Here is a 138783-nt window from a genome sequence, read left to right as displayed (position 1 = left end):
TGAATCTCTGTCAATTATCTGACACAAAATTGCCATTAAAATTTAATAATGGCAAACTGCAATTTCAGGTCCTTTTAATTCCACTTTAATTCCACTCAATTTTTATATATATATATATACACACACATCAGACCTTTTCTCTTGCTCTCTGAAGTTGCCTGGGAAACAGGAAAGACAGTACAAAACAATGCAGAATTTTCAAATGGTGGTGGGTTGGGTTGGGTTTTTGTTGTTTTGGGGGGTTTCTTTAGGGTTTTTATCTATTTATTTATTTGGGGGGAATGTCTTGTGTAGATTTCCCCCCCGTGTGACACCTGGTGTTTCTAAACCAGGCTGAACATGAGATGGAGTACCAAGGCTGACCCACTTCTAGTTTCAGTTTTGGTGGCGTAAGTTTGGACAGATACATGCTTACCTTACAAAAGCGTCTCTTGTTCAGTCTTAATTGTACACTCATAGGAAATACTCTGTTTGAAAAACATGAAAGTACAGGGGGAAGCAAAATGAAACATTTTTATATTGCCTTGCTCTCAAACTAGCTTTCATGTTTAATATTTACTAATAGCTATAATAGGAGAAGACTAAATCTGTTTAAGAGCAGATCTTTATGAGCAAGTGCAGATGGATGTAGTCATAGGAAAACACATGAAACAAAATCTCCTTTAGTATAAAGTTTTTTGTGTTGTGACCTCTGCAGTATTTTCATGGGCTAAGCTAGGGATAAAATTGCATGTTTATTTTTAAAGAAATAAAAGCTAGTGGAAGCATGTGTTGTACGTGCATTGGTATCCTGTAGACAAAGCTAACAGTGCTAAAATAACTTACCCTTAGATCCTGTGCACTTTTTATTCTCTGTATGTTCAGAGATCACACACCTTTACATCTGTATCTTTGGATGCAGTATACTATCAAATGAAAATATTTTCTCGACTATTTTTCAGTTCTGTTTAGAAATATTCAAAGAAATACATACCTTGAAATTTTAGCAACCATTATGTCAGTGAATTCCATGGAAAACAGAGAGGGTTCCTGAATGACCAGCGAGTGTGTGTGTGGAGGTCCTAATGCAAAAAAATTACTTATCATTCCTCCCCCACTACCCTTTACAGATAGGAGGAGAGCAGGAAGTCTGAGGAAATTCTGAGTCCATCAGGCTCAGCTCAACATCCAGAGAGCCATTAGAAAAATAACAAAATGACAAAACAATATTAATCCAGGAAGTCTTTAGAAATAAACACCCAGCATCACCCATGAACAGCCAACACAGATTTGTCAAGAGTATATCTCAAATAATCTAATTTTATTCTTTGGTAGGACAGCTGGTTTAATGGATGAAGAGGAAATAAATAGAAGGTATGTTATTTTGTAGTAAATGTGTCTTTGTATGCTCTCCCACGTAAGAATATATCATCTAGGGAAAAAGTAACCAATCATTCCTACTAAAGAGTTATAAAAGTAGGAGGAATAAACGCAAGAAGGTGGGTGTGGTTTTGCCCCAAGAGCTAATCAGTATTAGTCACAATAACTGGAATCATGGAATAAAAATGGTGCTTATAAAAGCGCTTTAATGACAGCATGTTGAAAGAAGTTACAAGCACATTGAATGACAGGATGAAAATTAAAAATATTGAATAGGTTGGAGAAATCAACAAGAAGAAATTTCATTTAAAAAAATACAAAGTACTATCTGTAAAACCAGGACATGAAATACACAAATACAAAATGGGGACTAATTGTCTAGGCACTAGTACTGCAGAAAAAAATGTGGAATTACAGTAAATAGGAACCCAAGTATGATGATACAAATAACTAAATACATCAAAGAATACCATGAAGGGCACAGAACGCATTTATGTTGTTCTGCTTGGTGTTGATCAGGCTTGGAATGTAACTCTCAGCCCAGTGTAATGGCAGGACAGAGACAGAAAAGTAATTATTCCTGAAGGCAGCAAGACCAAAAGCAAGCATAGAAAATGTGATTTGTGGAGGACTGGTTTTATATCTCTTGCCCAGTCTTCCTTGTAGATTTCTCTGACTGTGTAGCGATTTACTGAAAAAGGTGATTAACGGGCCAATGTATGCTGAAAGGTAGGACGAGAAATATTGACTTTCATTTGAACTCAGGGAGATTTGTGTTAAATATTAGAAAAAAAAAAATCCAAGTATAAGAGTAATAAAGCACTGAAGCAGACCTGGTTTGGAATCACCTTCACTGGATCAATAATACATTAGGTAACACCTGCCAGGCATCCAGCTAGCTTTTAGAGAGGAGGAGGTATTAAATTATCTTTTGAGATAGTTTTAGGCTTACATTTATTCAACTTTCACAACTATCGAGTGGTTATTTTCCTTTTTTTCCTAACAGATTCACTTTTTATCTAATTTCAATAACCAGAATCACCAATATTTATCTTTTTTTTTTTTTTCCTGAGAATGACTAATGCTATTTCTGATTTCACAAGAGCAATGCTAAATTGTAACAAGGAACCAGTACACTTCTTTTCAAGGGGAGTTTCTGGTAACATTGCTTAATGCTTTATTACGCTACTGTGAATGGTAAACTGGAAAATGCAGATGGATTGGCAGTATAATTAGTTCTGTGAATTGTAATGGGAAGTGCAAAAAGTGCTGAAAGAGGTGGCTCAGAAATACAACCCTAAATTTGAAAGAGCTGTAGGCTTTCATCATTCAAATGCAGAACAGGAGCTCTTAAAAAGACAGAGAATAAACAGAGCAGCTCAAATCATTTGTTGATTAAAAAGCAAATATTTGAAGAGGATTTGGCATACTGAAGAGGTGGCAGTCTGTGCAGGCTGTGCAGATCCTCTGCTGCTTGAGCAGAGGCAGTAAAATATGTGAATAGATGCAGCTAAAATAGTATGCCTGCTCTCTCACTTTTTCCTTTAAACTGTTGCAAACATTTTAAACCTTCCTATCTACCTTAAACTGTTGAATACAAAATCAGTAGAGTTCTGGTATTTAATTTTTCTGACTTAGTTCCTAAGCTATGCGTGGCCAGATGCTGGAGGAGGGATTGGTGTGTGCTGCTCTTGTTCTCGCTCTCTTCCTACACACTCACTGCTCAGTACCACAGGGAACGGAGCGGTGGGTTAGATGGACTCTTGGGCTAATCAATATGGCAGCTTTTGTGCTGGCCAGATCAGGGATGCTTGGCCCTAGCAGAGGTTTTAAAGATTTGCTTTTCTGAATTTCTTTTTTTTTTTTTTTTCCCCCGAGAGTTGTTTTAGCATTAACTGCAGTGACTTGCTAGAACTTCTCTGAAGAGCTGAATGACCACTCATCAATTGTTTAAAAAATTCCTAGCGAATTGTCAGACGCATCGCTATTTCCATAGCTAAAAATGGTCTGTCAAAGCAGATTCTGTATTTTTGCAATCATCACGGTACTGGAAAAACCCCTTGCGATCATGAGGGAGAACAGGAGTACAGCACCAAGCCCGTGCAAGCGGCTTAGCCCAGCCCCGTGGAACAAAGCGTGGAGCTGGAATTGCAGCGACCGCATCCGCGTGGTGCTGCCTTCGATCCATGCGGCTGCTGAGAGCAGGGCGTTTGCTCAGTCCCGAACTGGCGTGGCTGTATTGCAAGTCCATGCTGGCTTCCTTAGAGGCTGATTTGATTTGTCGGATGAGCTTTGTGATATGACAGTGTACACAATTGATTTTAGGGTTAACTTTAACCAGCTGTCGCTGTTAAATGCCTTAAATATTTATTGTCTGTAGTCAGTGTTTAAGACATACATCAAGGTAGAATAATTTTCCAGCGCCAGTGAGTTTGCATAGCACCCACTGTAGCGGCTTACCCACTTAAATGACCCAAAACAGTAACATTAGTGTTATGACGTCTGAGAAATGAATAAATAGGAAGTTTAAATTCTGTTTCATGATTAATATTACTTGGACTTTTATAATGTTATTTTCCGTAAGCATAGCTTATGCGATGTGTTTGAAATGAGAACGAAGCAACAATATTTTACTCAAGTTACATATTTCCTCTAACTATATAGAACTTTCTGACGATACACATTTTTAAAACGTGTGATAAACCCATAATTGGTAAAAGCAAATGATCTAATGAAATCTCTTCAAAGGAACAAACTAAAAGCGCATGCTTACTTGCACTATGCAATAAGTGGTGCTTTGATTTATGTGGTGTTTGTCTTTGAAAGTATGGTACTATGAGCTTTAGAAGGAATAAAAATTAATTCCTTTCTTAATCTGTTGATATGCAAAATGTTCTATTTTTTATATATTGTTTGGTAGTAGTGCTGCTAGTTGTTTAGGAGTTTCAATTGCAATACTCCATTTAATTATTGAGAATGCTTCCAAACTTCAGCTATTTGGTCAAAAACTATGTAATTTGCTACTTCATGTTGAAAATTTTTGGAAGATTAGTGCAAAACTGGCTGGGATACTTCCTAAAATGAAGCTAAGGAAAAATATTTTATTTTCATCACAGTAAAAAGACAATTTTTACAGTATTTTATTTTTAGAAAGTCTAGCACCTTTATACTCTAGAAGAAAACAAAACAAAACAAAACTTATTTGGCAAGGAGATCATCCAAAGAGCAAACGTTGGAAGAGTTTTATGAAAGCTCACCCAAACAGGTCACCATCATTTTTTAATTAAAAATTCTATTTGTACTGAATATGCTGCCCGTCTATGCTCTACCCGTTAACAACATGAACACAACAGAGCTTCGCATTCAGCTGCTGCTTCTGAAGGCCGTTAGGGCTATGCCTGTTACGGGAATGCTTTCTGCTTCCCAGGTATTGGTGTGTAGTTGTGTGGCATCCTTATTCCATCTGGGAAGTAAGTGTCTTAAATGCTTTCCCTTTGCCATGCTTAGATCGCCTGCCTCCCAGCACCCTGGGCACGCTGCCCAGGCAAAAGTGTGGCATTGATAAACAGGGCAGTGGTCTGCATGGTTGGTGGACCAGGGCACCTGTAATGCGCTGCGACACATCAGCAGGTACCTGCAGATGAGTCTGTGGCACTTAGGACTAGAAGAGAGCACTTGGAGCTCTCTTCTCAAGCACTTCTGAAGACTCTTCTACGTTCAGGTGACCAGAGAGCAACCAGCGGGGAGTAACCTCACTGGCTTGAAAAGAAAAGCCACCATCAGAGAAACAGAACTGAGGGACAGTGTTATATCTGAAAATGGTATGGATGGGGTAGGCCTGAGACAGACAGACTAAATGGGAGGAGAAGCGTGGTAGGGAGGGGACAAGAATTTGACAGCTAGCATGGAGCATTTTCGAACACAAAGCCCAGTGTACCTGAATTTCAAAGTGCCTCTGCTGGTCAACAAATAGCTGTGAATCCCACTGGCAAAATGAAAGATACTCCAGCATAGAAAAAAAAAAAATCACATGGCTTCTTGCAACCCTAAGATTGAGGGGTTTATAAAGGCTTATCACAAAATATTGCTGCAGCCGTTCTAATATGGAAAGCCAGAAGCACTATTCCTGCACAACATAGAAACTACCAAGCTGGAAAGGGAGCAGGGTGCTTGTCTCCTTGGCTTCCTAAGCTTTGAAAATTATTCTAGCATGAAGCAGACAGAACAGTGTCATGTCCTTGTGCTGAGGGACATATTTCACTTGGGATAAAAGCTGATCGACATTTTGAATTTCTGTTCCATGGGAAATGCTGGCATTTCAGACCTCGCAGTTTTGGCAGAAATTCAAATTTCAAAATGAAATGTAATTTGTGGGAACAGGGGACCTGCTCACTGAAGGCAATATATTTGTTGTTGCTTTCATGACAGGACAAACGAATCCATGATCAAACCAAGTTGCACTGGCCCATATCTACCATCTGTATGTCAAAGCTCAGTACTGCATGCACACGCTGGAGCTGACAACCAACTACTACCAGCAAGCATATCTGGCACTAAAGAAGAAAAAAGTGTTCAATGAACATGGGATGAGGCAGTAACAAAATGTAGAATGAGATTGTCTGAAGAAATGAATGATGCTGGGCATGGCAGTAATTCATTAGTTCATTGAACTGCTTCAAGAGAAGCTGTTACCTTCCCTTAAGGATGCTTGCAGTATTTTTGTGTTTATAAAACCTTCTACCCTTTCCAAAAATAAAGCTGAGGAGAAAAAAACAGGGGAGAGGGGGATATGAAGAAGAGCTCTCCTGGAACAAGCTCTCTAATATTTTCCTTGGCACCAAACTTAAGGAAAGTTTGTAACACATCTAATTAATCTCTCTAGGTTTAAAATACAAATATTAGCCTCAAAGGAAGAGATAAAGAGTTTCAGGCTTGTTGATGAAATCAGTAGGTGGTCCTTGAGAACAGTTCCCTCTTTGATGCTTTTAGGAAATATGCAAACTCTTACCTAGGGAGAGAACAACACACTTGCAGCTTAACACAGCTGACGTCCCATTTTTCCTCCTGTGCTGGCATAGAGGTCCCAAATAATGGCACAAACCTTCTGAACTGGGGCTACATAGCAAGGTGCTGGCAGTGGTTGGGGGGCTGCAGGGGTGGCTTCTGTGAGAAGACACCAGGAGCTGCCCCCATGCGAGATACAGCTGGTTCCATCTTGCTCCAAAACAGACCCGCCGCTGCCCAAAGCTGGCCCCATTAGCCAAGCTGGTGGTGCCTCTGTGATAACGTGTTTAATAAAGGATAAAGACCACCGTGCAGCAGCTGTGAGAGAGAGAGGAGTGAGAAAATGTAAGAGAAACAGCCCTGCAGACACTAAGGTTGGTGAAGAAGGAGGGGGAGGAGGTGCTCCAGCTGCCGGAGCGGAGATTCCCCTGCAGCCCATGGAAAAGACCATGGTGAGGCAGGCTGCTCCTGCAAGCCCATGGAGGACCATGCCAGAGCAGATATCCACACTGCAGCCCATGGAGGACCCCACACAGGAGCAGGTGGGCATGCTCTGACAGAAGCTGCAGCCCATGGAGAACCTGTGCAGGAGCAGGCTCCTGGCAGGAGCTGTGGCCTGGGGAGATGTCGTGGTTTAGCCCCAGCCAGCAACTCAGCACCACGCAGCCGCTTGCTCACTCCCCTACCCCCATGGGATGGGGGAGAGAATCGGAGGAGTAAGAGTGAGAAACACTCCTGGGTTGAGATAAGAACAGCTTAATAATTGAAATAAAGTAAAATAGTAATGATAATAACAACAATGTAATAATGATGATAATAATAATAATATACAAAGCAAGCGATGCACAATGCAATTGCTCACCACCCGCTGGCCGATACCCAGCCAGTTCCCAAGCAGTGATTGCAGCCCCCCAGCCAACCCCCCCCAGTTTCTATACTGAGCATGACATCATATGGTATGGAATAGCCCTTTGGTCAGTTTGGATCAACTATTCTGGCTGTGCCCCCTCCCAGTTTCTTGTGCACCTGGCAGGGCATGGGAAGCTGAAAAGTCCTTGCCTAGCATAAGCAGTACTCAGCAACAACTAAAACACCAGTGTGTTCTCAACATTCTTCTCCTACTAAATCCAAAACACAGCACTGTGCCAGCTACTAGGAAGAAAATTGACTCTATCCCAGCCAAAACCAGGACAGGAGAGGAGCCCGCACAGGAGCAGCCTGTTCCTGAAGGACTGCAGCCCCTGGAAAAGGACCCATGCTGGAACAGTTCCTGAAGAACTGCAGCCCATGGGAAGGACCCATGTTGGAGAAGTTCATGAAGGACTGTATCCCATGGGACCCCACGCTGGAGCAGGGGAACAGAGTGAGGAGGAAGGAGCGGCAGAGAGGAGCTGTTATGGACTGACCGCAGCCCCTGTTCCTCATCCCCCTGTGCCACTCAGCAGGCAGGAGGTAGAAGAGTTGGGAATGAAGGGCTGAAGTTGAGCCTGGGAAGAAGAGAGGGTTGGAGGGAAGGTGGTTTTAGTTTTGTCCTTGTTTCTCAGCACCCTACTCCATTTTTAACTGGCAATAGATTAAATTCATTTTGAGTTGAGTCTGTTTTGCCCGTGACAGTAGCTGGTGAGTGATCGCTCTGTCTTTATTCTGACCCACAAGCTTTTCCGTATTATTTTCCCTCCCTGCCCTGAGGAGGGGGAGCGATGGAGCGGCTGGGTGGGGGTCTGGCAGCTGGCCGGGGTCAGCCCAGCACACCTACCACCCACAGATTACGGCAGTCAGGGCTCCCCATGCACATCTGAAAGCCACATGTTTCTCCAAACTGCTAGCTGTACTCTGTGTAAGTGTTACAGAATAACTGTCAGCACAGTTTTATTCAGTAACACTCAGCAATTAGAGACACAAAAAAAAGCAGGAGGGTGGAAGGTATTACTTGAAGGCCTTTGAATATCAACTTTCTTAGAGCATGAGAGGAAGATACATGTGCTGTTTATCATTTGTTCCACTTCAGTCATTTTTCTCATTATTTGATAAATACAAAGCAGGAACAGCTAAAGAACAGAATGATGAAGCAAAGACCTAGCACAGATGATATGACTAGGCATTCTCCATCCTATGTCTTTTTTTCCTTGTTTTGAAAGTGATGCCTTTGTTTCAGTAAGTTAAGGAAATTAGAATATATCTAACCTGTCAAAGGCAAGGATCTAAACTATATTTAGAACATATTACTGATTTTTTACATCTATTACAAAGCATTATTCTGTATTAACATCTTCTGGACCAATTATAGCTGTAACTCTGAATTTAGAAATTCAGTATATAATTGTGTGTGTGAGTGGAAAAGACTTAGTTTCCCAAGTAAATCAAATGAGCATTATAGAATATATTTTACTTTTCCAAAACCATTAGCAAAACAATGTGCAAGGCAATTTAGTGGGAATTGCTGGTGATCAAAATCTAAAAATACATACCTTAAAGCAAATAAATTGCATGAGTTTATTCACTTTTTTTTTTTTTTTTTTTTTTTTTAAACAGGAACTGGCTGGGTTCTGTTTAGAATGGTTCCAGATCTATTTGTTCAAAATTTATTGAATTACTTCATCCTACAAATCAAAATTCACCACAGATGGTTCACGAACAGTGTGTGATCCCTATATTGAAATTCTCAATTGTTATTTCATTTACTTAGGTCCATGGGTAACCTTCAGAGAACTGAAAATAAATAAAGTTTTAGTGAGGCTCTTCATATGACTCTGAAGGCTCATAAATTTGAATGAATTCTGAGACAACTGTTTTATTTGTCAAAATTTCTGAAAATGGTAATGTGTGGTAAAGAAAATGACCTTCAGTGAGCTTATTGGGTAAACATCAGAGTGTACCAAGGCTGCCTGGTCACATGTTTCTAACTCTTCATTTGCTCCTGTTAAATGATATTAAATAATATCTTAAAATGCATGGAATATGGTGTTGTTTTAAATGTTATTCAAGCAGTCATCATAATGCTGCTGTAAGATTATAAATTATGAGAGCTTGTGTCCAAAAACTCCTACAACATGCATGTTTGAAGACGACAGGTTTTATGATGTATAAACATTTAAGTAAAAAAGACTGTTTTAAAAAGCATTTGTTTAAAAACATCTAGTCTATGAATTTTGTGATTGTGTACTATGCATAAAACCCTCTTAATCTCAGTCTTTTATAATTTAGAAATGCTGCAGTATCAGCTGCTAAAAGCAGGCACACTGCTATCCTTTTCTTCAATGCAAGACCTTAATTGCATGAAAGTTAAATAAAACATGTGGTTCTTTACCCTGACCAGAACACTTTTCTTTTAAGCTATTATTTGCTTTACGGAGGTGAAAATAACCATTATAGGACTGGGATGCATTCCTGACATTGTTCTTAATACAGCTGATATAAAATGCCATACCACTAGATGCTGAATTAAAAACTGGCAAGAATGTTACATGGATGCATTTACATTTTAGTGATCTTATTTTTTTCTTGTTTTTTGGAAAAAAAAAAAAACCCAAACACACGTAACTTTTAAGGTGAAGCAAACACCACAAGACAGCTGTGCTGATGTGAAGGCTCAGTGCCAGATATGGAGTGGTCCAGCCCCTCTCCCCTCAACTTCCTTCCTCAGCAGCACAACCCTGCCTTCCCTGGCAGACACTCTGGTCCTCCACTGACTCCTCACCCTGGGGATGTGGCTCACTAAATCAGCAGCAATAAAAACCAAGTAACTTTCTGCTACTTTTCTGCGCTGGCTTGCTAAGAGGTCAGACAGGCAGCAGAGCAAGGGAGAGGGCAGGACAACATTGAGGAATAGAGAAAAAAGTAGTTAACAGCAGGTTTCATCTTTCAGTGCCTGCAGGTTATTAGACAAATGCAGCCTTTTAACCAGGCATGAGCTCATTTTCCCCAGGTATCAAAAGATTTTTTTTTTAATAATCCTTTTTTATATAGTAATTGTCTATCTATACCTGTACTAGGAGCTACTGTTAGGCAGCAAGAAGTCTTAATGATTCTTGCCTGTCACAGTCCTGCTTTGAGGCAATGAACATTTATTCTAGCTAAAAGGGAAGAGACATTGAACATCCCTTTTCATCATTCTGGCTGAAACAATAAAAAACATTGTTCAAAGTACTGTCCAACACACCACAGAAAAGCATGAAAATAAACTAATTTTTTTGGACTAAAGGGCTTCTATGAACTGGAAATATGGGGACTAGCAGTTGTCTTCGTGTGCTAAGGGAGGGACAGCCAGGAAAGAGATGTGGTTGTGCCCTACGGACTCTAAGAAGCAGAGCTTACTTTGGAAAACGTGCTTTCTACAAAGAGAAAACTGGACGTCTGCCTAGAAAAGTGCCTACAGAAGGTACTACCTTTTGATAGTGTTCAAGGCAACACAGTTGAGCTGTGTTTGTAAGTCACTGTCCTGGTTTCAGCTGGAATAGAGTTAATTTTCTTCCTAGTAGCAGGCATAGTGCTGTGTTTTGGATTTAGGATGAGAAGAATGTTGATAACACACTGATGGTTTAGTTGTTGCTAAGTACTGCCTATGCTAGTCAAGGACTTTTCAGCTTCCCATGCTCTGCCAGGCGCACAAGAAACTGGGAGGGGGCACAGCCAGGATAGCTGACCCAAACTGACCAAAGGGCTATTCCATACCATATGATGTCATGCTCAGTATATAAACTGCGGGGGGGGGTTGGCTGGGGAGCAGCGATCGCTGCTCGGGAGCTGTCTGGGTATCGGTCGGCGGGTGGTGAGCAATTGCATTGTGCATCACTTGCTTTGTATATTGTTATTGTTGTTGTTATTATTATTATTATAATATTGTTATTATTATCATTACTATTTTACTTTATTTCAATTATTAAACTGTTCTTATCTCAACCCAGGAGTGTTTCTCACTCTTACTCCTCCGATTCGCTCCCCCATCCCATGGGGGTAGGGGAGTGAGCGAGCGGCTGCGTGGTGCTGAGTTGCTGGCTGGGGCTAAACCACAACAGTCACTTAAACCATGATGAAGAAACCTTCATTCAAGATGACAGCTTTTCTCTTAGCAAAAAATCACCTAAGGCTAGAACTGTGAACAAGTGCATGGAGCAAAACATAATGCAAATGAAAGAAAACAAATTAGTGACTCTTGCCATGTCATTGAGTTTTCCAAAGGGTGGAGAATTCTTTTATAATATAAATGCAAGTATTTTTTTGCTGTGAAGATGTAAGTTTGCCACCTTAGTTATTTTTCCAAACCCTGTTTCAAATGCAGAATGCAGCTTCTCGCTTCCTAAGTAGTGTTTCTTGTCAAGTTGAACCAATTGGTTTGAGCTAAAATGTCCTTTCAGCTGCTGACCAGAATGGAAAGCATTGGCGTATAAAGCCTGCTTTAAATGTTTAGTGTTAACAAATATCTTTGCTTGCAGCAGAACATTTCCATAGATGAAAGACCAATTTGAGGATCAGTTGGTACATTGTGTTAATCCCATGCATGAACCTTGTAGTTTTATAGACTCATTTTCTGGTTGGCATGTATTTGTACAGTAAATCAAGACGATGCAAAGACATCAGTGAAACCTCTTGACCCTAAAGTAGTTCAGTGACAGCAAACAGAGAAGAAAGAAGAGTTTTGCCTGAAACCCTAGAAATTTTGCAAGCCCCATATTATTGACAGGCTCTAAGGGTCCTGTGTATGCATTTTCAGCCAGAGTAACTATAGTCATCTTGTAGAGTCTTAGGGAGGTTTTGTTAGAAGAAATGGCGTAACTCTTCACAGTTCCAGCAAAAATGTTGAGGTTAAGTATGAGAAAAAATAATCAATGAGCTAGGAGATGACTGTTTCTACCCATTCTCTATTGTGGGGAATTTTAGGGGTGTGTTTTGTTTTTTCCTCTGCATCTTCTAAAAAGTTCTAAATCTTGTCAATTGACAATTAGTTAGATGATCACTAACGTTTAGGTGACTTGAGCTATGTTCTTGAGGAACCTCACAAATTTTATATATAGGAAATCAACTGGTTTCATGAAATGTTTCTGTATTCTGTAGAGACCATTAAAATTCTTTGCGATAAAACATTTGTGAAAAATACAGATATTCTTCTGATGGATTTGCTAATTGATAGAACTGTAGCTAGCTACTCTGAAGTAAAATGGTAATCCTAAAAAGTACCTTGGTACATTTAGGATGAAATTATGTTGTGCTCGCAGTTCGTGCTTTGCAGGTGCATCATACATGTTCCAAGTTCTTTTAATGGTTCCTTCAGTGTTGCCTCAAGGGACACTTCTCAATGTCCTATTGGGGAACACAGGGCACCTGGCTGTCAACTGAACATTTCTTTATGCAGCATTTCATTCTACAGCTCTTACTCACTTTGCATAGTTCTTGCTTGTGTAAATAATGCCATAGCTGACACCAAAATAATTGTCTAAGTAAATAGTACACACAGTAATGGGGGTTGTAAGAGCATTCTCTTAGTTTGCATGAGTTCATTCTAGGCAGTAATTCAAATATTGGCTTAACATAGCACAGTGAGATGCCAATAAGTACATTGTCTTATTCTTTTTCTTTTAAATGTACTAAAGAAAAGCAGGAGCAAGTAAATAGATTCCTCATTTTATGATGTGAGAAAGAGAAGTACAAATGTGTTGCTGCATTCAATATATCGCTAAGTCCGCTTTTAACTTCTCCTTTAAAAAGAACAGGAGACACTGTAATTACCCCCAAAAGCTTTTTGTAAATACCTGCTTTTCTAAATCTTTTCACTGGCTGAAACAGAAATGGCCTTGTCTCAGAACAGCTAATGACAATGGTTCCCCCTTTTTCATTTCTAAGCCTGTGACTTATAATTTTCCTGTTCATGTAGTAATGAACATTAAGACAAACCTTAAATAATTACCTTTTCAAAATGTTGCCCTCTTGTACAAGAGAAAGCTTCATTCTTCTTGTGTAACATTTTATGCATCCTTATCCTGCTTTTGACATCACTTGTTCTGTATGGAGAGGAAGAGAAGACTAAGATGACAGTGAATAACTGGAATGAAGCTTGAAAAATATTACTTACTTTTCTCTCAGAGGTAAGCTTCTTGGCTTTGTAATAAGAAAACCTCTTCATGTCGCATAAGTAAAAATGGTGGGGCAAGTAAGCTCAGGGACAAGGACCTCTGACTTGCAATTAACCCAATACTATTGTTATAAACACAAAATCCAAGTCCTAAGAAAAGCAGGTGGGTCCAGATCCCGTGACTACTTGGTTGCACTAATCTCACGAACATTTATGATGCACACTAAAAAACCCACAGTTGGCAGGGTTATGTCGAGTTCCAACAAACCCCATATGTCACACACTCATCAAGCAGGAGTTGTGAAGGAACAGTCTCAAATGAAATTAAATATGTTTTAATAAAATTAAAACAGCAGACATAATAACATTGATTGAATAAATCTGTCTTCTTTCAAGAAGGAATGCTGAATGAGCTGACGAATGGTTTAAAGAAAGATAGTGGTGCTATTGCTTCTGCAGCAGTTACTGTATTTCTTCTTGAAATGTTATTTTGCCTTATTATTCATTAGTGCATCAAAACAGGCATTTTTTCAAAACATAAATCTGACTTTTCCCCCCTTTTAACTGGCAGTGGAGAGAAGCACATCAGTATCACAAACTACATTAAAATTTGAACAGGAAGCCTTTTTACAGAAATGCCAAAAAGTTCTTCATGTAAAATGCAGAACATAGAAGATCTCAAACCACTGAAAAAAACCCCACAGAAATAGGACACTTCTATTGAAGTAGCTTCCATAAGTTTCTGACCGATGGAAGGCATTGCTGGAGTCTCTGGTTTTTTTCTGAAGACTTCCACCAAGTGACAGCTCAAAACCTTCAGCAATGAGAGTTAGTAAAAGGCACACTCCTCTCATCATTATACTGCAATTGTACTTTTGGCTGCAATTATACTTTTGGAAAATAGCCCAGGGAGTGCCTAACTGGACGATGAGAACTTGCATATCTCAGCTTCCTTGACAAAGCTTTCTTTTAAAATTTTGTTCTCAAATTCTGCTCCTAGCTCCTGTGCTATTTAGGAGTGAAATGTAAATAGTTATCCCACAGCAGCTCTCATGGTTAACAGCTATGGGTGTTTATTAAAAAAATCTCTTTTCTGTTTCATGCCACATGATTTCCTCCTCAAAACCTTTTGGTTTAGCAAATTGCATCAGCAGCCTAGTTTTCTGATATTTACTGATAGATTAGATTAAGGTGAGGAGAAATAAAAGCTTGCAGAGCACTCTGTAATGCTACCTGAAATGAAAGCAAACTAGATTTTGTTCATTAACATTATTGAACTGAACTCCGTGTAATTTGTGCAAGTTCTTCACATTTGGAAGATGTTGTCGCTGTGTGAACCAGGATATCAATAAATGTTGAAGATCCTTGATTTCTGGTGCGTGGAGTTAGCAGTTCCGTATCCAGAGAAGAAAACCGACTGGAAAACTGCTGTCCCAGAGGACAAGAGAGTTGCCATAGCACTCTGGAAAAGGGCCACGAGTACTACGAGTCATTCCTCATAAAGCTGCAGCCTGGGACCATAGCGGGGTAATTCTTTACAGTGATGCAAGTGTTACTGATGGAGACTGAAGTCACCAAAGAAACAATAGCAAGAATTTACCTTTGTTCTAAACAGGCCACAGATTTCTGTAATCCTGATTTATAAAGCTCTTGGTTCACATGGTCTGTTATGGATCGCAAAGGGCGCTTCGTAAATATGGATGGGTATGGGGCAGTGCTACCAAAAGATGGGGCTTCCAGTCTGTAAGAGTGGCTGCTTTCTATCCCAACAGAAACACAAAAGGTCTGTGATGTTTCTCAGAAATTCTCCTTGTACTTGGGTATCCTGGTTGGTAATGCTGTATCTGAGCTCTTGGGCTGCTGTGCAAATGGGTGTTAGCCCCCGTAAACAACATTTATAAAATGAAACTGTAAAAAACCACATAAATCTGAAGCTGTTTTTTTTTTATACTTAAATAATGCATTACAGAATATATTCACCTGCATATCTTCTTTGATAATGATTCACACTGCCACAAAGACCAATGTGTTAGTCTGGTAATTACAAACAAATGACATAGCTGAGCATTTCATTTAGAGCGGATCCGTTCAATAGCTTTTCCTGAACAAATCAAAGAATGATGTTGTGAGTGTAACATGCAGCAAACTCAAACTAGCCTTCAAAGGGGTTGTATTTATATACTAACCAAGCAAACATTGCACCTCCTGAGTATAAACTTCCCAACGTATGCATCATTTGGAATAATACAAGCACTATATATAGTTTCTTAAAAATGCAACACTAGGAATTTGAAGGTGACAAGTAACGTTACGTTGCTGTTGTGCATAAACGGCAAATTCTATGCTAAAATTTTACATGTGAAAGCGGAGCAGGAGATTTTGGTTGCACGTATTGGAAATTTTTGAAAGTGATAAAATTAGATCAGTTTTAAAGTCAGTTACAGCTGTGAAAAAGAAAAGCTCTTAAGTACTTATTTTCATGTGGCCTACTTCTGTTAACAGCACTGGTTTCAAAACCGTATTTTGACATGTTAGGAAATACACAGAAGCGCTAAATTAGTTTCCTTATCTTTCTTAGATGCCTGCTACGTGAGCTCTTCAGGTGCCCGAGGATGCCTATGAGGGTGAATGAATCATTCAGTTCATCTGGATGAATCGAGACGCCGTTTTGCTTGGTTACTTTTGAAATTTGGGATGTTTTGAGCACTTGCAGCTAACGGGTAAATCTAGCTCGCTTGAACCATGAGAATCATAGAATCGTCTAGGTTGGAAAAGACCTTTAAGATCATCCAGTCCAACCATTAACCTACACTACCAAGCCCACCTAAACCAATCAAGGGCAGACTAGACTAAACCATATCCCGAAGTGCCACATCTACCCGTTTTTTGAACACTTCCAGGGATGGTGACTCCACCACCTCTCTGGGCAGCCTGTTCCAATGCTTGACCACCCTTTCCGTAAAGAAATTTTTCCTAATTTCCAGGCTAAATCTCCCCTGGCGCAGCTTGAGCCCATTTCCTCTCGTCCTATCGCTAACTACTTGGGAGAAGAGCCCAACACCCACCTCACTACAACCTCCTTTCAGGTAGTTGTAGAGAGCAAGAAGGTCTCCCCTCAGCCTCCTCTTCTCCAGGCTAAACAACCCCAGTTCCCTCAGCCGCTCCTCATAAGACTTGTTCTCCAGACCCTTCACCAGCCTTGTTGCCCGTCTCTGAACACGCTCCAGCACCTCAAGAGAAGCGACGGTCATGAAGCTTAGGAACTATTGTATATAGCCATAGGGAGGACAGCGAGGACAAGTGCCTTTTATTACACGCTTACACACTGGTTTACCCTTCGGGCGCTTCCCTCACCCAGCGCACAGAAGAGATGCAAGCTACTGTTTCCTAGTGGGTGAAAAAAATCGTAGCGGGGTAAAGTAGATACCTTCTTTCCGCCCCCCTTCCGAGCCCGTTCTGAGACCTAACTCACCGACTCGCCCGCCGAGCTGCTAGCCCCGCACCCCCGAAACACGGCTGAAGCGCAGGAGGTGGGCTTCGCGGGAGGGGAGACCGGCGCTGGCGGCGGGGGGTACCCCACGGCGGGGGGTACCCCACGGCGGGCAGCCCCGCCACCCTGCGCCCCAAGGGGGAGCGGGAGGGGAGGGAGAGCGCCCGCCGGGCTCCTCCGCCGGCTGCTCCGCCCCGCTCCGCTCCCCGCAACGCGGGACGGCGGCCCCGGCTCCCGCCCCGCATCCCCGGCCCGGCCCCCAGCCGGCCGCTTCCCGCCGGCGAGAGGCGCTGCGGGGAGGCGGTGGCGGGGAGCGGCGGCGGGGCTTGCCCGGCAGCAGCCGGAGAGGTACGCGGGGGGGGGGTGCGTGTGGAACGCCCGCGGGGCGGTGTAGTCAGCCAGCCCCGGGCAGCCCCAGCCCGCCCCGAGAGCAGCGGGGGGAGAGCGGGGCTGCGGGCGGGGAAGGGGCTGCGGGGGGAGAGCGGGGCTGCGGGCGGGGAAGGGAAGGGAAGGGAAGGGAAGGGAAGGGAAGGGAAGGGGCGAGGCTGGCTGCCGCAGGGTTGCACCTGCGGGCGTCAGTGCCAGCCTGCACGTACCCCGTGGGTGCCGGCGGGGCTGCCCGTGCGCTCCGCGCCGGAGCCGGGAGCTGAGCCCCGGGGCGGCGGCAGCGGGACTTCACCTCCCGGCTCCGCCGAGCTGCCCAGTTGACACCCGCAGCCCTCAGCTGCCGCGGCGGGGATGCTGCTGCCGCCGCCGCTTCTATGTCTTTTTCCCCTCCTGCCGAGGTTCCCGGTAAGTCCCTCCTTCTTAATAGCAACTGTGTAGGGTAATTTTTGGGGTGGGTTTTGTTTTTTTTTTTTTGTCCTCCCATGAGAAGGACTCGAGGGAGCCTGCGGTGCCGGTGGCGAGCGAGTGCCGCGGCCCGGGAGCCGCGCTGGGCTTGTCCGGCCGCGGGGCTGCGCTAGCCCGGCCCTCCCCCCCCCCCGCCGGGAGCGGCTGCTCCTGGCCTGAAGAACCTGACCGGAGGTGCTTGCCTGTTCCGTTAGGGTTGATTTTTAATTTTTTTTTTTTTTTAACGCTTTCTACCATACGTTACCTTGAAAATAGAAGGTGGTGGAGCTCGCCCGTCAGTGATGCCCTTTGTGGTTAGTGCTCAGTGGAAAGGATGATGAGGAACGGGGGCTTAATCGTCCTCTTCGTCAGCGAGCAGGTGAGTGGCTCTGCTGTGCTCGGGTGAAAATCAGCTCTTCCTGTGTGCTGCCTAAATTTTTCTTCCAGGTTTTTGCTTTAAAAAATACAGCCTGCTTACTACTAAAGCTAATAATGCATAACTTACATCTTATTGTATGACTGTACAAAGGAAGGAGTAAACGATGGAGACTGAGAACCACTTACATAAAGTAGTTTGGGTTACTCGGTAGTTACCGAGTGCAGCCAGCCAATATGCATTTCAGCATACCAAGTGTGGGGTCATACCACAAGGAACAGTTAGCTGGGGATTCTGCACCCCAGAGTTAGTGATTTTTGGAAAGCCTTGGGACAGTTGATGGGCAGACACAGAGTAGCCCTTTAGGTGAATGTGAGAAGATAGAAGAGCAGGTGGGAAAATTACCTCTGAGGTGCACAAGTGTTACTGTTTTGCTGTATGCGCTTCAGGTGAAAGATTTGTATGCAAGCCCACTGTAGTATATAAACCACTTAAAAGCCCCTTGCTGTAAAGCCAGAGCCATACGTTGTCTTGAGTGGATCCAAAAGAAAGAAGTGATTCGATCATTGCCTAGAAATGCTAAGATGAGGGATGGGCTCTTTACTCAAGCGAGAAAAGGTTTAACAACATCCAAGTGTTGGAAATTTGAAGTTGGACATCCTGAGACTGGACAGAGGGTGCTGTATTTTAAAATAATGGTACTAATTAGACTGATAAGTTCTTGAAGTTTTTCATCATTAAAAAGCCCTTTAAACCGAGGATGTTTTTTCTAAAGGCAGGTCGGTTTTTAACTGGAGTTAGTAGGGGGAAATCTTATGGGCTATATGTAGGTGAGGCTGGAACAGGTGATCATAATGAACCTTTATTGTCTCTATTAGGCATATAATCAGGAAAGCTGTGTCATCTCTGAGGGCATGCTCTCCATATACTCTCTTTTTCCTTCTCTTTGCTCCCTCAAATTTCTTGATGTAAAAGGGCTTGATCGTATCAAGGGTTAGCCTCTGGCTATATGCTTTTCTGTGTAACTCTAATGTAAATTATTCCCCAAATGCAATTAGATCCAGGGGTCTCTGTGCTTCTGTTTTGCACCTAAGCAATTATACTGAAGAACTGGAAGGTGAGAGTTGCGATCAGAGTTGCTGTTCATAGATCTGAGTAAGGTTTGAGGAATGTAGTTTGTAAGGCTGGAGGTGTGGGTATGATTTCAAACAATGTCAGTGTATTTAAACATTTGAAGTGATTTAACATGTTAACGTTTCTAAGCTGTCTTCAGCACTATGTTTACCCTTAAGAAAGACTTATTGGCATGTTTTGACTTTTTTCAATTTCATGGTAGTTGAAATCTTAAGTTCTTTTGGGATGGAGAAATACTTATTTAACCAGAACTCCACGTGAATTTTGGGTTGTAGCTCTATTTTTTGGAGTGGAAAAACTGTAGGTGTGAAGGAGCTTATTAAACAATTTTCAGAGTGATGTTGCAGTCATCTAGTTGTTTGCCTATCTACAAAACATGTTGTTATTACATAATGTTCTCTCCTCTAAATCTCCTTATCAGGAAAGCCAAATTTCATATCTGGTAATTAATTGCTGTCTATTAGCAAGACATTTGGTCTTGCAGGGTGAGAGGGAGGAAGGGAATCCGTTTGATAGAGCAATGGCTGAAGACAGCTGCAGTGCAGGATTGCTGTGTGACTGAGCACTTTGTTTCCCAGTTCTTCAGGGCTATTGCCTTGCCTACATTTATGATGAGCACACTGATGTGTTGTCCCAGAGCCTGGAAACTTAGGAAAGCAGAACAGGTAAGAACAGCTGGAAGAGTAGACCTTGAAGAACAGCATGGATTTGAGTCCAAGGGTGGTAGGTAGGAGGTATACTTGTGGTAGGCACAGGAAGCTGATATGCGTGTATTTCTTTTTGGATCTTTAGTTTTTCTCATCTATTTATACAGAAGGACCATATAAATGTATACATATGATGTATACCAATGAACATAACATACACATACAATATATGCCAATGAAGCCTTCTGCCTTCTTCCTGTTCCAAACAGCCTGGCTCTGCTGAAAAAAAAAAAAAAATTTTTTAAGCCTGTATCTTAGACTGTCCTGGGTGTGACTGAGTGGCCCTGTTCTGTGTGGTTTTCCATATGCTGAGGCACAGCCTCAGAGCAGAATCAATTGCTTGGGAACTCAATTTGTCTGTGTTTTTTTAATCTTTACTTCAGCCTGCACTGAAATTTCTTCATAATTCAATTACTCTAATCTGTACCTTTTTATTTGCACTGTAACTTTTCCCTGGGTATGCTTTTTGTATTGCTTAGAAACGTAAATGGATATCAGAAATGAAACAAAATTCCATCGTGGTTTGTACTGTATTCCACAAATGAGTATTAACAGGAATCTCCTTAAATGAGCATTTTATTTATTGATTGATTTTTTTAAGAGAGTTGCTCTGCATCTTAGAATCATCATAGAATCATAGATGGGAAGGGAAGGGGTTGGAATGGGCTGGAAGGAACCTTCAGAGGTCATCTAGCCCACCCCCCCTGCAGTGAGCAGGGACAGCTTTAACCAGATCAGGTTGCTCAGAGCCCTGTCCAGCCTGACCTTGAATGTTGCCAGGGATGGGGCCTCCACCACCTCTCTGGGCAACCTGTTCCAGTGCTTGACCACCCTCATTGTAAAAAATTTCTTCCCTATATCCAGACTAAATCTATTCTTCTTTAGTTTAAATCCATGATTCCTTGTTCTGTCACAACAGGCCTTGTTAACAAGATTGTTCTGATCTTTTCTGTAGGCCCCCTTTAAGTACTGAAAGGCCACAATAAGGTCTCCCCGCAGCCTTCTCTTCTCCAGGCTGAACAACCCCAGCTCTCTCAGCCTGGCCTTGTAGGAGAGGTGCTCCAGCCCTTGGATCATTTTTGTGGCCCTCCTCTGGACCCGCTACAACAGGTCCATGTCCTTCTTGTGCTGAGGGCTCCAGAGCTGGACACAGTGCTCCAGGTGGGGTCTCACCAGAGCAGAGCAGAGGGGCAGAATCCCCTCCCTCGACCTGCTGGCCATGCTTCTTTTGATGCAGCCCAGGATTCGGTTGGCCTTCTGGGCTGCAAGTGCGCATTGTTGGCTCATGTCCAGCTTTTCATCCACCAGTACCCCCAAGTCCTTCTCTGCAGGGCTGCTCTCAATCCCTTCATCCCCCAGCCTGTATTGGTATTGGGGGTTGCCCCAACCCAGGTGCAGGACCCTGCACTTGGCCTTGCTGAACCTCAAGAGGTTCACATGGGCCCACCTCTCCAGCTTGTCCGGGTCCCTTTGGATGACATCTCATCCTTCTGGCATGTCAGCTGCACCACTCGGCTTGGTGTCATCTGCAAACTTGCTGAGGGTGCACTCGATCCCACTATGTCATTGATGAAGATATAAAACAGCACCGGTCCCAGTATGGACCCCTGAGGGACACCACTTGTCACTGGTCTCTATTTGGACATTGAGACGTTGACCACTACCCTCTGGATGCAACCATCCAGCCAATTCCTTATCCACTGAACAGTCCACCCATCAAATCCATATCTCCCCAATTTAGAGAGAAGGATGTTGTGGGGGACCGTGTCGAAGACTTTACAGAAGTCCAGATAGATGACATCCATTGCTTTTCCCTTGTCCATTGATGCAGTCACTCCTTCATAGAAAGCCACTAGGTTGGTCAGGCAGGACTTGCCCTTGGTGAAGCTGTGCTGGCTGTCTCGAATCACTTCCCTGTCCTCCATGTGCTTGAGCGTATCTTCTAGGAGGATCTGCTCCATGATCTTCCCAGGCACAGAGGTGAGGCTGACAGGTCGGTAGTTCCCACGGTCCTCCTTTCTTCCCTTTTTAAAAATGGGCACAACATTCCCCTTCTTCCAGTCACCAGGGTCTCCACCTGACTGCCATGACTTTTCAAATGTCATGGGGAGTGGCTTGGCAAGTACATCAGCCAATTCCCTCAGGACTCAGGGGTGCATCTCATCAGGTCCCATAGACTTGTGTACATTGAGGTTCCTCAGGTGGTCTTGAATCTGATCTTCCCTTAAGTGGGAGGGGCTTTACCCCCCTAGTCCCCATCTTTTGGTCCATCGATTCGGGAGGGGTGAGGAGAGAGGCTGCTGGCGAACAGTGAGGCAATATTTTCACTTCAACGCATCTCTGGAATACTTAAATTATCTGGGGCATCCCTCGTTGTTGACATACAAGTTTTCTTTTCAGTTGCTCTGTCTTGGTTCCAGATTAATTTGTCATAGGCTTTTTTTTGTGACAGACTACCTTTCACTGCAGCCATTTCATGGGAGGAAGACTGTTCTTTTAGGAATGATTGCATTATGTGTTGGGATAACTTGTGATCTGAATGCAGCTGAACTTATTAGTGTCTCTCCACTGGGACTCTGGTAACTTTTGAGTTAGACTAATGCCTTTCACCTGTACAGCCTCGCAAATGGTGGAAGTAGCATTGTATCAGCAGATAGGAGGAAAACATGGAGACATCCATGCCGTGAACAAGTTTTTATATAATGTGTGACAGGGATGGGGACTATGGAGGAATTGTATACAGCACCAATGTGTTTCCAGGGGTTGAACAGGAGAGTGGAGCTTGAAGGAAATGGGGTTTTTTTTGTACGTATGGTACAGAACTTGCAGGGTGTTATCTGAATACTATGGAAGCAAATGTCCATGACCATGGGAACATTATGTCCAAGGATTCTGCTATGAGACAGATTTCTGGGAGAAAGCGTTTTTTGAAAGCAAGCCATTTGTCATTTGGAGATGTTATTTTTCATTTGCAGTTACCACATGGCACGGTTGATGGCTTTTAGAGCAATTGTATATGAGTTGAATCTGAGCTGGTCTCCTTACTTCTGGGGGCATTGCAGAACTGTAGAAAAGGTCAGACTTAGGAAGAGATGTACTTAATATCATTTCTAAAACCTCATTCCCTTTCCTGAATCTTTGCACAAAATCCTGAGTGCCTCATGGGTTGGGAAAGAGGAAAATGGAGGAAATAAGGAACTGAATTCCTGTTCTTGCAATATTAAACCTGCTTAAGATAATAAATAGGCTAATGGTGATAAGGATGCCAGGTGCTTATACACACGTGTGACTTCAGAAGGCTAAGAGAAGCATATGTCATACATTCAATTAAATAAAGACCTGCTGTAGGAATTACCATCTATTCACTGTAGGCGTTAGTGCGGCAATAGTACTAACTGCATTATGGAGTGTGTTAATATGGACAGGAGAGAACATGAGATTTGTATTGGGAATGGGGAATCTTCATCTTGTGCAAAGTAATCCAGAAGACTGGAATATGATGAAAGTGGGTATTCTTGAAACCTGTAGGTTTGAAACTTATTTGGAAACATTTTACATTGGAGATTAATAGTAAAAAAATGTAATACGGCTGCCTGCAGTGATATATTGCATTGCAGAAGGCACTTTTTCTAACAGCTTTTTCTACACTAGCTGTTGTTTCTGTAACATTTTTCACAGTTGCCAACTATAAAACAGCTTCTTTGACTTTTGTCATGGTCTGTTACTTCTAACTTTTGTTGAAGTACAAGTATGTACTTCTCTCCAAGAGTATTTCCATCCCTTTGGTCTATAGATATATTTTAAGTAGACTAAGACAATAAGGTAGTGAAAGAGTCTATTAACTGTTGGCATTTGTATCTAGATTAGAGCCCTCTCCATTGTTATTACCATTATTAAGTTTTTAGAGAGGAAAACATAATAAAGACATAGCTAAGTTTTTTTTAATGGGACTGTTGTTTTTAACCCTGTCTAGTTTTGAAACTCTTGCTGTCAAAACAGTATGGACAAGTAGGATGCAGTCAGAAGAAAAATTATTAATGCACTGGAGAATAATGATATATTAGGTAAGACAGGAAACTAATAAGGGAGCAGGCTATACCTCCTTGGTATTTTCTGTTTCTGCAGTGAAATGATTATGACAGCAAAGAAAGGTGGAGAAGTATGAGCAACCTGTGCAAACACAAGTGTCATCTGGCTGGTGCTGGGGTAAGGAGTGCCCTGAAAGGCTAGGGTGTGAGGAATTCTGCATGCCATGGTGCTGCTGGTATATTTGTAAACCCTGTGCTTTCATTAGTATATGTTTGTCTGGCTTTGGCTTTTCTAAGCACAGAACCTGAATGAGGGCCATTTAGGCAAATTTAACTGCCCATTCTCACAGTATTTGGGTTGTCACGCTAGAAATAATATTCCTTTGGATTTCCTGTTTTTCCTGAATGTCTTTAGGCAGGGGTTTGTTTTGGTTATGATTGTGAGAATCTTTAAGGGAATTGTTTAAACAGTATCATCCATGATAAGGTACAGTAAGGTACAAGTCCCTCCTGATGAAACCTTTTCATAAGATTTTTTTTTTTTTTTTTTTTTTAAATGAGACAATCTCTGATTTGGCAGGAATTTGCAGTTTGCCCTGAAATCACTTTGAACCAAGACCTTGACAATGACATTTCATTTCTACTGTGGAAGGGAGCAGAAACATGTCAAAATGATTTGTGGGATGTGAGTTTTGAAAGCGCATATTCTCAATTAAGTGTTTAAATAATTAATGTAATATTGTTTATATGTGAATTGAAATTATGAGCTCACTTCTGATTAATTTTGTGCAAGTGTTTTGGTGTTAGTTTGCCACACCTTGTTTCCAAATACAAAAAGACTGTGTGTGAAAGTAAAAGAAATTAAGCACTTGGCTTTAGGCTTGATGGAAAACATGAACCATGTCTTCCATGACACCTGAAAAAGCCTTCTCACTAATTTAGTGAGGATAATGGTGATTGCTACAGGTGTTTCTAATGTTGTCATTTTTCAGAGTAAAGTTGGGTTTTGAGGAAAACAAGGGAAAAGAAACATTCTAAAGGATTTGTGTTCACTGTCTACATCCTTCATCTTTCAGTGAGATTGTAGATGGTTTTATTGATCAGCTACAATGGCCATTGTAGATAGTCATCTATGGTGGCCTGGACAATGCCTGACCATTGTCCAGGTACAAGTCTGGACAGAATCCTGCTTCTGCTTTGAACCGTGTTCCAGTAGCAGTGTGTCTCTTGTGTGAGGAAAGGAAACTCATTTACAGTCTACCTCCCTGCATCTAAATCAGTCACAAGGTACTGTTTTTAAGTTCATCACTTTTCAGAACAGAGTAAGCCTCGGGCATATTTAGAAATACTCGACATATTTGGTGCTTTTACACTTAAGAGTAAGACCTCCGGTTCAAAGATAGTGGTGTAGAATTGTTTTCCAAACAGTTTGCCACCTTCCGAAGATTGTTCTTTCTCTCCCAGACTCAAGATTGAAGGACTTGCTCCTGGGTAAAAGCAAAAAAAGAGCTATGGGTTTTATCTTGCTTTAAAAGTCTTTGTCTTCTCCTGCTTTACTGAAATGACCTAGCTGAAAGTCCTCTTTCTGAACAAGTGCAGTCTTTCTTCTGGCCTGTTCCTGTGCCCTCTCCCATCATGAAGATTCTGGCATTCATTCATTGAACGTCTGCACTCACTCACATGTTGGCTTTTCATGAGATCGATCTGAGTCAGTGCTGTTACTAGAGATAGATTAATTTCATTAATTTTAAACGTGCTGCAGATCAATTCAGAGACTCTCTATGTCTGTAGCATGCCACCTTAAAATGCATAGCAATATTACAAATGATGTTTTATTAGCCTGACCTCCCTTTAATTGAAAAAGTAATGTTAGAAATATAGTGTGAATTGCAAGTTTGTTTGGGGTGTGTTTGTGTTAATTTGTATCACTAGCACACACAGAGCTGATCTCAATTTGAACACCCCATGAATTAATAAAAAGAAGAGAGAACTTTAATTGCACAAGCTGTTTATGGTGGAATAGTTTATTGTAAATACTGTGTGTAGTATATGTTTTTTTGATTGCCCTGTGCTCGAAGGCTAGAAGTAATCAAAGTCTCGTTTGATACTCTTGTCTTTTGACTTGATACAATCCTTCTGAGTCTGCTTGGAAGTAGACCACGCCTGATGCATCAACTTGCACTTTTTTGAAACTGCCTTTATTTTTGACCTTCTCAGAAATGCCCCTTTTGACCTTGTCGTTCTTGTTAATGGTGAGGGAATGAGACCAGGTTGAAGTTTTTCATTGTGACATTTGAGGAACAGAGGAATGGCAAGAGGGGCAGAATAACTTATCACCATGTGGCAGCCTCACCTAGCCAGGGACGTGACTTTCTTTTTTTTAATAGGGAATTCAAATGACAAAATAACCGATAACAAGGCAGGGATCACTAAATGGAGTGGAGCTGCTTGTCTTACTGTCATCGCTGGTTTTACAGTGGAAATATTTTTCACTTACACACATGCAAGATATTACACAGATATTTTTCACTTACACTGAAGCCAGAAAAAACAAGAATGGTTTTCCCCTCTTGGCTTCAGAGTGTTCTGTCCCTCCTGTTGTCTCATTGCATCAGGTGAAGATGCAGTGATGGTGGGCAGAGAACGTGCTGGGGTCCATTGCATGCCTGCAGGTGGCTGCATTGTGTCACTTTGACCTCAGAGGGAGGAGAGCGCAAGCATGAAGTGGGTCAAGGCAATAAGAGACGCTCAGAAGTTCAACATTAGACTTTAACTGTAGTCTGTATAGGAAGAAAGCTGTAGCTTTATTCAAGAAGAATGAACATGTATATGTTCATATACATAGAAAACTCCCCCAAATTAATTCACAAACAGAATTTTTTGTTAGATAACTATGCAAATGTCTTCAGACAGTTATGCTTGAGGACAGCAATGAAGTAATGCTTGGTTGTTATTGCATAAATTATGTGAGAGAAGGCTGAAAGCTTTTATTTCATCTATTATATGCATATCTATGTTTATTATATAAAGCTTATATATGCATATAAGCTTTCATATATTATATGCAAATGTTCTTGAGTCTTGCTGTCAATGTAAGGTCCCCCACTGTTATGTTTCCACTTATTTTTTTGTTTTGGGGAGGAAAAAATCAAAAGACATGTAAATCATGAAGGGAAAAACACATAGCAAGATATTCTTCTTTCAGTATTGGAAGCAGATATTTGAACAACATTTTGGGAAGAAAAGCACTAAAAATACATATATGAGGTCTTAAAAATGTGTTATGTCTGGTTTCCTGGGGATAAATAATTCTGGCATCCTTTTATAGGATCGTAAGGTGTTTTCCTTTCCTGTAATACTAATGTGCATACCCAAACAGCAGTTTTTAGGCAGTATGCAGTAGTTTTTATGCAATTTCATGTCTCAAGGGGCAGGAGGGAATAAGCAGGAGGCCAGTGCCAATCAACAGTCTGTGTTTTGTGGTTTAGAAACACTTTCTTTTTGCCTCCCAGTGGGTTTCTCTGTTTAGTTTTGAAGGAGTTAATATACCTAAGCAGCTTGTGGTTCATTTTAAAAGCTACATAGCATAGACAGAAACTTGTTCTTTTGAAAGAATATCTTAAAATAGCAGTGGAAGATACCTCTAATATTAAAGTGTAGTCCCTGTGGTATGATATTCTTTGTTTACCGGTGAATATGGATAGTGCAAAAAGAAAATGTCCTGAGTGCATGGTTCCCTAAAAATGAGAACCTTTCAGTTGGTCAGTTGGCATTCAAGCAAGTGTTTCTGGATTAGCCAGATGCCTATTAATTTTGTATCATAAAATTTCTGCATCCATAAATTAAGGGAACATGACCATATTCTTTGCATTGACTATTAATACATAACAACTTTTCTGTTGTTATTTAAGGAATCCCACGGTGTTGATTCACCCGACTTACTACTGCTGGACCTCCAGTTAATACCTGCTGGAGTTTGAGGATGTTGATTCATAAATACAGAGCATAGTACAGCATAATTTTGGCTTTCTGCCTGTGAGTTTTGTTGCACTACAATAGTATGATCTTCAGCAGTAGAGGCTGACTTCTCCAGCTATGTTTTGAAACCCTACCATATAAAGAAACATAAATGGAAGATCAGCATGAGACAATGTATAGAAGCAGTTGAGCAGTAATGATCATGACAGCATCATAATGAAATGCTATGCAGTAATTGAAATGTCCAGGATTCTCTAGAAATAAACAGAAATTTTACCAATTATGCATTTTGGTGGGCTTTGGCTGAAAAGGTGTCTAGTGATTCTAGCAGAGGAAGAGTATGCTTCAATGTGCTCGGGGACTGTGCTGGTTTATTGCAACTCCCTGGCTACCAGAGACCTTCTCCCCCTCCCCCCCCCCCCCCCCCCCCCCCGTTGTAACAAAACACTGAGGGAAACTAAGAGTGGAACGGAACCAAACTGAACCCAGCCAAACAATATAATGACAATTCTTTGTCCTTCAACAGAGCCATATCAGTTTATATTACTGGAGGAGCTGGATCTCTGTATTTAAAGCACTTTAAACTGGGCTCTTGGTTCTCATGAAGAATTCTGTCTGGCACAATGGGTGAGGAGAGTCCTTTTAGTGTCCTTCCACACACCGATGGAAATGGTTATTTCCCTCACACACAGACACTCACTCATATATATGCACCCTTGCACATCTGGAAATCTGCTGGAGTCTGGTAGCAGAACTGGTGGCTTGTAGTTCTCAATCTTCTACAAAAACTTGAATCATGTGAAATTGAGATATGGGCATGTTCATGGGGGTTGATTTTAATGACAAGCTTGAAAATCGAAGTAGGATTTCCAAGGTTTGTGGTAGTTCTAGATTGGAACAAAATCCATACCGAATGGTTTTTATTCCAGAGTGAGTTTGAACAGAATGATTGTTGCAGTCATGATAGCTGAAACACAAAGAAAATAATTGCCTCAAGCTCTACCAGATAATTTTTCACAACCTTACTTATTTCATCCTTAGAGTCCCTTTTCCAACCACTGGTACAATAGTTCTTCATTCTTATTCCAGTAGAGCACTAAGGACAGAGTGACTACTTTACTAAAATACTGTTCCACCTTCCCCACACTAAAAGACTGCAAGTGTGTGTGTATATATATATATGTCTGGAGACCTCATGGGGTGGGGGGGAACAAACCAAACCAAAAGACAGGTTACCCACTTACTGAAGGACAGAAGTCAGCCAAGCTGAAAACAGTAGAATAGTATTTAAGGCTTACAACCATTTACTGTGATATTTTGCAATGAGGTTTCATGACCTGTGCTAGTGCAGTTTTTCATGTTCTCTGAGAGCAAAGTGTAAGAGCACTCACATTAGGTCAGAAAAAAGGTCCATTGACGCTGGTGTTTCTGACTATGAAAGAACAGAAGGAATGGGACAAATACTGAATAATACCTTCATTTTCCTCCCCACCATTCTCCATAACTAAATGGACCTGGTGCCCTGTGCTTCCCCAGTTTAATTTGTATGTGGACTATTGCAATTAGTAGACCTGGTAGAAGTCTAAAAATCAAAGCAAGCTTTCTAAATTTTGTGAAACCTCCTGAATGGAGTTGTTTCTATATTGGATCCCCAGGGTATTAGTCTTAGCTGTCAGTGACTTGCTCTCTCGGTCTACCCATTTAATTAACTTTTAAACCATTTATAGTATTGACTTAGACAAGAAAGTCATCATATGAATTATTTGTTTTGGTGTGTAGCATTCCTTCTTTTTGCTAAGCAAATAGTTTCAGCTGTTCCAGAAACCTGAATTTCATTGCTTAATGGATGACACATGTTTATGGAAAAGTCTTGAAAGACTCTCCCTTCTGGTAAGGGTGAGAACAGATGGAATTAGTTGATTTGGATGTATTGTAAGTGGCATAACAAGCAATTCTTATAGATCAGGTTGCCCAGTATGTCTTGCACATAGGGTGTCTTTCATTTTGTATTTATTTTATTTTGTGTTGTTTCCCCCCCCCATTCCCCCCAAATTCGCTCAAATTTGACCCTTGGGAAACTTATGTCTTCATGTATTTGGTAGCTCTAGCAAGTCTTTATCAAGTTCGTACAAGGTATGCCTTCCTGCACAAGCTTAAAATGTGGTTTTAACCAGATAAATTTTAACAGCGTCTGCAAAAAGATATTCCCTGATAGAAAATGCTCCCTATCCTGTTTGTCAAGTTTGAAGTCCCTGTCCTACAACTTGTATATGAATTTATGAGAATGGAAATTGTTACACCTATGACAAAGTAAGAGCAATGTGGTGGGGGTTTTTTTTCTTGCTCTTTTCAGAAACTATAGCTAAAACGTGTCCCAATACATCAGTGTGAGTACCATGGAAAACTTCAACTCTGATAGGTAACTTGGCAAAGTTATTAAGAAAATGACCTTTTATAGTGGGGAAAAAAATACCAGTTAGTTTTTAATGGAGAGGCTTCCTGGCCCACCTAATGTTATAGGCAAACCAAGAAAGAAGGGACCCTATTTGCCACAGAAAATAAATGGAGGACTTTAGCAATTTGACATAACTTGTCCATTTTAGTGAAATGTCTGGTATACACATAGTATCAGTGAGCCTCATGATCCCTGATGTATTTTTCTTGAGATAACCCCTTGAGGCAAGAGAAGGGGTTCTCTCTGTGTAGGCTGGGAGCTGAAGTGTAGAGAAGCTAAGAGATTTGCTGCTGTTTACATGCAGTGGAAACAGTTTCTTCTTAGTGTGCTGTTCTTCTCAGAGGATTATCGCTTTTCATATTTTTACATGGTGATAGAGATTCTCATGAGCAGTGGTGAACTGATAATTTAAATGACAGTGTATCACAGAACAAAGGCGTTTAAGAAACTTCCCAAGAATTTTTGGATTTTATAATAATTTACATGGAAATTACTTGTATAGATGGAACTTTTATTTTAGAAGTTTCTATAATAAATTACTGAAGAGACACAATCTGATTGAAGAATTGGAGAGCACCAAATAATATTAAACCTGTCTTACTTTAAATGCCTTTAGATGAATTGTGGTAAGCTTTGCCTGCTACTACAGGAGAATATTTGAAAAGCTCATGAAAATTTCAGAGAGCTCAGTACAAGCAAGATGTCAGAGCAGGTAAATTGATGGATGGATTTTGAGAATAGTTTCATGTGATATTATACATGTAAAAGCATATAAGATGAGTATTATGTATTCCCCAGCGTTCTGGTGAACTTGACAGTCTGAGTCCTACTTACCCAATTCTGCGGCAGTATGGAAAATGAATAATCTGAGTAATGTGTGTCTAGCAATTAAGTGGTCACTTAACCCTGATTTCTCATCTACTTCTTCAGGCTGGAGGGTATGTTCCAGTGTCTAAAAGCATTCAGATACTTCTGTTCCCTTTGTGTCCACAATAGATCATTAGTAATTCTCTTGTCAGGTGGTTTGTAACAACAGTAAGGCCTGCACTCAATACGTCTAGGATCATTGGATTAATTTATTAAACCAATTTTAGTCCACACCTAGAGACCTGGAAATCTAACTGTGCCTCTCCTTTTGCCTTCATGGGTAGGACTTCCCTGTTTCCAAACATTTGGACCACGAATAAACAATTAAGCTTTCTTTTATTTATGTAAACACAATATTTCTCAGTATCCTGGCTTACTCCCTTCACAAACAATGAGAACATCCCATGGGTGAGATCATCTCCCATCCAGCTCCTCAGTGATTAGCCAGAGACAGCTTCTCCTTAATCTGCCTGCAGTCCCAGGGACATGCTAGTTTGGCTCCATGAAACAAATTGGATTTTGCTCACATGTGGGCAAGGTGTCCTTGGCCCAGGCCATCTCCAAACCTCTGTCTTCTCTTCTTCTGATGTGCAGGTTTGTGTCTGTTGTTGTGTCATGGGAACACACACCTCTGCCTTGAGCTGTGGGATGGGTGCTTCCTGTGCACATCGGGTCATTTGGAAGGATTGGATCTGCACAAGGAAACTACACCAGGGGATTGGGCTTCCTAGTGGGTTACGACCAGGAGACTAAGTTGTGGTGCAGCACATTAGATTTTATCCTCCCCTATTACCCATCTGCCAGGTGTGTGATGAGCTGAGCAGCTGCATTTGTTTATGCAAGTTCACAAATTGGGGGAAAGCACTTGCTGTGAAGGAGACATGACATTAAGGGAGCCTAAGATGGGAGTTGAATGAATCTTATAGATGAGATTGGACAGGTCTGCATCTCTCATGGTAAAATTCACCTCAAAAAAGGTTGCCACTGTTGAGAAATGTGGTCATCGCTGTAAAGTAGTAAGTTAATTCCTTTTTGTGGGAATTCATGTTGCATCTGCATTCAAGCTGTATGCAGAAAATGTGATTTTTCAGGTGACACTGGAAGAATTGTGAGTGAGTCAGCCTTGCATAAGAGGCTTAACTGTAGTTTGGATTTTCATGAACATAATGGAGTGCATCTTGGGATAACTTTTTGTACTGATGCATGTGAAACTAAAAAATTTGTTCCCTAAGGTTTTCTGTAGTGCCCGTAGCCCATTGCAGTGGTGAGACATTCGGACCCTATTGTAGTATGAAAAAAGTAAAAATATATCACCACCACTCCACGTGCACAGCAGACCTGCAAGTTTTTTTATTTGTTTTTGCAGCTGGTTGAACTTCAGTATCTTTGTGCACTTAGTCTTTTGGTGTACTGCTAGCAGCATTGAACTACGTAGTAGAGAGAGAGAGAGAGAGACCATCCTCTCATTTTCCACAGATTAGTGATCATTACTGTAGTATAATTAAACTTTAAGTGTATCTGTTTATCAAATCTACTGGGTAACAGCCAAAATATATCAAAGTTAGTTTATCATGTCTTGGTCATAAAATTAAATGATCTAAAGATTGATCCTTTTCATAGGAAAGTACATTTCAACCTGCACCCTTTTTCTCTTCCCCCTGCTATGCACCAAAGAAAGTGCCTGAGCTCTGATTTAATCCAAGGAAAACTTAAACTTTTGTTGTTGTTTAATGGAGTGGTATTCCCTGCTTGAACACCACATGTTTCCTAATGGCAGGAAACCTTACTGAGGATGCTATATGCAAACAGCTCTGCATCCTGTGGTGTGTCTGCAAATGTTTGAATTTCACACTGTGTTTGACCTATGGACTGCACTGCAGAGCTGCGCGATCAAACGGGCTGCTAAACAATACTGAATTCAATTAGAAAGTTCTTCCATCTGCTATTCTGCATTGTTTTGAAATGTACTGTGCTTCCATTTTTTAAGGGACTATTCAGTATTGCTGCAGTTAGTTTATTTAGAAATTTAAGAGGTGAAGGAGTGGAGGGAGGAAGGCTGTGAATTTAAATATATTTGCTAAAAAGTAATTTTGAGTTTCTAGGACTCCTCATTTAAGAGGGGAAGGAACTGCCCTTTCAAAGGGTGTTCTAATCTACTATTTCAGTAAAATCTTGCAGTTTTCTTAGTAATGGATTAAAGTACTACAGACAATGCTGTCTTCAGATATTATTTTTAACAAGTATTTAATGCTGAATTACCCTTACAGAGAGAGTACACGTTGATAAAAGGGATCAGGCTAGCCTCTGTTGCTGTTGGGTTTGGTCTGTAGTTCTTTGGGTTAAGTTTGAAGCAGTTGAGAAGTAAAATGCTCAATAATCTGTTACTAAATACAATCCCCTCAGACTGGAGGAGAATATTTTATCCTTTTGTTATGCTTTCAATAGCCTGAGGTGTGTTCTTTATGAGGCTATGCTTTTTGTTCTGTAGATCATGTGTCGCAAAGAGAAAGCTATGTTATTTATGTTGTTAGCTTCTGGTTGTATTTTCTGCTTTCAAACAGCAGTTTGAAACTGTAATATATCTTATTAGCTGGCTTTTACTGCTTCATCTTGTGCATTATACAGCCCTAATAACATTCACTTTAACTTGTCTTTGATTTTTTTTTTGGTTTTGTTTTTGCATCTTTTTTTAAAAGCTTATATAAAGAAGCTTATAGAAATATGTATTTCTTAATGTCTTCCAAGAAGATGTCATCTCACAGCTGGAAAAGCCATTTAGCTTCTGGGATGGAATTTCTTAGTGTCTTTTGTGATCCCTTTGTTGGAAATGATTAGTTTTACAATAATGCTGCTGCTTTTAAACAAATGTTGCAGAGAACAGTTTCAGATTTCTAGTTGACGTTAGAAGCTCTGTTGAATTTGAACATATAAATGTAATCATGTTGCTTATAACTGGTTTTCCAGTTCTGCAGTGGTGTGTGTATGTGTGCATATATATATATATAAAATACGTCTATTTGGATAATATGGATATAGATAAGTGTCGGGTTTTTTCCCCATAAAAAAAAGAAGTTTTGTGGTTTTTTGGAGGGCATGAGTGAAGGGTTCTTGTTCTCTATAACAAGGTGAAGTATTTTATACTTCAGGGCCTGATATTCAAAGGTGCTGGCAGTCCACAAGTTTCTTTAAAATCATATGGGATTATGGATGCTCAGTATACTTGAAAAATCAGTCTGTTTGTAAGTGGAACAAGATACATTAAATTACCAAAGTGTTTCCCTTCCTGTCCTGTCATTAACTTAAAGGATTTTGCTTTTCTATCTAAAACTTAAGATAATACGTCAAAAATACTACATAGATCAGTGTTTGTAAGGTACTTGGATACATGTGTGTAAGTATGATAGAAAAAGTCAAGTCTTCTATTAATTCTGTATTCAGGAGTGCGAAAATGTTCCACAAATGAGGCATGGGCTATATGCTGAATGGTGAAACTTGGAAGAAATTTTCGGTAGGTGCCTTGCCATTATCTTTCCTATGTCTTGAATGGAACAGGAGTCCTGTGGAAAATAACATTTGTGGTTGTGTATTTTTAAAACTTTCTCACATTGCCAAGTGAATGGAATAAAAATTGACACCCGTTTCAGGTGTTGAACAGTTGAAAGTCTGATGTAGTACTGAAGGCTGGGCCTAAGACTTCATGGCTTAGGGGTTCTTGTTTTGTTTCTTGAAGAATTCCAGGAATAGCATTCACAGTATAGCAACAATTGCCGAGGGGTTTTGTGCACGCACACAAGCTTAATTGCTGAGGGTTGGAATAGTACTGATGTTCACAAGTGGTAAATGCGGGAGTTATTATAGAATACTAACTTGGGATGATCAGAAAGTGTTTTTGTCAAGACCTCTTTTTTGTTTGTGTTTGTTTACTCTGGTTTCTGGAAACATTACTTTAGGGGGTTTAAGTAAAAGAGGAAAAGATGTGTGTTTGAGCATGCCGATTTGCAATAATGATAAAGGAAAGAATAAAGGTGTGGATAGAGTAAAAATCCATGCACTTTTTTGAAGTTGGGGAAGCTTGTTTTTCTGTCATAAAATAACAGACTTTCAGTCCTGACAGGTTCTTCTTCTGCAGTCTCTGGGGGGACCCAAATGGTTACCAGTACCCAATAGTCTACACGTGGAAACGTGGGGCAGTATTTGCTGATGAGTGGTGTTTCAATACCAATGGACTGGGAAGATCACCTGATCTAATATTGGAATAAGTCACAGGAAAAAATCTGTCCTTTTCTCTTCCTCAACCATCTTGGTTTATCATGTAGAGAGGCATTTTTTTCCCACATTTTCTTGGAAGATAAGCTAGTCTGCCCCAGACAAGGTGCATGTATGAATCCTTTTGAGAGTGCCTGCTAGGCTGAAGAGCATGAGCTGTGTGCAACAACAAGCTGATATACTAACAAATGTGGGGAAAATAACAAAACCTACCCCAAATCTCTGTGCTCTGAGTCAGTGATCAAATAGATGAATCTTATTAACTTTCCAATAGTCCCAAGCTAAAGCTGTCCTTATCACTCCTATATACTCCCTGAGGGCATCTATTAAACTATAGTTGCTGCATACATAATATGTAAGGAGAAATGCTCAGCTGTAAAAGATGGTTATCCAGCATTTTATCACTGGAAAAAAATGTAACTCTATTCACACTGATAAATTATTAACCAGGCTTCCATAAATGTATCCTTAGCTTCTAAAACCTGTATTGGTAAATGAGGAACTTGTCTTTACAGGTTGGGTTGTGATGAGCTGGTTGCTGTAGGTTAGCAAGAGGCAGCAGCAGTGGCAAGAGATACTACTATTAGCATCTCCTGACTACGTTTCCATCATCTTGGAGAGACATGCTCTCCAGGTGAGGACATGGAGCCACCATCCCTTCTATGCTGGCAAACTTTGGCTCCCTACTCTGTGTACACTGGACCATCTCAGAGATGACTTGTCCCCCTCTGAAAGATCTTCCATAGATTTCCTACTGGAATTGTGCATCAACTATGCTTCCCATCTCAAACCTAGTCCAGTGAGTAGTTTGACCCTCATATAATGATACGTTTTGGTGCCGTTCCAAGTGGCATAAGCTGTCTGTATTGCAAATGCAATCAAAAGGCCAAAACACTTACTATGCAGATTGCTGGAGTAAATCTTGGCCAAAAGGAGGCAGAAAGCTGCTACAGAAAGGTCAAGTTATGAATAATATCCTGTGAGTGCAGCTCTGCATAGTCTTTCTCCTGAAATATTTCTCTTTTGCCATTTCACCTAGAACCTAGTGTCCCAGTGATATGTTGCCTGTGGCGACTACCTGTTCTTCCCAAAGCTTGGAAGAGTAGATCTGGGACAAGTAGAAAGTCTGGAAGCCCACCTCCAGGTTCTTGAACTATTTTGCTTCTAGTGCCACTGGAATTACACATCTAGCCGGAAAGAGGGAGAGAGGTGTCAGGTATGGCAACAAAGGGAATTTGAAGTGAAGAGAAATTATTAAGGGTTTGTCTGTGTCAGAGTAGGAGCTGCTTCTTGAGGGCTTCTGTGTGTTCTTGCTGTTTGTACAGCACCCACTAGTATTATATTATGGAATTGCCTTGACAGGTCACGGCCAGAAGGATAGATGAGAAAGCTTGTGATCCTTTTCTTACAGTTAGCATGAAGTATCATAATGTAGTGTATGTTAGGTAGCCTTTATGTTTGAAAAATTCAGATTGCTAACAAAGACTGGTTGAGGCCTCAGGTCTCATAAGGTATTTCTGCAATGGAAATCTATATCTTCTGTCATGTCCTAGAAAGCTGAATTTAGCAGTTACATCTGCTTCCTTCTGGTTTGGAGCGCATCCCACACAGTGATCCATTGTGCAGCTTTGAACTCCACTCCTCCAGCCCTGTGCCTGGCTGCTGCTTGCTAGCCACTGCTGAAGACTCTGCTGCCAAATCTCTGCTGTTGCTTTTTGTGCAAACTAGACTGGAGCCAGACAGTCTGTTCAGCACTGCCAACTTCAGCTGCATGCCCTTTTCTCAGGAGAGATACATCTGAGGCACTGGATGGGCTGTGCTGAGAGGGCAGAGAGTTTTAAAATGACAAAGAAAACCAGCCCAGATGTTCCCTTTCTTTGATGAACGGTATTTTTGGAGGAATCTGCCACTTTGCTTGTTATACACTGTGTGAAAAAGGATGCTGATCCTGTGCATGCTGCTGTTGGGCAGTCTGTATAGGCTTTTGCTGAAGTTGTTCATTGGATTCACTGGGGTCCTAGATGATCAGACAGCAGCTGATCTAAGTTCTTTCTCACTGATCTAAGTTCTGGTCCTCAGTCATAGATGATATGCATGGCTGCTCCCCACAGACCTTGTGCTATTACTTTGAGCTGTCTTGGACAGACATTAATGTTACAAATCTCACCTTGAGAAGCAGAGGGAAGCCTCCATGTATTCCACTACCTCCTCTGCCCTGCTGAAAGTGATCCTCTCAGGACTCTGATAGCTGATGCACTACCCAGTCTTCAGACATACAGCGGTGTAACCTGTGAAAGTGAGATTACGTTTTCTAACTAGATTTTTGTGGGTTTTTCTCCTGCCTGCCACAATAATTTTGGAAACCTATATGCTTACAAATGCAGACTTCCCAGCCACGTTCGTTTGGAGGTGGACACACTGAGACAATGCACTAATGTGTTTCATGGCAAGATTTAAGTGACCTGTTAGCTTCATTTGCTGTTTGTAAAGAAAAACATTGTAGCATTGTATTTAATGAAAAACAAAACAAGGCAACACTCCAAGCTCATCCCACTTTCTGATTAAGCTATTTATACCCTCTCGTAGGTTTCTGGACAAGTGTCCTTGTGAACAGCTCATTTTATACTGCAAATGAGAAGCAGGATGCATTTGCTCACGTGTTTTGTATGCCTGCATTTGAGGTAGTCATGCTGCATCCTCTTCACAGCCAGTGGAGAGAAATGGATGCTGCTAGACAAGGATTCCTCTGACCTTTTTAAAACCTTCTCATGAAGATCAGGTGAGTCATGCCCTAGAAAGCCTATTTCTCTCTGTTGCTTATAGAGTGGGGCTGGGATGACTAGGTCAGAATAAATAAGAGGGAAGACAGAATAGAATCATAGGACGGTTTGAGTTGGAAGGGACCTTTAAAGATCATTTAGTCCAACATCTACGCCCACCCTCTATGCCTTGGACAGATGAACCTCCTAAAGATTTTTCACACCTCTATAGAGATAAGTCATATAATGTATGATTATATACCTTTGTTGTGCATGAAAACAAACATTTCTTTTCATTAAAACCTGAATCCAGTTGCTTTGCTAAATCAAATAGAAAGTTATTATCATGCCTAGTGGATAATGAGTGTTACTACACCATATTGTTGTTGCAGAAAGGCAAATGAGCACTTAACATCTAACAGGCTGAAGTAATGGAGGACTGGATTTCTCACCTCCTACACACCCAGGTGCACATTTCCTCATTCAAAGCATTCGCACACAAGGTCCAGGTTCCCTTCTCCCCAGACCCAGAGCGGGTTTCACTGGCTTGGTGGGTGCTTTTCCAAATGGCTGCTCTTCTAAATGCTAGTTCCCTTTTCTCTGACTCTGCAGCCTGGCTGCATTTCCACAGCATCTTCCTGCAGCCCTCTTGCAAAGCTCAGAGATAATTTCATTTTACTTCATTCCTGAAGAAAGCAAAGTCAATGACAGAATTTTATCAAATGGACTAAAATTCAGATTGATAGTCATGATTTTTTCTGCAAAATGAAGTGTTTGATAGTCAAGGCACCTTCTTTGGAGTACTCTTAATTCAGCAAATTAGTGAAAACATTTGAACTTGAAGACTTATAAATAAGTTTCTATTGAAATTTTTGAAGAATCCTCATCCATGTCTGTGGAACATACCTGCTGGTGTTTTATGATGAGAAACTTCTGTTGAGGGGAAAAAAAATCAAGCAAACCTACTGATATTTCAGTCAATCACTTGCTGCAGCTAAAAGAAACAGATACTTTTTTGGTGAGAACATCTTGCTAAGTAATGAAAATAATCCTCTTGTTTTACAGTGCTTTTTCTACTTCATGTCAGATGAAGCTTCCTGTAATAGTACTGCAGTACAGACCACTGCCCCAGGGGTCTCGCATGCAGTTACACATGATGGTTGCTGCCCAGAGCAGCCTCAAGTCCCAGTGAACAGGAGACGGTGTTTAAGGAGTGTGGAGATAGGCCGTGACTAGATCACAGAGCAGCAGCTGCTGACCAGTAACAGAGATGATAGTGGCTTTGAGGTGCCCTGGATGGGCTAGTTCGTTCCTGTCCTGGGCATCCTGGTGTCAAATGCAATCATGTCATAACATAATACGTATTAATTTAACTTCTAAACTCACTGTGTTGATAGTTGTAAGAAATGCTAGCAGTTAGAAAGAAGGGTTAGGAAACTTGTGGGCATAGTACTTGCTTTCTATTTCTAAGGGCACTCCATATCAAGAAGTGATTTCCTGTTCCCAAATGCAATGCCTATTTTAATGTGGGGAAAGGGTGCTACAAATTTTTAAAAGTAAACAGTTCATAAACTTTCTTCAACTTGTCTTAGTTAAATGTCATAACTGTGAGTCGTGGTTAAATTTATAATTTATCCAACTAGCAAACAAAACGTATGTAAGGTGAATGTTAGAACTTGTTTTACAACTGCATATAAATCTATTCTATTCTAGACCTCAGTTCACTGCTTTTCTTTCCATTTCATCATGGAAAGTATAGAGACACAAGGAATAACTTAAATGTATTAAGGTAAAGTTCAGTACTGAATGAATACTGCCTTCATACATGCTGTGACTAAGCAATAAGATTGAGATGACTCAAGCCCTTAAGTCATATTTTCGTGGATGATTTAACATTGCACAGATATTTTTTGCTTAACAATAGCAAAAATATTTTTCCTTCCTTCATTCTTTGGTTTAGATCTGTTTGATATGTTTAATTTTGCAAGCTGACGCATTGAATTTTATTTCTATTTTTATCCTGGGAGGTATCATCTTTTCTGGTTAAATGCTCAGCCAGGAAAGTGAACCACGTTTACTCAATGATGAGCAAAACAAAAGAAAGGTTGCCACCCTGTTGTGTCATTCTTCCTGTTCCTTGCCTCCTGCTTGTAAGTATATTAGCTAAAGCAGCGTAATATAGAGAAGACTATCAGATATTTGTCTATTCCAAAACACCATCTAAGGGGTTAAATTCGCTTATTCCATTGTTTCGTAGGATCTCTGCGGAGAGCAAGCTTGTGTTCACAAGCAAACACCGCTTGATGTAGTCTCTACCTCTGGTCTGTTCTGCACTTGCCCCCCTGCCTGCATGCACGCTGCCTTTCTCCCGGCATAGTGCGCTTGAAAAATAACACAAGGTTCTTGGGGTAGTAGCCAAGCGGTGTGCTCTGTAGGGAGCTTTTGCTAGGCAGTGGTGTTCCCTGTTGCATGTGGTGTGTAATCTGACCATTTGGGCAGCTGTGTGAGCCTAAAATTCTGCAGCAAGGAAGCAGAAAATGTCATTTTTATTTTTTTAAAAATGCTTTTTCATGTTACGTTAAGATTTTTATAAGGGCTGAAAGACAAGCAGAGGGAGACCTGTAGTAGGAATATGGTTTAATGAATGTCCAGACCGCCAGTGCTGAGCTTAGTCTTAGCCCTCTTATTTGTGTAATCAGGCATGTTAATCTACTGCTTTCTTACACAGTAGCATGGTATACTTCATAGACTTAATGAGCTTTAACATTATTGCTTTAGTCTTTAAAGAGTAATGATTTTGGTTTTGAAATGTTGTTACACTAGTGCTAGAAACTAGATAAAGCTCGAAGGCATTGATTGTGGTTGGAGAGAGACTGGTTTTGTTTGACTAATGAACCTGATTTTTTTTCTGTTTACTATGAAGTCAAACCCGCTTACAGTACATGACTTAGAGTGAGATAGACTTAAAGAATCAGAGTTTCAGCTTTTCTCTCAGCTTGTATTCATTCCAGTGCACTGATACAAATTTGTATGATGGTATTCTGTGCTTTTAATGTCTCTTCAAAGAGTGTTGCTGCCGCTCATACGTGACCCTTTCTTTAATGCAATATACGACTTGCCATATATTGCATATATTCATAAATCTTCCAGCTCTTATATCTAAAGATCTTTGAAGTTTGTTCTTAGTCAAAGAATCTGCTTATTATTTGCATTGTAATACTGACTAGAGCTCTCACTCAAGTCTAACCCATATGCCATTAACCGAGATCACATTCAACAAATTTGGTTTGGTTTGGGGTTTTTTTTTTTTTCTTGCCACTTGATTTCAGTGTCTTGAGTTGTTCTTCCTTACCTTGAAAATTTATTGGTTTTGTGCAACGGGCATTTCCTGGTGCTTCAGTACCTGCTGGCACTTAGTTTGCTTACATGGGCGTGTGCACTCTGCAAACACATCGTTGAGAGGTGGAGCTGGTTTTTCTTGCTCCTCTATATGGCCTTCTGCAAGCAGTATACTTAAGTTAAAACAGGAAGAGAGACAAGTTGGCCATTACACTCTCAACATGGTAAGTTTTACATTTGTTAAAGGTTCTTGGTACGACAAGAACCTTTTTATGTCTTTTTGCCATTTTGTTAGAATTAATGTTGCCAGCCCTTCCCTTCCTTCCCCCATCATAGGCTTGCATACAGCTATGGGCCTCAGAATAAAAGATAAAAGATAACCGTGGACTTGGACCACGTTTTAGTGGCTACTGAGTGATGCCATCTTAGTCTTGAATTTTATTTCAGACCCCCATGTGAATGACCTCAGGATACTCAGGATTTGTGTGTTTTAAGCGCATATGTGAAACTTGCCTCTTTTAATTTGAGTGTCAAAGCTGGGTGCGTTGGATCCAGGTTCAGCACACTGTGATATGTAGTGCCAGCACTGAGTTGGGAGGTGAGAACTGTGGCCTCCTGAAGCGTGCAGAAGAGGCAGCAGTGCCATCAATCCTGCTCCTGCTGAGTTTCCAACTTGGCCATTGTGCCTTGTGCAGGTTTGGTTTGGGCAGTGGCTGGTGCCTTTCCAGGAGACAATATATCCCAGCTTCTCATGTGACAGAAGTCAATTACAGTCCACCACACCATGCTGCATTTGGCTACTGTTGGTAGGAATTTCTTTACCAGTATGGAAATACTGGTTGTGCCTGTCCTAGGTACACCTGTGCTAGTAAATACGTGTAGTGCAGACCACATTTCTCTACTGGCAAAGAATTTCCCACCAGCAGTAGGTGAAGGCTCTGTCATTCAAGCAATGTGAGGTGATGCTGTGGTTCCCATACCACTGCAGTTGGTGCACATGGAAAATGCTGCCTCTGTTGCTGAGTCACTAAATTGTTCCACATACTGGCCTCTAGCTAAGTAAACATAATGGCTTGGCGGTGGGAGTAATTTCTTGCATCAAGCAATTTGATAATAGCGCCATTGAAGAAAAGAGGATAATTCCTCTCCCTTCATCTCACTTCCTTTCAGCTCTGCCTCTGTCTCTTGGGAGCAGGATGCTCTCCTCTTTCCTGAGGAGATGGGGGACAGATGAGGGGAAAGTATTTTGGAGTGTAAATGAAGCTGTTGATTTGCTGTGTTTGGGAGGGTACACGCGGCAGTGACAGTAGTGGTCACTGCACCTGTGGTAACTACAAATGTAGCTGATTGCAGTGGATTCACTGTACTTCCTGTAGCTCTTAACTAACATCCCTCATGAAGATTCAGTTTCAGGGGTGCTGTATTTCTAATTGTCACAAGCAGCTGTGCTAGCAGTTAGGAAAAATAAATGGCATGTTCTTCCCCACCGTAATGCTTTTTCTCTTTTTTTTAAACAAGCCTTGAGTAATTCTTTTGTCTTGGGAGGGTGAGCAAATGCTCTCTGGCTAGGCATGGTACCTGTGTACAGTGGGTGCAGGTATACTGCAGGATGAACTGCACCTTATCATTCAGTTGTGTCTGATTTTGCTATCACGTGCAAATAAGAGTCTGTTATTTCTACTGTATCTTCCCTCAACAGTAGCTTCAGAGAGGAAGACTCCATTCTAGAAATCCCTTTCCACAGGGATAAGAGAAGTGGGAAAAGCCAAGTGGGTGGTCCCAATGAGCAGTTCTTCTATCCCTTTCTATGAGGCAAGGGAAAACAGCTACATACTCGAGAGGCTCACTTACATACTGCCTTGTGATTGTGTTACTTCATTCATTCCTCCTCCATTACTACTTCCTTTGCAAGTCCAATATTAGATCATTGCTTTACTCTGACTTAAGAAATTAATCATGTATCTACATATTGAATGTAGATTACAACTAAGCCCATCCTTTTAGGGGGCTTTGCATTTTTCTGTGTGTCCTAATTTGCATTTTAGTGCTCCTCAAATGCTCTGTTGCGTCAAATCTTCACTCAGTTTAGGATGAAAAAAACTACATTTCCTAACCAGCCACAGGGCTGCTTAATAAAACATCAAAAGTCTGTTAAAAGGAGCATTGTCACTTTCTAAAAACTGTCTGGCTGGTTTTGTTTTTAAAACCTTGGTTGGTTCATAATTCAGCTTTTGTCAGCTATTTATTCTGGACTATTTAGAGAGAGAGCAAAAAGTAGCACAGGAACGGAGAAGAGCAATTTTTCCTGTTAAGTCTTAATGTGAAATACAGGCCTGGTCTCTAATCATGTGTTGTCTAAAGCAGGGAAGCCTTAAGTGGTAGTTTGTTAAAAAGAGTATCTCATTACTTATTAGTCTCCTTTTCTATAGAGCAAGTGTTCCTGCTGGTTTTGCTATCACCGTTCTTTTTGTTTAACAGCTATGTGTATAACAGAAATGCCCCCCACTTACCACAAAAGGTATGGGAACTAAACCAGATGGTCTCCTGCTGGGAGATGTGTGATGTTTTGGTACCTCTTGTACCAGCACATGGCAGAATGAAGGCAGTGTTATTAGAGGTTCAATACAGAATTTGTCTAATCAGGCAGGAGTGAAGTAGGATGCAGGGACAAGGGATTTTTTCACTAGCTCTGCTTCATGCAGGGTAAAGATACCTGCACTATCTTCAGTCCTAAAAGATAGCCATGCAAGAGTAATGTTATCTAAGAACTGGGAAAACTTGGCTTATGCAAAGTTAATTGCTGCTAGTACTTCAGCTGGCCTGGGGGAGAGAATATCTCCTAGGCAGAGGTCAGGAGTGCAATGTGTTTAGAAGGAATCCTGTCTGAACAAATACAAGCTTCTCTTGAGATATTTGCTGAAGCTTCAGCAGCTAGGCAGTGTCTGGTTAGGACATCTATTATTTTTGAGTAGCAATTTCATAGTGCAGAAGAAAATCTGAAAGGTGAGGTGGGTCCGAATCTTAATGTCGATTAGCTGGGTGGTACAAGTACATTGGACAGCTGGCGGACAGAAAAACTGGGCTATTTCAGCATCAAATATGTTACTGCAGCCCTGAACACAAAAGCTGTATTGCCGGCGTGCTTGGTGTTAAGGTGGAGACTGTGTTCCCCCACCAAAGCAATAAGGGAAATTTGAGGATGCTGGGTTTTAAGATTGTCGTTGATGGGTTTTATGTCTTGCTAATACTGAGTATGAGATCGTTAAACAGGCTGCCATCCTGGCTCTTTAGGAGAATATTTTTGCTAATTCACAAGATATTTTAACTTACATAGAGTCGGTTGAACACATAAGCAGGTAAAATGGTATTTTCTAACAGTTGCCAAATCCCACTGTTATGTGCTAAAGACAGTTAAAACCCACAAGATTTTTGTCATAAATGGGACTGAAGGATCTATTCCCAGGTATGTTCAGTAAAAAATAGAAAGCAAGCAACAAAACCCATTATGACTAGAATATAACTTCAGTTGATTATAGTCTTTCTATAAGAATAGATTTTACTAGAAAGATCTTTCTGTTAATGTGGGTAACATGAGTGTAATTTGGGTCTGTCTATTTGCTAAACATTATAATACTCTGCATTGTTCTCTGTATTGTAATCTCTAATGTAGTTTCTGTTGTCTTTACAAACAAGACTGTAATAATTACTATTCAAGATTCACATAGTTGACCTAAAAGGTCAGCTGTCAGCATGAGATACCAGAATTTTGTTGACTAGATCACTGTCCAGTGAGTCTGCTCTACTGTTTCTAAGCCAGTGTCATCTAACATGGAAGGCAGCAGTAACTCGGAGATCAGTTGCAATGTCAGGTTGTGCCTGTGGGCAGTAACAGTAATTCTTCCATTTTCTCCTTTGTTAACCTCTTCTTGCATTCTTCCACTCTCCATGCCTTCAAACCTCTTGCCACCACCGCCGGTGCTGGCCCTTCAATCCAGCCTCTTCCCCACCTATTCCTGAGCATAGCCAGGGGTTGCTGTGACTGCCTGTTGATCTGTGGCTCGGAAGGATCTCCGTTCATGTGGGATTGAGATCCTACCTGCTTTCTATCTGCAAGCGTTGCTTCTGCTGCCAGTGGTGCATGTTCTGTGGTTTCGGATTTCCTCACTGGTGAAAGCTGTAAGAAACTTAATGGAATGATCTTCCAGCTGCTTTACATCTGGCACAGGAGAGTGTAGCACTCTCTTAAATTTTAAGTCCATCCAATCTGACAGTTTGTGATCTCATCACCCTTACCAGTGCTTAGTTCTGCTCTGGAGTCTACATACTTGACCCTATGCTCCAGATAGCAAATGAAGCAACTGGATTCCCAGTTATGGCATGTCACCTTAGTAATTTTTTATTTCATATGTGCCTCCTTTTACTGAGAGTAAAATCTTCCAGGACATTCAAGGATAGGCGATATGCTTAGCCAAAGGGAATTTTTGTGGCTTTCACATTTCTGACAGGAGCGCTGAATTCTTTAGAGTTAAAAGCAAAAAGCTCAGAAAACATGGCCAGATGTCAAGTGAATGTTTTGAAGTGTTTTCCTCTTCCCCGAATTCCCAGTATCAGAATACATCTTACGAGGTACAGTGTTCTTGTCAGCCTGCGTGTTGTACCACTGTACTGTTTTTCTGCAAGAACCCTAGTTACCTGTAGTGCATCATCAAGACAAATATCAGAGACCATTTTTAACACTTTTGTGGTCCTAAATTTCTAATTGTATTGCTCGTTCTTTCCCGTTAACCTCTTGGGTTTCCATTTTTCAATAAAACTTGGCTTTTTTTCGCAGTTTAAAAAAAAAAAAGCATGTCAGAATAATGCTGTGTCACCTACGTTACCCCTGCAAGGAAAACTTGTGAACAGAAATCTGGAGCACCTTGATCAGCCAAGCAGCTTAGCTTATTCTCTGACTGCTGAACTTGGCTCTGTGAATTTTGTGCCCATGCCCCATGCTACCTAGCCCACTGCTGTTAGGATCCAGTTGGGATGAAAGTACTGTTTTCACCAGGCATTTTGCTAAGCAGTTCAAGAAAGAAGTTAGCCTTCTTGATAGTAACAAAGTATAATTCACATGTTGGATTTCTTCCTTTTGCTTAGAAGTAACTTGGCCTTATGGTATTAATAGAAACGCCATTTTCAAGAATTCTAAACACTGGATGGTTATGTTTGTTGTTATTTTTTCTATTAAAATAAATGCAGAGAATCAAAGTATATTTTTTTCCATGTGTGTTTTTATTACTTGGCTTTTATATGTTTAAGATAGCAATCTAGCCAGAAGTAGTAGTAGTCCAGGGTTTGTTTGTTTCCCAGTTTTCAGTAATAGTAAGCTCATAATTGGCAATCTTGACTTGTATTTCTGCCTTGCATTGACTTGTTGTGAGCTTTCAGTTTGTGTATGACCTTTCTGTCCCATTTTCTTACGTGATGAGAGTGATACTGACAGTTGGATCTGTACTGCAGAAACAGTAAGATTTATATTACTGTTTCCTTGGGGGGGAGGAAAATAGATGAAAATACTTATATACCAGTTGTGTATACTTTATGTTATGTTTTGTTATTAATTTGAAAATTTTAAAGATTAATTGAAACAGGTTCCAAAATATCAGAAGACATTCCTATGCTCATGTAAGACTAACATGAGGAAAAATCTCCTTTGAAGTTAAATTGTGACATTTGTACCCTTTACTAGTAAATGGTCAGATAACTGGGGGAATGGGGTATTTCAAAACTCATATTCTGAAGTAGTTGGTGAGAAGTGACATAAGAATTTCATTTGATGCCATTGGCAATCAGTATTTGCTTCTTTAGTGGTTGTTAGGAAGGGAAACAGAAAGGTATCTTGTCGTATACCCATAGCTGTCTTAGACTGTGAACACTATCCCTTCAGTTCTCTCTGCTATTTGTCTTTGTGAAAACCTTTCCAAACTGTTGAAAGCTAGGGAAGCAAGGGCTGCTTTAAAAAAAAAAAAAAAAAAAAAAAAAAAAATTCTTAAAAGTTGTTCCAGTGTGCACAATATAAAATAAATCTGCATTATCTTCTAGCACATGTGCATCTATGTATGCGCACATGTGTATTTGCACTTATGTATGATGATGTGGGTGCCTGTTTGGTGTATAAATGGGTTTATGTTTGTATACTGTATATAATGCGTGTATGCTTCAAAGTACAATGTGCATCTGTTCGCATAGCTTAACTTTTTTTAAAGAAAAAATGTCTTGGAGGTCATGCGTTGTTTCGATGTGAAACTCTGTATTTACTTATGAGACTGTGAGGGCTGGATGTTCCAATCAGTTAACTAGAAGTTTTACATATTTTGTAAGTAGCTTCCTGGTGACCCTTTCCAAATAGGGTCAAGTTCAGAGCTCCAGTCTGGTGTAGGGTGTCTCTTCTGGTTTTGTTTCTTCTCTGTTTCAAAATGACCAAAAAAAAAAAAAAAAAGTTAAATTTGTCTTACTTCTGGGTGGCTGCATGTTAGTAAGTCACTCTAAGTTCTTGCTGTATTTACTGGAAGGGAATGGACATTTCTAGAACATGTCATCCTAAATTCAACGTCTGCAGTAAGTGCATAAATCACTCCTTGAAAGTTCCTATTTCTCCAAGTTGACTGTGAAGTGAGTGTAATGGATGACTTGCCAAGATTCAGGTGTATACTTGTTTTGAGGTGAGTCTTACCTTTAGTGCTGTCCTCTGAAGCCCTTCCACTTGTTAATTTTTACTTTTCCCTTAAAGTAATCTCAGGGAAATGAGTAGAATCACTCCCCAACCCCTCCCTCCCCATGCTTATTACTGTTAGGATGGAAGTATTACAAGGTGAATGTAGTCATTTAAATGTATTGCAGTAGAAAGATAATTGCAGAACCCTTGTGGGAGCATAATAATCGAACATTAGCAAGTAAATAAACAACAACATAGAAAACATGTTGTCTAAGTAGCCCCTGAGATAACCTGTTAGCCTGCAAGCCATTCTTTGGTGGCTTTCAAACCATTACTAGATTAAGCCTTTCTCAAATCAGTCCATGATGGTAATGTCAAAATCACCTACACTTGTTTGTTTTGACTTTCAGGTAGTTTGAGATAAATATACCCAGCTATTTTGTGGCTCGAAACTACAATTGCACCAGGAAGTTGATTCTACAGCTGCTTATGAATGCAGTCTGAAGGCCTGCAGTGTGCTGGTGAGCATTGGCCAGGACACAAGGGCATTCAATAACCGGGAAAATGACTGGCTTTCTTGAAGAAGAAACAAAGAAGAAACTTTTATTTCTTGCATAGCTGCAAGACAAAGCCATACAATCTTGACACTTAGTTAACTTAAAGAAACATTTTTCAAAATACCTCTTGACTGTGTGGATCTTGTAACTCTGACACAAACGTGCCTTTGGACTTGTGCAAATAAATCATTGGAAGAATTGATTGGGCAAAGCAGTCATTGAAAGAGTGGCTGTTGAAGAATCATGACGAAGCACTTGGAGATCATCAATTTGTCATTTTTGTTGGAACACGAAAGGGAAACAATATTGGGAGTATTGAAGAGAGACGAGTATCTGAAAAAAGTTGAAGATAAAAGGATAAGGTAACCCTTTTCATTATTGTTAAAAATATGGTCCATAGGATAGATATTTTTGTGGTACGTAGTGAAGATTTTCTAGATGCCTTAGAAGGATGAGTGTTGGGAGGTGGCACAGTTAATTATAAGTCAAAGTAAAGTGTGTTAAAAAGAAAATTGCTTGCCATTGTGGCCCTCTGTAAACAAAAGACTGTGTCCATTGCTTCAAGGCAAAAGAGTAAGAAAGATAACAAATGCAAAAATACACAGCAGTCACTTTTAAATTTCAGATTCTGTAGATTTTGCCCAGTTTGGCTGAATTTCCTCCGTGAATGGAAGGCTTTAGTAAGGCTCTTGAACTTTCTTCCTCTGAGAGGAGCTGTATGCTTTGTGCCTTCCGAACTGACTACGAGAGGGGAAGTTTGGAAGGTGTCACGTGGAGAGAAAGTAGGCATCTGCCTCTGTACAGGAGTCCATACAACATGGGGCAAATGCAAGATAGTGACCTTTTTCTTTCTGTTGCAGTACTTGCAGAATAGGGAGGAGGAGGGACACTTCGTTTTTCAAATGACTTATATTTACTAATAAATAAATAAAACTGAAAATCTCGGGTATGGATCTCAAAAATCGCTGATGGGAGAAGTAGAGACTCAGGGTATTAACAGAGTCCATGTGTTCTTTTCTGAGGAAAAAAGGTAAAAATCAAAGTTCAGAGAACAATGTGTGGAGGTAGGCTGAGAGTCAGCTATTTTAGATGACTCAAATTCAGTTAGTTCAGCTAAGTATCAGTTCTGCAAATGTTCATATGCTTTTCCAGTATGTTGTTGCTGCTTCCTCTCACTTCTCCCTGCTGCCCTTTTAAACTTTCATACAGTGCTGGTTCTGAGAAACAGGCTTACTGTGGATGTGTGCAGCACTTGGCATTGGCAAGGCTGCTGAGTGTAATGGATGACAAAGGGAAGATTTCCAGCCTTTGCTGGTTTCTGTCCATGTATTTCAAGGCTGTGCTGCATTGTTCTTCCTTTTGATTTGCTAAAAAGCATTTCAGACATTGTGCATTGTAGAGATGTACGTTCAGCACGTGCTGAGGCTTCTTTTGTATAAAGCTATTATTTGGAGATCCATGCAGAGTTAGCCACTGGTTTTGGAAGTCTTTCTACCTTGAGAAAAGCAAGTCTAAGTGGAATGCCTCTATTGGTGTGCAGCCCATTTAAGTGGGGAAACGTAGTGGCTCATCTAAATGGAGCAGGCTAAAACTGGTTGCTTCTTCTGTTGCAAGACTGGAAGGAAAGGTGTTTCTTTATGGTGGTGTGGGCAAATTAATCATTTCATCTCCTTCACGATTTGTCAGATGAAGAAGAAAACAAAACACAAGAAAACAGATGGAGCACTGTTTGTTCCAGGCATTGTGCTCTATTTTGTAATAGGATAAGCATTTCAAAGTGTTTCAGTTTTCTAAGGAGGTGGCCTTGGAAATGTGTCACATGCAAGTAGTCATCAATCAAAGGTGTTGGTATGAAGTGTGGCAAGTGTAGCAGATCACTAGCTTCTCAAACCCTCAGAAAGCTTTCTTTTCTGCTACTGTCATTTCCCAATTGCAAGTGGAAAGTTGAAACTCCTGAGGAATTTGGTTTGGTGGTTTTTTTGTTGGTTGGTTGGTTTATGTTGTTGTTGGTTTTTTAATACAATGTCATAAAACCCCTAATTTTTTGCCTTTTTCGGCACTACCTGGAAGTGACTCTGCCAAAGCTACTGAGTTTGAGAACCCAAGACACCTCTGAAGGATGTGGTTCAGTAAAGCAACAGGTGGTATTGGCTTATCTGTGTTTTGGTACAAATGGAAAGAGCACCCTAAGAAAAAGCTAGAAATGAAGCTAATCTGAAATAGAATGCTAATTAGGATAACTAACGATGCAATGTGATGCTTATGCATACTTCTAGCACCTGTATATGAATGAATTGGTTTCAGATTCAAAATATATTTGGAGAATTTTCATTAGACCATACGGTGCCTGATAATGGTGGAATGTAGTCTATAAAAGGCTTCCAAGATATACAAACTATAAAGAACTGGGTGGGTAACTGCTTCCTAGGAGACTTCATAATTTTTCTTTCTGAATACAGCTTGGCAAGGATATCTTTAATTATGGCTTATAAATATACTTCAGAGGAACATTTGTTGTCTTTGGAATTCCATTTGGTGCAATCTGTTGTATATTTTATTGAAGAACTTTGCAGAAGAACAAGTCCCTTTGTATTTATTTTCAAGGCACTTTTCATTCTGGCAAGATGCTTACTTGTACGTTGTACTGAAGAATTTTTATTAGTCTGTTCCACTCTTTCTGGATCTATCTTGATAATTGTTTTTTTTCTATTCCTATTAGTCTTCAGAAGCCATCGTAACTTGAAAGGGTCTTTCTATTCAACGTGAAAGCAATAGTAAGTGTAGGATGATGTCCTAATAATGTAATTGTTAGGAGTTATTTTCACTGTCACTGCTCATACTTGTGTTCTGGAGTGCAGGTGGCTGTCCTTGTATTTTAATTTGACGTACATACATTTCACTTACATGTGAGAGAAACACAGAAGGCAGCAGGTACTCTTTCTGTGGTCTAGTTTTGATAATACAAATAAGCAACCTGCTTAATAAATATTAGGGTTTATGTTCATAACTTCAAGTGTGCATCTTATGCAACTGGAAATTTTCTTTGAATATTGATTTAAAGCTGTTAGCAGATTACTTGTGCAAATAACCTACAGTGTTCTAAACGTTGCTCTACAATGCTTTTGATGTCAGTCAAATGACCACCATAATTGTTTTCAAATGCTAAGATTATTTGGGTGAAATCATTAAATTACATAGAGCTAAAATAGCTAAAAACAGTGAATTTGACCATACTGAGGGTGAAAAAAGTAGAGTGTTTTTTTAACATGTGAGTTGCTGGAAGAAACTTGCACCCAGATAATGTCAGTCAAGATATTCTGAACTGAATGTTTTGGACTGAAACATGTCTCTTTTTCCTTATTTCCCCACCCTTTTACTATTTTTAAATAGTTTTGTTCTTTTAAGACCCTTTTTATGAAAACCCATATCACATTTAATGCATAGTGTCACAAGTCATGAAACCAATAGTAAACTGAAAGACTGTATTTGCCAAAGGTGGGGGTGTATCATGTACTAGGTGTGTTTCATCTAACTGTTGTTGCTTTGTTTCTGTTCCAACAGCAGCCCCACTGCATCCTCCCCAGCTGTGGTGTTACAGGGAACTGGGTCTGATGGTCATAGCATTTTGTATTTGGAGCTAGCTCTTCATCTCAATATTATTATGCTACCACAGAGTAAACACGTGTGACACACTTAGTGTTTTCTTACTTTGACTATTTTCCAAGACAGCATTTAAGGTACAAAGGTTCTTTTCATTCTTTACAAAGTGAAGCTGTGGATACCATGCTTTTAGCAGAAGAGATACCAGCGCAGTAATTGCTGAACTGAGAAAACAAGGAAGGAGCATGCCAATTTCTTCCAAGGATAAGGCTTTATTGGGTTATTACTTGAATCATTCCCTCAGCATTTAGGTTGCCAGAAGTTGTGGAAGAATTGCACCAGCCCCAGATCTGTATTGACAGGGAAAGTTGGCATTCCTGTCTTTTCAGTTAACTAAAATGGCATCTCCTTATCAGTCCAAAGAGATCACCAGAAGCAATTTAGGGTATTAACTTCATTACAATATAGCAGAAACTGTTAGCATGGATACCACCATGTGGTAACTACAGGCAAGTACTTTAGAAAAAAAAAAAAAATTAAGTTTGAGTAACAGGAATTGGAATTGACTTATCTGCTGAGTATACATTGGGACTTGTTTATAAGCACAAAATGATAGCAAGATAGTATATGGTATGGTATATGGTCTATGGTTTTGCAAAACTGCCTATAAATATTTGAAGGAAAAGGTCCTTATGTTAAAGCATATTGCTCATCCATACCTGTATGGGAAGTTAGGAGGTTGCCTGTCTGGCAGCCATCTCATTTGTCAAGTGAATTTAACACATCGTTATTCTTTGAGCCAGAGACTTTCCCATCAAAAGTAGTTACTATTGCCAGTACTCTAAGGGTAGAGATGCCTGTTTTGCTCTCCAGTGTTCTTTGAGAATGAAGATCCTTCATTGGTGAAAGAATTTCTGATGGTGATTAATTCTCATACTCTGGGTACAATTTATTTTATCAAAGACTAGTAAGAAACCAACAAGCAATTTGCCTTTTTTTTTTTTTTTTTTAATCTTAGTAACAGTTTTTAGTTGAGACAATGAGGGAGTTACTTGAAAATGTTCATCTGTGGAAGTTTGTCATCATTATGTTGTTATATGTCATCCAATATCATTTCAGTACCCCTCCCTCCTTTCTTTCTGTTTGCTGGGCTTTGTTCTACCATTCATTATAGCACTTCTTTTCCTTTGCAAATTCATTCTTTGCCTTTCCCTGTTTCCTTTTGTTGTCACCAATATACCTCCATACTTGGATATTCTTAAGACAGTTTTTATCATACAGATATGTTACATAAGCAAAATGTGAAAATCTGTGCTTATTTTATAAGAACCTAAAAAATACTTCAGGTACTCAAATGGCTAGATTTTACAATGCAAGGAGATCTCAATGGAAATTTTTGGTAATAGCCCATCCTTTTGTGAATTGCCAGTAGTATTTACTGTTACTTTCCACATATTGTGTCAGATAGTGGAGGGAATCTGGTTGAATTTGGAAGAGATACTGGGAATCAGTTTGAGGAGGAAACTTCCTTTCTCTCTCAGCCTCCAGAAGTATGTTGATACCAGTTCCTGCACAGAAAAATTCTCTAGTATCTAAGTTAACAGCTGCACAGCTTCAGAAGGAGGATGTGACAACTCATCTGTGCAGGCAACAGAACCTTCTTAAGAACAAGAGTATGACAGGAGCAATTTCATACATTTAAACTTTTTTCCTGCTGAAGTCTTTAATTTTAGTTGGTTGAGGACAGGTTTTGTGGTTTGGTTTTTTGTTTGTTTGGGTTGTTTTACTGTAATTTTTTATGACTCTTTGAACTCTGGAAATTTAGAATGGCAAAATAAAATTAGGAATAGTTGGATTCTGCTGCTCTGCATCTTAAGATCAAAAAGGGTTTTGAAATTGGGAGAAGGAAGATGGAGAAATTTGAAAATCAAACTGAGGAATCATGTATGCCATTGCATTTGACAGTGGTTTTTCAAAAAAGGGAGAGGAGATGAGGTAGAAAAATTTTTCAAAATAAAAAGTTTTCCAAGATCCTACTGAAATGGGGGGGGGGGGTGTGGGGTGTGGAATCAGTTTGGTATTTAAAAAAAAAAAGTTACCTGACTCAAAGCAAGTGGATCATGCTTACAGAGTTAGAGGAAATGATGGCATTCATTTAATCATAGAATCATAGAATCGTTTAGGTTGGAAAAGACCTTTAAGATCATCCAGTCCAACCATTAACCTACACCACCAAGTCCACACTAAACCAATCAATGGTAGACTAGACTAAACCATGTCCCAAAGTGCCACATCTACCCATTTTTTGAACACTTCCAGGGATGGTGACTCCACCACCTCTCTGGGCAGCCTGTTCCAATGCTTGACCACCCTTTCCGTGAAGAAGTTTCTTCTAATATCCAACCTAAACCTCCCCTGGCGCAGCTTGAGCCCATTTCCTCTTGTCCTATCGCTAACTACATGGGAGAAGAGCCCAACACCCACCTCCCTACAACCTCCTTTCAGGTAGTTGTAGAGAGCGATAAGGTCTCCCCTCAACCTCCTTTTGTCCAGGCTAAACAGTCCCAGTTCCCTCAGCTGCTCCTCATAAGGCCTGTGCTCCAGACCCTTCACCAGCCTTGTTGCCCTTCTCTGGTCATGCTCCAGCACCTCAATGTCTTTCTTGCAGTGAGGGGCCCAAAACTGGACACAGTATTCCAGGTGCGGCCTCACCAGCGCCAAGTACAGGGGAATGTGAATGGCACTGAGTGTCTTGCCTCTTGCAGCAGTATAGCTATTCTACTTTTCTGTATTTGGGGAGTCAGTGTCCTCTAGGGTAAAGCATGCTATTAAGAAAAAATGGACGTGTTAAGGCTTCTTACTGCTTCTTCCTCTTTGCAGGATTATAAGGGTTTGGGAATATTCCATCTCTGGAGGCTGCATTCATGAGGGAATGAGCACCTTTGCCTTGTGGCTCTTAGCATCAGTAGGGAAGAGGCAGACTGGTTTAGGGCCTCTTTTGGACCTCTTTTAGGACCTCTTGCAGGCGGTGGGCAACTATGCCAAGAGCTACAATCGCTTGCTGCTCCTTGGTTTGGATTTTGTAGAATTGTGGTTCTTGCTGCCTGCATTTTTTCCTCATCTTTTCAAGGCATCAGGTTTTCATATTTACTTGTTAGAATCATAGAATGCTTTGGGTTGGAAGGGACCTTGAGAGATCATCGAGCCCAACCCCCCTGCAGTAAGCAGGGATTGAACCTGTGAACTTGGCGTTATTAGCACCATGTTCTAACCAACTGAGCTAACCCGGCTGGTCAATAGATAGACTTAATCTAGGATCTGAGTCATTTGTCCAATTCAGTGTTGGCCAAGCCTTTTGTTTGGTTGGGCTTTGTTTGTTTGTTTTTAATTTTATATAGGCCTTTTAGGCCCCATTGGGAAAGGCTTAGGTTGTCATTAAGTGTTACCTGGAATACTAGTTACAAGAGAATTCTTCTCCAATGCACTTAATGTATTTTCTCATACAGTAGAGGGATCTTAATATAAATTCACAGTTAGAGGAATAGCTAAATATTCTGCTATCCTTGGCAGTAACAAATTTCTTTTTAATAGCTATCTTCTATCAAACAGCTGTTGTAATAGATGGTTTAGAAACTTCAGTGTATGATAGAATTCTTTTTCTCCAGCAGCTTATTAAATTGGCTTCTGCTGAGTTTATTTTCCCTTTCATATTACTAGGAGAGGATTGATGAAGATTAATTCTTGTTTAATATTTGAGATTAAAAATATCTAACTGAATGGTTAATTAGATTCTTTTAAAATTAAGGAGAGCTCAAATGTTAGAATGGCAAAAGGAAATTGGGTGTTTATAATACAGCTGGTTCCTGTCTTGGGGGATAAAGAGCAGTGGTAAGTCAGTCCAGCTACATGCTGCACTTGTTATCCCTTTTCAGTATTGTGTAACTAGGGCAGCTAGACTGTAGTTGTTTAGAGGCTGTTATGATGATGGATTTTTTCAGATGACCCGCCCACCTCCTCCTACTCTTCCTGGCCCTTGAGACATTTCATTCTTTATTTTTCTTAAGATCTGAACATATTTGTTACAGTCAATCAGTAGTTCAAGTCAACAAATAGTATAGGGAATCCCAAAAGAAAGTTCATATCCAGTATACCTGTCCACACATTGGTTGCTTGCTTTTTTAATTTTTCTATTTTATTTGTTTGATTAAGTAAGCGGAGAAGCTGTGGGCTGATTTATTTTATCTCAGTTTCCTGAAAGTCATCAAAGGCAACTCTGTATTAAAAAAAACAAGAAAACAAACACTTTTCAGAATTCATGCTGTTGGCAGATCAACTGTCATCTGATAAGAATTCAAGACTTTGTATCACATAAGCAGTGGAAAATACTGTTGCAGTCACCACTACTGGACAGTAGGAATAATGCCTTTTTAATGTCAAAAGAATATTGATAAGTTTTTCAACATGTTGATGTCTAAGCAAGCTTTTGTTTAAAAATACACTGTTTATTGGTTTGGGCTGATAGAGATATCCTTATTTCAAATTGGAACTATTTAAAACCCAGGCTTTGTGCCCAGTGATGCCTCTCGTTAAGCACAAAAGGGCCTGAAAGTTTCAGGGGAGAGGGAGAAGGCTGGAATGGAAGGAGTTCAGTGAAGGTTTTGTTTCAAGATTAAACACCTGTATGCAGTCTATAGGACATAATGATAAGTACCGAAAAGATGGTATCATATTGCCTGTGGAGTTCCTGAAATGCAATGGATCACTGTTGATTTTATTTCTTTATGTAGAAATGAGCCATTGAAAATAAATCTTTTATGAAAAATGAGCCTTTGCTAGTGCTTAGTATTTTAACCCTTTTGAGATTTGAGGATTAACAACATTCATCTTCTCAGTTACACTGACACTTGGGCAAGGTTCAGGTTGTTGTTTTGCATGCAGATGTTCAAGTCCCAAAAGAAAATGGAACTGAATTGTATGTGCCCCTTTAGTTCTATGGTATGTGATTGAACAAATCTTTGAAAAACTGAATAAAAAGTGAAAATACAGTTGTCTCTCAAAGACTACCTCTATTGAACATTGGCTGGCAGTTCTACTGTCTAAAAAGTCACAGTTTCAACAGGAGACCATGAAAAAGATGAGGTAGAAAGATCAATGATCAAGTAAAGAAGTGGTGGTCCCTGTTGTCAAGCAAATTATGTGGAGTGAGGTGAACAGGAGAAACATTGTAATCAAGAAAATGGGGTGGCAGGGGACCTGTGCCAAGCATATCCACATAAATTTGCCAACAAGGAAGGTCAGAGATGTGAAGGTTGGGACAGCCTTGCTGCAGTGACCATGAGTGAAGTTCAAAATTCTGAGTGGAGGGAAGGAATAAAAATGGATCACAACTCTGGACTTCAGGAGAGCAGATTTTGGGTTGTTCAGGGACCTGCTGCAAAGTCTCATGGGAGACTGTACTGGGGAGAAGAGTGGTCCAAGAGAGCTGGTTGGGGTGAGGTTTTTTGGTTCAGATTTTTTGTTTTGTTTTGTGGGTTTTTTTGTTTTGTTTTTTGAACAAGGAGTGCCTGACAAAACATAGACATAAAAAGGAAACATACAGGAGGTGGAAGTAGGGACAAAAGACCTGGGAGCTTTGGGCAGTGATGGGTCTGTTTTGGAGCCAGCTGGAACCGGCTCTGCCTCCAAAGGTACAGCCCCTGATTTCATCTCACAGAGGCCACCCTGGAAGACCCCCAACTGCCAAAACCTTGCCATGTAACCCAGTACAGGAGCAGAGAGAGTTTTGTGTGAGGAAGCTGAGTAAAGCTGAATTAGTTAGTGTTTGCTTGTTGTACTCAGACGTAAACCATAGCTGTCACCTCTGTACCACTAAGTTAGATCAACTGTTTGAGCTGAACTATGAGAAGTGAGTAGGAAGAGTGGAGCGGCTGAGATGCCAAAGAGGCCACATGGAAGCAAGGAGCAGTCCCAGGGCTCCAGTTGGACAGTGTGTCCTTGTCTGCTGTCAGCTCACAGGGGGAAGGTAGAACAGAAATTTGTAGGTGCAGCTGAAGGTGGTTATCCAGGTGGCAGATGCAAACTGGATCTGCCCTTCCTCTTCTTTTTCTTGGGTCTAACTTTTCCATGCTTGAAAGTGTCCTGACAGCAGCATTCCCCATTGCAGCTCTGAGCACTGTTCATTGGGTGGACCCAGCAGCAGAGGCAAATGGATGACTTCAGCTCCAGGAAGACAAAAAGTAGATGAGAGGGACAGAAGCGCCAAGTATTGGCCAGATTAAGAATTCCTGGTGAAGAAGGACACTCAGCTGTGATAGGGAGGGCTTTGGGGGTGAACCTGGCAAGTGCTGCAAAACCTCTCAATGTATGAAAACACAATCCAATTGTAAAAAATTTCCCTGAGATCAGTTGGTGCTAAAAGTGGCTGTACCTCAGTGGTAATTAGATGTCTTCACAAGCACTGAAAGGTGTATTTGTTATTTAAGTGGGTAGATGTGGTATCTGTTTTAAAATGGTGTGGTCGAGAGCGTTCTAGTAGTGGGGTGGTGGGGAGTTGCCTTTAGTTCTCAGTTCAGAAGCAGCAGATAAATTGACTCTTGCTGTTTGAAGGCAGGCTTGTTTAGGAGGTAGATCCAAGGAGGGTGTGGCAAAAGCAGTAATCATCTGCCTTCCCTGTGCACAATGGCAATATTGCAGTGCAGTTGGCAGTTGCTGTAGTGCAGGTCACCCATCTGCATTTGGAACTGACTGACTGACAGAAGAAGAAAATGGATGTGGACCTGTAACTAAGTGTGTTTCTGCAGGAGGTAGCTAGATGTAAGATGCAATTGATAAACTGTTAAGAACAATGAGCAAAGGACCAAGAAAGCTCGTGAAGCCTGGGCAGACTTTTGAAGGCTATGGCATGAGAGAAGTGCTGTTTGGATTGAATGTGGGAGGAGTCCAAAGCAGAATGAAGAAATCACTCTTGGATAGAGGCCAGCAGAGGAAAATGCTTGACAGAATTTGTAGTTGCTGCCTGGAGGGCTTGGACATGCCCTTTTTCAAATGCTGTCAGAGGTTGAGCATCTGCAGGCCAGGTGGCTGCAGAGCAGCTGTTGTTCATGGGATCCCAGTGGGAAGCAAAACACTAGCCAACCTTTTAACAAGGCAATGTATCCACAAATAACCTAATTCTGTCAGAGCTTATTCCCTGGAGGCCTAAGCAATGTTCCTGGCCTCCTTCATTGGTCTGCAACCTTCTATTGGTTTTGTCTTCCCAAAGTGTTTTTCTTCCTGAAACCTTTTTACTGATCTTTAGGTGAAGCCAGTAGCCAGGTTTTTTAAATCCCCCTTAAAGCATCTACGTGTATGCAGAGATGGTGATTTCAGTGAGCTTGAGTGCTTCATGGTAGAGGGACTCTAGAGGCTCTTGGCTGATGGTAGTGCATGAAAGAGAGTGTAGGGAAGGGTGAGTGAATGGGGACACAGCAACACCCAGGCATGTAAAACTCAAAGAACTTAGCAGCTGCTGAGCTGGGGCCCTGGGGAGGAGGTATTCTGGGGTAGAGTGGAGTGCAGGAAGGGTTTGAAAGAATGGAGGAGGTTGAGATAGGAGGGGTTTGGTGAGGGGGAGGGAAGTCAGGAAAGAGCCTGGAGAGACCAAGGGACCTCTAGGTTGTTGATTGAAAAGACTGAGATGGATGAGAGGATAAGAGGAGTGTGGGGTTGAGTGGATGGAGCTTCAGCTGAGAAGTGTTGAGAGGACATAACAATTTTGACTGCATACAGGAGTATATTAGCAGTTGAGGCCAGTGATTATCCCTTATATTCAGTAATTGTGAGATGACATATGGAATACAGTTTCCAGTTTGGGGCTCCCCAGAACAGAAGGGGCATTGACATACTAGAGCATGTTCAATGGAGGGCCATTGAGATGATTAGAGGGCTGGAGCGCATGATGTAGAAGGAGAGGTGGAGGGGACCGGGTTTTCTTATCCTTCAGAAGAGAAGGCAAAGGTGAGACATGATTGCTGTCTTCAAGTCTTTAATGTGACGGTATAGAAAGAATGGAGCCAGACTCCTTACAGAGCTAGGCAGTGAAAGGAGAAGAGACAATGGGAACAAGCTGTAATGTGGGAGATTCTGGTTAGATATTAGGAAGGCCTCTTTTTTTTTTTTTTTTTTTTTGTAAAACAAAACAAAAAGCCATAAAGGTTATCAGATTCTGGAACAGGTGCCCAGAGACACTGTAGACTCTTTACCTGGAGTTACTCTGTTACTCAAGATTCAGTTGGGTCAACCCAGTCTGGTTGGCCCTGCTTTGGCTGTGAGTTTAGACTAGGTGACCTCCAATATTCCCTTCCAACCTAGATGGTTATGTGGGCTAGGGTGAGAGGGGTAAGAGCTAGAGGCTGTGGCATGGGAGGGAAAGCTTTGTAGTTGAGGTCAGGAATCAAGGTACAAGGAATTAAGTGAGAGGTTTGAATTATGATGGGGTCCTGCTTGAGTTCCTGCTTCAGGAATATAGGCATGGAAGATTGCCTCTCCTGTCATCCTTCCTGACTCTTTCTCTTCAAATTCCCTTTTTTGCTGTTGGAAATACAGTAGTTACATCTCACTTATGGTTATTTTCTTGTTAAGGACCCAACTCATGCACTATTGAAATTGCAGCCTTCAAAATTAGGTCTTAAATGCAAATATTTTTATCCTGCAGAGTCAGTGGCAGAACTGGTAATCTGCAAGTCACGTTATTTAAACTGACATTCTCCTTTTTTTTTTCTAATTGTGGCATCAGAGTGTAATACCACTATCTATTTAGAAGTTTTAGCTTGGGGGTTTTTAGGCTTTGAATAGCTGGTGCAGACTTGCATATGCGTTCCTAGCTAACTCTACACTGGCATAGTATTAAATGCACACTAATTACAGGAAAGATTTTCTTCTTTTCCTTCTGTGGATGCACAGGAGAGTCCCAGTTTTGAGCTGCTGTCAACCTGGGCTTAGCATGACTTTAATTATTGATGAGGGACAAGCAAAGATGGTTTACCAATTGTTCAGAACTGCTCAGCTATCATACTGGTCTACCACAAGATTTTCCTCTTGACTGCATGTCTGAGAGGTGGAGGATAGATTTATTTTTCTTTGTCATATGTGCGTCAAAAAATACAGTGAATATATATATAAAAAAAAATTGTATTGTCCTTATTTGTGTCTTGTAGTTTTTAGCACTAAAGCTTAATCCATTAAAAAGTTCTTACAGATCATTGAGTAGTACCTCCAAATTAAAAGATTTTATTTTCTTACTTCTAGGAAATTGAAAAATGAGCTTCTGGAAGTGAGAAGGAAAGGTGGAAACCGTCGTTGTCAACAGGACAACAGCAGGGTCTGTGTTCGCTGTCAGAAAAGCCTGGGCTTAATCTTTGACAGAGGAGACCTGTGCCAAACCTGCAAACTTCGAGTTTGCAATAAGTGTCGTGTCGTGGGAACTGACGGGCAGTGGAAGTGCTCGGTGTGTGCCAAGATTGCGTAAGTTGTGCAGCTTTCATAAATATGTTTAGAGATTACTGCTGTGTAAGTAATTTTGTGCTGGTGTTACTGTTTTACATCCCCTTAGCACAAAAGCATATGCACAGCAAGTACACAAGGGAAGGGGCTTATATGGTGGTTTTATTTGCTGCAGTATTTTGCAGTATCTTTTTTTCCAGTTCCAAGCAAGTTTCAGCTGGCTTGCTTTCTAAAGAAAGCCGCAAACATCACAGATACTAAGCTGTTGGTGGGAAGTACTCTGAAAATGACAGAAAATCAGTTACAAGCCAGTGACAGTCTATTCACATTATGAAGACATAAATGTAAGAATCAAGTAATTCAAAATTAACAAAACTGAATTAAGAACAAGTGACGTCTGTATGTTCTGACTGACGTGGTAGGTGGATTTATAAGGAAAGAGATGTAAAAACTGTGAGTCCAAGTACTTCAATCCATGTTTCTATCCTTGCTTTTTTCTGTGTTTATAGTAACTGAACATCTCTGCATGAAGAGGGAGGGCTGTAGCTATAATGTCTCTTTTAGTGAACATTCTAAAGTAAACTGTGCTATGGTGGGAGGTAAAACAAAAGGGGATATCACATTTGTCACAGTTGGAATATTGAGCAGGGGGAGTGGAGGAGGAGGGTAGCAGATCACAGTGCTGAAAAGCAGAGAGTTGGTATTCTAGCACAGGATATCAAGTAAATAAACAAAAAGAGATGTTATATGTTCAAAGATATTTACTTGGTGTATACTTGGAAGAATAATTCACTTGATAGGTATGATAATATAGGATTTTGTAGCTTGACTCAGTAAGAGAACCATGAAGGAAAGGAGAAATGTATTTGGCAACAAAATTCAGTCATGTATCCTGATGTAAGAACTGGATGGTATAAGAAAAAGACATGTTAAAATAATCATGTTAAAGGGGGAAAGAATCCAAGTAATTTCAAAGGGATTTGGGGGGGGGGGGGGGGAGGGTTGGTTGGGTTGGTTTTTTTTTCCAGACCATCAAACTAATGAGATCAGGAAGATAAGGTTTTTTGTAAATTGTATCAGAGAGTGAACCCAAATTGCTAGTTACGTCAGTCTTTGGCTACCTAGACAGTTATTGAAAAATTAATACAGCAGGACATGGAGTTTAGGTTTTACGTCTTCTCGCTTTAGCTTTAGAAGGTTAACATCTGTTAACATATGCTTTAACCTTCTCTGCAGCCAGTGGGGCACATCCAGAGGACAATGTCTCACCTCTTAAGATTTTGTGAAATTATTTTAAATTGGTGGGGGCCTGGCTGAGGTCCTTGTAGTTTGCTTAAGCCAGTTCCTGAGACGATCTCAGTGCTGTGCCTTACAGAAATGATGGGGTGCAGGTGAGATGACAGAGTGGAGGATGGCAAACACAATAACTACTCTTTAAAAATGAAGAAAGGAAGAACAAGGGATTTGTTGACCCTGTCAAGTTACCTTTAATTTCTCTAAAAATACTGAAACAAATGATTGCTGTGCTGTTTGAAAGCCAAGAGGAGATGACAGGATGATGAGATGACAAGATGACGAGTGAGAGCTGGCTCAAGAACAAATAATGTCAAAACCATTTTAATTTCCTCTTTTGATAGGGTGACAGACCTCATGAATAGAGGAGGATGTGTTGATGTCTTACAATTTGACTTAAGTGAACCTTTTGATACTTTCTCTCATGCCATTCTAATAAGCTGATAAACAAGAAGAGCTATGCCCTGGAATAAGTTCTGTCAGTGTGATTGCAGCCCTGCTTCTCAGAGCAGTTATGGATATTTCCCTGTCAAAAAAAAAAAAAAAAAAAAAAAAAAAAAAAGGCAGTGGTATAGAGTTGAATATTTCCTGGCTTTTTACTGTTAAGTATTTAATTAAGGACTTTGATGCAGCAGATGAGTTTGCCAGTTACACCTGCAGGAGACATAAAACTGAGAGGTGCTGCAGGCATGCTGAAGGACAGGATTAGGATTCATAGCGATGCTTACAATTTAGAGAAGTGGTCTGAAGGAAAAGCAAGTGGTGGCTCCCTACGGGCATGTGGAATTACTGTATTTGGGCAAAAATGCAGCTGCAGAAATGTAGAATGAGGATAAAAACAGCTTATGCAGCTGTTCCTTAGGAAAGGATCCGAGTATTGTACTGAATGAAAAGCTGGACATGAATCAAGAGTATTTTCCACTGTAGAAAAGTCCAGCGTCACACAGGGATGTACAAGCAGAATTATGGCCTGTAATATACGTGATGCAATCCTGTTTTATGTAGAGCACTCTGCCCAGTTTTGTGTAGCACACTTCATGTTGGCCAACTGGAGAGAGTTCAGCGGAAAATAATGATCACAAGCCTAGCATACAGTATGTCCAGAATAATGGAAGGAGTTGGAAATGTTTGGCCTAGGCAAGAGAAAACTGAAAATAACTGAGTTTTAAATCTATGAAAGGCGGCTGCATTGAGGAGGCATACAGGCTGTTCTATGTACTCACTTTGGATAAGCAAAGTAATGTGATACCCAAATTGCAGTGAAAGGATTTAGTTTACGTGGTATGAATACTGATATAACTTGGAGAGGTTGCAGAATCTTGTTTTAAAACCAGGTTGGATAAACTTCTCTCAGGAATGAGGACATCAGTAAAGATGGTCCTGTTTTGGGGCTGGAAGATGGATGAGGCAATTTCTCAAAACATGTCACCCCTATTTCTTGTGATTGTGCTGCAATTCTGTATGCCAAGCAGTGGTCCTAGCAATCATCTTGAAAACCAGTTCTGGTTGAAACCCGTCTCTACGTTATTACAAACCATGGTGTAATTTGTTTGCCAAGTGCTAAACTTTGCAGGTACTACAGTTTTGTCCCTGTTGGGTAATATCTTTATTACATTGAAATCTCTCTCTGTCCCTTCTTTTTGTTCATATGCAGTGTTTTTGCAAGACTATAGTGACAGTTAATGATCTGTAAAATGCCTTTTCACTGCTAGAAGCGCGCAGAGAGATTATCTTCTGTGTGGGCAGTATAGAGACGAAAGTTTGAGATACATATTTCAGTTAAATCATTGTGTGTAATTTAGATTATTTCCATTCTGCTTTCCTTTGTCTCACTTAAGTGAGAAATGCAGGGAAAATTAGAATTTTTAGGCTTTTTTAAATACATTTGAAGGAGGAGCTGATTAAGTTAATGTGAATAGGGCCTTTGGCAAGATTAAAAGGCAGATGGTAAAGGAAAAGAAAATGGGAATCCAGAGTTAAGAGGCAGTTATGCTGTATAAGTAGCAAACAAAAGGCAGGAGGAGGGGAAAAAAACTTTTAGCTCTGTAGCATTGATCTGCATACAGTGTTTGTGTCTGTCAATTTGGAGCGTTTCACCATGCTAGTGGCTTTGCAAAAAGTGTTAGGAAACTTTTGCCCAGTCCTTTTCTTTTAGTAACCTTGATGAATGAGACTAGGTTAATGTCAATACCTGTATACTCTAGCACCTGCTGTGCCGTTCCATTAGCGGAGCCAGGTTATACTGTTATAACGTATATGTATGTTGTCATACATACTGTGAGACCCTTAAAAGGCAGGGAGAAGGATTCATGGCTTTCGTGAACTCTTTCCAGTTTTGGTGCTGTATTAGTCCTTGGCTGTTCTGCCAAAATTGTCCTCAAGAATGTCTGTGAAGTGCCGCTTAAGGTGATGGTGATAGTAGTAACCTGTAGAAGTGCTGTTATATAGTCGTCAGTTATATCTGCAGGAATATGTTCGGAACCAAGTTTTTCAGAAATGTTGGGAAGCCTGCTGCATTACATCTGGTGTCAGTGAAGAAGGTCTGATACTGGGTGTTGAGTGTGTTCATTCAAAGAGAGGTTCATAAGTACTACAGAAACTACTGCAGAAATCCCTTTAAGTACATAGATAATCCAAAATGGTTGCTGAAACAAAGAATGTCTTGTGGCAATAAAAGAAAATGTAGATAATATCAGCCGGCTGCTGCCTGTTGGTTCATTACATTTTGAGAACAAGACAGTCTTTATTTATGTGATTGTGTGTTTGATAGTCACACGTTGTAGTATTTAATGAGGTAAATCAAGTCTGTACGTAGCTATGCACTTAATGAAAGAGGAAGCTTTCTGCTCCATTCCCTGCATACAAGGAACTGAGGTCATCAGGAGCTTTCAAACCTAGGTGCCAAAAGAGAAACTTTCCATTAAGGTAACTTTTTCCCCTGTGTTGTCTTAAAATGTGGTGAGTTTTTGTTTTCCATTTGGCATCTAAAATGATCAATAGGTTGAGAGAAATCAAGTTCTTCAAGCAGCCTGCTGACAGGCTGATTTTGCATCTTGATGCTTTCTGTATTTCTCATTACGAATGTGTCTAGATATCTGCGAACAATGCCTTTATTTTGATTGAGTTCTTCAGCAAGATAAAATGCCTCGGTGGTCCCAGTTATTACAGCAGAACAAAGCAGTAATGGGAAATTTATCTTCAGCTTTGAAATAATTATGTTGTCTTAAAATGTCATGAAAATTCATCAGTATCTTAGTAACATTTATTCCCATTAGGAGCCTAAAAATAGAGGCATTTCAGATGTTTTAGTATGCAAATGCTTTTCAGTTTTCTTATAATTTCTTTTTATTTTAGTAACTTCTAAGCAAGTTTGCCTTCTTTTAATAGGGTCAAAAATTTCTATTTAATAGCCTCACAGCATATTAAAAATTACTCTGGAATTAATTTATGTTATAGAAAATACTCTGTGGAATTGAATACATACAAAGATGTGTGTGTAAGTTTTGGGTTGTTCATGTATAGCCTGTATTTTATCCAGCTTTTGGTCTTGCCATTTTTTCTTCCAAATTTTACTCCCCATGAGGAAGTAAAATACATAAGAAACAGGAGAGGAAAAGGAAGCCAGGCTAAATTTCTCTCCTCTACTGTGGATGTGGGTTAAGCTGGATGATCAAATGGATAGTGAAACTGTTTTACCAATATGGTTTTTTTTCCAAAAGAAATCATTAGAAGTAATAATTGGGACTTTCCATCTTAAATGGAATTTTTATAATTGGGCTTTTAACCATGAAATGTCTTGCAAAAAGGAGTGGAAAATAACAAGCTGAGTTTTTGGCAGGGGTAGGCCAGAGGTTATGTTCCATTTTTAAACTGAGCAGTGTGTTTGTGAAGTTAATTTGTTTAGTAGGAGATCATAGAGGGAGAAGAAGCATGGAACCATAACGTACTCCTTCTCACATGATGATATGAGTAAGTGGATCAGTAATTAATGTATAAGGACTTTAGCTGATACCTAAAGTATTTGGTACTAAACCTACCTACTTGAACATGATTTGCTTTAAAATTTTCCGAGTCATTTTAAGTATAGGAAAAAACAATCATGCAAAAATTGCTGCTATTACAATTTGTAACACTGTTTTCTTTCTTTCTAAAGCTGCTGACTTCAGCATCTGTTGTACACCTTGGAAGGCCAGTCTAAACACTGTTTTGGTAGAACACATACATATTTTTTACTTTGTATGCTACATGCTAACTGAGAAACTAAAGTAAAGAAAATGCATGCACACACCAGTCAGTATGGACCTTGGACCCATTTTAAAAACAACACAAAGCAAACCTGCAAGTGCTGATTTGATATACTGTTGCATAAAAGCTCTCGTTTCTTTTCCCACTGAAACAACTATCTACATGGAAAGGGTTTATTTAAGTCCTGTATCAGAAACAGAAAAAAGATGAACTATCTCAGTAGGAAAGATGGTCTCCCTTTGTCGTAATTATAAATGCATGAAAATAATATTATTTATTATAAGACTGTTTAGGTCTCGCTCTTCAATTTTTGATTCAGAATGTCAAATGCAATTTGAAATTCAAACTTCAATTCAGAGACTTAGGCAATCATTTAATCTGAATTCATTTCTACTTATGTGTAGAACAACAATTGTTTTAATAGGTACTCCCAACATGTATGAATGATTAAGATCACACGAATACTAGCCTTTCTGTGAATTGTTCAGTATATGTGAAAAATACATCTGATATTAATGCACTAGAAATTCAAAGCTACAAAGCTTCAATTTTTTTCCCCTTTATTTCATTAGAATGTGATATTTTTGTAGAGGTGATCTGTTGGGTAAGGACATTTTCACACAAGGGGACTGCCAGCTGAAGTCAGGATTCCAGGACTGAGTAGCAGTGATGATAATAAGGGCAAAGGTCTGAAGGCAAGGTTGGGCCTCTAGATTTGTTCCATGCGACGCTCTCAGCAATTTGAGATGGCTGTTGGTTTTTCCTCTTCACTGTGGATAACAGGATTGGCTAGACAGGTGAAGCACTTGACTATAACAGGGCAATATTCCCTTTATTTGCTGTGTCTCATGCCTCAGTTGACGAGTTGTCTGTGTTTTACCTCAGACCTGGTTCTCTTGGTGAAGTCAGAGCAGAATGGGTGTGGGTATCCTCAAAGTAGCCCTCCCAAGGAGTTGGCATCTCAATGTAAAATGTGGATCTTAATGCTGCTTAATAAGATCAGTCAGATGAAGGAGATGGGCCATTCAGTTTACCATCATTAGCTGAAATGGTGCACGGTTCAGCTCCATTGGCGTAGTGGCTGTCACACTCTCTTGCCCACTCAGGCCTGCAACAGGGATTGTTCTTACCCTCCTCTTTCCTTGGGGGTCTGATTTGTGTTTGCCAGAGCATGCAGCGATGACCTTGAACTTCCTTGTCTAAGCAAGAGGGGACTAGCTGCGTAATTAGGGGCTATTTAATGGTGGCAGGTTACAGCCTGCAGAGAGAGATTACTAAGAGAAGTGGATTGCTTATTATCCTTTGCCAGAAGACACAGGGATCAAGTGTTGTTGCCCAAATAGATTAACCTGTCTCTTCCCTGAACAGCTTTATGTGACTGCGAGGAAGATGAGTATGGGGTCAGCAGTTACTATTACAAGGGGAGGGCAAGAGGAAGAGAAAGTCCTTCTCCACAGTACTCCTGCCTTGCTCCCTGGCATGGCACCAGCCCTTCCCATCTTGCGGGCTGCTTTGCTCCCAGAGTGAGGAGTAGGAGAGGTTGTTGGGGTGGCAGGGGACGAGTGGGGATGGAGAGAGGGAGACTGATGGTCAGCTCTAAGAGTTCAGGTGACCCAAAACACAGTGGAGTGGAGGAGGAGAGGAAGGCCCTTTCCCAGGGATGGATGCTGGGAGAGAATCTCCTCTCTCCACCAACAGCACCCCAGCTGATCCTTCCTTGCACAACCCAGCAGCCCTCCATCCTCTTCCTTCCCAACCTCCTGCCACAGCTGCCCCAACTATGCTTCCCTGGGCTGCAGCTCTTTTGATCTCTCCAGCCCCCATGACCCTCCTTGAGCCCCTGGTCCTGCTGCTGCAAGGTTGAATCTCCACATCAGATTATAAGACTAATATATGGTAAAACAAGCGGACACACCGGTCTCAGCCACTGTTTCATCCAGGCTGAGATCCCCTGGGTGCTTGTGACCCAAGAAGCACCAGAGAAGTTTTTGTTCCCTCATCACTGTTCACATCTGGCCAGAAAATGAAGGAGATGGCTCTCTGGGGGCACTGGGGCAGAGGGGCTGCCCCTCCATGAACCACAGCAGCCCAGGCGGGTGGCACAGTTCTGGGTTGGGTGTGGAAATATAATAATTATAAGTTTCTGCTTGTAAAAGCATGTAGGTTTGTGTGGGGCAGTCTCCCATGCTGCTGAAACCCTGGGCATAGGTCACATCTCCTTCAGATTGTCCCAAGCTTGGAGAAGGGTGAAGGCGCTCACCTGGATAAGGGGGTGGGGAGTGCCCTGTCTGACTTTGACCAAGTTAAGCATTGCTGGTAAGATACTAGGGATGAATAAAATCTCTGTCCAAGGGGAAAAACGGTACTTGTGGAGTTTTATGGTCAAACCTGGGAGTAACTGAGGAAAAAAAAAAAAAGAATGAACCACGTAGTTCATATTGCAATGTAATATGTCATTTTATATTGCAATGGGATATAATGGTGTAGTCAAAGGTCTGAAAGGTTTATGGTTTGATATAAAGCATTAAACTTGCTGTAAACCTTGGTATAAAAATAACTGCACAGAGAAGTATGTGCTGTAGATGAATTGTGAAAATACACATTCAGAGAAAAACTTTCATATTAGCCAGACCATGCATAGTTTCTAATGCAATGTATCCTTTCCAGTGTTTCTGTCTAACAAAAGTAATTTAAAAATTCTGAGTGGAAAACTAGAGATTTTATTTAATGCCTTGCATAATGACTGACTGATTGTCATGATGAATTATAGGGGGTTTTGTCACTAGGAGTCTGTAACAACAAGATAAGGCAATAATCTTCTATTTCTATGCTTGTAGGCATGTTTTGGATTTTGTGGTTTGTTTTTTTTTTTTTAATGACTCATGCAAAGGTGCATGATTCATTAACAGGTTAGGAAGAACTTATGATGTTAAGGCCTTTTTACCAATGGCAGGATCCTATTCTGTAATTTTTAGCATTTTCCCAAGTAAGACTCTCCATTCAGGCATGACTCAAAAGTAATTTAATAGCAAAGATATTGATCAGTGCTCTAAATCCACCTGCAGTAATTTTCATGCCCAAGAGACTAGATTATTTATTTTCTGGTATAGGTTTGAAAATAAGTTTTCTTATTGAGCATAAAGTAAGCAGGAACATATCTGGAGCTACATCAGTTTTTAATGATTTTTTTAGTTTGTTTATTTGCTTTTTATTTTAGTATTCATGATTAGTAGCTTTTTGCCATCAACTGTATGTAGTGAGGCAGTAGAAATGGTGACGCTTTACCATAATGAAACTAATTCAGGAAAAGGCTAACAATCAGCATAAACATATACCTATAGAAAACAGTACAGGATTTCTTTGTTGCTAGTATAGGTAAGAATTTGAAACCAGAAAAAGCAGCATTATCCACAACAGTAGCAAAGACAAAAGTTTATTGCTCTGAACCTCCAACACATAGCTAATTCATAACAGCACTGTCATGTGGAGAAACTGCATATAGTGGCATCATATGAAACTTAGAGATGAAAAAAATATATAGGCTTGCAGCAACCTGTATATAAGCTGGTGAAGGGTCTGGAGCACAGGTCTTATGAGGAGCAGCTGAGGGAAGTGGGATTATTTAGCCTAGAGAAGAGGAGGCTGAGGGGAGACCTTATCGCTCTCTACAACTACCTGAAAGGAGGTTGTAGGGAGGTGGGCGTTGGGCTCTCCTCCCAAGTAAGAAGTGATAGGACAAGAGGAAATGGGCTCAAGCTGCGCCAGGGGAGGTTTAGGTTGGATATTAGGAAAAATTTCTTCACGGAAAGGGTAGTCAAGCATTGGAACAGGCTGCCCAGAGAGGTGGTGGAGTCACCATCCCTGGGACTGTTAAAAAAACGGGTAGATGTGGCACTTTGGGACATGGTTTAGTCTAGTCTACCCTTGATTGGTTTAGTGTGGACTTGGTAGTGTAGGTTAATGGTTGGACTGGATGATCTTAAAGGTCTTTTCCAACCTAAACATTTCTATGATTCTATAACCAGGTTGGGTCCATGAACTGCTGACTTGGCTGGCAGGAGCTTTGGTGGGGGCTTTTCTCCCTCTATCCACTGCTGTTGTTTCTACATCTCTTGTCATTTTGGAGATACTGAAAACTGTGAGGTTGAGTAGTTCACTATCCAAAGGACTACTACTTACAAGCTGGAGAGGTGGGCCTGTGTGAACCTCATGAGGTTCAACAAGGCCAAGTGCAGGGTCCTGCACCTGGGTTGGGGCAACCCCCGATATCATTACAGGTTGGGGGATGAAGAGATTGAGAGCAGCCCTGCAGAGAAGGACTTGGGGGTACTGGTGGATGAAAAGCTGGACATGAGCCAACAATGTGCACTTGCAGCCCAGAAAGCCAACCGTATCCTGGGCTGCATCAAAAGCAGCGTGGCCAGCAGGTCGAGGGAGGGGATTCTGCCCCTCTATTCTGCTCTGGTGAGACCTCACCTGGAGCACTGCGTCCAGCTCTGGGGCCCTCAGCACAAGAAGGACATGGGCCGGCTGGAGCTTGTCCAGAAGAGGGCCACCAAAATGATCTGAGGGCTGGAGCACCTCTCCTATGAGGCCAGGCTGAGAGAGTTGGGGTTGTTCAGCCTGGAGAAGAGAAGGCTGCGAGGAGACCTTATTGCAACCTTCCAGTACTTAAAGGGGGCCTACAGGAAAGATGGGGAGAATCTTATTAATAAGGCCTGTTGTGACAGGACAAGGAATAACGGATTTAAACTAAAGAAGAATAGATTTAGACTAGACATAAGAAAGAAATTTTTTACAATGAGGGTAGTCAAGCACTGGAACAGGTTGCCCAGAGAGGTGGTAGAGGCCCCATCCCCGGCAACACTCAAGGTCAAGGCTCAAGGTCAAGGCAACACTCAAGGCTCTGAGCAACCTGATCTGGTTAAAGCTGTCCCTGCTCACTGCAGGGGGGTTGGGCTAGATGACCTCTAAAGGTCCCTTCCAACCCAAAGTATTCTATGATTCTATGACTAGGGAGATAGCATGTTACATGTCTGCTGTGGAAATCTGGTAAAAGCATTTGAAACATTTTTTTGCCGAGTAAATTTCCACGTACTGAAAATTACTTTTCATTCACAAAGCAAATTGATATTATTTTTCTGCTACATGTCTTACTATCTCAAGCTTTGCAATCCATGTTTTTCCTCTTCATTTTGAACTGTGCAAATGTTGTCCACCATTTGTGAGCATGGTGGTTGAGTGATGACTTAAGGGTTTAAGGAGTAGCTTTGGTTGGCCAAGTTTGTTAATGTGCATGTCTTTCTGTCTTTTTTTTGTTTTCCCCGTATAGACAGCTACGGATAGTGACAGGAGAATGGTTTTTTGAAGAGAGAGCAAAGCGCTTCAAACAGTCAAATCTTGGAACCGATGTTGTCAGACAGTCTATCCTACACAAATTCCCAGGTAGGGACTATGAGAGAGATTTGCTTGTGCTTAATACATTCAAACCTTGTTTACAGAGTGTTTGACTTGTATTGTATTTTATTCTTCACTGTTGAAAGTGTAAGTATAATCAGTATTTTAATCTTAATTTCATATTTCAGTATTACTATGCAGTGATTTGTGAATAATTAATATATAGGAAATGTAAGGTGTGGATGAAGAAGTCGCTCTGTGGAGGTAAGAGAGCTTCTTAAAATCTCACTGTCCAAACAGGTGGACAGTATTATTCAGCTGCAAAGCCAGCAGTAGAGGATTTAAAATTTGTTCTCAGTTCCTGCCAGGAAGTTTGGCTGTATGCAGAGATCTAAACCCAGCCATATTTTTTACTTTGGCTCTCTCGCTTTTTACACACCACCATCACAAATATTCTTCAAATATTTTTCTTTTTCAACTCTGAATAAGGAAGATAAATGTTAAGTCCTGTGCTGTATGCTGGAGCATGGGCTGCATCCAGACTACTTGTTACTTCTCACTTGACTTTCCTTTTGCCCAGATATCTCCAATAAATTGCACCTGGACTTTTAGGTACAATAAACAATCTGGCTGTCTTGACCAAGCACAGCAAGTGTACCATGTCTGTGAGCTGCTGTGGTACCTTGCATGGTACCACAGGACCACTGGTTTAAGAAACAGGAGTTTTTCCTGAATGCTGATGCTTCTGTCTTCACTTAACTACTTTCCTGTGCATGCAGAAGCTGTTACTTAGGTAGTCTGTTTTCAGATGTAGCATTTATCACTTTCAGTAGGAAGGTGATGGGTATGGACAGTCTGTAGGGAGAGGGACTGGTTTACTGCCATTGGAAAAATGCCTGGTGCAAATACACTGCTTGGAAAAATGCTGATCTTGCCAGTATCACTGTGCTTCAGAAGCTGTCAAACTGGCAAGTATCTAACGTTCTTTGGGTTTTGATATTATGCAGCCTGTCAAATTGGGTATTTTGTGACCTGTTACTTTGTTATTTGATAGTTATATTAAAAAATGTATTTAAGCCATCTTTCCCACACCTTTTCCTACTTGAACAAACATTTTAATTAGGAAAACATTCTTTCATTTAACACAGAAAATACTGTACACCACAAAATTATATTTCAGGTCCTTTGGTTTTTAAATGTTGTCAGTGATAAATTCAGAAATGTAGTTCAAGACAAGTGTTGATAATGAGAAACATTTCAAGCTACTAAAAGTTTTATTTTCTTTTATTAAAAGGAAAAGCCAAAGAACCCCTCAAGGTTTTTTTCGTGATATTTTATCACATGGTTTTATTTAATATTGAAAAATGGAAAGTCTGTTTTTGTAGGGTGTTTGACATGTGCTGCTTTTTTTGTGCAAACATTCACTTTTTTTCCCCCCCCCCTCTTTCCCCCTCTTCTGAAGATACGGTTTCCAGTAAGGATGAAGGAAGAACATTTAAAGAGCAGCCCCAAGAGAATGAAGAAAAAAGGCCAGATACATCAGTATCCTCCACAAATGGGCATAAATCAGTCTTCAGCAGACCTAGAAAGATAGGGTAAAGCCTTTTCTTTTGGAAACTAATAAATCGGATGTACGTGGTTGGATGGATTTTCTTTTGAGTTTCTTCACTGTTCCACATCAGCCTCAAATTTACCAGGGTTAGAAACAGCCTTCATTTAAAAGTGTACTTACTATAATTAGACTGCTGTTTCCCAGGAAATGCAGCAGTAATTATTCTTCAGCTATAAAGGTAGCAGAAAAAAGACAATTTTACTCCTGGATTTTTCTTGCTTATACTTGGAAGAAACAGAGTGACCCTAAAGGCAGGTTTGCTGAAGAAGCAAATGCAAAAAATAGTATTTGGAGGGCCTGTTTTTTACTGGTTGGTTCTGCTCACAAGTCAAGTTTTCCTTTAGCTTCCAGCTGTGCAAATGCAGTCTAACAGTCATTCAGTATCCCTTTTCTGAGCCGAAACCAGGACAGCGTGTGACAGTGAATAAACAGATATGTTGCTGGTCATCTTGCAGTCTCAGTGACATGCGTAACCCCAGTTTGGCTATGCCATTAGAGGAGCACCCGCTTACTCTCAGGGGACGTGGACAGATGCATTGAATATATGGTTGCACAAGTGGTGTCTGGACATAACCTGAGGCTATTGGGTGAATGGGAAGAAAAGTCAGATGAATGTTCATACCATGGCTGGAGGTCCATGGGCTGGTAGCTGGAAAACTTTGTTTCTGTTGGAAAAAAGAACGCATTTTATTATGGATCCTCAATATAGGGTAGGTAGTTAACTTTCTATGGCTTTTTTACTTCTGAGGAGAGCTGAATATGGAATTACTTGTTCCGGTGACTCTAGAAATTAACACTAGTGATTTATCTCTCCTTAATATGGGGGAAAAAGAGCATCAGAACACCTCTGGCTTCTCAAATTAAGGTGAAGAAAGAACCAGCTTAGGGAATCTACTGTAATAGGACCTAGAGATTGCTCTAAATCATGCTAGTCAGTAGCTATAAGAGTGCATTAAAGTTTACTTCTCTAATCCTCTTTTTGTTTAAGTCCTTTGTGCAAATCTGTTAGTCATATTCCCTATGACAGACAATTATTTTTTATAATTGTCTGTTGTTTATTTTAGTGGTATTCAGCCTTTTTGAGTTTGTGCCCTGAAATGTTTTCTGGTGTTGACATTCCCCATAAAGGAAATGTAATCCTACCAGAATTGAGCTTGCTTTTCCTAGTATATTTTGTGGCTTCTCTTACAAATTGTTCATTATTCCTCCTCTTCCTTCCTTGCTCCTTCTTCCTCCCTCGGGTTCCACATTCATATATCTCATGTGTGGATTTGGTTTAGCAAAGACATTTTGCGGCCAACTCCTACTGACACTTAGTGTCATGGGATAACTTAACAGTCTATTGTTGTTTGTAAGTCTATGAATAATGCTATTAGTTTTCAAAACTTTATTTCATTTCTTTCATTTCTGTCACAAAAGGCACTTCTGGTTCAAAGCTTGAGGTGGCCATGTTGAGTAGGAGGGATGTTTTAATGTTTTGTGTCTTAAAAAGCAGTTTATAGCAAATATGATGCTTTTCTTTGTTCATAGGAATTAGTTTGATAGGCAGATTTGGTGCTCTATTGACCTTTATATCCAGAGTTGTCCATAGGTCAGACAGATGAAATTAATAGAATGTGCACATCATGGTATTTCAGTCAGGCTGCTGTTTCCTGGGAAAAAAACCTAACACTTTTAAAATCTTTTATTCCCTGTTTTCAGCAGGAAGGTAATTAGGGCGGTTACCAAAGGAGAAATTACAAATGCAAAAGATGAAGGTGAAAGGAACACAGGCTCAGAAGCTGAAACCCAAAGTCTGCGCAGTGGCAAGTCGACGCCTTGCTCTGAGAGGTGAGCAGCAGAAATCTGGTACAGCTGATGCTGGGATTGAATTAGGGGCATGTGTCAGTCCTCTGTGTTGCATCCTGTCTTTGAACCTTCAGCATTAATACTATCTGAGAAGAGCTGCTGTTTTTAAAAAAAAAAAAAAAAAAAGACAGTGAGAGAGAAAAGAAAAAACCCTAAAAAATGTCTCCATCCATCTTCCTTTTCTCTCCTTGTGTTCAGCTGGTGATTGCTGTCAGCTGATTTGTTTTCTGGCTTTTAACTGGTGAGCTGTGTTCATGTTGCAGAACTGAGGCCCTTTGTTCTAAAGCTTTTCTTTGGTAATGACATGTTAATTGATTTTAATTCATATTTTCTTCTTCAGAGGCTCCATTTGCCCTTCTCTTTCCATGATTATTGTCCCAGTTATTTCTAATAGAATTCCATTTATTGTTCTTCTGGATATAAGAGACCTCTGTTACTGCCTCTGTTGATAGCATTATAAAATGCCAGGTGCAATGTTCCTCATGTGTCCCACCACCAAAGTGAAGCCAAAGAATTGTTCACTTTTTTTCTTGTTCAGCTGGATAGTCTATACTGTATGTAGACCCACATTCTTTGCCCAGGTGTGTGCACCTAGAAATTTTACAATCCGGATTGAAAAATAATAATAATTTGCTGTAAGATCCAATAGAAATTTCTAGCTCTAAACCAGTGTTCCTGGGAGACTCCAAATAGGTGTACAGGAACACAGGATATCAGGTAAAAGGAACATCATGAAGTTTAATTTGCCCATAGATAAGCCTTCTCATTTCATAGAATCATAGAATAGTTTAGGTTGGAAAAGACCTTTAAGATCATCCAGTCCAACCATTAACCTACACTACCAAGTCCACACTAAACCAATCAAGGGTAGACTAGACTAAACCATGTCCCAAAGTGCCACATCTACCCGTTTTTTTAACAGTCCCAGGGATGGTGACTCCACCACCTCTCTGGGCAGCCTGTTCCAATGCTTGACCACCCTTTCCGTGAAGAAATTTTTCCTAATATCCAACCTAAACCTCCCCTGGTGCAGCTTGAGCCCATTTCCTCTCATCCTATCGCCTGTTACTTGGGAGAAGAGACCAACACCCACCTCCCTACAACCTCCTTTCAGGTAGTTGTAGAGAGCGATAAGGTCTCCCCTCAGCCTCCTCTTCTCCAGGCTAAACAACCCCAGTTCCCTCAGCCGCTCCTCATAAGCAAGAGCTTGCTTCCCTTTGTTACCTACAATTCAAAAACCCAGTTGATGGATGTTCTGCAACATGTCTGAAGTTGATTGTGACAATCTTCTTGAAAGTTCACAATTTGGTTTCTTTTTTTCACCGGATGCTGCAGCACTTACTAGCCAAATGAGCTTTAAAGCTAGTTTTCTTCTTTAATCCATACACAATTCACTACGTGGGTTTTTTCACTAAGCTAAGTAGGCCTTCTGTATCTAACCAGATTCATACCTGACTTTTATGAGAACAGAAGTAGTATTTTTGCTGTATTTATGGATTTCTTTTGCTTTTCATTGAATAGAGTAACGATGAGTGAAGGACCTAAGAGACAACAACTCAGGAATCTGGTCTCTGTGCTGCTTAACACTGAGGATATACAATATGAAGTAACTTTCCCTACGAGCTTACCAGAATAAGGACTAAGGGATGCTTGTGAGAGATCTGTGCAGCAGTTTTGATGTGCCAGACTGCGAGACAGTTATCACACAGTGAACCGTAAATGAAGCAAAATAATTTTGTTTAGGGTGGTAGAATTCAGCACCTGATAAGCTCTGTGTACAGGCTTTGAAGGATAGAGTGAAGTACTCTGTAAAAATAGCCTTTATGTTTGATTGCCTGGCTTGACTTTCACATAAAGCATCAATTTCTAGCTTTTGCCCAGAGCCAGGGTGTGGGATTTATTAAATCAGGGCTATTGAGTCATTATGGCAACTTCCTTCTCTACCCATCATCTCATCCTCACCTGGCCAAATTGGTGTCCTTTGTCAAAAGTACATAGTAACCTAGCTGTGTTGCTAGGAGATGCTTTTGGGAGGGGGGCTGAATTATTTTACTGTCTGTGGAAGATGTGGCACTTTCTAAATATTAGTTTATTGAAGGATTGAGGAGCAGCTTATATTTCTCAGTAGAGGGATGAAAATTCCTCTCTTGTACACGCATGGTTAAGTACTTTAATTAGATATTTGAGGATGCTTGCTTTAGTTCATCTATTGTTAATTTATAGAACTGAGTAGTAATTATTAAAAATAACAGCAAAGCTTCCCAGGCTACCTTCCATAACTGTTTTGAGTTTCAAATTATAATAATATAACAACATCTTGTGACACTGTGGTTGTCCTATATTTTCCTGCATATTTCTGATTCTTGCTTTTGTAATCGCCCTCATCTTTTTAGGTGCATTGCCAAAATTGGTAGTATTTCACCTACCAGCAGGGAAACTGAGAGAGAATTTTTATTCTTTCTAAACATTTTGATTTAAGAGAAGATGTACTGAGCTGGGAACCGGGAGTCCCAGTTTATTTCTACTCCAGCAAAAATGTTTACTGATTTTGCAGCTGAATGAACTGCGAGGCTGCATCAGGATACTCCTAGGAGAAACAGTATAGGAATTTCAGGCTTATCTACACAGGCGCACTTCGTACGGAGGTCTTGTCTACCACATGGAAATGCCTGGCATATTCAAGTCATAGCAACGTTTTTCTCTTGTTGTCTACTTAATATGTGTGTAAAATGTGTTGAACCTCTCTCTAATAGCAGACTGAAATAAGGGCAAAGCACAGGAGAGGTCTGTTTAGCAGGTTTGATATGCAAGTGCTCAGCCTGACTGATGACTCCTGCAGAACCCCTTGTAACATGTTTTCAAATCTTTTACCCCAGCCCACTATTACTTCTGAACACTTCTCTTGATTCACATTAGTTTACACAGTGAGGGGGAAAAAAAAATCTGTAACAACAATTTTTGTAACAGAAAGTCACAACAATCCATCCAAAGTGGCATGACATGCAAGAAAACTCAGGTTTTCAACATTTTGGCTACTATTCATACACTGGCAGGTTTGGAAATTAAGATGTGTGCATCTAATTTCAATAGCATTGATAAAATACAGATGACTGCCAGTAACCTTGATTTTTCTGATTTTGCAGCACCAAAGACACATTTTTATGTAAACAGATAGGACTAAAATTCAACCAAAGCGCATTTAGTAGGATTTGTTGATCACTAGCTCATCAAATTAAAAAGTAACAGTGCATGTATGTGAAGTGCACATGCATAAGAACATGTTTATTATGCATTATCTACTGTTGTCGGTATATGAAATTGGATAGTAATTGTTAAAAAGGTTACCATATGCTCATTAAAAGACACAAACATGGTTGCATAACATTAGTAGACAGTCCTGGTGTTTGGGGTTTTCCTTTGTATTCCTTGTTTTCAATAACTCCACCAACGTGGATTCAGAGCCTGTCCTCACTGCTTAATGTAGTAGTGAGATAGGAGCTGTTGTGTTCCAGAGTGTTTTTTCCTCAGTTCAGCAGTAGTTCTAATAACAGTTTCCATTGTGGTAGAGAAGATTTTTACCGCAGTTACTCTAAACCTGATATGACAGCCTAAACCAAGTGAAGGTGAAATTCGGCTGTTGTCCAGCACAATGAAGATGCCTGCAAAACTGAAATATTTATTAAGCAAGCCTCTTTTGGCTGAAAATATACTGTAAGTTCCAAACATTTTCTCCAGCAAATTTGTCCTCTACTGTCCTATTATTGTCCTCTGATACTGTATTTTCCATATGGAAAAGGGTGCAATTCCTGCATCAATTCCTATTTACCAGTAATTTTTTTAAAAGTAGTAAGTAGGAATGTATGCAGAACTGTTACTGTCCTGCAAGACTTTTTGAGATTTCCCTGAACTGCAAAGAAAAATGAAAAAGTTTAAACTCATGTTAGTGCAGAGAGAACAGTAGATCAGCCAAGAATTTGTATTTTTACTGCAAATCAAATTTCAAATGAAAATAAAACTTTAATTGGAAATGTGTTGAAATGCATTTTCAAATAGTTTTCATTGTTTCAAAGGGTCAAAAAAGTGCAACAGCTTACTCTTTCTAACCGTCAGTGTTCACATGGACTAATCAGTATTTTCTAATAGAAAATGCCTCATGGAAAAAATTCTGCCTGTCGTGGTATTAGACAGCAATTGGGTTCTAGTATGCTGATCACAGATGCTTTTTTGTCACTTTGACTAACATGAAGCCTGGCAAAAAGACTTGTCCAGCTTTCCTAGCTTTCCAAGCCAGTTGAAAGAATTGACCAGTTTGGATCAAGAGTCATTATTGCCATACAAATAGGACAGTGAGCAAATTGTTGTTTTTCTGGAGAGGATGGAGAGCAGATAGCCAAGGATAAAGTAATTCACCCCTGCCTGTGTTTTTATTTCCAGGCGACCATTTCCTTGCAGTGGATCGCGCAGTTCATCCAGGGCGATGTTATTCTAGTAAATTGTTACCATGGCTGTTTTCTTGCAGTGGTGTGCTAAATGGCTTGCCTTGGTTAGCTCAAAGCAATAACGCTTTAATACTCTTCCCTCCATCCCAGAGGGAGCACGCTTTCGCTGAACAGCAGCGATGCAGAGGCCGCTGCAGGCCATCTGAAAGGGGCTGTGGGTCCTGTGAACAGAAGCAATGTTGCCATACCTTCCCTCCCGAGGTCTCCAGCACTAAGTGTGCGCAGCATGACCGCAGATTATAGCAAGGTAAGTACAGTGATGTAGAGCTGACGCTAAACACAGCTGACACCAAGCAAGATGACTTGTCTGGTATCTGCCCTATTAGATCGATCTGCAGCCCAGAAAGGACAAGCCTGACAGAGAAGATTTTGTTCTTCCTTACTTCTGCTGTTCTCTACTAGAACAGAATTTGTCATGCTCTATCAGTGGTGTGGTTTTTGGTTTGGCAGGCATTTTTCGTTTGTCTAAAAATTGCTGTTAATGTCCAGCATTACATACTGAGTTACAGATTCTGAAGTGGGAAGCACAAGGGATGGGAGTAAGCCTTTTTGGCACCTCAGGACCTTGAGTGAGTGCTGTGGACTAAGGATGTGACTTCCAAGCATTGCAGGGTCCAGCATGCTCCCACTGACTTCTACGGGAAACTCCGCAAGCTCAGCACTTGCAGAAGATCAGGCCATACTGATTTTAGTGGCTTTGGATACTGGGCTCTGCATAAATTATGGCATAACAGAAAACGTGTGCTAGGCACGTTATCAAACTGAAAGGTGGGATTCCTCTTACCTGCTGCTAGGCCTCTTGGGATGTAGGTGGCCATGTCTGAGCTAGCCGCCCTGGCTGTTTTGTAATAAGCACAAGGATGTGGCTCACCTAGTCAGAAGCAGACACTCTCTTCGCTCCCGAACAGCCCGCCTGTTTGCCAAGCAGCTCCTCCTGGCTGTGCACTGAGATGCCCCTGCTGAACTCATTTCAGTCACTCCTCTTAAGAAATCAGGATTGTACTAGCAAGTTATTCTAAGTTGCCATGACCTAAGTGTACAAGGAAAGAGAAATTTGTAGTCAGAGGTAATGTCTTTTACTATTAATGTTTGGAAAAAAGGAGCTGAGCATTTGAGATCAGAGCCCTATTGAATGCATCAATTTTATTCTCACTTCCAAGTACCTGGTCTACTGTATCGTCTTTCCTAATAAAAAATAAGTTAGTATATATGAAGGGAAGTTTTGGGAGCTGAAAATAAATTAATAGTTGTTTTATTTATATTCTTGTTGGCTCACAGGCTGACTTGATTTCAAGGGCACTAGATTTGGTTGAAAAAGGCCAATCCATGAAATTTAGATGGAGTTATGTCATTAGTTATTCCTTTACAGGAAAGCCATAATGATAAAGCATATTGGCTTTATTTAAGAGGTTACACTGGCATAATTTAATTAGTTCAAGTCCATTTGGTTTTACTAACTGAAATCATTATGCTGGTATAAAAACAATAGGTTTTATCTTTTCTTTCTTTTTTTTTTTCTTTTTTCTTTTTGTTTTTTAGATTTCCAAGCTAAATGAACTTTTAATAGATTTGAGTGTTTCGTTTCCCTCCTCTCGCTCCTGATGCTTTGCTCTGATTCTTCAGTTGCAAACTCAGAATGTATGCATGAATCGCATCTTTGTGCAAATTTTATGCATGATCTATGCTAAGCAAAATAAATTAGATTGTAATCTAAATATATTCAGTAATAGACTGGATGCTAAAGGAGCTTCGGAGTTCTGGGAGCTAATAGAAATGATGCTTTTGTAGACTGATAGTGAGTAAGCTTGCTTTTTGTATTTATGGGATGTGCATTTTTCTTATTGGGCAGGGCACTGACTTAGAAAACGGCATGATTATTCCAGCAAGTGAAAGTGTGCCTGAAGATTTAGTAAAGAAGCACTGTAGGAAAGCGTCTGGAACACCTTCCATTGCAGTTTCTAGGGTATCTTTGTCATCAGGCAAGTATTAAATCTTTTCCTTCTTTGACAGAATCACAGAATGCTTTGGGTTGGAAGGGACCTTTAGAGGCCATCTAGCCCAACCCCCCTGCAGGGAGCAGGGACAGCTTTAACCAGATCAGGTTGCTCAGAGCCCCATCCAACCTGACCTTGAGTGTTTCTAGGGATGGGGCCTCTGATACTGGGTTAGTACTAGGTAAATCACATGCTCTTAGAACTGTTGCAAGATTTCATTCATAAATGCACATTGTTAAGTCTTTCTCTGTATGGTCAACTGTATAAAATACTACCTATCTGCAATCCGTATAAAATACTACTGTGCTGCTGCCATTACATTTCACATCCACTTTGCCCAGAAGCAAATTTGGGAAACAAAGAACTGTCAGCGAACAAGTCCCTTACAGACTTCATGTCATTTCATTTTTATATTTCATGCACTGAACCAGTTGATTCAGCTGTAATTTCATTGGGGGCTGTTGGGTAAATGAGGCTTGTACAGGAAGGTGCTGTCAGAGCCACTTTGCAACAGTGGGTGGAGATCCTCCTTTTTTCTATCTGAAATAGGAGGCAGGAGTGCCCTGCACTCTTCTGCTTCTCCCAGGCACTCGGCTTAGAGGGCTAACAGAGTGGGTTCACGTTTACAGGTTTCTCTCTGAAACACATCAGGGCTCACTTTATTTCAGCTGAATTTAGCCCAAAGCAGAAACCTAGTGACATATCCCAGAGACCTAATTAAAGGAGATAACGCTCTTCACCTTAGATTTTTCAACTTGAAAGCATCAGGGTTTCTTTGAGAATATTGTACAGTGCAACTCCAGGCAGAGGTGTTACAAACTGCTACTTCTTCATGAAGTGAAAATTCTCCTGTTTCTGCTACCTTATGAAAGAACGTTTTTCCTAGTAGGAAAGAACTGGCCTCATGTTACCAAAGCAGATGGATGCTGAGCAAAATTGCAGGCAACCTGGGAACAGGCCTCAGACTCTTCATTTTGTCCTTGTTGGAGTATCTCAAAGGATATTAAGCTCAGGAGAGTGACTTTTCCTGACACATCAGCTGCAGCGCAGGTAGAAGATGAACAGTTAAAAACTTTCTAGATTCCTACCTGCAGGATCTAAAAGTATTCTATTCCCCCTCTTTCTTTCTCAAGATATTGAACAGTCACACGAAAGATTTATATGGAGAGGACTAAGAAAATCCTTCTCCAAGACATCTTACAAGTCTTATGCCTATAGAGTGGATGAGAGACCTGTAGGACTGAAAGAAACTTGTGCAGGTCTCAAGACTTGTTCACTTCTTCCTCCTTTCTGCACAGGGAACACCAGTAATAGCAGAAGTATTTTCTATGTCCATCTGTATCCCTAGTTGCTTACTTCTGAAACGGATGCTGGGGAGAGTTTGGTGGTGGTGGTAGATGCATCACTGTGAACACTTGGACTGCAAGTTTTGCAATATTCCAGGCTGATAGGCCTACCAGAGAAACTCAAAAGCTTGGTCTATAGTGTCATCCACAGGAGACAATTACAGCAGATAAGTAGTGCAGGGGGGGAAAGTATTGGCCAGAAGGCTGAACAGCATCAAAAAGCATATTTTTTCCATTTATCATATTGATGTTCAGTTGTCATAGAGTTCGTGACAGATACCTAAAATATTGTTTTGATGGTTTTTTTCTTAAAAACAATTGGGTTTGAGACAACACTTATTAAAGCGTGGAAGATGAAATGGAATATTTTTGTACAAATTATGGCAAAGGTTTTAATTGTTTTTCTTTTCCAGATCGTAGCCGATCTGAGATAGATTTGAGTGAATCTTTCTCTGAAGGAAATGAGGATTCGCTGAGCATAAGAAGCAAATCTGTACCTAGTGCCTTAGATCAGGAACTGGTGAGTTATAAATATGTAAATGTTTGTCTGGTGGAAATCCTGTTTGTTCAGACTTATGAAATCAGCACTGTATGTATACCTATGCAAAATATAAGTAAAGCAGAGCATTATTTCAGGGATAATTAATGAATTTTTAAAGAGGTTCATCTTCTGAGTGTATTGGCTATAGAATGATTTCAATGAATAGTCATGGCTACAGTTTGTTATTGATTTGCTGGTTTTTGAGTTTACAGGTGAAAGAAATTTGGCCTGAAAATAAATTTCAGGCATTATATTACACATGCTCCAAAGTTCTGTTAATTCATACTTTCTTAGATTTTAATTTTGATGCTGAGAAATACTACACTTTAAAGGCTTTAATCTTTGTCTGGTTTTGATTTTCCCCTTATATATACTTTTAGCAAATGAAGACCCAACTTTCTGTTCTGTCACTGTTGTTTGCCTCTTCTTCCTGTTCACTGTTTTCTCCCATACATCTCCGTGCCCTTTTCTATGTATTCTGTGGGCTCCTTTTCTTGAAGTGATTCACAGCTTCCCTCTCCTCTTATGCACATATCCAAGATACACAAGTTGCAGATGTGCATCAATGCTATAAGTTAATTTCCAAGCTTATTAAATATGCATGAGGGGGAAAAATGAAGAGTTATTTAAATAGTTCTTCATGTAATCATAGTTTGTTCTGAAGTTTCCAAATGTGTGCTTGTAGCTTAAAAAACCCATAACCCTCTGTGTTATGGTTTATGCATTTTGCCTATTGTCATTTTCCTTCCCTACTATCTGCTCTTTTCAGAAGAGCATTGGCCATAGGAGGTGCCTCCCCTTCTTGTAGCATTTGATACTTGTGGCTTGGTGGAAAACAATGTGTTGGGATTCCCATCTGTTTTTTGGACTCAGAGAATTTGCCTGCAGCATTGCTCTGTTTGGGTTAATCTTTAAGGAAATTAAAAAAGCCCTTCCTGTGTGTCAGATTTATGTGGAAGAAAAACTTCAAAAATATGTAGTTTATTTTTTAATTGTAGTGAAGAAAAATGATGTGTTCTTGATTAAGAAGCTGGAAAATATTGCAGAAGAAAAACATAAAATAATAAAAAACAAACTTTAAATATCTTTATATCAGTTTTCTGCTCTAATTGTACAGGGTGCAGTAGTTATCACTTAGGGATTTCTCAAGTGCCAGAAATGCCAAGTCCAGAGTGGTTTTCTGTCTTTGATTTTTGTCTTCCTCTTATTCAGAGGGTTTTTTTTCTTTTTTTCTTTTTTGCTGACTCTGAATGAAATTTCAGATTGCATCTCAGCAACTCTCTAGCTTCTTTGTTAACAGAGGAGATCTCTCTTGTGGCGTAACCTTGATTTAGTTGCTCTGGGGTCTGTAAGAGTGCTAATTCCCCTTTAAACTTCATTCATAATGGGGTTCATAGGTCTCTGATTCTACCCATGTCCTTGCTGGCTCTGTCTCATGAAATCAATAGATTGCATTCATCAGCTTTAGTGTTATCATATTTTTTTAGGGTAGTTTGACTCACAGAAGTCCTTCAGAGTCTTGCAGTATATTCATTATGGATACAGTGTTTTGAGATAAAAGTTGTATTCCTGCTGGAGTTTAGTTTATTTGGTGCTCGATATAAGAGACAAAAAGAAAGATATCTTATGAAGATAACAACAGCTCCTGCACCCTGAGAACAGTTATACCTCCTTTTCTCCTGGCCAGCTGGTGGAGGTAGCTGATGTCCTTCAAGTCTCATTCCTGGGTGATGGGAGCTGACAGCAGTGGTGTGGGAGATGCCACATGGCAGTAGGATACGCAGATTGCTGGAATTGATCAGCTGAAAAGGTGGAAAAAGGCTTTTAGTGGCTTTGCTCCCAGCTTTATCATGAAAACCTATTACACATGCAGAGAGATCAGCTGGAAAATTGAATGGGTGTTTTGCTTCTCCAGCTTAACATTGCTCTTGGTAATGAAAAGGGTCAACCCCCAGAAACCCGCATGCTGTAGTACATATTTATCAAGGAGTATAGGGAAACAGTTAAATCTAGTGTTGTGTTCAAGTGTGAGCACCTTATCTAGAGAGGTGTGTGTTGAATTCCTGACCAAGTGTAGTATCCATTACATGCTCAGCTGCTTTATTAGAAGTAATTGGCTAATGTGCATTTTATAACCCCCACTGGAGACCATGAGATTAATGTTCTACTAGCTCTAACTTTAATAAGCTAATAACACTAACCAATTATGTGGTTGCAGTTCTGTAACACCTCCTGAGAAACATAATCACTGTGGTGCAAAATGAATTAAGAGCATAGGTTAAATGTTAATAATTCTTTTTTTTTTCTTTTTCTAGTTTTAGTTATCTGCTTGCAGACAGAAATTGGTAGTCAGCTGTCATTAAGACTCTTTGTGGAGCACTGTTAATATTTGAGTGTCTAGACCTGAAACACCCCAGTCTGAAGATGTTATCTTACTTTTTTTGTTGCCCTATATTTAATTATTCAGCAATAAAAATGTAGCATTGTTTATTTTAAAGTCCACAGTTACGTATACAACAGTCTAAAGGAGAGAGTTTTGCCTGTGGTACTAGACTTGCTTCTTCCTGTTGTATGGGCAAGAAAGAAGATTGTGTATTCTTGTGCCAAGTTTTAAACTTGAGTACATCACCTGAATTCTGAAGTCAATGAGAAGTGGTGAAGTGTGGGGTGGGGCTTTTTGGTTTTATTTGGGGGGGGGGGAGGGTGTGTTTGTTTGTTTTACTTTTGAAGAATTTGGCTGTCTCCCTGAAATAGTTTGCTCTGTTGTGCCTGCATCTCCATGGGCTTTTTCCTTAGAGTATAAAATATCTATGACTTCTTTTTTCTGTGGGGTGGTAACAGTGCCCTGAATAGATTAGAAAGAGAAGAGGCCAGCAGAGGAAGCTCATTTTAAGAACATGAAGCTAAGAAGAAGGTTTGCTTCAGTATGTAAATTTTGGTCCCAAACAGAGTGATGGCTTGTTCTGATTTCCCTCTGCTCAATATTAAACCTGCAGTTACAATTGGAAAGGAGTAATAGAAAATTTTGCATCCCTTTCAGCTGGTTTTATTTCAGTTCAGTCACTGGTGCAAAGGAGAAGAGATGTCACAGCTGGTTTTAGGCACACGGATGGCAAATGCTCTGCAGATCTCTACATAACCTGTGACAGTTCAACTCTCCAGCAGCATTTCTTCTCTGCTCTGTTTTTCCTGATTAGCATAGAAGCCTTTGAGACTCCTGAGTTTGAATACAGTATTTCTCTGATTGGTTTAAGAGAGTGAGAGCAACTAAGCAATAGAGAGTGAGGTAGGTCACCACGTGAGATTTGTAGAGCTGTAAAGCAGATATAAAGAAATTGAACAATTTTACTTCCATTAAAACTAAAAGCAGAGTCTTTCAAAATACGTGCTGTAAGGTTTAAGGAAATGCTTGAAATTTCCAAGCTACACTTAATGGGATGATAGCTGCCTGTTGGGGTTTTTTCCTGTAAATTTTACTTGAAGATAACTGTCCTATTAGGACCATCAACCTGATTTTAAGTTTCTTTTTAGATTTACTTTATTGTTCTGTTTAAAAAATGAAAATTATTTTTTTCTGTATATGAGCTAAAGATGTTACAGTTCAGTCTTGCCTATTCAAACTCAAGCATATATATGAAGCTGTGCAATTACTGATTTTTCCACCATTTTTAAAAATTATTAAAATAATACAGAAATTTAATTATTTTTAAAACATGCACATCAACCCGGGTTTTTTGTTTACCCCTCAAATATATTCAATGTGTATGACGACAGGACAAGTTTCTTCCCATGTGCTTTGACAGTAACCCAGGGCTTTCAGCACTGCCTGTTAGGAAGTGGGTCTGTGTTAATGATCCTGTTCACGAAATCATTGCCTGTCACCAAAGACAGTGTGAAAGGGTGCAAGTGAAATGCAAGTTGTGTGCTTGTTCATTTGTATGAGTGTGACTGATATAAATGTGGATAATAATTGGAAAACTGGATTGCTGAATTGTAAAAAATATGTCCTGTAAAAACATGGAACCTGGACTGTAACCAAGAAATCAATCATCTAATGGCTTCTGGCTACAAATTTCTTCAGGTAAACCAGTATCAATGATCCCCTGGCCCCTGGTATCAGACTTAATTCACTCATTTCTTTTGTTAAGATTTGAAAAATTCTCACCATGTCCCTCTAAGACTTATAAATCTGAATTTCTGAATGCAAATAGTAGTAAGTAGAATAAGGTAATTCACACGGGATTGTTAGCAGGCATGGAAGTGGGTTTTGTTTATGTGCACAGTTGTTGGCCATGCAAACGTTTGTGCCTCCAGAATAAGATATGAAGTATGCGTGTCGAGTTTTTCAGTTCTTATACAATTGAACCCTGAAACCGTAACAGCGTCTTTTCCCCTTATGCTGTGTGCCTGTGCAAAGATGTGGAACATGTAAATCAAAACTCCTCTAGAGATTAGAATTTTGAATGCATCCTGCACCGTCTTCCTAAAGTGGAAAATATATGAAACAAAACTCAGCGACAGAGGCTGGCCAAATACAGAGCAGAACACGACGACTAAAATGCCTGTTTGTCATTTAGGATTATCTGGATGAAACAGAAGATGATATTGATGACATAGTGGCCTCTCGTTATTCAAGGAAACACGGACATTTGACAAGTGGATTATCAACAGTAAGATCTTGAGTAGAAAACATATGTTTTTTCTTTCCACAAAGGACCATTGTTCCTCCAAAAAGGAGTTTAACTTCATACCACTTAGCAGCAGATCATTTTTCATCCTGCACTTGAGAAACATCCTTTAATATTTAGATAGTTTTTCTATTACACTTTTAATGCTGTTCAAAGCTAAAATGCTGTTCTCTGCAGCACATGGAAAGAGAAAACCATTTTGCATACTCATCAGCAGATTTTCTCATATGCTCAGGTTACTACCAAGCTGACATGTGGAGAAGGCAAACCATAGGTGTTTTGCAGCTTTGGAGAGGAGCACTTAATCTTAATTTACTTGAAATGTAGAGAACAAGGCTGTGGTGGGATCTTCCATCTCAAACCACTTTCTGATTGTTCAGGTTCTTGGGACACAAATACTTCTCTATGTATTTGCATACACACTACTTCTGTGGCGGCATTGTCCATCCCCCAACCTAGCTTCTCCCATTCTTCATGACATGATTGCTATGCCACCCACATCTGAAAAGTGTTTCTCTTTACAGTGTGTAGGGAGGTCCTTGGGGATTTTGGTTGGTGACAACTTTTCTACCTTCTGCAATAATTGTAGTATTTTTCTGTTATATCCTTTTGTTTCTTGTCATACCCACAAACTATATACTGTAAATCAGATCATAGAATCATAGAATGGTTTGGGTTGGAAGGGGACCTTAAAGATCATCTAGTTTCAACCCCCCTGATGTCTGAGTCTTGCGGTTGTCTAACTGTTGCAACTTAGTGTTGGCTTTAAAAGGATAGCTGCATTTTCAGGTTGTAACAGGTGCTTGAGATACAACAAAATTGTTATAACAAGCTTTATGCTGTTCATTATGCAGTCTCTTATTCACTGAGAAAGAAAATGGATGATAAAAGTAGCCTTTAACACGTCAGTTTGTGACTACCTGCTGTGTACCTCATTTTTGGGATCTGACACTTAGGATGTGGGCAACTGATAGCATCTTCAGAAAAGTTGCAGAGCCCTCTCTGGCCACTCTTCTTCATGACTTGTGCCTAAGAATAGCTCTAGTCAGCATATAGAGTGTCAGAAAACTGCCACAAATGCCAGGTAGAAGATGACAGAGTTGAAGAGATGAGGAGTCTGTATGCTAAAAGGGAAGAGAAAATTTGGTCCATGACAGTAACCAATGAACTGTCCTTTCTAAACTGCATCCCCTTTAGTCCCCATGCAAGCAGGGCCCAGGGAATGCCCACTTAAGTTCTTGATCCCACGGAGATGGAGTTGGCTGAATCCACATTTGGCTTACCTGGGGAGGAGAAAGGGCTGAGAAAATTGCCGTCACAGAGCATTTTGGTGTCTTGGATCTGGCCATGTCCAGACCCTTTTCCCTTCCGATTTGTGTAGCTCACAGAAATGGAGACAGCAGAGATATGTGGCACTTGACACCAAATCAGACTTGAGCAAATGTAGCCTGTTGGCACTGGCCTAATTAGACCAACTTACCCGAGGTTGACTATGACTCGTTGTCTCCAATGCTTGCTGGTCCCATGGATTTTATAGACAGAATTATTTTTATTTCCTCTGAATATTGATATGAGGGTTACAGGTGCTTAAGTGCTTTCTCCGTTTAGGCCACTAATTGAGGAACTGTATTTAGAGAGCCTTCCCTCTATGTGCTCTAGGCAGCATTTAGTCTGTGCATTGGCTTTTGTCCTTTGCTGTAGATTTCCCTTTGACCTTTTTCTTAAGCAGAGCGTAGCTTTTCCAGTGCTGTAAGTTTGAGATAATCTCACATCTCAATGCTCTTGTTTTTCTATATTCACCATGACATGATTTTTAATGTCACTGCATGCTACGTTAATGGCAAATTTGCAAATGGCAAGCTGCTTCTCCCTGCAAGAGCAGGTCAATTTTACAGGGTGTTTTTTTTTTTTTTTATTCCCCTGAAGTGTGTGTTACTAGTTAGTTACTAACATCCCCCCTCTCTCTTATTTTTGCCTTTACTCTGCTTGTTGTAAGCCTTTGAGCCTTCTGCACTGTATGGATGGATTTTTTTTTCATGTACTTATCTACCAAATGACTGTGTACTATTAAGTCACATTGAAATAATGTTATTAATGAACAGTACGCTCTAACTGCATGGTTTTTTTCTTTGTTTTTTCTTTCCTTTTTCAAATATGAGAAACTAAAGTACAGTATGCGTACTCTGACAATGAGCATTTGAGGCAAAGGAAGAAATATCTCAAAGGGTAAATGTACTTGAAATCTACCTGTAACATGAGTGAGCAAAAATGGAAATGGAAAGTGACATTGAACAGGAACTGTATCTCAGCATTAGGGTATTTTTTGTTGTGTTTTCCCAAAGCTAATACATGAACTGTGTATTTAGTTTTCCCTGCATCCTTCACTAATTCCTCTCTTAAACTTATTAATGTGGTGTTGTCAAGAGCCATCACATCAGTAAGACTGAATTGTTCCAGTGCTTTGCTGCAGCAATAAGATATGATGCAACCCAGATATAATTCTTAGTCGTGTACTAAAATGAGACTCCACATCCTCCACATGTGGTCGTTGTTTACTACTTATGAAACTGGAAAATTAGGAAATTTCTTAAGGACATTACATTTAGTGTATGTAATGTCCAGTGTAAATGCCACAGAACAGAGTCTGTGGGGAAAAAATTCAAGTATATCAAATACTTCTACTATATTTGTGTTGTTTTGTTTGTGGTTTGTAAGCAATTCAGAAATTGTGTTTGCATAAATTCTAGGGTCAGAGGTCATCTATTTCTTTAGGACTTTCTGTGGGGGTTTTTTCCCAATCATTTATCCCTTGCTGCCCACTTACCTAAAGACCTAAAGAAAAAGAATAGTTGGATTCAGCAGAGAACAACTGATCCACCTCCTTGTGTTAGTATGATCTTGTTTGTTTTCTGAAGTAGGCACACAAATTGTTACTTTCCTGTTACAGGGATAACTCAGGTGTTTTGTAGCACATACTGGGACTGTTAAGTTAGCTAACAGTGTTCAAGGATACCCATTTTCATGTATGCTAGAGGTGGAAATGCATAAATGGCAAAGGCTGGAATTTAGCTCGAGGCATGTTAGGAATAGGAGGAAATATGACACATTTGTTGGTGTGTGTTGCTAATTCTCCAGTAATTTTAACCAGTCCTGTTCATGGAATTTCAGCCAATTGTACAACAGACTAAAAGGACAAGCATTTTTCTTTTTTTTTTTTTTTTTTTAAATGAAAGATAAAGAAGGCCAGCAGAAATATAAAAACCCACCCTTTTTGCTGTTTATTATTGCTACATGATGTACAAAATTAAGTTTATGGATAATGATTGCTTGTTCTGGTTTTTCATGTCTGTTGTTGTTTACCATATTGAAACATAAAGCCTGCTTATCCCTCCAGCTTTCTTTGCTGCAGGGCCCTTAGGCAAGGTGCTCAGAGAGTTGAGTTTTGCCACAGACTGATTCTTTTCGTGTGGTTCTTCCCCTTCACTGTGTTCTTCCTTCCTCCCTGCAGCCAACAGGGAAGGGGGTAGATCAAGATGTAGTTTCCCTTGAGCTCGTTGGTGAGATTTCCAGATACTGCTCTAGCAAGAAGAGGGGGGAAAATGTTTCCCCCAATATTCTATTACTGTATTTTTTTCCCAAAGAGTGACATATTTAAACATTTGTGTGCTTTTTTTATCTATTCTTACAAACTCCACAGAGAAATGGCAATTTCTTACAAAGGTGCCAATCCTACAAATACATGAATACTTAGCTTTTGACTAGCTTAAGTGAGAATTGACTTCATGCAGACATAAATGAGGACAAATCCAAATACAATCCAATACAAATCCGAATCTGCTGAGTTGGTGTTCTAAAATATAATTTGTTTATTTTGATACAGCAGGTACTTCATTTCTATTTAATTAACTTGAGCCATGTGTCCTCCAATACTTGAGGTATATGGAAAACACTTAGCTTTTCTGATTTGGTGATACCTTTTTCTTTCTTGCTTGCTTGCAATACAAACTTCCTTTACCTGTCTATATAGGTAAAGATTTGTCACTGCACTTGCACTTACTCTTTCTTGTTGCAGCTATCTAATGCTCTTTTCTCTTGACCTTTTGCACTGCCTTCTTTAAAGAACTCCCCAGAAGGCTCTGACAGAAAATGGACGTATTTAAACGTGCCTGAAACAGACGGTGATACTGTGAGTTCTCCTGAATCCTCTGCTTAGCTTGCTTTTAAGGTTTCTCTCTCTTTCTTCCCTTTGTGTTGACGACTATGCCTGTGTGTCTTGCAAGGTTCCTATGTATTACGATTTAGATGTTTATATATGTTTTTGAGCAATCTTGCTCAATGACTCAAAAGAAAACTTACACCAGACTTCTCAAATTTGGTTCTGGCAGTGTGCATAGTGCTCTGGTTTTCTTTAAAAATATTTAGTTCTTTCCTAATTGTAATCATTTGGAAGAGGAAATCCTCATAGCAATACTCTGTATGGTAGGAGTGGAAAAAAAAAGAGATTGGGGGGTGATATATTACACTGCAGCGGAAAATTTTTGTGGGATTTTTGCTAAACTTTTTTTGGCTTTAGGGAAATTGCTGAAATGGTGGGTATGAAATTTTGCTCATTTTTTTAGAATTACTAATGAGAGGTGCGTGTCACTTTAAACAAACATGCTTTTATACCATCTGCATTATGGGAAGCATCCTTATAACTTTTTGTAATGGTTCTGGCAGCAGTTGTCTTGTGAGACTCAGTAAAAATTAGGTGGACAGCTGAGCCAGAAGGGGGGTGGTGGTGAGTTTGGGGTTTGGTGGTTTTTTGGGTTTTTTTTTTGTCTGCTTGGAACTTACATGACCTTACAATTTATGTAGCCTGTCTGCTCTTCAGTTCATGCATGAATTAAATAGTGGTAAGTTAGATTTAGTCATGTTTATAAATAGGTTTGAGTCCTGCATGGAAAAACATCAATTGTCTAGACATTTAAGCTATTATTAATTATAGTTCTTATTCCTCTTATTCCCTTTTATATCAAATAGAACCAAGTGGTATTTCTGTTCTGTGATATATCTGTTTTTATAGTAAGTCCTAGCAAGTGTGACAATTTTGCAAGGCTGTGACTGTATGAAAAAAAAAGCAGATTCTGGAAATGAGTAATATGTTTAAGGTCTTAAGTCCTTTTTCTCTCTCCCTCCAGACTAGCATTAACAGCATGCTGAGTGTATATAGTGAAACTGGTGACTATGGCAACGTGAAGGTCAGCGGCGAAATCCTTCTCAACATCAACTACAGCTACAAAACAGGTGCCCTCAACATCCTGGTAAAAAGTTGCAGAAACCTGGCTGTTGCAGATGAGAAGAAGCAAAGGACCGATCCGTAAGCACAGAGAAGAATTTCCTTTTAGGCCCTGCTAGGGGTGCCCTCCACCATGTCACGCACAGTGACGTAGCCTGGGGTTGTGATATGAGCCTGAGAACTCATAGGATCCAGTTGATGCAAGCCAGTGTTTTGATGACGGCTGGTTTCGGATTCCCTGCGGGAAATGCATTTTCAATATGTTTCTTAGGGCAACGTGTGCCTGTTCTGGGGAAACAATAACGCTACTTAAATTGTCAACCTGTTTGATGGCAATCTCTGCAAAAGGGCAAAAAATATGAAGGAATCAGGAGGCTGAATTGATTTCTTCTAGAATCAAAACTAAAGTGTATGAGAGCAGTGATGTTTTGAACAGAGAGAGGAAGGGATAGAGATAACTTTGGTTTCACACATCCTCAGATTCACTTTGCAAGGACCATGTTTTCTGAGCTGCTCAGTCTAGTTTTCAGTATAATATATAAATTCTGTCATCAGGAAGTAATAATTAGTGTGTCTATTCATGTGTAATCCTGTCATATGCAAGGTATGAAGTTTTTCATTCTCTTGTATTTTCAGTGTATGTGTTTTCGTATGTAACCAGTCAGTAATTGTAAACTATGAAAAGGAAAGTGTTGGGAAAGTTTTCTGCATTTCTGAGGATGAGTAAATTAATTTAGCACTGCCTGTTGTTATTCTGATCCTATCTGAATAACATTGCTATGTTTGTAGATAGAGACTATGCCTTTCCATGTTTCACATATTCTGTGTTACATGTGTACATTATTTAGACTGCAAAAACTAATTTCCTCCTATGTGTTGCTGATGCAGCAATGTCAGGTCCTTGTTCAAGCCGGTCGTTTTTATTCCTTGCTAATAACTTACTACTTGATCTGCAGATATGTCAAAGCATACCTTCTGCCTGACACGTCCCGCCAAAGTAAACGCAAGACCAAAATTAAAAGTAACAGCACCAATCCAGAATTCAATGAAATGCTGAAGGTGAGAACACTGTCTCTCTCTCGGGCTGTGATAAATGTTCCACTCGTGGTCACAGGCATTTTCTGTACGTGTTCCAGTGTGGGGATTAGAATTTGGAAGAGATGCCTCAAAAGGAACGTGTTTAAGCGAAACCATCTTGCAATCCTATGAGTTGTAATTTCTGGCTTTCAGCATTGAGGAAGTGTTTTTGTTTGGTTCTTCCCTTTACAGGTAAAGCTTCTATTAGTCTCCATAGATGTCTCTCAAAACTGCTGATGTTCCTGTCTAACCTGAGCTCAGGGATGTTAAAAGCACCTGAAAGATTTTGTAAGCCCTAAATTAGCAACTGATGCTGAAATAGAGCTAATTAAAAGTTCCCATCTAAATGATTTTGAAAAGAAAATAACTTTTTGCAGTAAAATCTGAATTTCTCTGAAGGCTTTAATTTATTTTTAAAGCAGAACAGACTTTGATAAGAAAATGCCAACAATGGCTTCACTACCTACCTTCCTAAAAAGCTGTGGTGAAGTTCATTTTCTGTTGCAAAACACAATGATGTTACTTCCTTGAGGGCTGGTGGAGCAGAGCACCCAGGCTCTTCCTTCCTTGTCTTTTACCCACGTCCACTACAGAGGCTGAACTACTCTAAGCTCCTCACAAGCTGCTTATTCACCTCCTTGGCTCTGCGGTGCAGGTGGGAACGGCAGAGTTTCTACTGAGTTCACTGCCTGTCTGGCGCCTGGACCACAAGGCTCCTGGTGATTCCCCTTCCTTGTCAATTGACGAGAGTTATCCCAGCTGGCTGTCATGAGGCCAGAAACTCTTTTTAGTTTCTCCTGAAAAAAATTTTTTTTTGGTAATTTCAGTGATGTTTTAAATAAGTTTCTTATAATAGAGGCTACTAGATGTTCCCTGGCCAATGTACTTGGCTTAACCTGGCTACAAAACCATCTTGCAGATTTACACATACTTGGTCTGGCCAGACTGCTTGCCAAGGGAGAGTTTCTTGTATAGCCTCATTTTTAAATGGTTTATAGTAAAGACTTGCCTGAACTGGAAAAAAAAAGGTGTTAGACTCTATTTAGCAAGGAACATAGCACTAAACATGTTTGCTATTAGGGAAATCAGTGAGGATAGGACCTAGCAGCTTGCTAAAAATGCAAATTGTTACAAAGAGGGCTTACTTGAATTTGGGTAGGTAAGCAAGAGCTGCATCTGTTCATCCCAACTGTTACTACTGTGAGAAAAGAAAAATAATTAAATCTGTCTGTATCTTCCCTCTTTGACTTTTATTGCATTGTTGCTAAATATGGCATCTCTCACAGTGGAACTCTTGGCATCTAGGGTTAAGCATTGTAGACATATCTATAAGTGAATAGCCTACTTGTGTGGCTCACCAACTGATCTGACTGTTTCAGCTTTTGGAGAATATGTGTCTGTCTCCAGACGTCGTTCTTGATGCAAAAAAGATGACATCTGGGTCTCCTCAGCTAACACTAGGAGAAGGGTGAATTTCAGGGAATTAATGGGCCTTTTGCTAAGAGTGTGCAGAGCTAGAATTCCAGATGTTTATAATTTTCTGTGTATTTGCGAGAATATGATGTTCCTTCAGAGGAGTTTTTTAACAGCTTTCAAAACCAACAATGGTTACTAAGACTGAGACGATTGGTGAATTCTTTGCAGATGCAATTTTACTTGTTTTCAGAACAATTTTTCATAAGTTACAAAGATACGATTGAAAAGGAGAGGAGGACACCATTTCTAGAAAGTAGCGTACAGCAGACTCTCTGTATGGATGAAAGAACCTGTGGGGTTTCTTCTTACAAACTAAACTTTGGTGTTGATCTGCTTCTTTTACATAAACTTAGAGGAATTAACAGGATCATAATTTTAAGCATCGTAACTTATTTTATAAATACCCAGTAAATAATACAGAAAAAACACAATCGTGATAGTAACATTAATTACCATTGGATGCATACTGCAAAGAAAAGAGTTAGGTTTAACATTAACATTATGAGCTTTCTAGCTAGATTAATCTTGTTTGCAAAGAAAACAAATCTCTCTTTCAGGCTTCATTTGTTAGCTGCTGTGGGCTTCGTGAATTTGAGCTAGAGCTGTAAAAGGCTCCATGGAAACTATTATTTATGCTTATTCTGAGAGTTTCTTTTTCTCTTTTTCTGTTGGTAGTATGTCATCAGTCACACACAGCTAGAAACAAGGACCCTGCAGCTTTCTGTCTGGCACTATGACAGATTTGGACACAACAGCTTTCTTGGGGAGGTGGAAATTCCATTCGATTCCTGGAACTTTGAAAATCAGAGCGATGAGTGGTTTGTGCTCCAGCCCAAGGTAAGGGTTTCCAGGGGCTGGTGAAAGTGTTGCGAAGCAAACTTAGCAATGCTTAATTATTTTTTCTTTGGAATGTATTTATAAAACGGTGACTTTGAGTGTCTAATACGGTAGTAAATATAATGTTTTTGTTCTTTATTCAGTCAAAACATTTTGGTTTTAAAGTCTTCATGAAAATTTTACACATGATTGCCTGTTTAAAAACAAACACACACCACCACCCCCATCTTTTAAATAAACTGTAAGTTCAACTTGTAATAAATTGCAGTGGAGAAATGACCTAGTAAAGAAATGGGATTATTTTTTAAAAACAGCACATAAACCAGAGGACTTTTCTACCACTCCCCCCTACCCAACCCTTAACAGTTTATTAAAGAAATAGATCCTTTTTCTTTCTGTACAAAGTGCTTCACACTTTTCAGCTGTGAGAAAATGACTTATTAATCTCTTACTCACCTTAACTAGGAAGGTACAAGATAAGGCTTCTCAGTAGGCAAATCAATTGGTCTGTGAAACAGGACTTGCGTTGTACTTAGTTAAGGATAGGATGACTTCAGTCTCTAGGGTACCCCCTGCTTTAGCAAATGTGTTTATTTGTGGAAGAGATTCAAAGAGCTGTTGTAAGCTAGAGGTTTAAAGGCTTCTGCCTTGCTTGCTCCTGCAAGCAGCCAGAATCCCCGGAAATTCCAGTGGTTTAGATTGCCATTTCAGAAAGTGTATTTTTCTTGCTGCAGAAAAATCCAAGGTTTTACTGCAAGTAATGTGGAGATAGACTCAGATGACTTGTTCGCTTTGCGTTCATTATTTTTAAGGAAATAGTGTTATATTTGGGGTTTTAGGAGGGAGTGTTTGATTTGTGCCATTCTCTCAGGTCGAGATGGATCTGATTGCTGTGTAATTAATTTCTAGGTACAGCCCTTTGTGAGGCTTACATCTAAACTGTCACAAATTAATATTTTAGTAAATAATTTGCCAGAAGATACATAAGGAAATGGGTCTCTCCTTTGAACACTTACACACCTCACATTTCATAAGTGGCCAGGAAGATCATTCCCAGTTTCCTAGTTCAGCTTTGTTAATAAGGGTGACCACCAGCTCCTCCTTCATGGTCCAGACAAGGTGAGACCAGGAAGAGAAAGCGGCTACTGATGGCAAATGTGTTTCAGTCAGCACGGTGTCCAGGCCAGGATTATACTGTCCTCATATGCTTCACGCAAGTTACTTTTGTTGGGTCTGCTCTTGAAATAAAGAAATGTCTACTAAATCTCTGTCATAGCTCTGGCTGGTGTCAGATGTTGCTCTTGCTTAGTACCCACTGGTCTACAATAAAAGATACACAGCTAGTATTTGTTTTGCTTGCACTTTGTATGCAATGTTGGTCTCAAATTGAGCTTCTTATCATGCAGTAGTCTCTTTGTCATCTCATTTCAACCTTTGGGAATTTGTGTGTGTACGGGTGGTTTCTTTAAATCCTAACAGGGGAAAAAAGACGACACTCATGAAGCTCTCCTGCTCAGGAAAAAAGTAATGAGGCGCCAAGCATTTCACCCATTCCAGCTGGATGGTGTTGTCTGATTATTTCCAAACCCATTAAAAGGATTTTTAAATGAGTTCTTTTTTACCAAAGAAAGCAAACACAGAATTGGTCTTGTCTGCCTCCTAAGTTGTTAAAAACAAAGCTTCTAAACTTAAAGTGCTGCTAAGATTTTTGGTCAGCAAAAATAATTTTTATAAATCTCAATTATTGCATTTTGAATTAAAAAAAAAAAAAGCACAGGTTAATACACATGCAAATTACATGCAGTTCTCTGATACCATCTGCCTGATAGAGACAGGAATGGCATTGAAACATTTCCCGGGTTTTATTACAGCACTTTATTTGTTCTATCATGAATCATTTAGCTGCTTTAGTGAAAAGGTTGGAGACTTTAAGACCTGTTTCTTCTATGAGCATTGAATGTCTGTTTTCAAGAGGAATGTGGTTAAATGAGAAGAAGAAGAGAAAATAGTTCTGTGGTTAAAGAGGGGGCAGAGTCTAGAGCCATGTTATGTATGGGTTTGTGGGGGAGGTTGAAAAATTGTCTTGACGTAAGAACTTATACCATCACTTTTCCACCAGTAGAACAGAAAAAATCCTTGCTGCCTTTATGGGAAACTTGATCCTAAACTTGCATAGTTTAGACTGTAAGTGAGCTGCCTGACTGGCAAGATTTAGATGTTGTGCAAATTATTCCACAGCCATTTACTACAGGTTTGTAGCAACTGGCATCAGACAGCGGTGGAGACAGGACCATTTTTCTCAGAGTCAGTGCAGGAATGCCTGTGTTGCTGTAAAGGTGCTTCAAAGTCTCAAAAGGGTCTTGTTGTTATCAGTAAAATTGCTTTGTTCCCTGTCCCATCCTTGTGTGCAGACTTAGCCCCAGTAAACATGGTTAGTGCCTCAGCCCAGAGTCTATGATATGAAGGCAGCACTGACTCTGTGCATAGCACTGTATGTATTTCTGGTGGGGGCTTTTGGTTCTGTTTTGTCTTAATAATAGAATTTTGACCTTCCTGGAGAGTCAGGAAACAAGCTGAATGCATTTCAAAGAAATACTGTCACTGATCAGACATTTGTCTATGAGCAGTTCTTTAAGGGCTTGTGTGGTACCGTGGTGTGCGTGTCTCAGCACTCAAGGGTCCTCTCTCTTTATATGTGTGCTTTGTCCCTGTTGAGAGATCAGGAAGATTTGTTGATTTTTTTACCCAAACCTAAGTACTGAAGCATGTACAGACATGTAAGCATCTGAGTAGTTCCACCTTGATTAGTGGACATCACTGAGCAAGGTTAGCACATGCCTGAGTTTTTCATAGACTTAATCTCTAATGTAAATGTACAAGATATTTTTCGCTGCACTTTATTTTTCTAGAAGTCAGTTTGAACTGGCATAACATGTTCTCTCTGTGTTGCATCTATTGTTTTTTAAAATGTAGTTTCCAGCTTCTTACAATGCAAATGAAAGTTCAGCACACGTCAGTGAAGGCCTAATGTTCTTTTAACAAGGATGCTCTGAAGAGCACTGAATGCATTCTTTCTGGGCAAGATTCAAGCATTTATAAAACAGTAAGGTGCAGAAATGGTATTTGTGTAGAAAAGGAAAAGGACACTGGGAATAACAGTTTTCAAGAAGTTTTTCTATTTCAGAACTAGACTCTGCTCTCTTCCCTCGCCTTGGTTCCCCACACATTCATTCCAAGAGTGACTCAGGAGTGACTCCTCTAAAGTACATGAAACCAATTAAGGTTTAAAATCCTGACTGGGGGAAATAAGGGCTGAATGTCAACTTAAATTAGCTACAGTTTATATGTCCAGAAATAAGTTTGAGGGTTTTTTCCTGTTTGTTTGCTTCACTTACTCATGCCAGATATCTCTCTCCTCTGTATGTTCACTGAACAGTGACTAATGCCGTGTGGCTTTATTCTTCTGAGAGTTTGCATTCCCTAGCTCATGAAGTTTTCTAAAATGTTGATTGCATTCAATCTGGAATGTCTAATTATCTGAAAATGCGCTGGTATATCTTGATATGTTTAAGAGGTGTTTCAAACACTATATTGGTAAAACAAAATTAAAATCAAAAGGAGAAAGTGAATGCTTAACCTTAGCTGGATTTGTGGGTTTTTGTTTGTTTTTTTTTTTCTTTTCAGGTGGAGGTTGTGACAGATGTTGGGCTTCAATACAAAGGAGAACTGACAGTTGTTTTACGTTACATTCCCCCAGACAGAAATCTAATGCTTCCTCTAGGGCAGTTTCAAGGTAAAACAAACATTAATGGCAGCATATGATAACATCCCTCTGCGTATTAGAAATGCTCACCTAGGATGAAGTAATGGTATTAGTGAAGATTGAAATCATACTTAAATGTACTAGTTGTCTTCATCTGTGGAAGTTTTGAACCATGAGTATGTTTCTCCTGCTCCATCCTGTTATTATTAGATTGAACTTAAGGAGAGAGAAGGGAAGAGGAGCGTGCAGTCAAGTGTTGATGCCTGGCTGTGACCTAATTAAAAAAAATTTAGACATTCGATAACATGATCAAGGACAGCCACATTAGAAATAAATAGTCTACGTCATAGTCTGTGGATTCTTTGTTCAGTTGGTTATATACAGCGTATATCTGGTTAAAGCAGTAGACTTCACTTAGTTTTTCATGCTTAATTGTCCTTAAGCTTACCTGTCTCTTCATTTTCACTCTTCTTTCACACTGCTTGACCTCTGCTCAGTTTTGCTGTATTACTGCATAATTCAGTCCTGTAAAACGTTATTTGAATTCTTTAGGGTAAGCCATTATTTTCATTAACAATGAACAGGGGAAAACAGTTACTTACTCCTTGCGTTGTAGTAACGTGAGGAACAGCAATCATCTGAAGTGAAAGCAATCACTGGGTAACACCCGAGTGTACGTGGATATACCAGACACAGGTATTTCACTGTCTTAGTGACAGTATTTCTTGTTAGCATTACGATTTGATAGATGTATTAGACTTTTTTATTTTTCTTTTGGTTTTTGACAGATGACATTCCATCTACTAACCGTAATTCTTAAAAGCTAATTGTTGTCTGAAAAGTCCAGATATACACTGTCTACATTTTTTTAAATTAGTACATTTTAACATCACTCCTGATCTTTTTTTCCTGATATTTTCAGCCTGAATCAGTGTGTACAATCCCTGCTGATAAGCCTCTTAGAATGTGCAGCAGCAGCAAGCACGCTTGTCCGCATGCTGCTGTTCAAAAGCAGTAGCGTGTCAGTGAGCACTGTGTCCTTTGTCACGGTCTCCGAAGAGTACGGCGTCCTTACACATGGAATACATACTGTGTGTTTCTGCATTGTAAACTTTGGGACAGAGGTTTTATATCTTGCTTTGTGGTGTAGGGTAGCCTTAACATCAGCAGGGGAAGTAGATTGTGACAAGGGGGTAGGACTTGGAGGACATGCAGTTCTTTGTGTTCAGCACAGTCATCCACAAATACTTCTATTTGGAAAGGGCTTCAGATAGTCCTTGCTGGACACAACAGGGTGCCCCAGCTAGTTACACAGTGTCCTGGTTTCGGAGTTTAGAGTTAATTAGAGTTAATTTTCTTCCTAGTAGCAGGCATAGTGCTGTGCTTTGGATTTAGAATGAGAAGAATGTTGATCACACGCTGATGTTTTTAGTTGTTGCTAAGGACTGCTTATGCTAGTCAAGGACTTTTCAGCTTCCCATGCTCTGCCAGGTGCACAAGAAACTGGGAGGGGGCACAGCCAGAATAGTTGATCCAAACTGACCAAAGGGCTATTCCATACCATATGATGTCATGCTCAGTATAGAAACTGGGGGGGGGTTGGCCGGGGAGCAGCGATCGCTGCTCGGGGACTGGCTGGGCATCGGTCGGCGGGTGGTGAGCAATTGCATTGTGCATCACTTGCTTTGGATATTATTATTGTTATATTGTTACTATTATCATTACTATTTTACTTTATTTCAATTATTAAACTGTTCTTATCTCAACCCAGGAGTGTTTCTCACTCTTACTCCTCCGATTCTCTCCCTCATCCCATCAGGGCAGGGGGAGTGAGCGAGCGGCTGCGTGGTGCTGAGTTGCTGGCTGGGGCTAAACCACGACACACGGTCAAGTCCTTTATCAAATATGGGGTGATTTTCTCCCCCTGCCTGATTAGTTTCTCTACCCATAGAGAATCAGAATCCCCTCATAAGAAATATTTTAATCCCATTGCAGGAAATAAGTGAAAGAATCTAGCCAAGAAAACTTACATTTCCAAATCAGTCTTGCAGTGTATATACAACTTCTGATGATGATGATGATGTTGCAATTCTATTCTATATATAGGAAAGAAGAGCTTTAAAAAAGGAAAAAAGGGAGACTCTCACATGCCATCTGGAGGTATATTAGAAGTCCTCATCAAAGAAGCAAAGAATTTAACAGCAGTGAAATCGGGAGGCACATCTGACACATTTGTGAAAGGGTCTGTGGTTTTTTTCTCCCCATTTTTTTCAATGGCTGCACTGAATTATATTTTGGCTGACTCAATTTTTTTCCCAATATATCTGTACATATGTGTATGGAGTGTCAGTCCTGAAAAGCAACTGGCGACTTGAAATGGTATGCTGAAGAGAAGGATGTTGTGGGCTAAGGGCAGAGAGGTCTGAGTTGTCCCAGTGGTTAAATAGAACCATATTTAAATACCACTCAGTCAAGAACCAGTATGTAATCCACACCACTTACTCCATTCATACATAAGTACCCAGTGTGCTAATGTGCACGCTGCTACAGAATACAATGTTTGGTAAAACAAAACACTTCCACTGAGTTGGCAGAGAGAAGTAGGTGAAAATTCATCACTCCTGGAGGCAAGAAATTGTAAGTTAAGGCTCTCACTCTGGAGATGATACCTGATCTGATGGTGACATTTACATTTTCAGGAAATTGAAACAGTACATTTTTTTTTACTAAAAGGAATAGCTAGACTACATCCTCAATAAGAAACTTGTTTTCAGGAAGACACAAGTCTGTTTGGATTCCTTGTAAAACTGCAAATAGCACCTACAAAAGCTGGCATGCTCCATCAAGCTGAGGTTCTTTCTAATGGCTGTCACTTGAAACATGCAGAAAGAGAAAATTCATTTTTTGTGTGAGGAAATTCTGTTTTGATTCAAGTAAATATGCTAAATGAGAAAAGATTTTTCTCTCTTATACTATAAATAGTTTTGGGGTTTTTTTTCTAGTTCTTAATTGGGAAAGCTCTTTGGCATGTGTGAAGGAGCACGTTTAAACCCTGAGGGTTCCCAGGAAGTCTATCACTAACTTCAAATGTAGCGTCTTAACTCTAACTGCGTCTCATTGTGAACATTTACTATGCTTTGACAGAAGATGTTTTAAAAATTCTGCTCTGGTGGCTTTCAGGTTTGATTTTAAATATGCATCATTTTGAAAAATTTAAGGTCTGTGTCACTTATATGCCGGTATGCGTGTGGGTACATAAAAATATATATAGTATGACATATATGCACCTTCTTATTAGATGAGCAGCATTTTGTGTTGGATAGTCAAAATCCAGACTATATAGAGACTGCTACATATAGGATATACTTGTGTTTGAATAAAATGAACATACTCCTGCATGCCTCATTATGTTGGATTTTTCATAAATGTAAGTTATGCTTTTGAAATGTGAAATTTAGGAAATAATGGATAGCTTAAAACATTTTTCTTTGCCAGTTTTTGCTCTCAATGCTGGCTGTCAGAATTGCTGATTTTTAGATATGCTCTAGTTCATTAGTAATGGTTTGAGTGTTGTTACTAAATGGTGACCATAGGAAAACATCCTGCCTTTAATTCCTTGGTAGAGCTAGGAATTCATCTTGATCTTGTAGTTTCATGCTTCAAACTATCACTAAGCTTATACACTTCATGTAGAAAAAGTTGAGCTATTCTTCCTATGTATTCATTCTCCCATGCCATCTCTTTTCCTGGTATATGTGAGGCCATCTCCTTTTACTGATAATAGACTGTCTGATCCCACTGGAGCTTGCAACAGACTTTGGGGAGAAAATTTCATCTAAGCCTTTTTACATTAGCAGTAGCAATGTGTGGCCAGTAATTCTCTGGACCATCTTTAGTTAGTGCTGTCTGCTGTTGCTGACATGGATTATTCAGTACAGTGGAACAGGAGTCTGTTTTCCTTGGACTGTTGGTCTGCCGTGTGTCAAGGCTAAATGCATAATCAAGTTGTTGTGAACCAGTTGAGAAGCTGCAGTGGTCTAACCTGCACTGTTAGCTTGAGGTAACTTGACGTAGATTAGCCCTCAGTTAGCCCACTGCAGTAAACTAGCCCATGTTTACTGCCAAGTAAAAGCCTGCACAGGAATCTTGATGGAGGTGTAGTGATATAATTTGTTTGTATGTCTGACCCTTTAGTATTTATGTGCAACCACATAGTTATTCCATTAGCTTTGCTGAAGGAGGTGAAGATACAGACTATGAAAATTTGTACAGACCTCTGATTTTGAAACTAGAGTATTAAGTTCGCTTAGTTTCACTAAAGGAATTCTTCACTAAAACTAAGATGTGAAAAGCTTGTCAGACTTCACAGAATTAGTGTTTCTGCAACTCAAATTAATGATGCTAACCTGCTGAAGTTCCTTCCTTATCAGCCATTTCCATTTCTTTCTGGTGGACCTCCTGTCCTCCTTTGAGAGGCTGACTGGACTAGGGGACTCCAGAGGCCCCTTCTAGCCAACATTTTCATAATCCTATCTATATTTAGTCTCACTGAAATAAAAAGTTTGTGGTTAAGACCCAAAACATGGGGCAAGGAGACCTAATCTCAGTTTCTGCCGGTGATAGCTGTCATTGTTACTAAAAGAACAAATGGAGCACAAATGCAAAATATGCACTTCAGGTATATGCTTCATTTAAGAACAGCAGAGAAATGGGGTCCTGATCCTATTTGAGCCTCTACATGACTGTAATTCTTTGTGAATATTATGTAACATCTTATCTACATATTCAATTTTCCTTTTTTATATCTCCCAGATACCTTCTCCCAGATGACAGCAAAGCTACAAAGCACAAAACTCCCATAATAAAAAAGAGTGTGAACCCCCAGTGGAATCATACCTTTGCTTTCAGTGGCTTGAATTCAAGGGATATACGTAATGTCTGCCTAGAACTGACTGTGTGGGACAAGGAGTCCCTCTCCAGTAATATTTTTCTGGGAGGTGTCCGTCTGAGCACTGGAAATGGTAAGGTTGTGATTGCTTTTCTTATTCTGCTCTCCTTGCTCAGCCCACGTAATTCATGTATAGGAAGGACAGAAATGTTACTGAGTGTATGGGAAGTATATGGGAACTCGGGGAGATGGAAAAGGGAGAGAAGGCAACATGTAATATGTAGATGGTTTAGTTCTTTCCTCCATTGAGACAGAAAAACTTGGTGCCCAGTTGCACTTCAGCAAAGTCTAGAAGAACTGGGAATACTTTGGAAGCATTTCTTAGCATCCCAGAAAGGAGGAGGAGACTACTTTTGTCCACCAGCAGCCTTTCTGCTGATGATGGTGTGATCTGGAAGAGGTGTGTATTCGTTCCTCCTCTGTTAGGAGCAAGTTGCTTGTGGTGCAGAGTGGGGAGGTTTATGTACCTGTGGTCATGTGCCACAAAGGAGTGTATTGGCAAACTGGTGCTCTCCACCTGGTTTCAGTATGACTCCCTGTACAGGTGGTAGTGTAAAGTGCTTGTCACCTTTCTACAGACTGTGGGAGCGAATGAGCAAATATTAAGTAACTGCTTACTAATATGCCAAAATGTCTCATGTTTTTGCAATTACCAGGTGTAAGTAATGGCAAGGAGGTTGACTGGATGGATTCTCAAGGGGAAGAGCAGCACCTCTGGCAGAAGATGATTGACAGTCCTGGCGCTCCTGTGGAGGGGATATTAATGCTGAGATCCAGCATGGGGAAACGCAAACTCTGAAAGACTTAGACTACTGAGGGGTACCACAGATACTCCTGACTTCAGTGGTGTTCAGACTCTTGTCACTTTGCCCATTTGAAAGTGGGGAAGGGTTGTACTCTTTGCCTTGGATATTAAGGCTCCGAGTGAGACTTTAATGCATTCTGCACTTCCACGTGCATGTTTTTAACCCAGGCTTCTTGTACGGATTATGTTTCTCCTGAAGCCAGTGGGAATTTGACGTTGTACAGAGATCGGACTGGCTTTCTCTGTCCCTTCTGGTGACTGGTGCGCAGCGGATGAACACCTCTGCCTGCGGGGGGCACGGAGCGAGCAAATTCTCTAGTCATTTAGTAAGAATGCCTGGTTTATGTATCTCCTTCTGGGTCAAAGATGGCCTAGAAGACAGCAGTGATACAGTACAAGCAGATTCAGAGTGAGTCTGTGCTTTGGTATTTGAAAGATAAGAAGCCATAATGTTATGAAGGATAACAAGCAACATTTCTTTATCATGTTTGCGTGTTGGGCTGTGCAGTGTGCAGGATGGCAGGCTTGGGACAAAGCAGCCCACCAAGGAAGGCCAATGCACTGTGGTGCACACTAGAAATAGGCAGCAGGTGAGCTGGTGTACAGCACTGGTGTCCTGGCATTCTCTGGGTTATTTTAATGCACTGTATAAAAGGCACACTTGGTTCAATGTAATCAAAGAGCCTCCAATGAAAATAAACCGTAACAAATCCCCGGTTTCCAGAACTACATGGTATTACTGTGTTTTTCATTCAGTTGACAGCTCTAGCCAAGATCTTCTGATGTCATTGGACAGAGGGAATATGCCTGTCCCCATCTGATGAGTTGCTGAGATGAGACATACTGGGTTTAGACATAGCTAAGACCTTGGTTCAACAGATCATGTAGTAAAGTGACGTGATTAATGCACATGCCAGAATGATTTGCACAACTGTGGAATTTTCCCTGAATGGGCTGGGATCCCATTTAGGCATGCCCACACACGTTAATTATTAACCAGAGTAGGACTTTTTTCTCCTGAACATCTCCCTGTGAGTTAACAGTGGATTTAATGATAGGAGTGGGTTTTGGCCAATTCAATCATTAGTCTTATTAACCGTGACGATTGTTCAACAGTAATTTTGCCATTTGTTTTCCTAAAGTGATTTTACATCTACTTAGATCCCCCATCCATTGGGGACTTCTGCAGGTCATATGTGAAGAGCGTGCTGTTTTGAATAGCTGTTGTGGACTACTCCTACCATAATAAGACAGGATTATAATCTTTCTTCAAGGACAGCTCATGTCTGCTTGCAAGATTGGATAATAATAGAAATGCATGGCATGTGATTGCTCAGGGTATAAGACAAAGGAAGATCAGTAAACTTGAGTGAACAACATTTCTTCTGAATTTTCCAGAATTAGAACAAAGCTTCCTATTTGAACTGGTAAATTCATTCTTAACTTTTTTTTTTTTCCCCAAAAAAATGTTTTATTTTTGGAAGCAATGTAGTATTAGTACTAGAGAAACAAATTGAAATATGTGGAAATGTAATCCTTACATAAATTAAGAATGTATCATTCCCTGTAGATCAACACACCAGTATTCAAAGATTTCTGTGAACAATAAAGACCATAAAATCTAACTTGTTTGAGAGAGACAAATGTTGTTCTTCACAATGCAGAACTTGCAAGAAATCTAGATTGAGCAACAGAGTATGAACTGATAGCTACTGATAGCTAAGTAACTACAGCTGGAAATTTTGACATCTGTAGCTGTCCTAGTGTACAATTACGTACATGCATTTAGAGCTGAATCCAAAAGCTTAAAATGTAAAGTCTTTTTTTTACAAGCAGTCTTCTAAAATCCTAATATTATTAGATAAAATATTTTTTTAAAAAAAACAGTGTCTTAGTTTTAATAAAACAATTTGTTTCATTATTAATATTGTCTATTAAAATTCTGATATTACTTTAAAAAGTTATTGGAGGTACTGCTTGCCCAGTTTGGGAACCAAAAGTCATCATTTGCTCAAGAAAACTGACTTCATTTTCCTTCTTCAGCTATTCTTCATTTTCTTCTGAAGTCCTGCTCAAATTGGCAGTGAAGCAAGTCTAGTCTAGTTTTAGCTGGCTTTTCATTTTATGATGTAGATGCTGTGAGCTGATAAATTAGAACAGAAATATGAAGCATGTACATTTTATGACCTTTTTCTTATCATGATAGTCTTTCTTTAAGTATTAGATTAATCTTTTTTTGTATCCACATCCCCCAAAGTGAAACCAAACCTAACTTTTGGCACCTAAGCTACTTCTCTTTAACAGAATCAGTCCGAGTTTTCTTGGTTGGTTGTACTGCAAACCTGCATTTATTTTGGGAATAATAATATTATATTGATATGGAGGAACGAGCTTGATTTTTCACTTGCTGAAAGTTGATTCAAAAAGATAAAGCTCATTAAATATAAAGAAAATTATTCTTCAGGGTAAAATTCCAGGTAGAGTTTTAGAGGAACACTGGGCAGTCAGATGGTTTGGTTTGGTTTTGTTTCATTTTGGTGGTGAAAATGGGGGAAAAATAATAAGAACACAAAAGATCCTCTAAGGTGGACCCCAAAATGGACACCTTTTTCTCTTGCCAAATTGAAAACCTTAAAATAATTTTGAACTGAACTAAGCCTTTTACTTGGTGTGCAAGAGTTTGTCTAATTTTTGAATGGTATTTTCTAACCTTCTAAGCATGAACCTTTTAGCTAAATCAAGTCTTACTTTGAACAGAAAAAGTCCATGCTTTACTACTTCAGTTTCTGCCCATTTTGGTCCTATGGTAGAGTTTGGGATGAATGGACTCATCCAGGAAGTATCACCCAGCTCATACATGGCCTTTTCCTTCCAAAGGGCCAAAATTTCACTCCAAGCCTGCACCTGGAATTCCAGACCGGGCTATGAGTAGGCTATAGGTGTCAACTGCAGTTCAGCATATGAAAGGAACAATTTCACCTGGGAATTAATTTTGGCCAAGGCAGTGGAGTTTGCCAGTGATGGGATTTGGAGTAGTACAGTGAAATTACCTCCTAGGTTAGCAGTGACAATTCTGCATTACGGTAGCATACAATAGTATCACACGCTGCCTCAAATGAGCCTCGGAGAGATGATGAGCATCATATAAACACTAGAGCAATTTGGAAAGCTTTGCTGTTCTATGATGCTATCGGCACATTTGTAGGAAGAGCTTGATTTGTGGAAAATGTCACATTTAATTATCTCTCTTACATCTTTGTTCTCTTCCTTTACAAAATGATTTATGGTTTGGAAAAAGCCCAAGATGATTAACTGCAGATGTGATTTCTTGTTTCCCAGATATTTGAATTAATTGCATATAATTGTGCGTCATCACGTACCGTGTGTTACCAGGCTGAACAAAAAGACAGAAAGCCAGGCATTAGGCTAAAGCCTTCCTTTTGTATGTATGTTTTTGGTATTGAAAGTGCATGAATGGTTTATTCAAGGCTAATTTTTAGGAGAAAATAGCCACAATTCTAACACTGATTCATGAACTCCTGCCCGGAGTAAATAGACACAGCAGAGCTGGTGTTCCTAAAGTATTTTTCCACACAGACTTGAATAACTGAAGATGTGTCAGTGGAGAAGAAATGTTCTCCACAGTGGTTTTTGAAAATATGTTGCACAGTGCGTTTTACTCCGATACATATTTTTCTAGCAAGGTAACTACAGGGCCTTCATAACTATCTTTTCCCCCTTGTGATTAGATTTTGAGGGTTTGACCCATTAAAGAAGAATAAAAGTGCAGCTTTCACTATAAAACGTCAAGTGGGGCCAGTAAATACATCTTTAGACAGTGTGGTTATTGCCAGTATCCATCAAAAAAGAGCTGATGCTGAGGGCTCTCCAAGCCCTGCCATCAGACTTTGGTATCCAGACCTGTTCTCTGGAAGTTTCTCTGCTCAGTTCATGAGCTGTATGGGGACTTTAGCCTTCTAAATATTGATGCTCTTGCTTGCGTGCTTAGGTGCCACAGCCCAGGCTAAAATAGGTTTGAAATGGCCTCCCCATCTCCTCCACCTCCACCGTGTTATGCTTGAGCGAGGGTAGGAGGAAAGCGGCAAAGACTCTGAGGGACACTGTTGCCATCTTCCTGTGCTAATCCAGTGCCATTGCCTTCCTTGATTGCCTTTTAGATGCCACGGTTTGATCTTTCTTTCCCCGCTGGATGCTTTAGCAGATGGTTTAAGAGAGAAGGCATTGGGGCGAGGAGTATGTTTTGATCATGGTGCATTAGACTGGAAGCTTATTCTTCTGTGCCTCTTCCAATGCAGATTATGCTAAGGTAGCATGAAAGAAGCATTTTTATGTATTAATTTTTTATTTTTCTTTTCCTGCCTGGTTAGGCCCTGCTGAGTGCAATTATTCTAAGTTGTATTCTGCAAAATATCAACTAAACTGTAACAGCAGAGCAGCCATCGAGCATCCACTGGTGCTAATCAATAAGGAGAGGTAATGGGAGGGTTGCATTTAGATTGGCGTAATTTTGGCTTCTTGAGGGGTATGCACGTTGCCCAGCTTCAGGCATGTAAAGTTTGCGGTTTGCGCTGTAGAGTCAATGAGCTGCTCGATCTCCTACACCTTCGAAAAAGAGCTCGGAGTCCTATTACTACAGCTGTCTAGTTTGTAGATTCACACAAGATAGTAAGGGTTGTACCTGAACCTTTGCAAGGGTCTCCCTTTCCTTCATCCCTCCGTTCGGTTCAGTAGCCCTCACCAGAACATTCTGCCTGAACGCTGATCTCCAGTATCTGGAAGGAGGCAGCATGCAGGAGTTAAGTGATAACGCCACTTATTTTCATCCATACAAGGTAAAAACTGACATTTTACTTCCCTAACATACAGTATTGATTTTCAGCACTTTGCAACAACAGAAATAACCATCTCCTGAGAGCTGGTCCATGCACTTTGTAAACCCTTTTTTTTTTAAATGGTTTTTAAAAAATGATTATTATTTATTTATTTTTACACACAGAAGTGTTAACATTTGAGAACCCTAGAGAAATGATGGTAGAAGGTGTGATGAATTCCAAAATAGGATGCAGACTTTTATTTGCAGTGATGTCTTTTACCATGACTCAGCAGGAGATGCTGAGAAGCACATTAGCAGAACCTTACCACTGTGTCCCATGAATTTCCTGCCTGGTGATTTCATGTTTGCAAATGCTGTTTGATAAATGGTAATAAGACAGTGTTAATTATACTGTGTATATTGACACTGGAAAGTGATTCTCAACTTGCTTTTTAGGTGTTTTTTAGGTTGTTTTGAAACTCAGCCTTGCTGCATGTTGGCCCTTTATTTAGATTAGTTATTTCAACAATTCTGCTTTGTGGCAATAACATCTATATAGCTGTGTGCTACTGCTCCTGAGAGCTTGGTGGATGTTTTTGATGGTAGTTCTAATTGTTGAGGTTTGCCTAAAGCCAAGCGTAGTCATTTGTTGCAGCAATTAGAGAATGTCACTTATCCCTCGTTCTGCCTTTGTTCTGCTTAAAATCTGTTGCTAGCTATTTGTTTAATTATTCTGCTGGATGTGAACAGTCGTAGCAGTAAATGCATTGTAGTATGTTAAGTTCTGCCCAAATTTAGACAAAACAAAATGTTTCCGGCCCAGAACATTTTTGTACTGTGCACTGTATGTTCAGTTTTGTGGACAAAGGTGGCTGGTAATACATTTGCAGCTGTTGTCAAGATTACTGTTCTCTCTTTTAAAATTAAAATAGTGAAACATGTTGCGGTGTCCTTGTCTTTCCTAAAATGCATTACAGCAAACTTATAAGCATGTCTTTTAGGAATATCCCATGTTATCTCATTGAGGTAAAGACATTACTTCACTTCTGTGTGATGAATAATGCAAGCGGCCTGGTGTGTCTTCAGAGGTGCGACTCCATTGACAGTGTCTCTCTGCTTTTTTTTGTTTGTCTTAATTTCTACACTTTAAGTGCTTTTAAGCTATTTTTTATTTCATAAGCATTAAACCTGTTTTCTTTTTAATGTGCAATTCTAAGAATAAGGGAAATGCAGTGTTCTCTTCCCCCTTGCTAGAGAATTATTTTACATGTGCCTTAACCTTGCATGTTCAGCAGTTCCTCCCCTCCATCTCCAAATCTCCTACCTCTTCCCTAGTTCAAGGTCCTGCACGCCTGAAAATCAAGGTATGTTCAAAATGCAGCTTTTCTGTAACTACTGGTCCTGATTTTTTTTTTTTTTTTTTTTTTTTAAGGAAAAACCAAAAATCATCTGATCACTCTGTTTAATTCATACTTTCAGCTGAGTCATGTTCACTTCAACGTACTTTGCAGAGGTTAGAGCTCTCTTCCATCTTCTCTTTGTTCTGAAGGTTTTTGTGTCGTCTTGTCCCTTCCTGACCGGCTGAGACAAACTAGGAAGGCAAATAATGCTCCTGGGCTCTGGGCCTGTGCTTGCCTCTGCTTGCTTTGCAGTAGTCCGAAAGTCTGGCTCGGTGCGTTGGGTTCCTGCAGCCAGGTTAAGGGGAGGCCACCTCAGCGGGGTTCACTGGTCTCTTGGCATGATTTGGGCACAAGCAGCTGGCTCCTTTGCCCTCACTCCACTCCTGTCTAGCTTGTCCCCACGCTGCTTCTGGCCTTTATGGGGCTGGGAGGTCAGACACCTCTCAACTGGAAGGCAGCTGCAGGTGGGGAAGAGCCCTCCTGCCATTCCTCTGCCCTTCTACCTTTGCTTGGGGACCGCACTCAAGGATGTGCTCAGGGGTCTGGAAGACACCTCTGCAACTTCTGTACAATTGAACTGCAGTCTCTCCTCCCCTTCTCTCTGAGATGATAGATGCCAAGTTCTCCTTGTGAATTAGAAGTATGGGCCAACCCAATTACTGACATTCAGGTCATGGTTACTTTCTGGGTGCATGGGTGGCAATGGGAGATATGGTGGTAACTAGATACGTACTGGCACATTCTGCAGGGACACCAGCTCTCCCATCTGTTTCTCTTGTATTTTACAGGGCATGCAGCAGCTGGATCGCTGCTTGGAAGAGGCCAGAGAAATGCATGTGCTGCCCACACCTGCCAAGGTCCTTGCTGGTTCCTCTAGCCCAGGCAGCCTCGCTGCTCTCTGCCTTCTAGTGTCTGCTAACGCTTTCCCACTCTTCCCTTTACCGACCTGCCATAAAACCATCCTCCAGCCACAGACAGAGAGAAATGGGCAGCAGCTGCACGGCCGAGAGGAGCTGTGCCATCTCCTGACAGCGTGAAGCACTCACTGCCTTTTCCCTTTCTGCGGACATACAGCACTTACAGCGACGGGGGTGAGTGGCTGGAAGTGATCTAGAGCTGAGATTTGCACAGCCTGAGCTCCATTATTTCGCCACCTCAATTTAAAAAGTGGGTTGCGATCGTAAGAGTATTTAAATGTACTTCAGGTTGCTTTTTAGCCTCTGTGTTTTCATTAATTATGTTAGGCAGTCTGACTCATGCTCTTATGTAAGTACTGAGCTGTAATGAATCTGCGCGGTGTAGTCATTTAGTGCAGAGCTGTAAGGGTCACTGGTGTTTTCATTAAAACATAATGCTTTCTGTCCCAGAGGGGATGGCTTGAACTTCAAGAATAGGGGTGTGCAACTTTTAATTTGTCTCTCCTCTGCAGGTGTAGAGGCAGGGGTTGTTCTCATCAAATTAGGTGGATTCTTGAGTAGGATCTGGGGAAAATCGGGCCATTTACAAAACTGTTTCGTGCTCATGAGAAACTCCTGCCTCCCACAATTTATCCCAGTAGTTTTGTTTGCCAAAGGTGTTGCATGACAGAAGCATTAATTCTTTTCTGGTCTAAAATGACTGAAGTCTTTTGGTTTATATTCAAAATTGAAAAGTATCTCCAGATTGATGTAGGAACCTCCAGCCTGTGGCTGTATCCACTCACTGTGATCTGTCGCATCTCCTGCAATGAGTAGCCTGGAGGTGGGAGTGCAAAGGGCAAGATTCACGGCAGGTCTTGCTTCTTGGAAACAGCTTTTAATCCTCCCAACTAAAATTCATGTTTTAAACAGGATTTGCATTTTGACAGCAGTGGTAGGCTTAAAGCTATGGCAAGAAGAGCAATGTTGGTAGTACAACAAAGACTCCAGACTGTAAGATTTTGAGGGAGCTGTGAATTTTCTGTTAAACATTTTTAAGGAAAAAAAAAAAAGTGCAGTAGCATACATACTGCACCTTGTTTACGCAGTATTATTTTTCTGGGACCAAAGTCCTACAGGATACATTATTAGAATACATTTGAATATTTGGAATTTATTTGAATGCATAAATGCTGGGCTAAAACCAGAAATACTATAAAATAAATACTACTAAATACCTTGTTCAAACTCTCCTTTCCCAAAAGGCCAATCTGCCACATCCCTGCATACCATACATGCTGGCTGATTTGACTCCAAAACAGAGATGGCACATGATGTTTTTCACTGTTGCATTCCTCCCCACAAAAACGTACAACAGAAAATGCCAGAAACCTTGTATTACTAATCAAGAACAGCTTTTCTTAATCACAAGATTTTAATAGATGTTCTGTGTAGAACTATAACTAGTAATCCAGTCACTCATGCACTCTCCTCCACTTAATTCAACTTCCTGCAACAGCCTAGTGATTGCAATCACTTTCCTGATTGTAGCACTCGTAAAGCCCCACTCCTGTTCACCCAGTCATGAAAGCTGACTGGATGCACTGATTCTGTACCTAAATCATAATGGAGCAGCAGCGGATCGGAATTGCAGCAATACAGTAGAAAAATCAGACCCATTAGTTTGGGGTTTTTTTTAACTTTTAAATCATTGGAAATCTGTGCTTTTTCAAGGAGGGAAGTGAGGGGGGAAAAAAACCCTGTCCACCTGTGCATTCATGCTCTAAGCACACGCATGCCGAAGAACCTGAGCCAGAGCAGTATGTGTATGGACATGTCCTCAGGCTGTTTCTGTTCCACATGTGACACTTAAGACATGAAGCGATTTGGTGCCTGCCCATGTCTAGTTTTCTTAACCTCTGGTTAGGCAGCAGAGGAAAGGCAACTTGGGGTACAGCTGTGTCCATCATGCCGGCTCTTTTCTCCTTGCTCTGTTATAGTGGCTCCAGGACTTGCTTTTTGGTTTGGTCAGGCCTGGAACAGAAATGCCATTTCTGTGCTTTTTGTCACCAATCCTGTCCTCGCGTCTTATTCCTAACAGCAACACTCAGAAAGCTCCGTCCGGGCTTCCTTACCCTCTGGCTGCTCATCCTGGTGCCACCACCTGCAGAGTTCAGGGTGCATCCGGATCTTCTTTGCCTTTGGCATCGGCACCGCAGGGAGTCACCACCTGGCCCGTGCCATGCTTTCATACCTACCTGCCCTTGGGTGTTTAGCAGCAGTCTCCTAAAGCTTGGGGAAGCACACCACCCTGTTTGGAAGACAGGACCTACCACCACCACCCCCCTCCTTGGTGCTGTCGCGCTTCAGTCCACAAATTAGCTATTGCTAGCTAGTGTCACGGCTGACTTCCCTCTCTTCACGTTCATTCACTCATTAATTCACTCGCAGAAGCAACCTTTTTAAAAGAGATTTTTCTAATTTCAGAGGGTGTGAGAGACCGAATTCTGGTAAGGATTGCTTTAAAGATGCTGATAAACTGTTCCTCTGCTGCCACCAGAGTGTAAAATTAAACAATCTACCTTACAGTCCAAGGACAAACATGCATTTGGCTGAAAAAAACCAGGGCTGTGCTCCTGATTGGCAAGAATGAACAGCACAGACACTGGAGTGCTGCTTTTCAGGCACATCAAATTATGCATCATATCCTGTAAACAGGTATCCAAAGCTGTAACTCACAATTTTCACTCCTTCTTTGATGCTTATATTCTTCATGCATGTCGTGGTTTAGCATTAGACAATGCATGATGTACATTCTTTGCAGTGAATTGGCAAGACTGTGGGCTATAATAAAACAATAGAAAACTCTTTCCTTTTTTGATTGCCTCCTAACAGTTTTCACTGAGCAGGAAACTTTTTTGTTAATTTGTAAGTAAGTGATGACTTGCAAACAAATATTTTCACAGATCTGGAAATGCCAGATCCTTGATGAAGTTTCCCTAGGGTAATGTTTCCCTGCCATCCAATCAACAGCCTGGTCTGTCTCCAAGAGGAAGAGGAGAAAGAAATCTGCTACTCCAAGTCCGTTGGACATGAAAAGCCAGAAGCAGAAGCATACCAGGTAAGAGCATATTTTTCTATCAAGCATTGCAGTATGTGGCCTTTAGTAATTACTGCCCATCCTTCTACACTGCTCACTGTTCCTTTATTATAATCCTTCTGGAAGTGACTTCCATACTCCTGCTATCAGCTGTTTTCTCCCCGCAGCTGCTGAAAACAGGTACTCATGTTGCCCTCAGCTTATGTTTTGTGTCTGTGATCGACCATATTATTAGTGGAACTGAAAGACACCCCTGGGTTGCTTGTACACTTTAAGTCTGAGGCTAATGTCTCTGTAATAATGGTTTGCAGAGAAGCATTTTGATCCAACTTTTGAATTAATCGATCAACTTCAAGATGAACTCCAAGATGAACTTTAGACAACTATCTGTTTGCAAAACAATATTTTATTAATAAAAAGACTTATAAACAGTAAGAAAGAAACCCCAATTTTACATTGAATGAAAAATCCAAAATAAACTCCCAGAAACGTGCCTCAGTTCTTCACTCTCTGTACAAGAAATTCCATTGGGTAGTAATCCTACGTACACGTTTATCTAAAGATGGCTGAAAGTACAAAAAAGCATCATGCATACTTCTATGCAGAGTAGCTACACAGCCAGACAGACTTAACAATACACACAAAAAAAAATCTGTACATCAGTGATGAAAAAAGCCATGCTTTGTGTAGCACCAAGGGAACAATTACGTGGATTAAAAAAAATTCACTGACAACTGCAAGCTCTGCAATCCTGAATTAGGGACATGACCGACCAATTTCTGCTTGTAGTTTCATCTCTTCTTTTCTCAAGGGAAAATTGTCAATAAGTGCAAAGAGCTCGGCTGGTGTTGCTGGGAAAGGATAGCGTTCCTTGTCCATTCCGTGCTTGTCCATCACCACGATGTTGAAATTGTAATGGGGGATCCTCAGCAGCAGCCTACAAAATAAGGAACTTGTTTTGTTAAAGCCCATCACCTACTGCCTGGGCACTTCAAACTAATAAATGGCAGAACCAGCCTGTTGGGCCTCAGCAGAGGAAGGCGGGGATGGTCAGAGGGGCTATACAGGGTCCACTTTGTTTCAGCTGTAAGAACAAGGAGTCAGAGAGTGGGTGTCTGCAGGTGCTGCAGGCTGCACCTCTGCATTAGGGAAGGGTCAAGGCAGCTGCGCTCAGCTCTGTCGTCTTCTCAGACCTCTGACTGTTAGTATAGTGCATGCCATTACCTATTGCTATCACAAAAAATCCCCACTGTAAGACAAAAAAAATGTACTATATACATCGCCTAAAGAAAACCATTGCGATGGAGATAGAGTTACAAGTAGACTATTCCCGTTCTTGCCTGCCACATGGTATAAAACCACAATGCGAAAAAGCAGGACAATATTATTGGAGTCAGTTTTCATTGCTTCCTACTAATAAACACCTACCTGGTGGTAACTCCAATTTAGGGGGGAAAAAAGCCACTGCTAATCATGGCAGAGTCCTTTCCTTCTGAGTGGTAAAAGAGGTCATTTAAGCTCCTCTGAAGGTGTGACAGTAACAAAAGTATATCCTTGGTGTTCTTTTCATCTTTTGCTTGAAGGAGTAATGAACTCCTTAGATCTTTAGACATGCAGTCAGTCAATATCATTGGTGTGGGGAAAATAAATTCAGGCAGCTGTGACAGAATGGTGTCAGGACAGGGATGCTGGTAAGGTGCGAAGCATCAAAATTGACCTTCCTCAGCCTTCTAACAAGTTTGAGTGCTCTAGGCGTGATCTTGTTGCAATTAGGGAGCTTGGCTGTTCAATTTAAAGCAAAATAAAGTTTGAAGCTAAGCTATGGTGATAGGAAACTGCACTCCTCCTGTGCCTCATATCACCTAAGAAAAATGCTTACCTTCTACAAATCCTAATGCCAACCTTCTGAGGCTTCCGAAGTTTTAACTAGGGTACCTGTGCTCATTAGTTTACTGAATGCCAATTCTGGACAGTATCTTTATTCAAGATGCTTAAGGGTGCATTTCATTTTGATTTAAGTGCCTTCCAGAACTGGAATGCTATAATTCACATACTGCAGTAACAACAGAGAAAAAAATGAAATAGAAAACTAACTTTCACTGAGTGCAGGGCAGGTCATACCATACCAATTTCTGAAACGTAGCTCTATTAAAGGTTGGGGGGGGGGGGGGGGGGGGGCATGGGCAGCGCAGGAGAGAATAGGGAATGAGGTCTTACCAGAGCTTATTATTTTCTACAGAGGCACAAGAAAACCACTTCAACTTCAGTAGAAGTGCTTTTACTTTTTTTGAATAAAAGAGAAGCTCTTTGTGCTCTTTTTTCCTTTTATAGAGAAGAAATGTTTTTATTTTTTGCAATCCAAAAAAACCTCTCTGACTTGTCAGCATTTTTTATGGCCCCCAATTAAAACTTGCTCCATTTCCCCAGGCATATCACAGAAGATGTTGCCTAAAAAGTTCCTGGACTTTTTTACTAAATAACTACTACTTTCCTTGCCAATGAAGCCTTCATTTTTGGTTCTTGTAGTCCTCCTGTCCCTAGGAAATGCTGGCACTTGAACTCTCCCTTTCAAGTGAAAACCAACCCCCTGCCAGTCTAAAACCAAGTCAAAACAGTTTAGGCACCTCAGTAAAACTGCTGAATGTTGTAGTTAGGCTTGGGAGGCTGAGATAATTTCCCCTTTGAAATACTGCCCATATCATTTCTACATGTGGGACTTCAAAGAGCAACCACCGCTTCCCCTCCTGGCCTGGCCGCAGCCACCAGCAGCGCTGCAGAGAAGATGAGCTGTCGCTGCCATTTGGGGCTGCACTGGCAGCTGCTCCAAGGCTGTCCTTGCAAAGTGACTGCAGCCTGTCATGACTGCATCTGACCAACTCCAGCACAAATGCAGCCGTACTTGAAGTGTTTTCAGTGGCAGCACCCAAAAATATAGATCTATAACATGATCAAAGGGATACAGAGGGAGTTCATATGAATTCAGAAATTCACTCAGGTTGAGCGAAGGAGCAAGGAAGACATGGCACTTGAAAGAGTGGCATAGACTTCAGTCTGTTTCACACTTAAATCAGTTGCAGCTGCAGTCTATGCTCTTACTTTCATAAATACCAAATGCCCATGAATTTGCATAACTGTTACATAGAGAGCAAATTAATCCTAAAACTTACTCAACACCTACCTTCCAGTATCTAGCTACGTACGTTAGAGTAGAAAACATATACTTAGAGCGTAAGATGCAGGGAATCAAAAGCAATACATCATATATGCTAAGGTGCAAACACAACAGTAGTGAGAGCTTACTTTACCTGAGTTGCAGGGCAAGTGACGGGGGCAGCAGCTTTACACCTATTCTTCCTACCTGTGCTGGGAAGACACCAACCAATTCAACTACAGTAACATGTCGGAGGTCTAAACCACACTGGGCTGGCTGGAAGGGTTAAAAGAAGAGAGAGGCCTGTTAGTTATCAGTGAGAGAACAGGGGGTTATTTTGAGCATGCAGCGAGTGTTCATAAAGAGTCCAATCTTCTTTACGTTAGTGAGATGGTTTAAACTGAAATGAGAGCATACTTTGAAAAGTCTCTAATTCTCACTGCGAAGAACTAGAGACTCATGACTCCAGGGGATGTTAAATGACGGATTCTTAACTACTCTAAGAAAAACAACGCACAGGGACCACCTAGGAGGAATATAAACTTGTTGTTGTAATGACATGAAAAGAAGCATTGTGCCCGTAATCTAATTTGGCAATCAAAGCAAGGTATGTGTAGATGGAAGTTGACTGCAGAAAGTTTTTCTTTCATGCCAACTTGTTTGACAACTGTCAAGCAGCTGGAAAAATACTATAGCCATTAAATTTAGTTTTTTAAACTACTTCATTTTGATCAATATATTGAATTTTCTTCCCAAGTTAATCTCGTGGAGGAAAAGAAAAACTTGCTGCTGTGAAAGAATACAGGACTGGCTCCGTTCCCTGAGGACACAGATACATTTCTGAGATACATCCCTAAGTCTAGCAAGAACCCAACAAGAGCATCACATTTACAACATGTGAGAAGGACAATTACTGGAAGTTTTCTTTTTTTTGGAACAAAATACCCCAGTACTATCTCCAACACTCTGGATGATTTCTGTGCTGAGTCTCCGGCCCTTTGTTTGCTGGTGCACTGGTTATTTCTGAAGCTATTCATACTTCCTTGCACTGTAATGACAAAGTCTGTAAGCCTGGTTTACATGAACTGCAACCACTGAAGTGCTGGATAGTTTGGGGGTTTTTTTCGAACTTCTTCAGGAGATGAGTTGGAGAACGATTAGTGAGCACAAGTTAATATTAAATTAATTTGGGGAGGATGGAAGAGGGCCAGAACTGCCTGGGATACAGCAACTGGTCAGCCAGAGGCACCACAAGCCAGAAAAGAGCTGAATTAGAGACTGGGGAGATGTTTCAACTCAAACCCATGTAAAAAGAATTAATCCAGAAACACTACTGCTTCAGCCAGATTCTCCACTGGCTACAATACAACAATGAAGTTTGTGGATTTATATGAAACCATAGAGCTTGTCCTCTTGTGTCTTTCTTTAAAGAAAAAAAAAAAATAGTAGCAGCCATGCCCACCCCACCCTGCCCTGAAATGTGTTTTACCTGCAGCATTCCCAGTTGCATCCTGTAGAAGAAGTTGGCTGCAGTAGGTGTTGAAATAATTAGCAGTCTCCGCTTCTCATAAAATTGATCCAGAAGTGCAGCTGCAGTCCTCACATTCACATTAATATTCATGGCTAGAATTAAATTTAAAAAAACCCTGTTTTCAGCATACTGAAACCAGATCTATTTCTAAAAAGCACAAACTGTTAGACAGCAGAAGCACAAGAACAAGAAATAATAATAATAAAGAAGATATGGGTGAAATACTGGCCTCACCAAAGCCAACAATTTTATCTTAAGCTGTTCTGGCTTGCAAGATGGATTGACTCCAGAATGTGAGGTTTTGTAGAGAGCTTTGAGCTAAAACACACTATCAGTTGTGAGGCACCATCATCATCCTAGGAAAGAGGAGCCAAAGGTGGCAAAGGCTTCAGCTGTAAGTGTAAATTGGCAGAGGAGACAAAGATGTCAAGTTTCTTACCTCTAGGGCATTAAAGTTTGCAGCTTCATTCCACCCCACACCCCCTTCCCAAAGTCTCACTGCCACAAGAACCGTTCCTCTGGCAGCCCTTCTGGTAAAGTGCTGAAATACTCACTTACGTGCACAGGTTGGCTCCACTCCTGACCACCCCAAATTGTACTGGCATACTCTAGCTGGGCTCCCTTGCAGCTCGTAGCCACCAATGCAGGAGAACTCACATGTAGCACCATAGTTATTGCCGTCACCCGAACACTTGATGTAGCCGTTATCTGGCGCGTTTAATTTCACACAGCGCCTGACTTCAAGCAAGAGAGGAAAAAAAAAAAAAAGAAAAAAAAAAAGACAAGGCATGAATCACCCTGTTTGTTACTAGGGCAGCATGGACAGTGGAATACCAATATCGAAGACACTTTTCTGTTTGCTTTCGATATTATTAGAGTCACATACTTAAAAGCCCCAAACAAACAAACCCCCTCTTAACTCATATGTAAACTAAAATGATACAGATGTATAGGTGTATGCATGTGATTGTGGTATCATGGTGACAAAGGGCCACGGAGCACCAAGAGAGCTGAAGCTGAAACCTACAGGTTTCATCTCTGTATATTCAACTCCAGATTTCAAGATCTGGACTTCTGAAAGGGGAGCCCTGCTTGACAGATGTGAGTCACAGCTGAAAAAAAAACCAAAACCAACCAACCAACCAACAAAAAAAAAAAAAAAAAAAAACAACAAAAAAAACACCCCAAAAACTTCCTTCACGTGCTTGTTTCAGCAGCTGCCAAGCTAAGTATCAGGCAGGAGGGAAGGGGTGTGGAGCTGGAGCCAGGACCGCTCAATGAAGCTCTTCCCTGATGCACAGAGTGCTGGCCACCCACCCTGCTGCGGGCCTGGCCCCCAGGGTCTTGAGCAAGATGTGTTCTCCTTTTCAGCATCAACATAGTGTTTATATACACATACATACGCAGACAAATATAGAAATGAGGACATTTAAATTGTCTACTAAGCCAGATGCAAATCCGTGGCTGTATTTATAGGGTAAAACATCATTCTTACCTCTGACTTTAACAAGAAATTTGCAAGTGCCTTTGTTTTCAGCTCTGTCATACACAGTATACTGGATTTTGTGGTCGCCTTCTGGAAAATGTGACCCTGGTGGCAGGCCTTTCAAAATAACACTAAAACAGGAGATAAAACAGGACAGGCATTCATAAATTCACCAGCATTTTCCTAGTGAGAATGCTGTAAAAGCCTGAAGAGTGACACTGGTGGCATGCTAACCTTGTCTGGCTGCGCTGCATGACTGAAGACTGAGAGTAAGCAAGGGAAGAAGCTGGGTAGCGGTGACCACAGTCTTTAAACTTGCTACCAACAGCCCACCCTGGGGTGGTACAAAAGGGTCCCACCCTGCCAAGACACGGGAGGCAGAGTGGGCAGGGCCTGCTCGCTTCCTATAAGACAAGCCATGGTGTAGCCAAGCACCACGCCGTGCCCAGAGGAACTTGAGCTTCTTTTTCCCTAGCATAAGGAAAAGTCGAGGTTGATCCTCCCTCATTTTGTATCGTGAACGATCCACTGTCAGGGCTGCAGTGTAACCCAGAGCCGGCGGCGTGTAAGAAAAAACTTCCAGCCTCTTACGGGGAACGTAAGATGGGACGTACCCCATCTCTGCACTGCTCCTATGACTATACTAATGAACAAAAATGGAAGAGAAAGCGAGATTTATTGTCACAGCAGAAGGGTGTGGTGATCCACAGCAGCGTTTTCACCAGCAACTTGTTCCTGTCCTGCAAATGTGTCAGGAGAAGTCAGACGTGTTAAACATAGCCTCAGTACTGAAGCAGTGAGGCTAAGCAGCGTTCCACGTAATGGGAAAGCTTATGTACTCACAGGACTGCAGGACCCAGTGCATTTACGGAAAGCACTGTACACTCTGTAAAACATCACAGTTTAGCAAGATTTTATAAAAATAGATTTATAGAAAAGCTTCCACAGATACAACAGCTAGCCTCTTCAGAGCTGGGAACAGTTACTCATATTACAAAGTCTACATGGGATAGTCCCCATTTGTTTTGCCTGCCAGATACTATTTCATCAAAAAGACTTTGGAATTTCTTTATTGTGACACTTTTCAAAGTTTTTATTTTATCAGGCTTAGGGGTTTTTTTATGCTGTTAACTGTCATACAGTTATCACATTAGACCTTAACAGCAGTATTGTTTTTAATCGTCTAATGAATTATTCTTTCTGATATTATTTAAACTGTAGCAATAAAAAGGCAATGTCACCGTATCTTTCAACAGCTTTTTTGTATTCCCATACAACTGTAAACATCTTTAAGATTACAACTTTGAGATTTTAAGCTTAACCAGTCCACTAATATAGAGTTAAAAGATATAACTTGCTTAATGAAAAAAGCAGTTTTCTATACTCTTGCCATTACGATAATCTAGATAGACTGCCATAAATCCTGCATGATAAAGATGGGAAAATCAGAGACAGCAGTACCGTCACAAGTGCACTTGGTCTTCTGGACAGTGTGACACTGAAACCATAAAGTGACAAGGAAATTGTGAAGAAAGTATTAAGTTTAAATCCAATGTTTAAAGCTCCCTAAGTTTCAAATGAGAGGCATTACTTTACAAGTAATTGCGGAATGCTGTGACATCAGTACTCAGCACTACTTCAGGAAGAAGCCTAAAGATGATTGCAGATATTGTTTTGTGACACAATTCACTTAGGTTTTTTTAAGACAGTCAAAACTGCTTCTGCTGCTACCTCCAATACACTATTATCTTTCCATTGTTATGTATAAAAGGTAACTTGCTGGAAGAAAACTTGTTGTGTATGAGAAGAGACCCATAAAGAAGCTCTGGAAAATTTCACAGGTACAGTCAGAATGCTATTATCATTTATTCCATCAGCTCTAAAATAACCACAACAATCTGCTACCCCTCTACACACCAGGTCCTGAATGATTCAAGCTGTCAATTTTTTATTTTTCGATTAAACATGCGATTCTTTACAGGCCATTGACATGTGACAGCTATAAATAAGCATCTTGGATGAATTAAGAGGAAAGGATACCTGGCCACCCTCATTAGCTGAATTACTAACCAAACACCCCAGGAATAAAAAGGAGAAAATGCAAACATTTACAGATTTGCACCTACTCTGTCAGAATCCCATCAGCAGTGTCCCGTCCCTCCGGGGTGTCCCAGAACACTCTGGCCGTCAACTTGTTGGGCTCCGCGGTTTTCTCCTTCACACTCGGGCACTGGATTCTCGGAGGTTCGGTATCTGTTGAAATAAACGTCACAGAAATGGCATGTGTGCATGTGTTATAGCTACGCATTTTCTTCACAGCTGTTGCCCTGTTGTCAGCATAATTCGGGATCACATTCAGCTGGCCTCCTCACCACTGGAGCCGTCCCAACCAAGGCAGGTGGAGCCTGTACTTCTCACCTTTTTGTAACAGTAAGAGATGACAATGATCAACACCCCCCCCATGTAAAAAATCTAATTAAAAAGTAGTTATCATAACTTCCTTTACCTAGTCCCCAGTTAAAAAGCAATGTCTACACATTGACTGTATTTAGCTTTGAACTCTAAGCAGCGATACCCAAGATTGTACTCAAGGAGCCTGACCCTTCTGTTTATTTGCTCTGCCTCTCTTTGTTCATCTGTGGGGTGGATATTGTGCTGAAGAACATTTGTAAAGCACACTGAACGTAAATCTCTCTGCATATGATAACTTGCTCGTTATTGTTAAATTCTTGGTTATTTTTCCTGCAGCAATGACAAAAAGAGAAACAATGGAAGATTGACAAAATTGTCATTTTGCAGGGAATTGCTGCTGCATTTGATTTTTTTCAAGTAATTCTTATAATAACGCCTTACAGGTAATTCAAAAAGTAGACCGGGTAAGTTTTGAAAGCTTGTTTAACTGCTACCAAAACAGTGTGACTATGACTCAGGAGTAAAGGAACAGTGGCAATGATAAAAGACCCTGATAGAGGACCAAGGCGATGCACAGCTACTCATCTTCAGCTGCTTCCACTGCCAATCCTGCCAGCATAGCAGAAACACATGGGCAAACCAAGTCCAAACACCATCACAATCATTAATTTAAAAAAAAAAAAAAAAAAAAAAAAATCTGTCTTTAATAGCTTAGTCTCGTTTTTTTTTACCATCGCTTGGGTTATACCCAAAATGAAGTCTAAATCCATGGAGTCATATACCAGCTTTAAAAATGAACACAAGACAGGATTGGTCTTTACCTGCAAATAGGAAACTATCCCTAAAGCGATGCTTAAATTTAAAGGGTGGCAGGCCTTGTATTTTCATTTGCAGGGCAGACACAAAAAGTACAATCTGGATTTCTTTCAAAAAGAGAGCAATGAGAAAAGGTTTAGGTCTTTATAGAGCATCAAATATACCAAGTAATTTCATAGACCCTCATACTCTACAAGCAACACACAATGTTTTCTACCAGTTAACTAGGGCAAGTGCAGCCCTGCTATAGCCCCTTCAAACTTTTAATGGTATTCCAAGAACCCGGGACTCTTGAAAACTGCCTTATCTCTATTTCTTTTGCATGAGTTTTCCTCCAACCCCAAACACCGCAGCTTTGTGAGGCAATTCCATAGGAAGAGCTCCTGTCTTAATTTTGCACAGGAGGGAGCGGGGGGAGGCACAGGCAAGAAAGTGTCGTACCAAAGTTACTCAGAAAACATCAGGAATATTGCGAACTGCCTTACACAAATGCTTATTTTTGGGGGGGGGGGTTGTAAATAAACAATGAAAAAACTATGTGTCTTCCTATAGTATAGTAGATCCTGCTAGAAGGGGAAGCTAGCAAGAGTGGGTTTCCACTGCAGGGAGTGGAGCAATCACAAATGAACTGCAGAATCCACTAAACAGCTTTTGAAGCTTCCGATACTTTACAAGAACACCCTTCACTAAAGACTTGGTTCTTCTTTATGGCTGCTTTAACTTTTTCACTTTTTGAGTTCTTTCACTCCTCCTTCCCTCATCTGCTGCAGTACACAAGCGAGCAGGATTTTCAAGCATCCCCTCTGGCTGTAGAAAGCACTTCGTCTCCTTTCCTCATATTTCTTATTCACTCCCTTATTTTTTAGAGTACCTTCCCATTATGTGTGGAAACGTGCTCACGTCGCAGCCAGCGAGAGCTCTGCCCTCCTCTACAAAACTACATTGCTCTCCACAACTCCCCAGCGTAGCTGAATTAGGGTAGGAAATAACCCAGTCTCACCAAGGCTGCTTCTGGCTCTGGTTAGTTTAGTGTGGCGACAGCTCACCACTGTGCTACAGACAGTATATGTTTATTCCAGCATTACGTTTATCTGAAGACAGAACAGCATTTAAGGACCCAGTGCTTTAAGCCTTTAATTAATCAGAAAGCTCATTACGCTATTTAACGCAGAGAAGCCTGGTTGGTATGAACCGGCTTGGACTTCCACATCGTAAAGACAAACAATACGGTTACTGTGGGAACCAGCTCACCAAGCACCCAGGGGCCAGGCAGCCTTTTTAGTGGGACTTAAAAATTCCTGGAAAGGATATTTTCTTTTGCTATTTTCTTAGCATTCAACAGGCCCTAAATGAACCCCACCAGAATAACTCTGCTTCGAAATGGACCAAGAGAAAGCAGCTGTCTACCAAAGAGGCTCTTTAACTGCAGTGGCCACTGGGCTGCATTAAACCAAACAGCGCTCAGGTCTTTTTTCTCGTGCCCTTGTACAAAGTTGCAGCCAATCTACAGCATATTAAGCACCTTGGCCACAGCTTGGCAGAAGGAAGGTCTGAAAAAACCCTGCCCATTTAAATGCAGAGAAGGTAACCAGAGAACATCCAGGCAAATGCACAAGTGACAAAACTGAACCACCACCCCCCCCAAAAAAAAAAAAAACTTAAAAAAAATGTATTACATGAGCAAGGTGCCCTCCTGCAGGTTAGAAAAATAAACTGGTTCCAAACCAAACCCCACCGGCAGAACCCACAAGACTGCTGACTGCTGGGGAGGTTTTATCAGAGGGAAAAATCATCCTGTAAGCGCCGGACTGTCAGCCCCTCACGCTTAGTAAGTATTCCTGGCCAGAGCTGGAGCCAGGACATGCTGCAAGGTGTCTGACCCTGTATGGCTGGTCTTACGCCTTTACTACAGCGTCACTGCTGAAAGACTAATGACAAGCCAAGCGGATTTAAGTTGTTTAGCAAGGCTATGTATTAAACAGGTGAAATCTCACCTACAAGGTTTACATCATGGGCAGGGAAACTGAGTTTTCATTAAAAAATTGGCGCTGTTCAGCCACTACTTCTCTTACATTCTTCTAAGTTGTCGCTTTTCTTGGCAGCAGCAACTGGTACTGCGGCTCCACGCTGGGAAGCAGCACTGCAGACATCGCATCAGGAGGTCAGCACCGGAGTTCCGAATTTTAAAGCTGTCTTTTGAACTTTGTGGAGAAAAATGCCAAGTTTTCAAATAGGTTTTAGATTTTGTTTTATTTTTAAAAAACACGTACTCCTGGGACTGGCCATATTAACAATATCAACAAAATTTAAAGAGCTTGTTAACTGTGTTTCTCATAGTTTGTTAAAGGCTTATGTTTATTTGCTTGTGAATTTGGGATGACAAGAGGAAAGAAACAGAGGGATGGTACTGAATGCCCACTGCTTGCTTATTCAAGAGTCCATATGGGGTAGGTAAACGGTCTGCCACTACATAAGCACACTGTTATTACTGCTTGCTGATGACATTAAACAATGGCCGGGAGTTAATTCAAAACATTATTCTGTGTCAAAGGCATAAAGAGATTAAGAGACTGGAAATCGTAAGAGGGGAAATGAAAAACATTGTTCTGTTCTCCCTAACCCCCTCCACAAGGCATTGTTCTGTATTTCAAAACATCCATTATCAGGGCCTGTATAATTAATGACTTGGAGCGCAGAGCTTGTTTCAGACATCCGTAGTTGGATGCTGTTAGTTAACTACCTATCAATACAGTCTTAGGATGTGACAAAAGGATGACTTAGCACACTGACAGCCATTTACCACAATGTCTGTTATACAATCAGCAGCAAAATGAAACCTTTACAGAAGAAAAGAAGGTGACATTTTTCAATCTTCTAGGGGAAAATACCTATTTCAATCTACGTTACAGTGCATTTAGGATATAATGGAAACATTATTCAAGTGAGTATTGGCATTTTTAGCTAACTGATAACCAAAAGCAGCTGTATGTTGATCTCTTTTAATCAAAGTTATTTCAGCAACATGAAGGATATCCTTCCTTTTACAGGATGGGGGCCATCTGCTTTGTCAGGACAGAATACTCACTGTCTGTAAGGGCTTCCATAAATGACTACTGAAACACCCAATTTTCTTTAATTAAAAAAAAAAAAAAAAAATCTTTTTTCCCCACTTTTAATGAATACCTGTTTCAGCAATGATGTTAGCCCAATGCCTTTCCTACATGGATCTTCACTACCACACTGCGAACCCCAAGTAGTTTTGTCCAAAAATGCTAAGCAGTGCAACTGCAGTATAAAAGGGTAGAGGAAAGCCCCTTACTTTCAAGAGGATTATAAATTCAGGTCTGCAGTAATTTTGCCATACTTGATACTAATAGCTGTGGTGTCCCCAGGTCACTTCCCTAACCATTTGCAACAACGTGAACCTTACCGGCCCATGCCTATGATCACACATAACATCCCTACTGTGCACAGTGCAGCTAATTGCTTATACACTAAAGTAACAAATAAAACAGCTTCTTTGCCTTTGTATTTCATCACTCCCCTCACCTGGATTTTACTCCTCAGCTGAAAGTGAGGAAGAACATCTATTCAGCCAGTTCTCTCCTGGCCACTGTTAAGCTTTTGTAGGCTGCAGTTCACTGATGACTTTTCTTTAATTACTGAATTACAGTAAGGGCTGTGTATTCAATGGCAAACTGCATTACACTGTTAGGGTCACATTTGGTCACAAAAAAATCCCTATCCTACCTATCAAGAGGTCAAAAGATAACCTTATTAAACCATTTGCTAACTGCTTAACTCACTATTTGCATATAGGAACTGTGTGCACACAAGGTTTGAAGGGGACTTCTCCATACTGTGTGGTATTACGAGAACTTAAATAATAGTATTGCTTTTACTAGGTTACTTGGGACTTGCAGTCATACCCTATGCAACAACTGTCCTGCATTTCTGGAATCAAAAAGAAGTGCTAGTGCTAACTTAGCCTCTCTTTTTTTGCTTAAAATGTACTTGCTTACTCTACTCTGCAAGACAGCATCCTCTGTAATAAGCACCCTGCTGCTGCAAACAGATGAGGTTCTGAAAGTGCCAGGAAATACAGAGGACAACGTTTTATCATTCCCAAACTTAAAAGGGTTTGTTTTGCTTCCTCCGCCCACACCACTGAGAAGGACAAGGCTTGTTTTTGTAAATAAAAACAAGAGACACCACAAACAGTCTAGACCTAAGCAGCAGGCTCATTTATACATTTGTACAACACCAAGTAACAGGAAACCTGAACAAAATTCTACAAACGTCAGGCCACAGTGGAGAGACTCCAAAGCCATTTGCTAACCTAGACTGAGCCACAGGCATTCTGAGGAAAACCAAGTCGTCATACACAAAAAAACACTGGGGACGAATACTCTACCACCCACAAACTTAAATTACTGGTAGCCAATTCAAATGGCCAAAAAAATACTTTTGTTTGTGGACAACTGCTGAACCTTTTTATCAGAGACTTCCCAGAAACAAGAGCAGCACTTGAGGCCTCGCTATCTGCTGAAATCTCATTAGTAGGAAGGAAAGTTAAATCTCAAGATTTGTTTATCTCTCTATTGATTTATTTATATAAAACCAATTATTCCAGCCAAGGTTCCTGAGAGACTGCTGATTATGCAATGAGAATTGCTGGCATAACTAATATAAACTAGGCTGAAATTTAGTCCAGCTCACTGCAACCATGTTGGTAACTACAATCCATTCATATTCCCTGGATATATTTGGAGACCATGATCCCAAGAAACAAAAGCAACAGGGGAGGTCAGACAAAGCGTTTAGTTTCAAACCTGTTTCATCATTAAGATACCAAGAGCAGGACAGACTCCAGCACAGAGAACATGCTAGAGGAGCAGCATGGTAATTACAGACTACCAAGGAGTCACCCAGGAGATCAGCGAAGGCTGTTATAAGCATTGTAAAGCCCTGACCATTTACATCAGCCTCATCTTTATTAAAGTGATTACGCTTGGAGCTAACAGCGTGTGCGTGTAAGGAAGATGGTCACTTGGGACTGAAAGTACTAAGTGAAAGAGAGTGCACTGTATCCCTCCGAGAACTGTTCTCTGCTTCCCCAAAAGGGACAGTTGCTTTTTTCCCCCCCAGGAACTGGACAAAAGAGCATTTTGGAATTCATTTGGAGGACGCGGGTACCTCAAGATGTAGACCTGCCGGGATGCAGACCAACCGTCCTACTTACCAACACAGGACGCTGGCCGGCCGCTCCAAACTTTGTTGTCCATGCACGTTACGATACGGTCGCCTTTCAGCTGGTATCCTGGCGAACAGTAGTACTCGCACCTCGAGCCAAAGTAGGCACCGTCTAAACACTTGAAGCCCCCGTTGGTCGGCATGGACAGGGTGGGGCAGCGCTTTTCTGGAATAGAAAACGAAGACTTCTGGAAGCCTGTTATCCCCATCGAGAGTAATGTGAATGCAGGGTATTACACGGAAATAAAGACACAGCTAGCAAACGACAAGGGGGAGAAAGTCACATTCCACCTGAGGCTTTTCACACTGTTCTCATTAGCTGTGTTTCAAATTTAACTTTACATGCACAGTGGCCTAATACGATATTTATATGAGAAAATGCTGACGAGTATCTATTCCTCTCTCCTCAGAAAATGTTTTACTGCAAGAACCCATACAAATTGTGTCAGCTTACAAAATCCAAAATGCACAATATTTTAAAGCAGCTTTATGGCTCTGTCATAAAACTATTCCCACAAATCAAAATCCCACACTCGTAAAACATTTCCTATCTGCCAAGAGTATTTGTACCACTCACGATACTTATCATGCCACGTGCTACTGTAAGATCCTCAGCAACAAGCCAAGCTACACATCCAAGTATATTGCCAATGTTTAAAATACAAATAGCAATCCTAAGATCACTGTTTCAAAGGCAAGCAGAGTTTACTGTCTGCTGAATCTGTGGCGCAAGCCGCATGCACAGATTTTGTAGCTACTTACGTTTGCACAGCACTTTCCCAGACCAGCGTTTGCTTGACTGACAAATTAGCTGCTGAGGGCCATGCAGTTCGTAGCCTTTTTGACAGCGAATATCACATCTTGTCCCCAATACATTCTTGTAATATTCCCCTTGAGGTGTCCTGCAGTTTGCATAACCATGTTTCACCTTAATGGGGGAGCACCACGGTGTTTCTAGCACAGAGAACAAAAAACCACACATAGTACTTCGCAAAATGTAAAAGGTCAGACACAAATATAAAATCACTTTCTTTATTCAAGGTCACAGAGAAGAAATGGAAAAAAGTCTTACTTAAAAAGCCACCAAAGTGGAGACATAACAGGGCAGCAAGGTGCACTAAGCCTTATACATCAGAAGGTCACCCCTTCAAAGACCGGCAGCTCTTTTTTATTACAAATATTAAAGATTGTAGCCATGAGGTGTGGGGGGGTGGTCTATGTTTTTTTGTCCATGGAATAAGTGTGCCACCATGTGGACAGTTTGATGACAATCGGCCCTTTTCCCCCCCTCTTGCTTTTAAATGGATATATCTAACCTCTCTTTGGTAACAAAGTTTGCATTAGGAACACCTTTGGTCTAGCTGTAGTTGTAATCTTTGCAACATTTAGCACTCTCACTGCCCATTTTAAAAAAAAAAAAAAAAAAAAAAAAGTCTTCCATAATAATTTGTGCAGTAAAGGACATTGCCTTGGCTGAACTCTGTAACAGTTCAAGCTCTCCCACTGTTAGAAACAATGTGACTTACATAAATCTTATTGCCAATATGTCAAGCCTGTCTACATATCCTCCACGTGTCAGAACATCCGTTCAGGGTTTAAGTACGGCTCCAGTTTTGCGAAGTTACTTTCCGAATTAGCACCCAAGATTAAGGCTGAACTGGAACTTGTGAAGCATGCAAGAACAGCAGTTCCCTCACTGTTCTCAGCAGTTCTGCGGTGCACACTGAAACATTCAAATACTCTTTATATCGCCAACAAAATAGCCTTCTAGCAGCAAATGGGCACAATACCATTGTCATGATTAAATCTGAAGGCAAGCATCCAATCCAACAGATGAAGTGAAGAGCTTTTGAGAAAGATCTGACCTTATTCCTCTCTTTTTGGTCATCATTTGTAGCTGCCAAGTGCAACATGCATTCAGGCACAATGCATTTTTGACAGCACAAACCCCTGCACTTCCTACCGTCAAACCCTTCAGAGGGTGTCGATGTTCATTCACTAGCATACTATATAGCAGACTCAGAAAAGGGAACCCAAGCTGCAGATATTTAAACCCAGTTCTGAATCTTCTCAAAGGTCTGGACTTTATGTGTTGTATTCTTCACCTCAAAAGATGGTCGGAGGACTACCTTTCCCTAATATCATGGAAATGTAGCCTGAAGTACGAGCAGCACCTTCTAGTTGCTCATGGATGCAGGTCAGTGACATGGATGGATCTGCCAAGTCAGAGGAAAGCTGGAATTTGGCTAGGACTTCATGGCTAATGCTCCTACCAAACTCATGGGAAAAAGTGAAACACAGGTACATAAAACTGAACCTTTAATAACTGGTCAGGGCTACACTTCAAAACACTCAGGATATGTGTTCCATCGTCTTGTGAGGATTTCACACCATACTGTGATACTGATGGGTGCAGTATCAAATAGAGACTTCTCCTTCCCAGCCAAAGCTTCAAAAATCTTTGTTTAGCTTTGACAACAGGGTTCACCAAGAAAGCCATGGTTTTTTGGCAGCGGGCAGCTCCTCAGTAGGAGTTTCCTACACAAGGAGTGACTAAGCCTGCCCCTTCTCAGCTCCAAGATTTGAAAAGGACATACCAAGAGGGAGGGAGGGAGGGATTGCAAGGCAAAAAGAGAAAGATGACAGGTCCTGAAATCTTGTGTGACAATGTGTGACATGCAGGAGGTACTTGACAAAACTTTTGAAGTCTGCAAGAAAGATGGAAAAAAACGCCCAACCAAACAAAACACAAAGAGTTTTAGCCTTCATCCTTACAAAGTTACAGGAGACATTTAAAAATAATTTCTAGACCATCTTGGGCAGATGTTCACTTCTAGCTCTTAATTCCTATAGTTATTATGTACATTTTTCTACATGATTTGGATCAGCTCCACACATAAATAAACAAAAATCAGTAATATATTTCTCATACACGGGATATTTATATTCAGTGTACAATGTCTCTAGGACATATTTACACTTTCCCAAAGGGAACTACATTTTGCACCTACATTTTGCTGTGCTGGTCCTGAATCAACACAAATAGCATCTGAGGACTAAAATCAGAGACCAATTGTCAAGCTTTTGACTAGACCAAGAGCACCTAGACTAGCCTGTTTCTGAAGGAGTCTTATTGTACTGTGACATGCTTATTTTTGTATGTCACCAATACATGTGAAAACCCTTTACAAAGATGTGTGGCATTATTCCCAGTGTCACCAAATATGCAGTAATTGAGGCACAGGAAACGAGCAGACCAGTCTGAGCACACCAGTCTAACAGCACACAGCAGGTTAGGGGCAGAGTGCATGCGGTTCAGCGTTTTGGCTCACCACACAATCATCCCATCTCTGTTTTTCTTTCCACAAGCACTGAACATCACATACATCCTCCACTATTTACCTGACAATTATGAAAAAGTAGTTTGGTGGAGAGTGGGTTTTGGTGTGTGTTGTCGTCGTCGTCCCCCCACCCCCCCGAACTATTTCCTGTTCTTCACCCTAATCCATATCCCAAAGTTACCTAAAGACATTAAAAAAACCTCATCAACTTACTTGGGCCACTTTGCTCAGGGGTTGTATCACAGCGGCTCACATTTCTCATGCTTGCTACGAACCAAACAAAAGCTGGGAGAGCAGGTGAGGAGTGCGAGCTAACAGGAACAGAAGTCAGCCAGCTACTGCTGAAGTAATGAGTGATGACAGTGACAGCAGCCATCTCTGCAGCCTCCTCCTTATAGCTGCCTACCCTGCCGCCGCTGCTGCTGCAGTCTCAAGCATCAGCTCCGACCGCTCTCTGGGGGAAGCCATGCATGTTGGATTCACAGAGGCAGCCTTTGTCTCATACACCTCCTGGAGAAGTCCTCCTCTTCCTCCTGCGCTAACACCAGCTTTTCTATAGTCTCCCCTTCAGTGGTCTCATCCCAAAATATTTCCAACTTTTCTGTCCCATTTGTTCTTCTCATGGCCCAAGACCCTAAACTTCAATTTTTTTTTTTTAACTAAAGAAAAAAAAAAAAAGCTTTTCCCACTTGCTGTAGGATCTCCTTAAGGAGGAGGCCTCAGTTTTTCTGCAGAAGGGTTTAAACCTGAAGTTACCAGGATAACACTGACTGAAGGGGAACAACAGGGAGGATGAAGACTCAGGCTGGGCTTTTGCCCCAGCCACCTAGGTAATCCTTCAGCAAATCAGTTCAAGATCTTTATGCTTCAGGTTTTCCACATATATAAGGGGCAAACGCACATGGCTGATTTCCTTTGTAAAGGGTGTTAAGACAAATACACTTCGCAACATGACCAAGAGGCTAAATAAAAAAAAAAAAAAAAAAAAAAAGGAGAGAAAAAAAGGCAAAGCAGCTGTTTCAGGTATTGCAAATTGCCTGAGATTTTCTGTAAATTTTTATGGCTTTACAAACACATTTGCCTTGAGTAAACAGCTGCACATATATTTAAAAAAAAAAAAGCAGCAGCAGCTAACAGTTCACAAATGCAGTTTAATGCACAAACAGAATACTGAAAAAGAAAAGGCCCTTCCTGTTGTGTCGATGCAGCTATGGTGGTCTACAGAGAGAAACAAAGCAAGGTTCCTAGGGAGGGGCAATACATCTTTTACTGGCCCAAATGATACTGTCAGAAAGAAAACCAAAACCAGACATGCTTTTGGATGCAGATATCTTGGAAGAGCTTAGCAGGAACATCTGTTTGATCTAAAACATTATTATGCTTACTCTAGAACTGAGTATGATTAGAAGAAGGTGGGTGAGGCACAGTTTATAAGGGGGCAAATATCTGGGTTTCGACCAACTGGTATCACCCAAAAAAACCCCAGCTAACTTGAAAAGCTTATGTGCCTGAAAGCACATCAAACGACACAACAAAGTTTTAGATCAAAGTTTGTTTATTTTTAAGTGAAGGCACATATTGGTTTTCAAAGGCTAAGCAGCTACATGGAGTATTTATGGAATATTAGGGCTGGATGGGGCCCCGAGAGGTCACACAAGCTGTTCCCTGCCTCAAGACATGATCAGCTGTGTTCCTGAAGGCTTTGGGAGTAAGAAAAGCTACAGGTTTCCCAGGCACCTCTTCTGGAGCTTCACCATCTGTACTGGGCTCTGTTCACCTAACTGAAATTTGAGGTTTCAGGAACCAGGACCTATACAGTGTTTTTCTGTTTAACAGAAAGTTGGCACCATTCCTCAGCGATACAATAGCCTGCGTTATCACTTGGTACTAAACATTTCAGAGACTCAATCCTGTGTTTGAAACCACTGGAAAAGAGGCAACAAGCAGAAATGGTTGAAGCCACAATGCTGCCTCTACAGCTAGGGCTACTGTTTGATCATTACAGTATTTGAGAAAACATATAGGAATGAGGATCATCAGAGCAGTGGCACTAGAGCTGTGATGAACACAGGAACTGTTGTATTCGGGAAACCCTTCCTCATCAAATATGATCAGAGAGCCATGCCAAGTGGCAGGAAGGAAAGCATTTTCTAGAGCACAGTTTCTCCCAACCCCTCGGTCCTGTTTAAACACCAGCCTCAGCTGAGCATTTCCTTCACAAGCAGCACGCAAAGTGACCAGTTGTACTGTTGCCTGCTGGTACAGCAGCCAACAGAGCTGAGGGTTCACCAGGGAGGAAGGGAAAAACTCTTTAAAAATGCTGTGGGCACAGAAAGTCTCAGCGATGTTTCTCTGGAAAGCTGAGCAAGCTGAAAAACATCCAGATGAAGACAAAAGGGTTTGGTAGGAGGTCAATTCGGCCCGCAATAAACGGCAGTGTTTTGATTGCAGATGCCAAAGAGGATGAATTTGTGTGCTTGCTTGCACTGTTTAGTGAGTATGTGTGCAAAGAAAAAACAATGCTGCTGACGTATGCTAACATCAGTTAAGAAAATTCATTTAGTTATTTGTTATTGGGAAGCTTTATTTGCCGAGCAATGGGCCATACCCAAAATGCTGGACTGCACATATAAAGAGAAGCTCTGAACGCAGCTACTTAGCCCATTTTTCCTTGCTTTGTCTTTCTCCAGCCCCTTCTCCCAATACCAACTTAAATAAGTATGCTAATGAAGAGTGAGCCTTTTCTACTCCAACGCTTTATACTCCTAGATTCACATTGTCTGATCTTCAGCATTTGGCAGTAGCGCTTCCAAACTCAGGGCAGTTTTTAATATCTGCGTGAATGAGTCATTATGTTTCACTTACCCTGGTGACATTTTGGCTGACATGAGTATAATCCATTTTGGATCACCATATAAAAGGA

General features: G+C 40.5%; 2 protein-coding genes across 2 annotated transcripts; one reads left to right on the top strand and one right to left on the bottom strand.

Annotated features, from left to right (window-relative positions):
* Nucleotides 1-49156: 49156 nt before the first annotated feature.
* SYTL5 (synaptotagmin like 5) lies at nt 49157-107634 on the top strand. Its single transcript, XM_075721265.1, has 17 exons — nt 49157-49275; nt 61799-62014; nt 72864-72976; nt 74391-74523; nt 76245-76370; nt 80978-81134; nt 82737-82866; nt 84641-84747; nt 89346-89438; nt 93577-93642; nt 94637-94815; nt 95691-95793; nt 97963-98124; nt 101809-101917; nt 103994-104129; nt 106700-106908; nt 107492-107634. The coding sequence occupies exons 1-17, from the start codon at nt 49157-49159 to the stop codon at nt 107632-107634; spliced, it is 2301 nt and encodes a 766-aa protein (XP_075577380.1).
* Nucleotides 107635-118626: 10992 nt separating this feature from the next.
* SRPX (sushi repeat containing protein X-linked) lies at nt 118627-133771 on the bottom strand. Its single transcript, XM_009481771.2, is given in 11 exon segments — nt 118627-118807; nt 121176-121297; nt 122511-122644; nt 123111-123290; nt 124048-124169; nt 126165-126291; nt 132509-132685; nt 133282-133493; nt 133495-133605; nt 133607-133735; nt 133737-133771. Coding segments are annotated over 11 exon segments (1530 nt in total).
* Nucleotides 133772-138783: the final 5012 nt, after the last annotated feature.

This window comes from Pelecanus crispus, chromosome 1 (genome assembly GCF_030463565.1).
Source record: "Pelecanus crispus isolate bPelCri1 chromosome 1, bPelCri1.pri, whole genome shotgun sequence".
NCBI classification, from domain to species: Eukaryota; Metazoa; Chordata; class Aves; order Pelecaniformes; family Pelecanidae; genus Pelecanus; species Pelecanus crispus.
Note: the sequence above shows the minus strand (reverse complement) of the source record. Positions and strands in the feature narration are given on the sequence as shown.

Coding starts and splice junctions, on each gene's coding strand:
- SYTL5 (XM_075721265.1), top strand. CDS start 49,157: ATGACGAAGCACTTGGAGATCATCAATTTGTCATTTTTGTTGGAACAC. Junction 72,977..74,390: donor TATCCTACACAAATTCCCAG/GTAGGGACTATG, acceptor CCTCTTCTGAAG/ATACGGTTTCCAGTAAGGAT. Junction 104,130..106,699: donor TCTGACACATTTGTGAAAGG/GTCTGTGGTTTT, acceptor TATATCTCCCAG/ATACCTTCTCCCAGATGACA.